The sequence below is a fragment of the Eschscholzia californica genome, unplaced genomic scaffold (assembly GCF_041429995.1).
Source record: "Eschscholzia californica isolate CP2 unplaced genomic scaffold, dmEscCali1.0.p SCAF_6, whole genome shotgun sequence".
NCBI classification, from domain to species: domain Eukaryota; kingdom Viridiplantae; phylum Streptophyta; class Magnoliopsida; order Ranunculales; family Papaveraceae; genus Eschscholzia; species Eschscholzia californica.
Window position 1 is genome coordinate 1080476 of NW_028238483.1, and position 127560 is coordinate 1208035.

Genomic DNA, 127560 nt, shown 5'->3' on the forward strand with positions numbered 1-127560 from the left:
TGTAGATCTTGTTCAATTTGTTGTTTTTTATCAATTTAGTTTCCATCCGCTGTCATAAATAAGGAGTATATTTTTTGTCATTTAATTTTATCTGATCTTTTTTAGTAATGATTAAATTTTTATATTTGTTTTGGTCTATGTTTGATAATGGTTTTGATTTATTTTGTATTTGGTGTTTTTTATTTATGTTTCAGGTGTTCTGTAAATCAGATACATTTTTCAAACAGTTGTTTGTACGATATAAAAAGTTGTTTGTTCAATAAATTGGTGTTTCTTCGATAAAAACAGTTGACCAATAGGACAAACATATTACCTAGAAAATAATGAAATAAAAAAAAAAAAAAAAAAAGAAAGAAACAATACACAAGTAGCAGCTTGTTTAAGATAAACTTTAATTAGTTTGGTAGAAAAACATATATTTTTATCGGCCACTAGGGTAGAACAAACATTTGTTTCGACAAAACGAGAAATAATGCTTTCAAATTTACTTTTTGGTAAAAGAGCTACTAGAAACAAAGAAAAACACCTTAAAAATAGTAAAAAAAAAAACTCCAGTTAGAATTTCTGTCCCATCTGAACTTCTTAATGTGTCCGGCCAGGGCAGCCCCTTTGGTGGGCTAGTCCTGTCTGCCCACTTCATATGGTCGACCATGACATGGCCAACCCATCCCTTTTTCTGGTCTGGCCTTATTTTGGGCCCGGTTCTTCATATCTTTGTCCGGACTCTTTCCGAACATATTGGATTCATCAATGGATCTAATCCATCTATTTTTCTAGTTTCCTCTACCAATTCTCTCTTATCAAGTCACCACTCTTTGGTGTAATCTGTTGTAGGATCCGGTCGATTTTAGCCGCAAATCATCGAAGTGATTCGACGACCGTAGTTGGCTTCTATCTAATAAGCATTACGATCCCTAATTCGACCGAACTATACGATCTTCCGGATAAAGTCATCGTAATTCTATTCGAAAAATTGAACGCATTGTCATCTTGGTCGAAGAACACTCCTTCAGAAGGGCATCTCCTGCAGACCGAAATGACATATCCTCCAGGAAGGATGAAGAATATGTTAACCACTGGTTCATTAGATGCTCTATCTCCCATAGTATGTGTCTGGTAAGTTTCATCCAAATTTTGGGCATCTTCTGGATGCTTCCTAACTCAATCTCTGAAGTGATTCTAGCTTAAAAAGTGATGAAGGGGAGTAAACACAAGAACATTCTTCTAGATATGATTCCCTTATCCATTATTTGGGCAATTTGGAAGAGTGGAAATAAAACCATCTTTAAAAACAAAACAATCTCAAAGGATCACATTTTCTTCTCGGCTAAATGCCTCATTAATTTACCATTAACGTAGAACATTCAATTGGGCAAGTACGTTTTCTTTCGTTAGCATGGTGGAGTTTCAGGACACTTTCATTTCCTCATGTAATTTTGTTTTCTTTAACCTCTCTAGGTTTTGTATTCCTCTTCTCTCTTTCAATTAAATCAAATTATTTAAAAAAAATAAAAAATGAGAAGAAAACGTTTTAGTTAAAATAGTGAAAACGATGGAAGAAAACGAAAGAAACAATTGAAAAAAAATAATGAAAAAAAACGATCAAGATTTAAAACGGAGTGGGAAGTTTGGAGGGAAATAAGGACTAATAGATTTAGATTTGGTATTGTTCTTTTGGTAATTTTGTTCTTGTGGTTATTTTATGCCATTATGAAATTTAGTGGGTTTCTTTGGGATTTCGGACTTGTATCTTTTATGGCCCCAATTTTTTTAAAGTATTAGGAATAAGACATATTTAAATGTTTTTTGGTTTTTGAAAAAGAAAAACAAAACAATTAAATCATCATGAATCCAAATACAACATAACACTCTGATTGTCGATCACTAGTTAAAGCAAAAAAATACAAAATCGAACAAAACTGGTCGAACAAAACTGGTCGAACATAAACCTTTAAACCATCACAAAATCAAGAGGATCCAAAAATCAAATGAATCAAACATAATCGGATGATTTTTAATACTAATCGGTGAGAGAAAATCCTAAATCTACAAACTCTTATAGTATCTAGTGAGGAACAAAGACGAATCAGATCGATGAAGTATTTTTCTTTCTTTATTTGCATGATATAATCTCCGTTTTCGATATGTAGTAGTTTGATGATCAGATCTTGTTCACTTTAGCAGAAAATGGAGGAACTGGAGGAAGAAGAAAGAAATATGGACTTGACTGTGATGAAAATGAACCTTTGACCCCAAAGTTAGTCAATTCATATTAGGGTAGTCTAGGTGCTATTCGAATAAGGTGACCTTAATCTGCTTGTATGGACACATGTTTTGGCTTAAATGGCCATCGAGCAGGGAACAAAATTTTGGTTTCGGAGGAAATAGTCAATCTCGAAATGGAAATACTTTGTAAGTATTTCGGTTAGTGTGGAAATTTCACAATACATGGAAACGATAAACATATTGAAATTGTACATAACAAGACTATTAAACCATGATGAAGCATAAAAATGATGTATATAACATATTAACGAAATCTATTATTTGAGGGGTATTAACAATACACGGTTACGTCTGGGATAAATTGATAGCTTATTGACAATTACACTCAAAAGATAGCATTCTTACTGATAATAGTTAATAGTTAGCAAAACTCTGTTTGTTTGTGAAGGCATCGTCAATTGCACTGTTATATCAGGGGTGTTACTAAGATAAAATCAATTTAGGCAGTTAAGTCAGGGAGGGGGTAAATCACTCAAATAGATTTAAAAACATTGAAAGCATAACATAAAAATCAAGAGTTAGAGAAGAAGAAGAAGAAGAAGAAGAAGAATGATTAGATGTGTTTTTAGTTTATAGTTTTTGTTTCTCTGCACTTTTTGCTAGATTTCCATTATGTCGGTTGAAATTTCTATCATGTCGGTGGAAACTTTCACCAATTTCGATCGAAATTCCTATCATGTTAGTAGAACTATGCAAGAAATAGTTGTAAGTGTGATTTTGTCTCCGTAATCTAATTTAAAAAATATTTCTTATTCCTTGCCATCGACTTAAAATATTGTGGTAACCTACTATTTGGTCTTATTATTTTAGCCCAAATAGTCACAGTGATGTTCTAGTATTTTTTGTATATTAGACCAACTTATTTTGACCCAAACTACCCTTTTATTTTAGTAGAATGTACATGAACCTAGTTGGTGGACGATTCAATTTTTCTCTAAAAGCAAATGAATGATTTGTTTATTTCTAAAGAATTTAGAAGTTTTTGTATTGTACTCTTCTCTATCTATGAAAAAAAAAGGTGGCCAATACGTGGACAACCATTTTTCTTATATAGACAACTATTTTCGGGCCCGATGCGAGTCAACTATGCTTGACTTAGTTGACTTTGATTTAATAAGGGGTAAACTCTATAAAGTCTTAAATATCAAAAGTTCCTAACTTGTGGACTATTACCAAAAATAATAGTTAAAAATAGAAAACCTAATCTATCTTCTTCTTTATCGTCTTCTTCTTCTTACTTTCTTACTTCTTACTCTTATTCTTACTCCTTACTCCATTCCCATAGCCATAGAAGTTGGCTTCTCTGTTGGAATCGGAGCCGATTTTGGCTCGACCCGACTCGTCAAACTCAGAAACAGAATACGTCATTGCGTTTGTCTCGTCGAGCTCTTGAATTTAGAGCCAAAAATCACTCAAATCCGATTCCGGATGAATGAGAAATTCAAGGTTAAAGTGTGAATGAAGATCGGTTGAAATATGGATTAAATCGTCGAAGAGGACAAGTTAAATTGGGGACCGTTTGAGCAACGCACGCACGTCCACATCTGGACGGCTGGCGTTTGGTCTGCGAGAATCCGCGAGATCTAACGGCCACGCTTTATGAGTAGTGGGACCGTGTCGGGATAGCGCTAGGCGAGTTGGATCAACGAGATCCAACGGCCTGCGCTTACCCCGCGTCGGGCAGGAGGCGGGATCTCTTTAGATCCCCATCCAACGGCCATCTTGATCCTCTGTTGGGCACGAATTCGGGACAAGGACTCTCCATCTAACGGCTGCCGTTCACTCCGCGATTTCAAGTGAAATCTGAAGGCCCAGATTTGCACCGACTCCAAATTCAGTTTGAGTCTGCATATTTGAATGGTTATGTCTTTTGACCCCAAAAGGCAAATGAACCTATTCAATTCCTATATAAACCAACCAAACTCACTTCATTTCTCATCAATTCAATTCATTATCTTCTTCTCTTCCCTTCTAACAATTAGAGGTTCTAGTTTGCCTAGAATATCTGATTGGGAAGTATTTCTAGATGTTCTGGTTTGCCTAGAATATCTAGAAAAAAGGAAGAAAGAAGTTTCGAGTGAAGTTTGAATTTCCGAAGCGTCTAGAAGATCATTCGTATGAAGGATATATCCGTTCGGTCTGAAGGAGATGTTCTTCCGAAGGAGTGTCCTTCGACCAAGATGGCAATGCGATCAATTTGTCAGCTAGGAAAACGATGACCATACTGGGAAGATCATCCAGTCCGGTCTAATTAGGGGTCGTAATGCTTTGCTAGAAGCCAACAACGATCGTCGGATCACTTCGGTGATTCGCGGCTAACATAGACCGGATCCTACAACGGGTTACACATAAGAGTGGTAACTTGATCGGAGAGACTTGACTAGACGGGAACAGGCTAAAGATGGATTGGATCCAACTAAATAAGCCGAAAAGGTTCGAATAGAGATTCAGAACAAGATAGAAAGAACCGGGCCTAAAAGAGGTGCCCGGAGCAAAGCTTTTTAGGTCGGCCATATGATGGCCGACCAAGGTAAGTGGGCCGGCCATGAAAAGCCCATAGCGGGCTGCCCTGGCCGGCCACACTAAAGGGAATAGCCAAAATACCCTAAAAGGGTATTTTGGTAATTATCTTTTCTGTGACCCGAAAATAGAAAGACCTAATTTGAATATGATTCTAATTAGGGTTTCTCTATATATATGGTCATTAGAGAACAGAAAAGGTGTGGATTTTTCTCAGGAAGAAAATTATGCAGTTCTCTCTCTTTCTCTCAATATACAGCTAGTGGAGAGAGAGGATTGTAGAGAAAGAGCTCATGTTTTGTCAATCTAGTCAAGAAGAAGAGTTCTTCTCAACTTTTTATAAGTCCTAGCAGTCTGAAAGGAAGGGAGATCAAGTCAACCTACTCGGTGTCTCAAGTAGAGGAGCGACAATTGGAGCTCTCGATCTTCACATGCGATTGGAAAGGTTCGTGGGAAAAACGCGATAGAGGCATTTTTCCTATTCTAGTTCATTGATTAGTTCATGCATAATCGATCCTGGTAATCTAGTGTTAACATATATGTATGTTGAGATTCCGCTTAGAAGACTAGACAATTAGGTGTATTAGATACACACAAAATCCAACACCGCATTAGTCCAAGAGCTCATAATACTTACAAAGGTTCGTCCGCTTTCAGAATATAGAAGTACCATCTTAAAACTCTGAAAGGAAAGTCATTGTATCCCAAAGGCATACACCCTAACGTTTGGTACCGTTACGGGGGTGTAAAATGTCTTAAGGAAAGAGAATTTATTCTCGCCTCGACTACATTAACATCTATCTCGGTTAATCCGAAAGAAGGAATATTGATAAATCATTATTCTTTAATAGTCTATCTCTCTATAAGTTAGAGAAAGGAAACTTTGTCTAAATCAAGCCAAGACAGAGAGAAATCGACTTATCGATTGATAACCAGAGGAACAACATCTTCTTCTCGCTAACTAAATTTCAACACGAAAGTATCACAATGGAGACAGCATCACAATGGAGAAACTCCCGAAAGCTGCAAAACCCTCTAAAAGCCTTAAACCCTCTCAGCATCACAATAGAGAAACTCCCGAAACAGTCACTGCTATTGATAACCAATTACCCACTTTCTGGTATCAATAGATTTAAGCAGTACCCAAACAATTAAACATATTAACTAATTACTTGATCTAAATCCCAGTCATATAGTTTTAATTGATTTGAATTACAGTAAGAAGGAAACAAATTAACCTTCGAATTGGTAGGGGAGGGTCGTGGGGGATGCTTGGGGTATGAAGCAAAAGATGCAGAAACTCTTAAATTACTAAAATACTTCATTCTTTGTTATTTGTAACCAAATCCAATTCTCAGTCAACTCATCTCTCTATCACCTATCTCTTTCTCTCTCTAACCCTCACCTTCCCTCTTTCTCTCTACTGTAATTTCAAGTGCGACCAAAGATAAAGTGTCAGTCATTCCCTAGTTATTTTATTTGACCAACAGAAACGAAGGACTATGTTCACTCTAGAAATTTGGATGTTGGTGGTGAAGTTGAAGTAGTAGGAAAAAGAAGACTAAACTAATTTAGGGTTTATGGAGAGGGGGGGTTTAAAATAATACATCTAATTTTAAGAGGATTTGGGTTAATAATAGACAGAGAGTTGTCCCCTTAAAAACGGGTGTTCATATAAAAAAATTATTTTTCTGGTTGTCCATATAAGAAAAACAATTGTCCACGTATTGGCCACCCAAAAAAATTTTAAAGGAACATGACCATGCCATAGAAGCGACCATTTTGCATATAAAATTTGACACGTTTGTATGGACCTGTAGAAGTACAGAGTTAAAATTTTATGATTTTCATGTTTTTTGTTAGATTAGGATGTGTCCTTAGGTGAGCCGTGACTTGTAAAGCTATTGGTGGACGTTATTCTCTTTCTTCACTTTTCTTCCTCTCGTATCATTTATTGCAATCATTTGTTTTTTTCTTGCTTTTCAATATAATTCTATATTTTTGTAAAAAAAAAAAGACGTCCCTTTCACTCAGAAATTATCTCCGTAAAAAAAAAGACATCTCTTTCACTCAGAAATTATCTCTTGGTTTTGCCTCAAGGAAGGTGCATTTAACACTGGTAAGTACCTCTGTTTTTCTTCTCTTCCAGAACCTATGGTGATGGAATTGTATATAAGCAAGAACTATTTGAGCTGATAGAGGAGCTCACGACCTCAATGCACAATAGTGTAAATTGTGGTTAATTTTCGTCTCCCTTTCCATTTCCAAATGCCAATATATAGAGATACAATAGAAAGTAGTTCCTTAATATCAGGAAACTAACCCACTAGCTCAAAAATAAAAGGAAATAAAGTCTGCAAACAATCTAAGGCTAAGTCAAACATATAAGTCACTTATTTTGAAATAACTACCTAAAGACTAGTTCAACTATTGTGACTCAGCTAAATAATTCAGCACCCTAACAACTTCCTCCCTCCTTAGGATTGCCCTTGTCCTCAAGGGTAAAATCAGGGAACTGAACTTTTATAAACTCCAATAGCTCCCAGGTTGCATCAGTGGGAGATAAGCCTTGCCAATGAATTAGAACTTGCTTTTTCTTCTTGTGAACTCGTTGGTCTAGAACAGCTTGTGGATGAGCTAATACCTTATTTGAATCCGAATGAACTATGGGAAGTTGAGCTTCAATTGTCACTTGATCTCCGACCTTCTTCTTTACTAAAGAAACATGAAAGATTGGGTGCACTTTCGAATGAGATGGTAGTTCAAGTTTATATGCAACAACACCAATACGAGCCAAGATCTTAAAGGGGCCATAATATTTGGGTGACAATTTGAGATTTCTGCGTACCTCTAATGACATTTGTCGGTAAGGTTGTAGTTTCAAATATACCCAATCTCCCACAGAAAATTTTACTTCTCTATGTTTGGCATCATAAACCTGTTTCATGCGTTCTTGGGACTTGATCATGTTTTCTCGCAGATCCTTGAGAATCTCATCACGGTTTTGTAATTCATGACCCACGGCCTCCACCTTTGATGTACCAGGAACGTAGGTTAATAAATTTGGAGGAGATCTACCATATACAGCTTCAAATGGAGTTCTTTTAGTAGTTGAGTGCCAACTTGTGTTATAACAGTACTCAACCCATGTAAGCCATTGAACCCACTCTTTAGGTTGAGAGCTAGTGAAACAACGGAGATACATTTCAAGTGTTCGATTTACCACCTCAGTTTGACCATCTGTTTGGGGATGGTAGGCAGAACTAAAGTTAAAATTTGTTCCATTTAACCTGAATAATTCTTGCCAGAATAAACTCGTGAAAACACGATCTCGGTCACAAACAATGCTCCTCGGCATCCCATGTAATTTAAACACTTCATCGAAAAATAGTTGCGCCACCACTACAGCTGTATATGGATGAGAAAGAGCAAAGAAATGGATGTATTTTGATAATCGATCGACCACAACAAATATTGTTGACTTACCTTTAGAGATCGGCAACCCATCGATAAAATCCATGGAGATGTCTTCCCAAATCTTAGCTGGTACAGGTAGTGGTTGTAGAAGACCAGCTGGTGTGCGGAGTTCAGCCTTGTGACGTTGACAAACATCACAATTTTAAATGAAGTTTTTTATAAACTTCTTCATTCCCTTCCAATAAAAAGTGGCCCTAACTCTCTGAATTTTTTTATGGAACCCTTCATGTGTACTGTTGTGGTACTGCCCAACTATATCACTCAAAAATTGAGAGTTTTCTGCTAAGTACATTCTCTCTTTGAAGAAAATAATACCATCTTGAAACCGCCATGGACCGACAACCTCGTCTTGGTTGATTAATTTCACTATGTCTTGTAGATTTTGATTTGATATAACTTCATCTTTAATAACACCTAGCCAATCTGGCAATGGTTGGGATAACGCAAACACACTACTTTTAGGAATACCTTCCATTTTCCTTGATAAAGCATCAGCCACTTTATTTTCTCTTCCACTTCTGTATTTAATGGTGAAATCGAATCCCATCAACTTGTATAACCATCGTTGATGTGCAACCGTAGTAATTTTCTGCTCCCACAAATACTTTAGACTGTTATGGTCCGTAAGAACCTCAAATTTTCTGCCCAAAAGATACGGATGCCATTTTTGAACAGCAAGAACTAGCGCCAAAATCTCCTTCTCGTAGGTGGATAACAGCAGATTCTTACCTTGCAAGGCTTTGCTAAAGAAGGCAATAGGTCGTTCTTGCATTAAAACATCCCCTACGCCAGATCCGGATGCATCACACTCTATAACAAAAGTTTTATTGAAATCTGGGAGGGCAAGTACCGGAGCTTCAACCATTGCTGCCTTGAGTCTTTGGAAAGCTTCTTCAGATGTGGGTGACCATACGAATGAGTCCTTCTTAAGCATTTTGGTTAATGGACTACTGATTTTTCCGTAATTCCTGATGAATTTGCGATAATATCCCGTCAATCCAAGAAAACCACGTAAGCCTTTTATTGTGAGTGGTTTCGGCCATTCCAGCATTGCTGATATTTTGTCAGGATCCACGGACACTCCTGCACGAGAAATTTTATGGCCGAGGTACTGTACTTCTTCTTGCCCAAATTGGCATTTCTCCAATTTCACAAACAAATGGTGAGATTGCAAAACGGAAAGAGTAATTTATAAGTGATGCAAATGGTCTGCGAATGTACGACTATAAATTAAAATGTCATCGAAAAAGACGAGAATAAATTTTCTCAGATGTTCTTTAAATACCTCGTTCATAAGTGCTTGAAAAGTAGATGGCGCATTCGTGAGACCGAAAGGCATGACGAGGAACTCGTAGTGTCCTTGATGAGTGCGAAAGGCTGTTTTTTCAATATAATTAGGGTGCATTCTGATTTGGTGGTATCCAGATCTCAAATCTAGTTTGGTGAAATGATTTGCCCCATGTAATTCGTCAAGCAACTCATCTATCACTGAAATAGGAAATTTGTCTTTAATGGTTACCTGGTTTAGTGGCCTACAATCAACACACATTCTCCACGAGCCATCATGTTTTCTCACTAGAAGAACCGGTGAAGAGTATGGATTGTTGCTAGGTCTGACAACCCTGATTCCAACATTTCCTTTATTATTTTCTCGATTTCAGCCTTCTAATAATGAGGATATCGATACGGTTTTGTACAGATGGGTCCATGACCCTGCGACAACGGAATTTTGTGATCGTACGCCCGTAGTGGAGGTAGACCATTAGGCTTGGCTAACACATCTTTATATAATTGCAGCAGGCAGTTTGTATACTTGGTCTGGTATTTGTGGTGATTGATGTTCTTGTAAATTCTCCAAGGAAAGTAATTTCAGCAAGAATCCATCCTTTGCTCCTTTAGTAGCTTGCCTCATTCCCAATTCTTCTACAATTTTATTGTTAGGTGTTGACAGTCCTTGTAAATGTGTCTCCTTCCCTTGCAAATAGAACTTCATCTGCAACTTAGAAAAATCCCATATAATGGGTCCCAGTGTACACAACCACTGGACACCTAATACCACATCATAGCTTCCAAGAGGTAATAGATACAAATCCACAATTAAAGAAGTACCTTGCAACTTAATTTGGATGTTACGGCACTTACCTGCACTTTCTAACCTTTCACCTGATGCAACGTCTACTTGAAATTTCCTTCCTGATGGCTTCAATCCCACCTTTCTCCCTACTTTCTCACTTACAAAATTGTCAGTGCTTCCCGAATCGATCAAAATCAAAACAGGTTTACCTTTAATCATTGCCATCACACGCATTGTCTTCGGTGCACTAACCTCCGTCATAGCATGAAGAGATATCTCTGGAATTTCAATATTTTGGTCCAGCTCCATTACAACGTCTCCGTCATCTTCCTCCAAACATGATTCAATAAGAAATAACTTTTTGCAGCGATGTCCAGGCACAAATTTCTCATTGCAGTTGTAGCATAGTCCTTTACTTCTTCTTTCTTGTAGTTCGGGTCGGGACATTCGTCGAACAGGTAGGGTGGACTGTTTTGGCATTACAACAGGAGTTTGTTGATAGCTCGATAATGTTGCCTTTGGCCTTGATAAATTCCTGCCTTCATAAAGGCGAGCTAGACCAATAGCAGCAGATAAAGTTGTTGGTTTTGCCGCTTGTACATCGGTTCTAATAGAATCTCGAAGTCCACTCACATAACAACTCACCTGCCTATCTTGTGGTAAATGCCCGACCTTCGCAAGTAGCTTTTCAAACTCAGTTTGGTAATCTTTTACAGTACCTTTTTTAATAAGTTTAATAAGTTCACCAAAGTAATCATGAAATTAGCTTGGTCCAAATCGTGCTAGCAATCCTTCCTTAAACTCTTCCAAAGGAATATTATGTCCTTCCTTCTTGAATAACTGGTACCAATATTGTGCGTCACCTTCAAGATGAAACGACGCGAGTGAAACCCAATCAGATTCAGGTGCTTGTTGAAATTGGAAAAACTGCTCTGCACGACAAATCCAACTGATAGGTTCATCTCCCTCTTTAAAGCGTGGAAAATCAAGTTTAACCAACCTTGGTGCATACGAATTTGTAAAATTCGAACTTGACGATCCTCGATTACCATTATTGACTTCTCTAGTGTTTCTAGCAGTCGAAAGAGAATTTTCTGCAACTTTTTGCTGTTGAAATTTTTTGATCCATCCTTTCACATATTCGATTAAGGACATCCTCAAATTTCTTATCGATTATAGTAGATAAATCCCCGAAAGCAAGCTCCAATCTGTCTATTCTTTCCTCCTTGCCTAGCTGCTGATACCACTTTGGCAAGTACCTCTGTTTTTCTTCTCTTCCAGAACCTATGGTGATGGAATTGTACATAAGCAAGAACTATTTGAGCTGATAGAGGAGCTCACGACCTCAATACACAATAGTGTAAGATTGGTTAATTTTCGTCTCCCTTTCCATTTCCAAATGCCAATATATAGAGATACAATAGAAAGTAGTTCCTTAATATCAGGAAATTAACCCACTAACTCAGAAATAAAAGGAAATAAAGTCTGCAAACAATCTAAGACTAATTCAAACATATAAGTCACTTATTTTGAAATAACTACCTAAAGACTAGTTCAACTATTGTGACTCAGCTAAATAATTCAGCACCCTAACAAACACTTACAGAAGGCGCCTTTCAAACTACACTATCGTGTCAGTATGAGATAATGAACCTTGAATAAAATTTTGTCCTGTCTGCCATTAGCGATAATGAGCTGGAAGGAAATTTTTTATTTGTGTCAAACCAATGGGCCTTCTCACAAACAATTGGGCTACCCAGTTTTGATTGGTATTAATAAGACCTGCTTATAGGAGGTTCTAGTGGCACCAAAAGCTTTTACAAAGCCACCCCCTCTCTCTCTCTCATAAAACGATTAATCTTCATAACAACAACCTCACAGTCGATTTGTATATCAACTTGAAACAATTGGAAGGACGTTAAAGTTGGTAAGTTTCAATTGCACAATCAATTCCACGATTCATATACTATACTAATGGGGTTAAATGCCCACTCCCCATCTGATCTCTCACTATTATATATATTTCCAACCTCTTACATTTCCTTCTCATCTTTCTCTCTATCTCTATAACACTATAAGCTATGGCACACAACAACAACAAAAAGATGCTTGTTGTACTTCAGTTTGTAGTTTCAGCTCTCATGGTATCTACCAGTACAAAAGTAGTGGTGGCAAGAGATTTAGTTTCTGCTGCTAGTATAGATAAACCGGGTGAAGACCTAGCAACCCGACTTCACGGCAAGAGGGGTGGTAATGGTGGAGTACTACTAAGTGAATGTTGGAATTCACTTATCGAGTTACGATCTTGTACAAATGAGATAATATTGTTCTTGGTTGATGGAGAAGCATATCTAGGTCTTCCTTGTTGTAGAGCTATACGTATTATAACAAGGGAATGTTGGCCCGATATGCTTACTTCACTTGGTTTCTCTGCTGAAGAAGGTGACATTTTACGCGGTTATTGTGACGATGCTTCATCATCGTCGTCGCCTGCACCATCCCCTGTTTCATTCGGCATAACCCCACCCTCAGTAGTGGTGCAGCCTCCTGCTCATGCACCATTATTTGCTCCAGCTCCAACTCCAGCTCCAACCATGGTGGGTGGTTCAATATAAAAAGTATTAATATCTCCAAGACTACATCAAATATATACATACATATATATGACCTTTAATTTCATCTAATTAGTGTTTCAGATTACTAGTTGTTTATTTGGTAGGCAAATCAGCTTACAAATTATAGTAGTGAAAGTGTTCGCCTCTTCATTTTATCAAACATGCCTCTCTACAAACGTTTGTTCTCTCTCTCTCTTTCTCTCTCTCTCTCTCTCTCATCCATTAATCATAGTGATGAACCAGCTTCCTTAGTAACCCCATTCAGAGTGAGAAGCGTGGCCTTCATGAGGAGACTCTTCGTATCTGCCACCCAATTGGCCTCAGACGAATACACAGATTAAATTGTAGTTTCATTGTGAAAGATTTAGGTTTTTGGTTGAGGAAAACCATATACCTCCATGTTTATTTATAATAGAACAATACTACAATAGATGGAAACAAATAACGAGAAATAACGTAACTATGGAAACGACCCAAATCCTTAGCATATCCAATCCTTTCATATCTTGGAGATAATCATAAGAAGATTTTTCCTGATTTATATATTACCCTTATTACCCTCCCGCAAATTGAACGGAGGTTCAAAGCGAAAGTTCAATTTGGACAATAAATCCATGAGACGAAACTTGATGAAACCATTCTTCTACAAATTCTTCAGTAAGGCAATCATGGAATACATTGATGAACAAACTTTTATTTGGTGTAGATCGGTATGAATATTACGGCAGTAATAACGAACAAACATGACATAATCACACTGGATTCAGAGACCATTTAAAAGACACGGGCTAAACCACACTAGATTCAAAACCCTTTGCACTTAATGAGCTTAATCACAACGGATGCAGAGGCTCACGACAAAAATACAACCAATTTTTGCTGATAAAGTAAGCAAAAACACAAACTGGAGGCATTAACCTTGCACTCCAAACAACGACAACAATTACAGCCGATATTATCGATCGGCAAAATCTGCCCTTTATGGATATCGAACTTGCACCAAAATTGAATTAACTTCAAACTTACTTCAACACCAATTTAACTCTTAAAACATCCATGAGTCCCTTTTTCATTATAAATAACCTATCTATCATTATTATATACTCCAAGCACAGAAAAGATTTGTCATTGTGGATGAACTTTCTTTCTTGATAATATAAACCTTAAAATCCACAGTTACTATAATATTAGTAACTAGAGTCGCCACCATTGAATATTATTGAAAAACATTAAAAAAAAAAAAAATTCGACGGTAAACCTTGACTAAATTTATTGAGAAGTATGAACTAAGCTAATTAAAAAATTAGAAAAGACAATAAAGGAGAAAAAATAACTATGATTCCGGCGGACGGTAGTCATAGAAGCGGCTACCGCCGCCGGTTAAGCGGAAGCTAAATAGGATCGAAACTCTACTTGTTAGAGTTTTCTAGGCTCAGATACCATGAAAGATTTAGGTTTTTGGTTGAGGAAAACCATATACCTCCATGTTTATTTATAATAGAACAATACTACAATAGATGGAAACAAATAACGAGAAATAACGTAACTATGAAAACGACCCAAATCCTTAGCATATCCAATCCTTTCATATCTTGGAGATAATCATAAGAAGATTTTTCCTGATTTATATATTACCCTTATTACATTGCTATTCAATATATCACACGCGTTATGGATTAAAAGTGTGAGAAAAGATTCTTGTGATAAGAACCTAAGTCCTTTTCTAGGCCAGCCAAAGATAAACGTAATACTAATTGAAAACTTTATTAATAACTTCAATATTCATATTCATATCTAACTACTATGAACTCAGCCATATATATAGGCTATAACTAGACAATTTAGACTCCAACTAGGACTCCTAATTAGACATCAACTAGGATTCAATATTTAGAAATATAGAAACTCCTAGGACTCCTAATTAGACATCAACTAGGACTCAATATTTAGAAATATAGAAACTCCTAAATTACTTAGAACTCTAAAATATAGAAACTCCTAATATTAAATAACTATGGAATATCTTTCAAAATATAGAAACTTCTAATTCTAAATATAGAGAATATCTTTCTTTATCATCTTGACCTTCCCCTTTTGGGTCAGGCGAGGTTCTCGTCGCACCCTTGGATCCAGACTATTAGATCTGAACCCAAGAAACCACAACGTGATCTGCCTTTAAAGGTGCAAGTTTTATCACCTGATATCATGTCGATCTGCCCCACTGTCCCCATCTCATGGCGGACCTAGGAGGGCTCTGAGTAGTTGCCAGTACAAAGTTTTTCGAATCCCAGAGCGACCGAGAAAACAAACCACTTCCTGTTACGAAAAGCGACGCATTCCACGTATGGTGGAACAACTACTTTTTCTGTTAGCCAGGGGGTTGTATACTACAACCCTCTTTGCCGTTCTTTTTCCGTTAGCCAGTATCAGAGCACTACTACACCCATGCGTGCTTTGGTGGTAGTCTTACTTTCCGGCAGTAATACTGCATGCAGAGACAGTCCGAGTGTTTGTTAAAGAACCCATTGTTGGCAAGAGTGACAAATATGAAGTAAACGACTGGTCTCTTTCGGAGAATTGGCCAGAATATAGTATCCTTGGATGGTTGCTTTTTCGCTTTCAACATGTTTGCTTCTTTGCGTGGATAGTTGAATTTTTAATGAATCAAATTATACAGATTCAGATAAGTATGATTTAGACAATAGATAGAAAAACATCATCTATTAATGATTTTTCTCACCACACAAAATTTCAAGCCCATGAACTCTTGATAAATCACATAAACCCATGCCGAAACTTGCATAATTTCAAGTCCTACAAAATTCAACTTATTAATGATTTTTCTCACCACACAAAATTTGGGGCTTAACATTCATGCAAGTATACACAATGATACCATCTCACTACCTTATACATCAATTCATGACTCATTTTCATTTTGTAATGTTTTAAAACTAAACAAACACCGAACCTGCTTCAATATTACTTAAGTTTGGGAAAATACTAATGGCCACAGTATTGACAAATCAACTGTTGAGGAGGAGGACCCAGAACAGAGTAAGAGGAATTTCTATTTCCATTATAGTTTCCTCTGTTACTATTGTAATTCCTATTTCCTCTTCCTCTGTTATAACGTCCTTTGTTTCCTCGAGATGCAGGGGAAGAGGAAGCACGAATGGGAGAAGGAGAAAACAGAGCAGTAGGTTGAATGGGTTGTTGTTTGAGAAGATCAATACGAAATTCATGAGTGAGGAGAAGAGAGTGAAGTTCATTGTAGGTGGGGGAACAAGACGAGTTGTAATTGATGTTACAAAACTCTCATAATCAGAGGAGATACCAGACAAGACAATAAGCACTAACTCATTATCAGGAACAGAGTGTCCAATAGGTGCTAGTGAATCAAAAATGGATTTAATACGAAGAAGGTACTCAAAGATAGAGAGGGAGTCTTTCTTGAAGGTTTGAAGTTTGAGATTCATTAATCGAGCAGAGTTAAGAGATGAGAAATCACGTTCAAGAGATTTCCAACCCGAGCGAGAAGTTGTTAAGCCAAGAACTTGAGTTAAGACTGGTTCAGTGAGAGTGGCATTAAGCCATGAAAGAAGCATTTGATCAATGCGATACCAATACACATAATCGGGGTTAATGGTAAGAGTAGAAGGGGATTCAGACGAAGAAGGAAGATACTCAGCAGAAGGAGAGTAAGAGCCATTTACATACTTGTAATGTGTAAAGATCTTGAGAGTGAAGGAGGGGTAGGAGTTGACTTCTCCAAAGGAGATAGTTAGTGTTATCTAATCTGATGGAAACCAGATTAGCAATGTTTGAAAGAACTGGGAAATTCATGGAGGAAGAAGAAGTAGGATCAGAGGTAGGAGAAAGTTGAGTGGGAGAAGGGGTGGCGGCAATGAAGGAAGTCATAGAAAGAGAGAGCACAAAAAACCCAAAAAAAAACTTAAGAGGCTCTTGATACCATGTAAAGTTGAACTCAAGATACCCTAATCAATAGGTTATGTTTGTATTTATAATAAGAAATACAAAAGAAGATTACAAAATTATCCTTGAGGAAAAAGATAAATTACAAATATACATAAATACATTAACAGGTCGAACATCTGTCAGCAATTGGTTTCAGATGAAGGAGAAAGAGAGGATAAGGAGTAAATAAATAGAAAAAGGGTTATTTCCGTAATAGCCCCTAACTTTGTGATTAGCTTCCTGCCAAGCCCCTAACTTTAGCAATAATTCTCGTATGGCCACCTTTTTCCGTTATCTTTAACTTTCCGTTACTCTCTCTCCTTCACCTCATTTCTTCTCTCTGCCAAGTCACCTATCACGCTACATCATCTTCTCCGGCAGGGGTCTCCGGCCGGCCAAATTTCCGGCCGGAGACCTAGACCCTGGTCTGTTCGTGAAGAACAGACCCTGGTCTGTTCATGGAGAACAGACCAGATCTAGGTCTTTTAATTAAAAAAAAAAAATTTAGAGAGAGAATTTTTTTTCAATGTTTGAAGGTCGTCGGCCGGCGACCCCTGCCGGAGAAGATGATGATGTGGCGTGCTCAAATGATGTGGCAGAGAGAGGAAATGAGATGGAGAGAGTAACGGAAAAATGTGACCATACGGGAATTATTGCTAAAGTTAGGGGTTAGGCAGGAAGCTGGTCACAAAGTTAGGGCTATTAGGGAAATAACCCTTGGGTACTAAAAAAAGGAATGACATAATGAGGAAGTTAAAATAAATGGACAGAATATAGGCCTTGGGGGCCATTATTGAACTCTGGACAAATATGGGGCTTAAATTATCCAGTTGGTCATAATTTGGGGTCATATTGAAATTATACCTCTAAAACATGATATTGACAAATTGCTAAATAATTACATAAAATATGTACTAATAACTTCACCAATGCTGGCCCGCAACCAATAACAATTAAGGCCTGCCATCGAAAAGGATCCAGCTGTGTGGCTGCAGCCTAACTATACGGCTATACCTAGATCCGATGAAGACCATACCCGTGATTTATCATGTTCTACTTGAGGACAAAACAGTAATCGAAATCTAGTTGTTTTTCGCATTCATTCCCCACCCTTCACGACATTTTGAGACAATTAAATAACCTCGTATAATATGTACTCACTAGTTGAATTGTTTGAGCATATCTTTGAGAATCCGAGTGCAAAAATCCCCTACAGTTCTCTTGGATGAAAAAATTACTGGATCTTCATAATCTGGATTCATCCCCTTTCGTTATTGTGTATATACCAGGTAGGTCAAGATATTCATATCTTATCTAGTAGCCCATCCAGATTCCATTCCAGATGAGCACTGCAGCAACAAGCACAATAATATATCCCGAGAAATAAGTAAATTGTTTACCGACCAGAAAAAAGCAACAAAGGGAAGAAAACGATACATTATTTTTATACACAAGGCTCCACAATATGAAGAGAGGTTCTCTATGCTAGTTGCTCGGCCAACCTTATAAGGCACTAATGGTGCTTTTCAGGGTGGGTTGCTAGAATTGGCATAGACTGCAGCTTTTATAATTTTTTCAATTCATGCAAAGAACTTTATATTGTAGATTCCAAACTAACTTCTAGTCTAATGGGGTAGGTAAGACCGTAAGAGTTAAGGGTGACGCAAGACTGAAAAACTTGGTCGGTGTAAGAACGTAAGTATCTAAACCAATCCATCTAAAAGAGTAAAAAGAAGTAGGGAGATCTTATACGACCCCCTTATTTTTGTTAAAAGGACCCCCTCAATGATAATTTACCAAGTAAAATGGTTCATGGAGAGGCCTTTTAACAAAATTGGGGAGGCCCTATAAAACTTCCCAAAAAAGTAACACATCGAACTTACGATAGGTATCTAAACTATCTCTCAGTTTTGCCTTAAGGGAGGTGCCTAACACTTACAGCAGTAACCTTCGAAACTACCTTATCGTGTCATTATGAGATAATGAACCTTTGAATAAAATCTTGTCCTGTCTGCCATTAGCGACAATGAGCTGGAAGGAAATTTTTTAGGCCAGTGTTTTGGAGAAATCAGCAAAGTTTCTGGGGCAATAAGTTTTGGGTGGAAACAAACCTTTTTTTTGTTTCCTCCAAAAATTATGGTTTGCCTGAATTTACAGAGAGAGAAAGGAGAGAAGAGAGAGAGGCAGAAGAGAAGAGAGAGAAGAGAGAGAGAGAAGAGAGAGAGAGAGAAGAGAGAGAGAAAGGGGGAGAGAGAAGATGATGAAGTCGCCGGCGTCACCGGCAACATGCGGCCGTCGACTTCTTAGGTGCGTTTGGTTTGCGTTTTTTTGATTTTGCACCGTCTTCCCCGGAAATTTTTCTGCCTTCCCCCAAAGCGGTGGCCATTTTTTATTTGTGCCAAACCAATGGGCCTTCTCACAAACAATTGGGCTACCAAGTTTTGATTGGTATTAATAAGACCTGCTTATAGGAAGTTCTAGTGGCACCAGAAGCTTTTACAAAGCCACCCCCTCTCTCTCTCTCATAAAACGATTAATCTTTCATAACAACAACCTCACAGTCGATTTGTATATCAACTTGAAACAATTGGAAAAGGACGTTAAAGTTGGTAAGTTTCAATTGCACAATCAATTCCACGATTCATATACTATACTAATGGGGTTAAATGCCCACTCCCCATCTCTCACTACTATATATATTTCCAACCTCTTTCATTTTCTTCTCATCTTTCTCTCTATCTCTACAAGACTATAGACTATGGCCCAAAACAACAACAACAACAAAAAGATGCTTGTTGTACTTCAGTTTGTAGTTTCAGCTCTCATGGTATCTACCAGTACAAAAGTAGTAGTGGCAAGAGATTTAGTTTCCGCTGCTAGTATAGATAAACCGGGCGAAGACCTAGCAACCCGACTTCACGGTAAGAGTGGTGGTAATGGTGGAGTACTACTAAGTGAATGTTGGAATTCACTTATCGAGTTACGATCTTGTACAAATGAGATAATATTGTTCTTGGTTGATGGAGAAGCATATCTAGGTCTTCCTTGTTGTAGAGCTATACGTATTATAACAAGGGAATGTTGGCCCAATATGCTTACTTCACTTGGTTTCTCTGCTGAAGAAGGTGACATTTTACGCGGTTATTGTGACGATGCTTCATCATCGTCGTCGCCCGCACCATCCCCTGTTTCATTCGGCATAACCCCACCCCCAGTAGTGGTGCAGCCTCCTGCTCATGCACCATTATTTGCTGCAGCTCCAACCGTAGTGGTTGAGTATAAAAATTAACATCTCCAAGACTTGCATCAAATATATATGAATATGACCTTTACTTTTCATCTAATTAGTGTTTCATATTACTAGTTGTTTGTTTGGTATGCAAATCAGCTTACACATTATAGTGGTGAAAGTGTTCGCCTCTTTATTTTATCTCTACAAGCGTTTCTTCTCTCTCTCTCTCTCCCTCTCTCTCTCTCTCACGTCCATTAATCATAGTGATGAACTACACTGCTTCAAATAAAGAGTTGTCCTAATCCTTTTACCAGCTTCCTGCATAACTCCATCCAGAGCGAGAAGAGTCACCTTCAAGAGGAGACTCTATCATCACCGAATTGGCCTCAGATGAATACGCAGATTGAACAGTGGTTTCATTGCTGTTCAATATATCAAACTAGTACCGACAACTACCATGGTTCTCCTACCCTTTTGTCATTGAATTCTATCACACGCATTATAGATTAAAAGTGTGAGAGGATTCTTGACCTTCCCCTTTCGGGTCGAGTGAGGTTCTCGTCGCACCATTGGATCCATATTATTAGATCGGGACCCAAGAAACAACTCTGTGATTTACCTTAAAGCCTTTAAAGGTGCAAGTTTTATCACCTAAGATCAAGTCGATCTCACTCACAGTCCCCATCTCATGGCAGGCCTAGGAGGGCTCTGAGTAGTTGCCAGTACCAAGTTTGTCGAACCCCAGAGCAACTTAGAGAAAATAAACCACTACTACCTCTTTGCTATTCTTTTTCTGTTACCCAGGGGGTTGTAGAACAACTACTTCTTTGCCGTTCTTTCCATTAGCCCGTATCAGAGCACTACTACTTCTTTCCATTAGCCCGTATCAGATCACTACTATACCGTGCCAGCTTTGATGGTAGTTTACATTCGTTGTAGGGTGCAAGTGGATCTTCAATCGGTCCCCTCTTTGCCAGTAGCAAGTTTAATACGGCATGCAATTCGAGTGAAGTGTGTCGAAAGAACCAATTGTTGGCAAGAGTGACAAATATGAAATAAACAACTTGGTCTCTCCCGGAGATTTGGACAAAATATGGTATCCTTAAATGGTTGCTTTTTCGCTTTCAACATCTTAGCTTTTTCATGCGGATAGTTGAATTTTTAATTAATCAAATTATACAGATTCAGGTAAGTATGATTTAGATAATAGAGAGAAAAACATCATCTAAGCCTAGTTGCATGTATGGATGTAACGAAGTAGTTGTAACCACTACGGGAATGGGAGTTCATAATCTTTTACGGTTCCACGGCCGCTGTGCATTAAGCCCAAGAACTCTTGATAAACCACAAGAACCCATACCAAAACTTGGATTCTTTCAAGTCCTACAAAATTCACCTTATTAATGATTTTTCTCGCCACACAAAATTTAGGGCTTAACAATCATGCAAGTATACACATAAAAACCATCTCACTAGCTTATACATCATGACTCAGTTTTCGTTTTGTAATGTTTTAAAACTAAACAAACACGGAACCTGCTTCAACATTAAGTTTGGGAAAATAGTAGTTGCATGGATGCTGAACTCAAATTGTTCATCTTCCTGACTGAGCAACAGAGTTTCCTTCACTTATACTAATACCTTTTGTGGGGTCCTTGAATTTTCCTCGTCGTTTAATACTCACACCTTTTTGATGATTTGAACAACGTCCTCGTCTTCGAGTTCATGTTCCTGGTTGGAGAGAATATCAATTATATGAGAAGGAGGAGTAAAACTGAAAGTAATCAAGTGAAAGTCCAAGATTAGAGAACAAACCCTTCCCACTCTTTGTGGCTTGTGTTTTGCACTTGAACCCCAAACCAGTGCACTGTAGATAAGAGAACCCGTGATCAGTGATGAACAACTTAAAAAATAAATAACAAATCAAGTTTGACAAGAAAATGATTTAGTCCATAGTTAGCAATTTGGCTGATTTAACTTTGCGAAAGGGTAGAACTATTGGTGATGAAGATCACTAGCAGATGGTTGGTCAGCCATCTGTCAGCAATGGGATTCAGACGAAAGTAAACTGGCAGGAAATAGGCCTTGGGGGCCATTATTGAACACTGCACAAATATGGGGCTCAATTATCCATGACAAACTGAGGGGGTCACATTGGAAATAACCCTATAAAACATTAGATTGACAAACTGCTATGTAGTTGCATAAAATATGTACTGATAACTTGACCGATGCTGGTCCCAACCAATAACGATTAAGGCCTGCAATTGAGGGATCCAGCTGTGTGGCTGCGGCCTAACTATGCCTGGATCCAATGAAGACCATACCAGTGATTTATGATGTTCTACTTGGGGACAAAACAAATAAATAAATAACGTTATAAAATATGTACTCACTACTTGAATTGTTTGAGCATATCTTTGTGAATCCGAGTGCAGAAATCCTCTACAGTTCTCTTCTTGGATGATAGAATTACTGGATCTTCATAATCTGGATTCATCCCCTTTGGTTTTGTGTATATACGAGTTAGGTCAAGATATTCCCATATCTTATCTAGTAGCCCATCCAGATTCCACTCCAGGTGAGCACTGCAGCAACAAGCACAATAATATATACCAAGAAATAAGTAGATTATTCACCGACCAAAACAAAAGCAACAAAGGGAATAACAGTACATTATAATTATACACAAGGCTCCATAATATGAAGAGAGGTTCTCTGTGTTAGTTGCTCGGCCAACGTTATAAGGCACTAATGGCGCTTTTCAGGGTGGGTTGCTAGAATTGGCATAGACTACAGCTTTTATAATTTTTTTTATTTATGCAAAGAACTTTACATTGTAGATTCCAAACTAACTGACATATACAAAATCCGGGAATCCAAGCTATGGATTTAGCATTACGGTGTTTGCAAGTGGCCCATTCGAGAGAGACATAAGGTAACCCATCTAGTCTAATGGAGTAGGTAAGAGTTAAGGGTGACGCAAGACTGAAAAACTAGGTCGGAGTAAGCAAGTCAGTATCTAAACCAATCCATCTAAAGCGTGCAAAAAAAATAAAACTTCGAACTTAAAAGGATAAATGACCTGATTGGGCAGTAGTGAGGAAGTTTGTCCAAAATCTCCAGCTCTTCAAGTGTAATCTGGTCTATCTTATTGACAACATAGATGCAGGGTATATAAACCCTACTACCCTCAATAACATCGATGAGATCATCAGCGGTTGCATCATACCGAAGGGAGATATCAGCATTATGAATTCGGTATTCACCACATATAGCCTTAACAGTTTCAAGATCAAGATGTGTGTTTGTTGCTGTTGATGTGAAATTTATTCCACCTTTGTCTTTCCTGCGGAAGGATAGGTTGGGTGGTTCCTTGTTTAATCTGTTGTCAGCAACCATAGAAAAAAACAATAAATGTCTATTAACAAAAAGGCTAGCAAACAAACATAGTAAACAAGTCTCGTGGAATGTTCGATGTATGTTAATGATCTAAAGGATAACTGAAATGGAACTTCCGGATTATAGAAAGGTGAAATTGGTAGGGGTTAAATTAAAAGGTTATGCATCTTCTTGGTGGCAACAATTACAAATGACAAGAATGCAGTCCGGAAAGGAGCGAGTTCAAACATGGTCAAAGATGCAACGGCTGATTCGAAGTCAATTTCTTCCATTAAACTATGAAGGTATGTTGTTCCAACAATACCAATCGATTTAGCAAGGAAACCGTTCAGTTCGGGAGTACGCCAATGATTTCTACAAAACAAAGACTCGTGTAAACCTAGTCGAATCAGAAACGCAAGTTATACATCGTTATTTGATGGGACTAAGGCCAAATATAAGAAATTGGGTCGAGTTATCGCCTTGTTGGACATTGGCTAGTGTTGTTCAGTTGGCAATGAAGGTTGAATCACAAGAAACAAGACCTAATAATCAGCAAAATCAGATGGACAGAGGCCAAGTGTAAATAGGGGCTTATAATGGTCAAGGTGGCTCAACCCAAAAGATCGAAACAGGACCTTCGTTTACACAAAGTTCTGGACCAGCACCTTACTCCAAAGGGTGTGGACAGAATCAAGGAAGTGGTACACCAGATTTCAATCCGGGAGGTCGTGACATTACATCAAAATATGTGGGAGAAAAAATGAAGTGCTACAAGTGTGGGAAAGAAGGGCATAAGTCTGCTGAATGTCGAAAGAAGAATGCCAATTTACTAGTGACTGAAGAAGTTGAGGGCTTTGGAGCTGCTCATAACGATGGTGGCAGCATTAATGAGGAAAATTTGTTGGAGTTTACAGAAGATGAAGTCCTATATGATGACAAAGATTTGCCAGCACTAGTTGTTAGACGAGCCATGCTAGCACCTAAAGCTATCGAAGCTAGACCCCAACGTTGTAACATCTTTAAAACAACGTGTTCGTCACATGGACGACTTTGCAATGTTATCATTGATGGTGGTAGCTGTGAGAATTTTGTTTCTAAAGAAATGGTATCGAAATTGAACCTTGCTATGCAACCACATCCAAACCCATACGAAGTAGTCTGGTTCAAGAAAGGGGGTGAAGTAAAGGTAACAACATCAATGTCGTGTCCCCTTTTCTATCGGTAAAAGTTATTCGGATGAGGTTTTATGTGATGTCATTGGGATGGAATCTTGTCATCTATTGTTGGGTAGACCATGGCAATACGATAACAAAACAGTTCATCTCGGGGAAAAGAACATTTATACTTTTTACAAGAATGGAGTTAAAGTGGTTTTGGCACCGAGGCAAGATGAAGACTTCCCCAAAAGTATAAAGAAAGAAGAGCGTGCTTTGAGTATTCAACCATTTCTACAAGAGTGTGAGGCAGATTCGACGACATATGCTCTTGTTTTGAGAGAGGCGAAGGAACGACGACGACAAACACATTCTACTGAAATTGAAGAATTACCAAGTGATCTATCTGTCGGATTACCACCTACGAGAAGTATCCAACATCATATTGATTTGGTCCCAGGAGCTAGCCTTCCGAATTTGCCGCATTATCGCATGAGTCCGAAAGGACATGAGAAATTCATTCTACTTTTAATGTTTCTGATTTATGTGCATATCATGGAGACTGGGCAGCAACAACTAACTCGAGGACGAGTTTTCTTCAAGGAGGGATTGATGCAAATGATTCTAGAAGATGGCAGAAATTCTCCAGGGTCTGGAGCAGTCAAGTCAATAGTCTAATTAGTCAAAGATTATTAATTTCTAAATATTAATGAAGTGTCTAGGTAATGTAAGAGTTTGGTCTTAAGAAGTGTCTAGTAATTGCCTAGGGAATGTAATAGTGAGGCCTATAAGTAGGGAAGCTCTCTAGTTTGTAAGGCAGTCTACATCTTTTTTAAAATCAAGTAATAGTAAAGGTTTTTTCCCCTAGCAAATGGTTCCCAAAGTCTTTTCCTTGGTTTTATCTCAAGAAATCAAGGCTCCGACGGTGTTTGGAGTATTCTCCTTCCGATTTTAGGAAGCAAGTACTAATCTGTTTGCTTTAGTACTAATCTGTTTGCTTTAACCTGTTTCGGTACTTCCTTGATTTTGCTCCAAGTTATTACACCGCCCAGCCATAGATTCGCAGAATCACAAATCTAGCGTGGCTCTGATACCACTTAAAGCAAACAGATTAGTACTTGCTTCCCAAAATTGGAAGTAGACTACTCCAAACACCGTCGGAGTCCTGATTTCTTGAGTTGAAACAAGGAAAAGACTTTGAGAACCCTTTGCTAGGGAAAACTCTTTAATATCACTTGAATTTTCAGAAAATTGTAGACTACCTTACAAACTAGAGAGCTTCCCTACTTATAGCATTCCATATACAACCCTTCCATTTCTCTAGACAGCAACTAGACAACTCTCACATTACCTAGACACCTAATTAATATTTAGAATTTAATGTTCTTTGACTAATACACTAGTGACTTGACTGCTCCAGACCCTAGTGAACTTCTACCATATTCTAGAATCATTTGCATCAAATATGGTATTCATGGTAGTTCTGTAATTCATATTTAGAGGTACAAGGCAAGGTTACCAGATTCGCGGTACGCTCCGGTACGCGGTACGAAAACGGATACGCGGTACGCCTATTACAGTGTATCCGATACGTGGGGGGTATACCTATTCGGTACGATAATTCGATACATAATTCGATTAATATCATATTTCTCCTAAAATTCTTCACTAATAATTGTATTTGTAACTAATTCTCCCATTTTTCCATTGTGTTCATCCCAAAAAATTTCGATTGTGTTCCTACCATTCTTCATGAGATTGGTTCGCTAGATCGGGCGATCTGGTTCGCGAACGTACCCTAAAAGGGTTCGCGCGAACCAGATCGCGGTTCGCAGGGGGTTCCAGCGAATCTGGTAACCTTGGTACAAGGAAATGTGATGAAAAATATGGGAATCCTCATATGATAAGTACAGAAAATTAAATAGTTTCAACTTTTAAAATCATGTGTACAAATACCTTATGCCAAACCCCTCGAGCTCTTTCTCAATTAGACGCTTGTGTGTTATTGGTTTTATTGCATCCAGGACAATCAAAATACAGTTGCATGTCCTAGCAGTACTGATAACCTAGAAAAAACACAATGGCCTTTTAAGTTAAGGGGTGACATATTACATATATCATCATGACATGTTTTAAGTGTACACACATAAAACAATAGATTATGGTTACCAAACAAAGATTCAGAAGTTTAACTTCTATACAACAAAAGCAACTACATAAAGCATAAGCATTCCATCATGACATAGATTGACGAACTTGAACAAAATAGCTAATCATCTCTTAATTATTGCGAAGTAGCCACCTATGGTGGTACTCGTCCTCGGTAGTGTCAAAGTGGTATGGGTTCTTCCAATGTCCACAAGAAGCTCTTTTAGTAGCCTGGACAGAACTCAAAGACAATAAAAAAGAAAGCAATCGTTGAACTTGATCCGAAAAGAGGTGATCTGGGCTATCTGGAAGGCGAGAAATGATACCACTTTCAACAGAAATAGAAACAATAAGGAAACAATCCTCTTCAAACCTAAATGTCATATCTCTCATTGTAGCAGGAAGTACAAATGGGCCAAGCATAAAGCTTTCCTCAATATGGTCAAAAACTGGGTTACTTTCTTGTATCAGTATGTGATGTACTTCTTTTTCTTTTTTCATACCCCACGAGAAAGGTTTTGAAATCCCTTTCCCCCTTTCTGTTAACTCAAACTTAAACAGGAGTTATGTACGTGCGCGCAATTTTAATTCTATTTGTCAGCTATAAATTACTAGTTCTAAATTAAAATTTTAAATTTGACATAATTCTCGATAGAGGTAATTTTAAAAAGATAAACAATAAAAAAATAGACAAGAACTTAAAAAGAATGATATAAAACAAAAAAAAGAAAGATAGCCGTATAGTGGGGTGGATCGCCTTTTTTAGGGAATCCACCCCAATATAGCCGTTGCCCCAAAAAGGGGCGTTTTAATGGAGAATTATGTCTACCATCACGAAATTCAAACATTTCTTGCAAGTCATTGCAATAGTCCACATCATCAGCCCAAAACCATTTACATAGCACCCTAAAAGTGCTTTCCTGAAATGCATGTCAGATTTGGAGGATTAAGGGGGAAAAGATCGACCATCGGAGAATGTAATAAACAATGTGAGCTAAGGTGCAAAAAAAATCGGGGCTACTTCAGATGTCAGAATACTTCAGAAAGCAAACCTAACAAGAAAAATCACATCTTAGTATCTTACCTGCCTTCCTCTACCCTTTCCATCTTTTGCACCCTCAATAATCCCAGGGAGATCTAGTAACTGCAATAATGAGTTAATATGAGTGATGAGTCACATATCTGCAGATGAACGTAAAAAAAGAATATATATATATATATATATATATATATATATATATATATATCAACTCCATATTGCATATTTTACTTCTTTCCTCACTTTATTAACACTTCACGAAAAGGACTAAGATAATTTTGTACTGATACCCCCCTCCCAAGATCATTTGACGTGGAATAAGGAGGGATATGAAGCAAGAGTTGAGAACCCAATAATCCAAAAAGACCTATACAAGAATCTTTCCCCAGATTGCATGTTTTACTTCCAGGTTACCTCCTTCAAAGTAATATTTATGAGGACATCTTCAAGAATCTCACTTGCTGATTAGATTAGGGAGTTATTTGCACTTCTTCTTATTTAATTTATCTTAAGTTAGGTTTTATGGATAGTTATTTGCCTTTCATGTATGAGAGACATGTGTAAGCAAGGGTAGTTATAGGTGGTTATGTCATGTGTGGGTTAATGTGTGATTGATCTCGGATATGCATAACATGGTCATTTACTATGTCCTACATCAATCATGGTGCGGACACAGGAGATCCGACTGGCTTGAACAATGGGAAACCCTTAAACTGCCTAAAGGAGAGAACGTAACCTGGGACCTTGTCTCAAGAGAAATCTCTTGGAATCTCTGGAAGGGAAGGGACTGGCGCACCATTAAAGAGAGGGAAGCCTCCATACATGACCTAATATCTAAGGAACCTTGTCAAGTGGGAGCAGAAGTCTATAGTGGACTACTAACAAAATTTATGGAGATTTTGTAATCAATTGGGAGGCTGTAGCGAATAGCACGTAACATTTCGTGTTCCTGGTGGTAATCCTAGCTACTTACTGCCGTCTCAGACGGCTAACTTAGTGAATACCTATTCATTAATACAATGAATTCAAAGCTTCCAAAAGAAACGACCTTAGATTATTTACTTCATAAAGTGACACCACAATGTCAGTCATTGAGCGTGATCCCTTGAGGCTTCAAGATGAATATTTAATAAACAAACATGGAGAAGACTAATCAACAACAAAAGGTCGAAAATCACCAAATGAACAAGAAAAAGCAATTTGTTACAGGAATATAGTACCTGAATTTTAGCTCCCCTATACGTGATTACACCAGGAATGCAAGTTAAGGTAGTAAATTCATATGACGCAACCTGTACAGCAGTCCAAGTGATCGACGGACAGGCATTGCAACACAAATAGAATATAATCAAGAGAAGCCAACTGAAAGTTTATTAGTGTAAATGTCTTGATTCAAGTTTTTCAAAGAATACCCTTTCTAATGAAGATGAAATATGCAAAAACCAAAACAGGAAGTTCCTTTCGCAGAAGCTTAGAAACCAAATAATTGAACAAAGGATTAATGTACCTCTGAGAAAGTTCCAGTTAACTTATTCAGAAGCGTCGATTTTCCAACTGAAGGGAATCCTACAAGACCAACTCTTGAATCCCCACTCTTAGTAACATCAAAGCCTTCACCAGCACCACCTCCACCTCCTTTTGTTGGAGGAGCAAGGAGATCCCGTCGCAGCTTTGCAAGTTTTGCCTAGTATAACACAAACAGATAAATGCAATTAGTTAGATTTAACTCATTTACAAATGAACTAGTGATTAAACGTCTTCAGCCAAGGATGTTAACGAAGTTAACAAAAACAACTAACAGACATGAGACAATGTATAATCAAACTTCACAGCATAAGAATGTAAATCCAACTATCCGGCCGCAGTCCATTTCCCGGGACATGACTATTTCCTGCTACTCCTAATCAAAATGAGCATCAGATCTATGTCCAACTAATTAAAAGACTACACCGATGTCCACTCTGCAGTTATATGCATTGGTGAAGTGCAACAAAAAGGAGGACTTATAAGCATTAAAAAAAAGTAATCAAGTGCTCAGATTAGAGTGTTCTGAAAGCATTTCAAGTTTTCAACTTAATACTATTAAGAATGCAAGTAATGATTATAAATCTAGCAGGAAAAAAAAGAGATTCAGTGAATTGGCAGAGGACCTCTAGAGAAATCCTTGCACAGTTAAATATGTAAACAAAGATAGAGTTGCCATTATGTGCTATCAGTTTTGATGTTCAAACTTCAGTTTTGAGATTCTAGGAACTGGGATCACTATCTCACATTGGATTGGAGTTCTTAATTAAACAACAAAAGCGCTTGCAGGCAGGCTTTCATGCAACCACCGTCGAAAGGTGGCACTCCATACATACAAGTTCTTTCTTCCTATAATTCACAAGCCATTTTTTCTTTTTAGTGTTCGATATTTTAGAAATCGGTACGATATGGGCGTAGGTGATGGAGGTAACCAGCATTACCATCCTATGAGAATACCAGCTAAACAAGCTAACCATTAAGTGAAAACTTTCGAACAGCACACCTTTTTTTCAAAAAAAAAAATTTACATTGTCACCACGAGGGCCTCCCAGGGGACTGAAAAGTCAAGAAACGTAAGGTGTCTTGCCAATGGCATTTGCTAACGACCATGTCACAATGCATTTAACCCCCTTTATCAATTACCAACTCGTATTTCCGAATTCGATAAACAAATTAAACTCTTAATTCTCACAAGGTCAGTTAGATCACCAGATTTTTTATGCACAAAAGTTGATAGTTTGCTTATCTTTGGCAAGTTGATAACCGACGAATCCATATTCAAACATAAGCTATTACCATTCTGAGATTAATTATTAGACAGTAATGTAAAAAAAACCTTAAGCAAACCAAGATGATGAGCAGTAGCTTTATTCTTCTGAGTCCTTGCCATCTGCAATAAAAATACAAAAAGTCTATAAATAATCACTAACAACAAGGTATCATAAAATTACAGGAACCAATAACTAGACTGAAATTTTTTGGGTGTATTTTATGTGTTCCTCAATTGCGAATATTAGTAAGAACAGAAACTAATAATGGAACGATGTCAATCTCTGAGGTTCTTCATATGCCATCATAAGAAGGTTTTATGTGAAATAAGGGTTTCTGTGGGAAGAGTGGGGGTTTTAGAGAGTAAGTAGGCGAGAAAGAGAAAGAAACTACCTCATCTTCGATATCTTTGATTTTCTGCATTACAGTCGCCATTGTTGAAGCTTGGTTTTGGAGAGATGAAGAAGAAGAAGAAGCAGAAGTAGATGTCGAACCTCGCTGTTTAGAGAGAGAGGGAAATGAAGAATCCTTTTCTTATAACCTAGATGGCCTTACAGTTAAGGGTCTGTTTGGTTGGAATCATTAATTTTCTAAGGGGTATGTTTGATCGAAACGATTGATTTAGATACGCTAGGGCTCTCACTTTGGACGACGGTGTTTGCAAGCACTACGACGAAGTTTTGTGTCATATAGGGTACATGAATTTCAGTGACGCGTGCGGCTAAAAGCACCCGGCCAAACTGTTGTATGCCCCAGGCTAAAGCACAAATTGTGAGATGTCCCATGTGCAATCTGGGTGCCTACAACACTTTGAGCGGGTGCTTTTAGCCCCTCCCTTCAGTGACGCTTTGAATGAAGTCATTTCCGACGATGCAGTGCTTCCTATTGACTATTTTGCATATATTTCATTTGCACACTTTTGTCGATACTTTTGTTTTACATATACTTAATGCAGAGTTTTTATATCAGTGTTTGTTCCTAACTATACAGTTAGTAGAACAAAAGTCTGTGGACGGTAGAAAATCACACAATATACAGAAGGTCGATTGGTGGGCCACCAACAACTTGGGTTTTAGATCTCGAGATGGACGAAATTCTGGTTTGACCTGCAGATAGACAAAAAAATAAGTAGAAATCGTGAAGTCTTGGGGACATCGGGATGATGTCGGCCAAGAGAACTCTGACGGTCAAGTCAACAAACTATAAATAAGGTAAATATAAAATGGTGGAATGTTGAGGGTGTCACTGTGTTGTATCCTCGGAGGATGGCTCGACTTGTAGAGTGGTTGAAGATTCGACTCTACAGGATTATTTGTCATGTTCGTTTCCTGAAGCAGGTCGAGAGGTCTTCTCGATCAGAGATTCCAACAGAGCTTCAAGTGTGTTGAAGCTTGAAGATAAAATATCGTCGTCTGGAATGATTTACTAGAAGATAGTAAGTGCAAGAGAATAAATCAGTTCAGTAGACTCGATATGAGATTCTGGCTAATGGAGAAGTGAAGTGGATTGGAGATTCTAGAAGAGCTTCACGTTCACCGGAGTTCAAAGGTAGGTTATCGTCATCTAGAGTACTGATTAGAAGATAATTAACAAGTGGGAGAGAGAAGATTGCTCAGTAGGGTTCTAGTTGATATTCGATGTCTTTTGGAGTCTGAGTCTCCTTTCATTTATAGTCAACTGATGGACTCGTGGAGTCTATCAGATCCAAAATACTTGGGGGCGAGGGTGACTCTGAACCCTAAGGGAGTCTCCTTCCATTTAGCGTCGATCTGTCGCCTAGAGTAAGCTGACCGTACGATTACGCCACATCAACTGTAGACTCTTAGTAGTCTGAGATCACCTAAAGGTATTTGAGGCGACGTGGGGTTTTCGGGCGACCTTGGCAATGGATGTTTGGCGAGATCTCCGGAGTTGAGGTTGACTCGGTAACTGGCAGTCTCGGTTGAGGGCGACCAAGAGGTGCTTGGAGTATTATTAATTTTGATGGGTCATGTCGTGAACCACGACTCCCCTTTAGGTATTTAATAAATTTTGGATAAAAACGTCTCAAATTAAAGAAGGAAACTTCTCCTACAAAATCTGCAAATTCGGGCATACGATCTATCCTACGTACTTTAGAAAATTTCATTTCTTATAATTGACTTGCTGTTTGGACTCCCTTTTTCCAGTGTCGCACTTAAGACTCCATTTTGACAGAATCATCTGAGTATATTTCGTCTCCTAAGTTATACTTTAGAAAATTCCCACTCTACCCTTTTATAATCAGTATTGCACTTTAATTTGGACCCCTACTTTTTTGTTTTAGCCAAGCAAGATGAACTTCACAGTTATCAACATTTCTATCTTCTTCAATTTTGATCACCAAGTGATGGAGTATTTTAGTCTCTCTCTATAAACCCTCTTATCTCTAATTTCTCTCTCTAGAATTATCTTATCTCAATTAATTAGCATCTAAGTTCTATGTCTAATGAAGCCAGATAAGTGCTCTGTTTTTTATCTTTTTTAGTGTGAAAAAATCTGAGGTATTGTTAAATTCACGCCTACAAACTGTTTGATCATTTGCTTTTATAAATCCATAGTTATGTTTGAGTGTTTTTGTTTTCAATGGGTGTTAATAGAATTAGAGTTTTGGATTTGTGCACGCATTTTGCCCTTCAATTATTATGAAGAAATGGTTAAATATCAAGACTAGAGTGTATGAGTTCAGTGAAGATGAGGTTGATACTGAAACTGAAAGTGAAGATGATGGTATGTTTTTTCATAATTTCAACAAGTTGGTATTCATTATTTTACAAGTCAGAATCTGAATTGGTTGAACTGAATTAGATGAATCTGAATTGACTAAATTATTTTACACATCAGATGTTTGGTTTCTAAATCTGAATCATCAAGTCTGAATTGAAATTTTGACTTTTATACCCTTATTAATCTTGTTAACCAAACAACTGTTATTAGTCTTTTTTAACCAGAGAAAACCCTAATTACCATTTTCAATTTTTAACTCCTCCTTTCTGCTCTCTCTTCCATGGTTGTCGCTCCCTCTCTCCCCCCCCCCAACGACTGTCCTCTCTCTCCCTCTCTCTAGTAGATCAGAGGTGTCTATCCCTTTCTCTAGTAGATCAGAGGTGTCTCTACCTCTCTCTCTCTCTCTATCTCGAAAATCAGATGGTATCTCTCTCTCAAATATCAGCAACTCTCTCGAAGAAGAAGAAGAAGAAGAAGAAGATCAGAAAACCCTCGAAGATAAGAAGCTCTCTCTCTCGAAGATCAGAAAGTTACACCTTTTTTTTGTTGAAAGAGAAAGTTAAACCCTTTGATGTTTCTATTTTTACTAAGAGTATCTCTGATTTGTGGTGATGGTTGTGATTCATGGTGGTGCTCGAATCTGATTTGTGGTGGTTTGTAGTAGTGGTGGCACTGATTTGTGGTGGTGCTCGAATCTGATTTGTGGTGGTGTTGGGATCTGATTCGTGGTGGTGTTGGGATCTGATTCGTGGTGGTGCTGAGATCGTGGTGGTACTCAGGTCCTGGTGGTGGTGGTGATGCTCGGTTCCTGGTCGTGGTGGTGGTGCTCGAGTCCTGGTGGTGGTGGTGCTCGGGTCCTGGTGGTGGTGGTGGTTGAAATCTAATAGGAGATTTTTTTTGAAATACAGGGCACAAGCGTCATTTGACTCATTTCAGAAATTGGGTTTACATTTCAGACTTGTTTTGAAGTCTGAAATAAGTGGACTCTAATTCAACCTATTCAGACAATTTCTCAATTCAGACAACTTTTAAGATTTGCTTAAATTATAAAACAAACCCTGAAACCTGAATTTTGACCAAATTCAGATTTCAGATCTGAAAAAAAAAAAACAAACACAGCCTTAGTGTGTTGATCTTATGTTATTGAATTTCGAATACAACTTGTTTCTGTAAAGATCCAATTCGTACGCCCACTTCAAGATTCAGGCTATTACTGAGATGAGAAGGAGAAAAACGAGATGGAATAAAACATTGTTTCTCTCTCTAGATCCGCTCATGGCGAAGGCGAAGATGAAAGTGTTTCGGATCTCCTTCAAGCCTTTCCAGAATTTGTAGTTAGGGTTTACTATCTGCTAAGGCCTAATGTGCAGGTTGAAAAGCTTTGATTTCAATGGGGTTTAGAAAGAGAGGATTACCGTTTATATTGATTGATGTCTATTAAACGCAGTGAGATAGTAGTAAAGTGAAGATTAAAAGTAGTTTGAATGTAACATATTACAATCTCTTAATGGTGAATTATGAATATGAGAATTTTTTGCCTTTAGGGTTCTTGATCATGTCACAAAGGTTTGGCTAGTAAGTTGTGTATGAACTTGAGAATTTTAATTGAAGTTGATAAAGGAGTTGTGGAATAACACCATGAAGAAAAAGAAAGAAGAAGGGTAAAATAGTCCAAAGTATTTTGGATGTGTTATATTTAACCTCTTATTAAAAAAAAGTCCAAAATGTAAAACTAGAAAAAATGGAGTCTATACAGCAAGTGGATTACAGGAATGAGTCGAAAAAGCAAATCTCCCTAAACTTGCATATATTAAATATACGAGATAATTCCAAAGGTAGATCTTAATATCTCACAAGCACAAAATAGTAGTTTCTATTCAACATGGTAGATCTCAACCATCACATCAACACCGCCTATCAACAATCGGCCAAACAAATCTAAGCTAGCAAAACTCAAAATTTGACATCACCACTATTTGTAGCTCGGCTAATTCTTTTTCTGTCACTTTTTTACACTGTTGCCCAATTTCTGTTAGTTGGTTATCCAAACGAACCCTAATAATGCCAGAACGGCAGACTTGGATTCTGAAAAATCAGCACCAGTAGCGGCGCCCCCAGACTAAACGAAACTGCTAAAGAAGAAGAAGAAATAATGACTGAAACTGGAAGAAGAAGAAGAAGAAAGAGTTTTCACAACTTCTTCTTCTTCTTCTCCTTGTAAAATTATACATGGCGGCCAACTCTCAGCACCGCTGTGTTTTCGGTTAGTATCAACTCTCTCTCTCTCTCTCTCTCTCTCTCTATTTTCTCTCTCTAGATTGATTGTACTTCTCATCTGTCTTAGAATTGTATCCTTTATCCCTCAATCATCAGGTTCAGATTGATAAAAACTGAAAATTTATCTATTTTATGATGTCTTTGATGTGTAATTTTGAATTACAAATTTTTTGTTTTTGGGGCAGTTGGGAATATCCCGTATGATACGACTGAAGAACAGCTTAAACAGATTTGCGAAGAGGTTGGTCCTGTTGTATCATTTAGGTAAAACTAAAACCCTAAATTTATTATTATAAATTTTCTTTGATTGGATTCTCATTGGGTTAGGGCATCAAAAATCTCCCCTTTACAGATTGAGTTTGAATCCAATTTCATGATTGATGAGGAAAGGTTGAAATTAGTTTTCAAACGATTACTAATATAAAACAAAGTAACTAGATTTTCCAATAAACCCTTCTATTCAACAACAGATTGCATTCTTATGGTTCTCTGACCTAAGTTTTGTGGGACTGACAGTTCTCCGAAGTCAAATGTCTTAGATGAGTTGGTTCGAAACCAAAGAGTTCTTCAGTCAGGTTTGATGTACATGGCCACATTAGCACTCGTAAACCCACTACATACAAATCCGAGGATAAGTTTTGGCTTGAGATTTTGATCACATCAGGAAAGTAAACAAGTCTGAAGTAAAAAAGCATCCGTTCGCTAGAATGCCGCTATCTTTAGACTGCTCCGACATCAACATTTGTATTTAAATTAGTTATTAGTCTACCATCTCACCTTAATCGGAAAGCGAAAGCCCCGTTATTTTATTTACAAATTTCTGAATTTAAAATTTGGACATTCTTAATCAAGTTTGGTAAAGTTTTAAACAGAATGTTGAAAATAGATTGTCTCATAATAGCGTGATATCAAAAGATTTGAATTTCAATCAAATTCCAAAATATTGACTGCCTTTTAAGTCAGATTAGTTGCTAATCTTGACTTACCTATCCTAGGACACATTCATGTAATTATTTTCAAGTAAAACGATTGAAAGACTAAATACTAATTGTTGTGCAAGAGATGAACTACAACTCTGAGGGGTATGGTTGATTGAATTCTTTCACTTCTTTTATGAGTTTTTATATGTTTTTGTTATTTTTATATGTTTATATGTTTTTTATTTGCATTCCAGATTAGTTATTGATAGAGAAACTGGAAAACCCAAAGGATATGGTTTCTGTGAGTATAAGGATGAAGAAACAGCCCTAAGTGCTCGTCGTAATCTTCAGGGCTATGAAATAAATGGTCGTCAACTACGAGTTGATTTTGCTGAAAATGATAAAGGTGCTGACAGAAACCGTGAACAGGTATTACTATCTAATTTGTATACGGTTAAAAAGATATCATTTCCTTTGTCTAAAGCTAAGAGCTCTTTAATTTCTCTAACTTCTTTATGCTACTAATGATATCCACTGTCTTTTGTTTGACTTAAATATATAATCGTGAAACTCGTATTCGTGAGACATATGCTAGGGATTTAGCCCAAATATATGTGAAAAAGAGATAAACCTTTTTCCAACTTGGCTGTCTATTTTGCAGGGTCGTGGTGGACCTGGCTTGGCATCAAATGTTGGTTAGTCTTATTCTCTCCACTTTAAAGTTTCCTTGTTCAGTAAATTATCAGCTAATCCATTTTACTCTTCCCCCGTGGAACGAAATAGATCCTCAAAAGTCATTAGGTGGCCCTGCTATTCTTGGAGATTCTGCTCTACATCAGCCAATTGGTATTTCATTAGCTTCTACGGCTGCATCTGTCATGGCAGGCGCTTTGGGTTCAGCTCAAACCAGTAACATGTCCAAGCAAAATGGTTTTCCAGGTGTAATTGGTCTGGGAAACGATCAATTAACTCATTATCTAGCTAAAATGTCAAGAAATCACTTATTTGAGATCATGTCTGAAATGAAGGCAAGCACCAATTTGGCTGTTCTTTTGGCATTCACATCATAAAACTGTTGTACATGACATTCTATTTAACTCTGATGACAGGCTATGGCTACTCAAAATAAGGAATTAGCTCGTCAGCTATTGTTATCAAGTCCGCAACTTCCAAAAGCTCTTTTTCAGGTAATCATTATGTGGATAGTTTTTCCTAACTTTCCTGATTGACATGTGGGTTATTTCTTGGTCGCCGGATCATGATTCACGGATTACAATAAAGAAGTAATTGGTTATCTTGGTAAAGTGTGAAAACAAGTTGTGCATGGGGTCTTGCTCCAGTAGTAGTGCATCCCTCCGAAAACCTAAAAGTCACAAGATCGATACTTCATTTTTTGATCTGTGCAACTAAAGGTATAAACAAAAGTAGTCTAGAATAGCCTTTGGGTAGTTTCATGGCGGTTATGAGCATATTCCCTCTTTCTCATGTATCCAAGCTATTTGATTTATGATGTCTCTTGTACTCGTGTAATCTTGTATTTAAAAAAAGAAAGGTGTCTGGCATTAGTGTCTGTTATATACTTGTTTAGCAAGAACTCTGGTGTCTGTTATATACTTGTTTAACAAAAACTCTGGTCCATGTTTTAACCGACATGACCTTGTGGAAATCTTTCCTGTATATCAATTATATTATTTAATTTCTGTATTCTGTATATTAATTTGAAATGGAATGGCCAAATTTGCAGCAGTCACAAGACTCACAACTATCGTCTGGAGGGCTAGATTAAAAATAGAATAAACCACATGATCACCATGTTGGCCCCTAAAGAATCGAATACCCTCCCGGTACTCGAATAAAAAAACAGGTTATACCATCAGAATTTGTATGTCACTTAATTTAGCCTCAACCAGCCCCAAAATTGATCATATTTACTAGGGAAAGCACACTTTATGTTGAAACTCTGTAAGGTATACTAAAGGCCTTATAAAAGAGCAATATTTTATAGGGATATGGATGAATAAGATTGTGAAATTTGCATCTTTATTTGAACTTGTTAAATGAAAATTCTTCCAAATCTCCGGGTGATGTTTTCATTGGCTTCTGCTTTTGTTTGTATTCTTCAATTGCGTTTTATTAGTAATATATGAGCTCAATTATAGGACACTTATACTAGACTATTTTCTGACTAATTGCAGGCACAGATAATGCTAGGAATGGTGACTCCTCAAGTGGTATGTGTCCGTTATCTGGATCCCCTTCCCTTCCTAACCTATGAGCTCAAACTTATTATTTGTTATCCATCAAACGTAACATGTCGTATTTTTCACTACTGCAGCTGCAGATGCCAAATATTCGGCAATCATCTGGTTCACTCTTGCAGCCTCCTTCTCATCCAGGGCAAGTGCCTCTGGCACAGAATAAACTGCCGCTTGGGTCGTTGCCTGGGATACAAGAAGGTCAATTATCTTCTTTACCTCAAAGTGCTGTGGTTAATAATCAGTCTTCGGTGGTGCCATTTCCCCAACTATCTATGCAACCTCGATTTCAGCATTCACAACAAATACATACTCAACTTCCACAACAAACAACAATGGCAGGGCAGCCTGGAGTTCCTACGGTTCCATCTATGCGACCTTTTGGTGGTTTGCCTATTAGACCACAAACTCCAGCTTTGGAAACTTCTAGTGCCGTGAAGCAGCAGCATGTGCAACCCCCTGTGCTACAGAATCGTCCACCTGGGCATAATCCTCAGTTGGGTTTTCCAATTGCAAGTGCTCAAGATATACTTCCACCCCGCCCATCGTCATCCCAACCAAATTTTCAGGTGCCTAATGCTAATGGTACACTTATTAGCTTCTTTGTAACCCTGTTGATTTCATGATAAACCAATAGACCAATTAAAAGTCATTTTTACATGAAAACTTCGAGAAAGAGTGCAAGGTGTTACAGACTTACTGAGTTACTGTAGCTGTACTTTCATCATTTTGATCACCCTGCCTGGAAGCACAGTTCGTACTATCTCGTATTTATGCATGACAATTGACAAATGCCTTCAGAAACTAAGTATAAGAAAGAAAACCTTGATCTTTTTGTTTGTGTTAATAACTAAAATAGTCTGTAGTAATTGTGGGCCGTCAGTGGTCTAAGTGAAAATAGAAAGAATACCTTGATCTGCCGATCCAACTTCTTAATAAGCTCTTCCTTTGTGATGATCATTTTCATTCAGAACATAATGAACTACAACTTATCTCTACAGGTTTTAGTATGTAGAAGTCTCTATCTGTTTCATACATTTTGAAGCCATTTTAAGTTCATTTCTTTGCGCATCTCTACACCAAGTTTTAGCTGTAAAAGAAACTCCAACAATAAATTGGGTATTTTATTATCCTTTTCTAATTCATTCCTTATTTTATTACAGCTGCCTAGCTCATCAAACTCCATGATGGTATCGAGTGTACCTGAAACAGTTAACCAGCTTGCCGAGAGACCTGCTCAAGTTACTGAGGATGTTAGAGGTAGTGGGTATTCAAACATGTCCTCCGGATTATTAGATAAAAGGAGAATGATTACGGATTCTTCAGATCCAACATATCATCCATCAAAACACGCAAGGTTAGAAGATAGACGAGACATAAACCCCCCGAACAATCAAAATACATCTACTATGGGCACAGCGGGTCCATCCCAGTCTCTAGGGACCGGGCCATCCCCTGCCAACCGAATCTCAAGCACTGAGGTAATGCAGTATTATAATAAATTAGTTTCTCATGTTATAAGTTATGTAATCTCAGTAGCTTCATAAACTAAAATTGTTAAACAGAATCTTAATTTCTGAAGATGTTGGATGACCCCATACACTGCCGAAGTCGCACATCTTTTTACCATCTCCCTGTGTGTTGAATTTTCTCATATATTGCCATTTAATAGTCATATTTATATGAATCGTGGAATTTGGTCTTGTACCAGCTTGGAAATCCTTTGGTTGCTATCATTTTTTATTTATTACCACTTTGTGCTTTCAGCTTGCACCTGAAGTTGAGTCAGCTCTACTGCAACAAGTGATGAGCCTGACACCGGAGCAGCTGAGTTCGTTGCCTTTAGAGCAGCGGCAGCAAGTTATGCAACTTCAGAAGATGCTAGCGAACAAGTGAGTCAATTTCCCAAACGGGTAATGAATTTAGTCCCCATAGAGTCTTGATGCAGGAGAAGGATGCAAGTTAAAGTCACTGAACCGGTCAAGCTCTTCCTTATTTCGCGGGGAGTCAGTGATGTTGTTCCTTCAGCAAGCCAAACAGGTGAAACATTTTTATCATTCAGTGTAAGAATCTGGAAATGCAGATCATCGTTCCTGGCTTCCGGGTGGCGATGATAATGTTCATGTAACAATATGAGAGATTGTGAATAACATATTTCAGAAAAGGGAAAGGAGAAATATTTGGGCTTCAATTCTTGCTTTTAGAGAGGAAGAATTGATACCCATTTTAGAATTTTTAACAATATAACTGTGCGCCCTGTGCTGTTTTTTTTTTTTTAATATTTGTTTATCTAGTTTGATATAATCTCAAGACTGAACTATGCAGAATAAGAACATATGTCCAATGGATTTCCATAATGATTTTCTTCTTTTTTTTGTTTGTGGTTTCCAACTTTGTGCTTCTGATTCGTCTAAATGCCTTTTATGGGTTGGTTGTAATTCCTTCAAATCAGACAAAATAAGTCAAGGTCGAGTCAGATTGATATTGGTCAGGTGAGCCAGCACTTATGATATTCACTTGCTGTATACAGGATTGGAGGTTTTATAGGTCCCTTGTTTTTGTTGAAGGACCCTCCCTCCCACGAACACATTGACTTAGGTCAGTCTACATGTAATAGGCCCTCCTTGGGATGGGTATAAAAATTCAATTTGAGGGTTTTTACCACCCATATTAGCAAGTTATCTCTCAATCTTAAATCTCTCCAAAGCTGCCTAAGCACAGTATTGTTCTTAAATTCTGAGGGTTATCTTCTTTGTTGCAGACAAGCTATGAGTGAATGAAGTTCCAAAAGTTTGTTCTTAAATTCTGAGGGTTATCTTCTTTGTTGCAAACAAGCTATGAGTGAATGAAGTTCCAAAAGTTTTAGAGAAATATCCAAAGACTCCAAAAGATAAATTTCTGGACATAATTCAGTCTCTAAAGAGGATCAAGAACATTTCCTAACACATTATTACATGTATGATGAATTATTTTGGGCGGTGTTTTGGGAAAATAAGAAAATTTCCGTGGTGGAAAATTTTAAAAGAAGGATGTGAATTGTGACCAATTTTGCGGGTGTAAAATTTTAAAGGGAAATAAAAGGGTCCATGGGGTTTAGGCCCAAAACAAAACCCAAAAACGGTTCTAGGTCCAATCTGCCCATAAAAAAAAGGTTTTTAGGTCCTTTTCAACTTTGAACCATATCTACGTTAGTCGTTACAAGGCATTGATGCATCATGGAGATGTAATAAGCACGATAACCGCCTAACTAAACTGAGAATGAAAGAGGCCTAAAGCCCGACAACAAAGAGGCCTAAAGCCCGTCGAATTTTACATTATTTATAACCTAAATTACATAGGATGAATATTGATAGCAACTGCTTCCACCGAGACTCGATCCCGCAACGACCTCATGGTCTTAAGAGGCGTGCCCAATCGTTACACCAAAGGGTGGTGGACAACTTTGGACCATATTAGCCTCAACCTAATAAAATTTATACCCACCCAATCCTTACCTTTCCCCGCCCAAACCCAAAAGAAAATCCTAACGCCCTTTCCATCACCCAATCCCAAAATATCTTTTCATTACCAAAACTGCCTCTTTCAAAACACAAGTTTTGCTCTCTCTAGAAACAGGAGTTTCAGTTATTCTTTTCCAAAATCTAGTCGCACCATACACATCCCTCTCTACAAAAATCCTTGTACTTCTATCGTTTCCTCTCCATCAATTTATTTTATTCTCGAGTTTGATACGTTTTCTTCTTATGTGGAGTGTTTTAGGGTTTCTTCTTGTGTGGAGTTGTTGAAGTTTTGAAATGGATGCTCCCTAAAAATCTGTTTTAGAGTGAAAGGGGGTTAAGATTTTGTTAATTCTCATAATGTTAAAACTAAATATCTTTTTGTCGGGGAATTGAAATTTTTACTGGATGACAAATCAATAGCACATTTTTGATACACACTCAGACAAGTGATAGAAATTATCAACAACATGAGAAATTTATTAATTGTCGGAGAATCCATTTAGCATAACGTATTTTGCTCCATCAATACCATATTATTACTTGTCTGTAATTTATTAATTTGTCACCGAAGATATTGTTTTGCTTTAACAATTACGTGTTTTGTTTGATAAATAACAAGTTATTTATACTACTTTTTTGAGAAAATTCATAACTCTTTCATGACTTGGTTAAAGGAATAAATATTATGTTGGATTGCATCTGACATTTTAAAGTATACAAAACATATATTGCAACATGGAAGTTAGTTTGTGACTGGTCTATTGGCAATTTTGTATTGTACAAAATAAATAATGTTAGTTGAAATTCATATTATTTATTCTACATTTCATGATTTTTTTCAGGCAGTCAATGATAAATTGCAATCTAGGAGAAGCTCCTACGTGTCATCCAATTTTTCCATATCTTTCAAACTAAAAATTGATTTACATTTCATTGGGGACCATCCATGAACTCGCCATTACACTCTTTTATAAGACATACTGCGGTCACACGTCTGAGATCATTCTTCACATACTTGTATAAAGCAAAATCCAAAATAACATGAGAAATTTATCCAAAATGAACCCCATTATATCATCATATTTATTATTATGTGTTACAAAATCGTTATGTAAGACAAACTATCACAAATAATGATACATAACATAACTTGCATCAACATTTTTATGAGTTGAAAATATTGAAAAAGGTTGATACAAAATGAGTTTTTTTATCAGAATATATAAAATGTCTGATCTGTTTTGGCAGCTGTAATGTTGCGAAAAAATATCTACAAAAATATAGAAGACGACGAAGATGATAACCAGGAGAAGATGGAGACGAAAACCAAAAGAAGATGAAGATAATCGTGAAGATGTACATGAAGATGCATATGAATGAGAAAAAGAAAAATTAAAAGATTTAAGGGAAAACCCTAAACCCTTTTTAAACAATGAAAGAAGATGAAATAGAAAGGGTTATTTCCCAAATAGCTCCGAACTTTGTGACCGACTTCTTGCCTAACTCCTAATTTTATAAAAAATTCTCAGATGACTCCTTTTTTCAGTTACCGTTAGAATACCGTTAACCAGCCATAAACTATCTCTCCTACATCTCATCACCTCTCTCTGCCACCTCATCTTCTCGCCACTTCATCGTCTTCTCCGGCGAAGGTCGCCGACCGACCAATTTTCCGGCCGACGACCTTCAAATATTAAAAAAAAATCATTATTTATTTATTGTTCTCTCCTTTTTTTTGTTGAAGTATTTTTTCTCTCCCTCAATTTTTTTTATTTTCTCTCCTCTCTCCCTCTCTCAATACTCCGGCGAAGGGGTTTCCCTTCGCCGGACCTAGGTCTGCTCACAAACGGACCTTAAATGTCTGTTCGTGAACATATCTGTTCTGTTCACGAACTTATCTATTTTGTTCACGAACATACCTTCAAGTTCTGTTCATGAACAGACCTAGCTCCGGCGAAGGGAAACTCCTTCGCCGGAGTATTTAGAGAGGGAGAGAGGAGGGAAAATAATAATAAAAAAATTTAGAGAGAGAAGAGAGAAAAAAAAATTTAAATATTTGAAGGTCATTGGCCGGAAAATTTCGTCCAGAGCGGCTGAAAAACAGACAAATTTCAGCCGAGCCGACTGAAGTTTGTTGTCTTTTTCATTCGACCCAACTGAAAATCCTTTACTAGAACAAAAATGATCTAAAACCCTAAAAATGTTTGTTCAACCACAGTGGAAGACAAGAAAAATATTTTTCTTTAAATGAGAAATATTATTTTCATTATATATGTCTTCGTTTAAGTTGATATCTTCGTTTAAGTCGATGCCCTCATTTAAGTCTATGTTTTCGTTTAAGTCGATGTTTTCGTTTAAGTCGATGTCTTTGTTTAAGTCAAAGGACTCTTCTTTCTTGATGTAGGTTGCCTCCTTCTTTATTAATAGTGGTTCCTCATCCGTGAGATCTTGAGGCATCATTCAAAGCTTGTAAACGAAGACAATAAACTTATGTATTTTGCAAGCTATTCAATACTAATGGTGATGTTGGTAATAGTGATCGATATTAGGGTTGAGTTGTTTATGTGAAACAAAACTATAAATGAATACAATATTAAATTTATTATCAATTTTTATTCAAGTTATTATATTTTAGCATTATTTATTAAAGGGAGAATTTGACATACACCCCCACTATTATATGAATATTAGGACTACACCCCCACTTTTTGAAAACTTTTGATATACACCCCCACCTGGACGGAAACCGTCAACTCAGAGTTAAGTTGGGTGTGTGCGAAACAAAAATTTTCGCTTTGACCTTTTAGCTTGTCTAAAATAAATAAATTTATAAGACAAAAGGTAAAAGATGATCGCTGGAGGGCAAACTGAAAAATTTTGTTTTTTTCAAAAAATTGGGGTGTAGTCCAAAAATTCATATAATAGTGGGGGGTGTATGTCAAAATCGCTCAAAATATTTCAACATCTACAAAAGGATAAAATCGTCATGGTTGGCGCGTGTGTTTCACACACACCCAACTTAACTTTGAGTTGACGGTTTCCGTCCAAGTGGGGGTGTATATCAAAAGTTTTCAAAAAGTGGGGGTGTAGTCCTAGTATTCATATAATAGTGGGGGTGTATGTCAAATTCTCCCTTTATTAAATGATCCTTATAACACTTTCCTTAAAATTTGATAAAGGAAGAACAAATACATATATTGACATTTCTGACGCACTGCCTATACCAGATATCGTTTTTCCTATACCAAGGACCCTACAGGAAGGTGACGATGAGACGGTTGAGATCCACCTTGTTAGATTAAAACTACTATTTCAAACTATCTTTAATATCTAAAAGTTTCCTTGTTCTAGAATTCTCGATAGATTATATTTTCGATATATAATTCGGCCTGATCTATGTTGCCCCTAACCGTAATTTATGACAGTACAACAAGATTTTTTCTTTTATTCTTTTTATTATTTTTGTTTTAACTTTTTTTTTTTAATTTATATATTCCATTCCAATTTGTGGTTTATTTTTGTTGAAGTATTTTTGTGGTTGTTCATTCGAATTTTATCATGTATCGTGGAACACAAAAAAAAAATCGAGGAAGTAGATAGAAAGAGAGAGAATCATACTCCGTATCTCTTACTCGCAGTCGGAAAAATGTCAATCTTTCTCCCGCCATTTTCTACTTCACTTCTCACCAATTTGAAACCCCATTCTATCTTCAACCTGAATCCTCTTACATTTTCACCTCAATCCGACACATTCTCCCGCAATTCTCTCCAATTTCCGGTCATATACCGCTCCAAACTCCCGCCACCGTTTGCTACTTCCCGTGATATCGATACATTCACAAAGTATTCCGGTTATGTATTTGAAAACATCGATTCTGAAGCAGAAGTTTTACTAGAATACAATCCTTCGAAGATTGGTGAAATTTACAGGAGTAAGCCATTTCTTCTTTTTCGTCGACTTGTTCAGATTGGTACTACTTTAGGAAAATGGCTTACACTTCGGTATATCGATAACCTCACCGATCGATCCGATGAGATGTTTAAGGTGATTTTTTTACAATCTTGATGAAACTCCTTTTCTTTCCTTTTACTAACAATTTGTTTTAGTCTCTCAGTAGTTAAAAAGTTAGGGTTTCATGGAAATTAATGTACTTTTTAATGTTACAGATTAGGGCTGCTGAACTTCGGAAGATACTAGTTGAACTTGGTCCTGTAAGTTTTCTGATCAATGATATCTTACTAGGGTATTCATTCATCTTGTTTATGGACTTGGCCAATTGGTTCAAGAAATGATATTCACACTTTTTCTAGTTTTGAATTTGTCCAAGAACTAGGCATTAAAATTCCTCGAAATGTGTGCCATCTTAAATAGTAAACCATTAAATCAATTAGAAAATAATGAGGAAACAAAAAAGTCGAATTCGATGCTCCATCGCCTTGCATTGTGTAGCCACACTTGACCTTGTGGTGTGGGCGGTGCCAACTTTGCCTTGTGTGGTATATCAATTTTGTTGTTAGTTTTTTCCTTAATATTGATGAGTACTAATGTTTTACTAAAAGATACCCTTTTTGCAGGCATTTGTAAAAATTGCTCAAGCTGTTTCATCTCGAGCTGTAAGTTAGCATTCTCTTTGTCAGACCAGTTAAATGTTTGTACTTACTAGTTATTACTAGTTACTAGAAAAGTTTTCAACTACTCGTGGAATGTTATTGCAGCAGTGAAAAACCATCAAAACGTTTCCAATTTTGTTGTTGGAACAATGTCAAATTTCCCAGAGAAGACATTAAACCCTGAACATAAAATGTAAATAAAAAGGAACCCGCTAGAAGAATTAATTGTTTTAGCACACCCTAGCATTTCTATTAAAAAGTTTTTGTAATGGTTATTGCTTCAAATTACTGTCCCTGCATGTTTTCCAAGATCATTCTGGCGTAACGTGGCAATTGCTTTATGTAGGATGTCATACCACCTGCTTATCTTGAAGAGCTTTCACTGTTACAAGATCGAATAACACCATTCTCATCTGCAGTAGCTTTTAACACAATAGAAAAAGAGTTTGGGTTACCCCTAGAGATGGTTTTCTCTGAAATATCTCCAGAGCCTATTGCTGCTGCGTCTCTTGGGCAGGTTCGTTCATGTCACCTAGGAATTCAGACCTGTATTGATGGACTATTCCCAATTGGGCCAATTTTATTCAACCTATATTTGTTATATTTCCGCCTTTTAGGTTTACCAAGCTAAGCTCCGTAACACTGGAGAGCTTGTTGCTGTCAAAGTGCAGAGACCTGGAGTTCAAGCAGCAATTTCTTTGGATATTTTCATCCTGCGATTCCTTGCAGGACTAGTTAGGAGAGCTGGCAAGTTTAACACTGATCTTCAGGTATGTCTGCTTGATCTAAATATACATCTTTGGCCCTGTTCATGTAAAGCTAGGCTCATCACATATGCTAATGTCATCTTCAAAGTACTATCCTCTTTCTTGCAGGCCTTAGTCGATGAATGGGCATCAAGCCTTTTCCGGGTAAACGTTTACCTCCTTTAGTCACATATGAATTTTAAAATATATATGCATCTATTTGTTCTTTTTCTGGCCCAATAATTCTCTCCTTTGCCCTCTTCACTGAAGATCCATATTCTTAGAATTTCACATTGAATACAGGTAAATCACATTGAATGCAGGAGCTGGATTACAGGGAAGAAGCGAAAAACGGACTGAAGTTTAGGTAGGCTATCTGTCGATCATTATTACTAGACTATCTTGTCCCTCCCTTGGTTCCACACATTCAAAAAGTTGTTGGGTTGCAAAACACAGTTTGCTTGATATTTCCTGGATAAGATATATTGCAACTCTGTAAGATCTAATAACATGCTGCTTTCTTCCATATACGTGTGTCACATGGGTAACCAGGGAGCTGTATGGGAGCCTAAAAGATGTATTTGTACCATACATGTACTTGCAAGAAAGTAGTCGCCGTGTCCTTATTATGGAATGGGTGGAGGTATTCCTGGACCAATCGTTGTTCTTTTCTACTGATTCTAGATACTACACATTCAAATTTCTTGCTCATGTAATTTTTCCTTGCTTATAGGGGAAAAGGTTGACTGACGTGAAGGATCTTTACTTAGTTGAGGTCATAATGCCAGAAACTCTCATCCACTTTGTTCTTTCTTTCCTTTTCTTTTATAACTTGTCTTCAGTAAGTATTTTGCAGCTTCACTTAAAGCTGGTTTCTGTTTTTTTGGCGTTTGACAGGTAGGAGTATCTTGCTCCCTTTCTCAACTTCTAGAATATGGTTTTTATCATGCAGATCCCCACCCTGGAAACCTTCTACGGACATATGATGGAAAGCTAGCTTACTTGGGTATGCTTTACAAAAGATGCACGCACTCGAGCCTTAAAAAACAAGTGTGCTCACCTTGTATGCTTTTCCTTTGAGTGTGGCATATTGGAACTTCCTAAGTACCCATAGGTCCCATACATTAAACATCCTAAGAGACTCTTTCTTTTGATAATCTTGTTAGGGTATACTGTTAGGATATATATCATTAAAACGTATTATAGTAATATACCTTTTGAGGAATATATATTAGTACAAAAGAACCCAAACCTAGTGGCATAAACCAGAATGCTACATTACCACATCATTTGTGAAGATCCCTAGGGTTCAACCAGATCATCAAATATTTTTCTGTTCTGTTCTCAGATATGGCTTAAGTCAGATATGGGGCTTGTCGAAAGCCTTGTAGTGATAGAGGTCTTGGTGTCTTGCGAAGAGGCTCACACAGGCCACAATATTAATATAGTTAGCACCAAGAACAGTTAATCAGTGTTATTTAACTAAAAGTCTAAAACCAACGTTAGATTTGCAAAATCGACACAGTTCTAAAAAATATAAAAATAACTAAATTGTAGATCAATTTTAATTCCTTATTTCACCAGTTTACTTGGGTAGTGCCGAGTTGGTTTGCTATGCTGATATGGTCACATCAGATGCCCACTAAGGAAATTAATCGCTCTCTGAAAAAAGTAGGTCAACCTCTCTTAGTCGATTAAGTAGCGAATACTTGGAGGATTCGCGATTTAGCTTACATCTTTTCGATGAGAATGTTTCCTTACTCAGAATGTTATAGAGTATTTTACTCAAACATTTGTTTCTTCTGTTATCAGACTTTGGCATGATGGGTGAATTTAGGCAAGAGCTCCGAGATGGATTTATTGAGGCCTGTCTTCATCTTGTAAATCGTGATTTTGATGCATTGGCTAAGGATTTTGTCACTCTTGGGTATCAACTATTAGTTTAACTGAATCCTTATTTTACGAAGTAGAAAACCTTAAACTTATTGAAAGATGAATCCTGTGCTGAACTTCGTAGGGTTAGCTGTGACTGACTCATGGTATTCTTTTGCAGGCTTCTTCCTCCTACTGCACAGAAGGATGCTGTGACAAAGGCTTTAACAGGTTTTCATTCATGAGATCTACTTTCTACAGTATACAATATAAAGTTGTATTGTATATCATTTGATTGTTTAAAGTTTCATCCGATCTCTGCGGCCCACTTATGGGCGAGGTCATTGTACTTTTTTTTTCAGTTTTTTGAACAAAAGGTTACTGTATTTTCATTTGCATTCTTAATGTATATTTCGTCAGTTAGCTACAATATCCAATTAAGGTCTTCGATGTCTGTAGTATTTCGCTTTACTATTTAAGCCCTTCTGTTTTGTTTGTTCAGATGTATTCCAGAGTGCTGTTAACAAAGGAGTTCGCAACATAAGTTTTGGAGATCTGTCAGGAAATCTGGGGCGCACAATGTATGATGTTTATATCTACTTATTTCACTTATGCTGATTGAGACATAATGGTTATAGTTCTTAGGGACTATTTTGTGTCCTTTCCTATACCTATGGGAGACTGGGAGGTTTGTGTATCACTATCGGAGGTACTGTGGTGGATGTTTAAGTCACCGAATGCTTATTTAACTGCTTCATACTAAAGCTGAGTGCAAAAATATTATATTCTATTTCTTTGAGAGTTGAGTCAGCTACTCAGCTCCTCCGCACCTGTTTTAACTTGTAACTCCTCCCTTTGTGATCGTAATACTTTTTCTTTATTCGGATTCTCAGGTACAAGTTCAAGTTTCAGATACCTTCATATTTTTCTCTTGTCATTCGAAGGTATTACAGTGGAAAGTAAAACTTCTTTCGTGATTCTTAGGTATTACAGAAGAAAGTAAAAGTAATTTTAGGCATTATTTCGTGATTCATAGACTTTGTGGCCTTCTTATTTTCCCTTTACCCAACCAATGTTTCAAAAAACGGTTGAGGCGTACTGTCACGGAGTAAAGTTTCGGCTCTTACTTTAGCACCATCTGGCACTTGTCTTAGTTCCCTCCTAAGCACAAGCTTAGGCCCTAATGTCACGGGCCATTTTTGAGACGCAAAACGCAGCAGCCTATGTGGGCCGGACAGCAGCTACCGCAGCCCAAAACAGCAGCCTAGACAGCACCATACACTTGGAGAAATGCCATCTTGGACTGGGCTGCCTTGTACGTAAGGCTAGAGCTTAGTTTGGCACACTTTTGGGCTAGGCCCAACAGCCCAAGGGACCTTTCTAGAGATGGTTGGGGATATTTTAGAGAGAACTCTCTAGAGCACGGTGGAGACTCAAGAGTTATCCAAAGAAGTCTAGAGAATTCCATCGACACACTTCCTAGCCATTGGATCTTTGCCATTAGGGTCAATCTTAGCCATCCATTGTACATAATTACTAGTATAAATAGGGGCCACCCCCTTCATTTGCAAGCATCCAAGTCAGGAATCAAGCATAAGAGTGATAGGTTGGAGTGACTTGGGAATTGTGCCCACACTTGTAATCTTTTGAGTTCTTAAGTAATAAAGCTTAAGTTCCTTTTAAGTGTTCTTGCATACTTTGAGCTTACCGTTCTTGGAGCATCCTTAGTGTTGGAATAGCCTAGTTAAGTCAAGGTTACTCTAAGCATTTGAGGTGAAGGCTTAGACTTGTGCTTAGGAGGGAAGCTAAGACAAGTGCTGTGTGTTGAAAAGTATAGGCCAGACTTTTACTCCGTGACACTAAACCTTCCCTCTTATATGCCTATGTAACCTTGACTAATAGGCAACTCCAATACTAAGTATGCTCCAAGAGAGTTAAGCTCAAAGTAGGCAACAACACTTAAAGAACTTGGTCTTTATTGATAAGAATTTAAAGATTACAAGTATGCTTTTGGACACAATTCCCAAGTCACTCAACCTTGAACTCTAATGCTTGAATCCTCACTTGGATGATTACAAATGAAGGGGTGAAGCCCTATTTATACTACTAGCTATGTACAATTAACGGACAAGATCGAAACACATGGAAACGGTCCAACGGCTTGGAACAATGTAGAGATTTCTGTGGAAATCTCTAGAATGCTTTGGATAACTCTTAAGGCTCCATCATACTCTAGAGAGCTCTCTCCAAAATATCTCTAGAAAGCTCCTTTGGGCTGGGCCAATAAGTGTGCAACATGGAACCTTCCCTTATGTAAAAGGCAGCCTGGCCCATGCTTGTTGTTTGGCTAAGAAAGCTGCTGTCCCGGGCCATGGTAGCTGCTGTTTGGTGCTCCTAAGTGTGGGCCGTGACAGTACGCCTCGAGGCGTATGTATATTAGGCCATTATCGAAGTTTGTGTTTTTGAATCCAATAACCTCTTTAGAATTTTTTTGTTTTGCTTTTCACTGTTATTTTCGAGTTGTTTGGCAACACTTCAGACTTTATGCTATGTTTTTACATAATTGATGTCATTTCTTAGGAATTTATTTTCCGGATTTTACGCATCGAGGCGCGCTTCGAGGCACCGCCTCGCCTTGTGAGAGCGAACCGCCTTGAGGCGTAAAAACGTATTTTAGAACCTTCCACACAACCGTTGATTGTAACTCCTTTCTGAGGCAAGTAATTTTGCTTTTGTTTTTTCTTTTCTTTTCCTTTCCTTTGGTGTCTCAGTCTTGCTGTTTTAGAGGGAATTGCGATAAGTTTCAACCCCAAATACAAAGTTTTGAGTAGTTCATACCCATGGATTGCAAGAAAAGTACTCACTGACAGCTCCCCACAGCTAAGGTCTTCTTTGCAAGCTCTTCTTTATGAGGTAAATATTTCTATATTCATCTGACCATATGAGGGTTATTTATTATTTTATGCAGAACCTACTTTTCTATATTATCCATATACCATTTTAATTCTTCTGGTTGTTGATGTCGTGGTTTTAATGTTGGCTAACATCTCAATCTTTAAATATGTTATTGGTAACCAGGAAGGCGTGTTCAGAATTGATCGTCTAGAATCTTTATTAACTGAAGTGAGGTTCCTTCTTTTCTTCCTCTATTTGCTTAAAAATGAAATTCTCCTTTTATGTAAACAGTATACTGCACCGGAAGGCCTGAAGGCAATGACAGGGAAATCACCAAATTATTACCCAAAAACATGCAAAAACCCAATATAATCTCATGATGCTACTATCATTCACTATCAGATAATTGTCACAAAAAAAATCACCCTGCAATTATATATGTAGATCCTAAGTGCTTAAAATTTTTCCAAACTGTGATTTGTTTCAAGTGCAAAGCCTTGGATTCTTCTATCAGAGAGACATTGATTGTTACCAAATTCTACTTCGAAATAAATCCAAAACGTGTTAGTGAACAATGTGATGAAAAGATCCAACAAGTTCCCAGGACCAATTATGTGTAGAAAGCATAAATACTTGGGTTACTTGTTGGTCCAATCCCAGATTTACATGATCTTCAATATTCCTCTTCAGTGAAAAAACCCGTATTATGTTGCACTTGTAAAAATTTCACATCCTAATAAGATTCCTGACAGACACATTCATGTACTATACTATGATTCTCTCACACCCACAACTCAAACACATAAATATATGGACATACACACACACAGACACACATTTATCTGAATATATATATAGATACAAGGTGTAGCCAGTAGGGCACATACATTTCTATGTTTCACATTACGCTAATGAGCATTTACATTATCTAGCGAGTCTCACGGTTGTGCATATAATCTTCCTTAGTGCATTACGGGAGCGTTCAAGGAGAGAGAGAAATAAAAAAAGCGACTCCCCAACCGATGGTTAATCGACATCGGCGAGCCAATTTAAGATGAGGTTTAAATAGGAAATATAGAGAGGGAAGTTGTTTTAAAAGAGAGGAAAGAAAGGAGAAAATTAGAATTGAAAAGTTATCTGACGGAATAGTTATGTAGAGGATAATTTTGGGAGTTGGTCATCTTCTGATAGCCAATATGGTGAGTTGGTCATATTTACGGGCAAAATTAATTACCAAAGATAACTGAACAGAATTGAGTTTTAGGTCTTTCATTTTGCCTCTAATTTGTCAAAGCATCCTTCCGTCCATTTTGTTCTTTTAATCTGGACCTCTGAAGATACGTTGAAGAGAAAGTTTTTCGCTGATTTGTTAGATAGATAAATCTCAACTGTAATGTCTTTGCTTAAATCAAATCCGAATCGCTAGTCAAGAAAATACAAAACAAGCTATTATAATATATACATAAATTGCTTTTAGTATTTCACAATCTCATACCCTCCAGAACCTTGTATACTCTTGTGGCAGTCGCTTCGTGTAAAGACAGAGAAGGCTTTTGTAAATGAAGAAGCAGATGAAACTGATGCAAGAGTGGTGATTAAGCAAATCCTTTCTTTTACACTAACGGAGCAGGTATCAAAAAACTCGCATGAATTTCTTTGTTTGCTTAGTCAAGCCAAATAGCCAATTGTTCAAGTGATTCTAGTAATATTACTGTGACAGGGCGCATTTGTGAGGGAAATACTTCTGCAGGAGCTAGCTAAGGTATATTCTTTGAGTTTCTACAACATCTAAGTTGGAATGCCTAATCCCTCTGGGCTCTGGATGAGCTGATATACTAAACATAAGGAACGTCACTGATAGACATAAATACGACCACCTTTGACATATTCATGCACATGTCCCTTAGGATTAGATCCTGATCTATCAAAGAGATGATAACCTAGATCAGCCCATATTCAGCATCAGTGCTGGATCTTGGTCAAAATGGTTCAAATAACTAGACAGAATTGCCCCAGAAATGTGCACATCAAAATTCTTTTGGCAATCTAGCCTGGCAGCTCGATAAGAAGCTTTGTAAATTCAGGTCACCCATAGAAAATATTGCATAATGGGCTCCAAACTGGTCTTATCACAGACCTGCTTATGTGCTATTGCAAACCCAGTTAGTAGGCCCGGAAGAAATCAAAAACTTCGACTGAACTACCATTCTGCGCTCAATTAGTGAATAATGTGAGACTTCCCTTTGCCCATCTGGGACTATTCTCTCACAACATATACTACTGTCTTCCATCACCTATAGGTATTATGCTGAATTTATAATAATCCTTTGTTGAAGTGTTTTGTTTATCTCAGCTGGATTTCGTTATCACAAATTGATACAGGGTCTGGATGCGCTTGGGCTAGCAACACTGAATTCTGCTACTTCAAGGCTGCCGTTTGCTGCCCCAGTTCCATTGATCTCAATGAACGACGAAGATGTCAACAACTTGAGAAACTTGCAGCGTCTCATGTTGTTGTTCTTAGGATTTGAAAAGAACCAGAACCCAATCCAGGTAATTAATTGACTACATATTTATTTGATCTCTGAATGATTTCATCACATTTTGAGCACAATCTCATCTTCTCCTTGAAGTTTCCGAAGTTCAATTTGGTAATCTGGTTTCCAGCTTTAGAAATGTAAAACTATTAGCAGTTAAAAACAGTGTTCAAGAAACGGTCCGAGTGAGTTGCTATTGCAGTACTTCTTCACTAAAAATTCGATTTAAATAATTGCAACTATGAGTTGATTTGCAAGTAGCAGCAACCATTTTTACCATTATCTGAACATGATCAGAGTTTTTATTTTTATTTTGAAATAGGAAGCGGGAGACATGAACACATATATGAATCAGAATCAGATAACTTCCGACAACGTTCAAGAACTTCTGCCTATTCTTTCTGTTATTCTGGAGGCAAGGAGATTATTTCATAATTATCTTCAACTTCTCATAGATCGAACAATCGTAACATTTTCATGTTCATCAACAGTAACTGTTTTTTCTTTGCAGCTGCCACCAGAGTCTCAACAGCAATTTCTCCTTTTACCTGCCGATCTGGTCAGAAGGTTGGTTTCCCGTTTGACTGCAAAAACGATTCGAAGAGTTCTTCTCTGAAGTGAATCAGGAAAATTTATTTCTATCTTCGTCTTACTTGAACTCTTAAGCGGTTTCCTTGTTATATGGAAGTCTCAACATATTATTGGCTGCATTAAGTAAGTAATAATAACTTTGACATGTTATTCCTTTATCTTGTAGATTTATGTTCATAAGAAGTACAACAAACATTGGAAAATATATACAGTTTTTGCAGCTTCTGACTGTTACATGTCATGGAACTGCTGCATTTCTATTACCTTTTTGTTCATTTAGTTTTCTGAGTTCTATGTTCAAAATTTTTATGGTTTCGCGATCTAAAAGGTTGCTTTCCGAAAAACTAATATATATATATATGTCAATTAGGATTTATTATAGAGATATTTCTAAGGTGAGATCACTGTAGAAGTTAGAACAAGTGTGGGACTGATATTTGAGTATTCATACTATAAAAATTAACATGTGTTATTAGCGAAGGCGATGACCTTGTAATTACCTTTGGTTGGAGTGGTTGCTAAGTTGTTTTCCACCCTAGGTCAAGGGTTCGAGACACAGATTCATACTCCTTAAAGTATGCTGACATTTACAGAAAAAGAAAGAAGTGTTCGATTTGATATTGGTTGAGTTTTAGAAGCAAAGAGAAGGTTAAAAGCTCACCGGAGCTACAAATATGTGGAAGAATTGCAATAGGTTCTTCAGAAGATAGGTGGTTTTGTTTTCATGGTATGAATCTGAATCAAATGTACCCAAAGTCCATTGGGTTTAGTCATTCACACGATACAAAAACAAACAAACACGATAAATAAATGTGGTCTCAAATCATGATTTAGAATCTGATTTGGTTTGACTTAGAGCATCTCCAATGCAAAACTCAAAAAAATCTCTATTCGTCCTATTTGTCAAGTTCCAATTGAGATTCTCAATCCTAAGTGTCGAAACTAAAGATCCTCAATTCTTGTATGTCTCCAATGCAACACTCTAAACTCTTTTATTTTACTTACGTGTCATGGTTATTTTTGTAAAAAAATAATTAGTTATTTTGGAAATAACGAAGACTTGATTTCTATTAGTTGAAATTTAAATATTGATGAGTTGGACAACTAAAGATATCTCAAGAGGACACTTTGAAAATAGAGTGTCCTCTTGAGATATCTCTATTCCACTCTCGACACATCATCTTTGAGATCTTAGTTGAGTTTTGCATTGGAGATGATTTTTTAAGAATATTTATATCCAAACATATCTGGAAACTCTAACTCGTTTTGAAACTGTTCAGTAAACCACCATTTACTGCTTCTGCTTTAGCATCTAGATGGAGTCGGTTTAATTACAAAATCTTGCTACTCGCCTGAAGTAGAAAAAGGCAGACATATTAGACCGAGGAAGAAATTAAGCAGAGGGGGTTAGATATTCACAGTAGGTATTTACTCTGCTCTCTCTCTATTGAATCCAATGGTTAATCCTCTCTAACAAATTCCTCAAAGTTTTCTCAAACTTTCTCGCAACAACAATCAATGGTTAATCCTCTCTACTAATGTTCTATGTTTACCATGTCTTCTCTACATACAATGTCGAGTGGAGTCCCCACGTGTGTTACTGTTGGAAGAAACGGGCACGTCGCCGCAGCGGCAGGCCCGTGGATGACCAAGTGTGGGCTGGGTGCCCGCACTCGGCCACCAACTAATTGGGGCCTACAAAGTATTTAGGAGAGGTGGTTTTATTCTTCAGAAGGACTGTTTTGATCTTTTAAAAGGGCGGTTTTGGTATTTCAAAATGGTTTTATGCAGGATAACCTAATTAGTCAAAATTCTTATTAATTGCTGGGTTCCCAGGAGTAGGGATGTCAACGGGGCGGGTTTGGGACGGGTTACTTCTTTTCCAAGTCCGCCCCATTGGTAAACGGGTTTTACCGTTTCCGCCCCAATAGTTAATCTACCATACTCGCCCCGATTAAAAATTACTTAATCATTACCGACCCGCCCCGCCACGTTTAACATGAAACGGTGCGGTGCGAGTCGGATTTAAACATAAATTTCAGATTTTTATTTAAAATAAACTATATTAATAAAAAATATAGATATTATAAACAAAATTTTATAACAGTTCGGTTTTATTAACTATAAACACTACCACTTATTACATAATATAAAATAGTTAAATTGATGATATAAGATAAAAAGTTTTAGAAACCTATTGTATATATAATAAATAACATATTTAAACGGAGCGGGGCGGGTTTTACTACCTAATCCCAAACCCGCCCCGAACCCGGTAAATGGTTTTATCTTCGTAGCATTACCAACCCATTTAATAAACGGGACGGTAAAACCCGTTTCATTAGGGGCGGGTTCGGGTAAAAACCCACCGGTTCGGACCAAATTGCCACCCCTACACAGGAGCCTTGATTGGAGAAAAACTACTTTTCTCTGTCTTACTTTAATAGGTAATTTTTTCTAATTCCTACTAAATAGGGTAACAAAATTTTTCTAAATATTCGATATTTAGTATACAATTTTAAAAAAGTTTCATTCCATAATCCTTACAAAATTTCCTTCTTCTTATTTATCTCCTTGTTTCTAATTTATTTTGTTTCTAACATCTAAATTAGTTTATCTAAATTTTTATTTCTTTTATATTAGAAAAAAAATTAAAATTTATATTATATAAAACTAGTTCTTCTTCAATATATTATCTTTTTAAGATCAAGGTATTTTGAGTGGTACCATTTTGAGTTTGTCTTTATACTATAATTTTTTACTTTTGATTATATAAGAGGCCCAAAAATAAATTTGGTACTGGGCCCCTCGAATCTCAGCCACGGCCCTGTGCAGCGGCATAGAAGTTTTTCCTCACTTGTGTTAGTTAGGAGAGAAATACGTAGAATAGTGGTAGCAATAAACGAAGTACATAAAGTAAATAGGGGAACAATTTTAACGTGGAAAACCTCCTCAATATGAGAAGAAAAAACCACGGGGCAAATAGTCACTCTAAATCCACTATAATAAGCAATTGAGTTACAAACTACGTCCTCCTTGTTACAATAGAACAAACTATAGACTCAGACTCCAAAAAAATCAATCTCAAATACTAAGAAAGCCTCACAAGAAGAGTAAAATAACTAAGAAATATGCAGTCCAAAACGACTCTAAATTCACTAGGATTCTAGCCACCAAATATCAATCCCGCCATCCAAACACTAGATAAACAAGTCAGGAAGACCTCTGCAAAATTTCAACTCGATAGGAAAATATCACACCGTCGGATTTCTCGAACACCGACGACTGTACGTGCTGAAAAGCTTCAAACTCTGCTGCATATCTGTTCTCAGCATACCTCTTTCTCTCTACTCTCTTGTGCGTTTATAATTGTGTTAAATTCTTATAAATTAGGTTAAGGGTAACATTTATAGACTTCTCCTTAACCCTAATTCCACCCACCCAGAGAAAACCGACTTGGGTCTGAATCCGGTTTACTAAACCAAACCCAACTAGGTTTTCCCACTACGAGGAAAACCCATCAACTACCTCTGGTCTTTTTTCTACTTTCCCATAGGAGGTACCTTCTTGGAACTTGCTATGCAAGTAGCTACCAGAGGTTGAGACTTTGATCACTCAGATCCTTGAATTTCAACTCCATTAAAAATGAGTTTCTCTCAAAGCTATGTTGACCCATCTTTCATAGATGTCATTGCCTTTGTAGAAATTCTTAAAAAAGATCCTTCCATAACATGGAGATAGTGTGGTCTCAGTATCTTAAAAAATCTGAAGGGCATCCATGATTTGGTGAGAATCACAGATGCCTTTACCATCTTTTCTTCTCTTCGCGCTGACAAATATCGTCGGCAAATTGCCATTCTTACTGGCCGATCTTCATTAATAAGGGTAAAAGTGGTATTCAAGTCAAATATTCATATCCAGATACAAATCAATGAAATATTTTCATATATATATATATATATATATATATATATATATATATATATATATATATATATATCTCCATGATATGGATACACTAAAATTAGGATTATTTCTATATTTACGTTAATTATTTTTAACCCTTGTAATTCTCTTCTATTATAAATAAACATGGAGGTATATGGTTTTCCTCAACCAAACCCTAAATCGTTCATGGTATCAGAACTACAAAACTCTAAAGAGTATAGTTGCGATCATATTTTGCTTCAGCTCAATCGGCGGCGATAACCGCTTCCATGACTAGCGTCCGTCGGAATCATAGTAAATTTTTTTTCTCTTTTATTTTCTTCTCTAATTTTTTAATTAGCTTAGTTCATATTTCTCAATAAATTTAGTCAAGGTTTACCATTGAAGTTTTTCGATGGTTTTCAATAAGGTTTCAATGGTGGAGATTCTAGTTATCAATATTATTGGTTATGGGTTTGAGAGATTTTTGTTATCAATGATGGACATACTAGTTATAATGGGGATGGGATCTTCAATCTTAATGAGTTTCGTGGATGAAGTTAAATTGGTGTTCAAGAAAGTTTAAGTTAATTCATTATTGGTGTATGATGAGACATGAAAATGTCCCATCTGAATCTCTTAATTTGGGCTAGTTAGTCCGTTTCGAACAATTACTTTGATGAATTGCTTGTTTCTCTTTCTCAGGTGTCTTTTACGGAATTCGATGTGAAAAACGGATAAAATCGGGAGAAAGACATACGCGTGGCGTTTTGGTCATTTGTGATTCTGGAAATTTTGGTCAGCATTGGTGCTCGGTTGAAAGAAGAGTCGGAGACGAACCCAATGGCGAAAACAGAAGTCCAATCGGAGTTCGGATGAGAGAAATATAGCTAGTCAAATTTGGGATCAAGATTGGTTGACTAAAGGTTTTCACTGACACGTGGCGCGTTCAAGGGAGGCGGCTCAAATTAGTTTCTGGCTACCTTCGGTCACAGTAGGGAGTACCTAGGGTTGTCCAGTGGCATAAGAGCCCATGCACCCAAGCACATTATAATACCGTGTTCCCTGACGATCCAGCGGCCGAAAGCTTTCCTGCCCACATGTCCTCATCACCGACCTGCGAACTGACTTCCTATAATGAAGCGTGGAGCACCTTATCATATCCTTAAAGCCAGCAAAACGACACCTTTATTGGGTGACAGATTTTTTGGAGACTTTTTCTCCCTCACTTTCTCTCTCGTCTCTATCTATCTAACAGGTACTATCAGTTTTATTATTTTTAGTAAGGGAAAGAATCAAACCAAGAAGGAAATATGAGCTGATTCAAGAAGATTGAAACAGAGAGTCGATTGGAAGGGATATTATACAGAGAATAGAAAGAGAAAGATTGAAGATATTAGTAGAAGATAGAGTGTGAATTTTTAGAAACAGAAAGAGAGAGAGAGCTCGGTGAGTATTGATGGTTACAGAGAAGGAAAGATATCTTGATGTAAAGAATCCGAGAAGGAGATTTGAGAAAGGATTTGGAAGGAGATGAAGAATCAAAGAAGGAAGAAATTTTGTAGAAAGAGAAAGATATTTTCTTCTTTCTATCTTCACTAATACTCCATAAAATAGATAGAGGAAGAGATTCGGCTAAGATGGAAAGAAAATCGAGAAAGAGAGAGAGATTCGGCCATGAGATTATAAAAGAAAAAAAGCTCCATGAAGGAGTCATCTCATCTTTGGGGTCCTCTCGGGTTAGACAGAAACGAAGTAGAGAGAGAGAGAGAAGATAAAAACAGGGAGCTCGGGTTTAGCAGAGAAAAACAGAGAAGGAGAGGTTAGAGAGAGAAAACCGATCATCATCATCATCTTCTATCTTTCTTCTTCTTCTTTTGATTGTAACTTTTTAGTGAGAGAAGAAATTACAGAGAGAGAGAGAAAAGAGAGAAAGAGAGAAAGTTAGAGAGAGAGACAGAGGGATATTGTAGAGAGAGAGAGAGAAACAGATTGTCGGTTTTTAAGAAAGTAATTTGATTTTTCGTGATCTTTTGATTTCTCTTGTTAATTTATACTTCTTAGTGAGAGAGAGGAAGATTACAGAGAAAGAGAGAGAGAGAGATTACAGAAAGATTGAAAAAGAGTTGGAGAAAACGAGAAAATATGTGGGAAACTAATTTTCCCACAGAGAAATATTTTCCGGGAAGACGAGAAAATCGTTTTCTCTGAGGGTGCGTTTGGCAGAATTTGGGAAAAACAGAAGGAAATCATTTCCCTAAGGCCCTGTTTGGTTTGGAAATAGCGAAAAAGTTAAGTTTTCTTCCATTCTCTTTTATTATTCACTAGGCTATAGCCCATGCCTTCGGCACGGAACCTTTTGTGGAGCATTTACCAAGTTGCTACCATTTCTTTAAATAAAATCAACAAAACAGTAACTTACATGACCAAGAAAATAGAAAGGTGTTACAAAAAAAAATGTAGATTTCAAATTTTCTCTTGTTTAAACACGAAATAAAACAATACAATGGGGATGTCAAATGAGGGATGATGGTTATTTCTTGTCTAGATATAAATAAAACAATAAAATGTAGATGTCAAATTCAAAATGACCAATCGCTGGTGAATGTTAGGTGGTACCATGGTAACGACGGTTGACGGGTGTGTTGAGGTGCTCAAGTAGAAAGATGTTTGACAAAACACATAGAGCTTATATATCTCCGTTAACAGTCCTCTGCCAACACACTCTTACAACCAGCATTAGTAAACCAAACTACCATAGCCATTGCCTTCAGTGGGACGCCTTTAGAAGCACCCCAAGTTCGTACTAATTGTTTCTCATTTTCCTTTTCATCTAAAAGAATAACCTTCACCAAGATTAGCGGAAACCACAAGTTATACGCATACGTAGCGGAAAGCAATGTATTTTATTTAAAGATAAAGGTGAAGTACTTGGATTAAGAAAGATCAGAACATCAAACCAGATGGCTATGTCAAATCCACAATTGGAAGATGAACAGTTTGACACAAGTTTTTTGGATCAACAAACACAAACACCATATTTTTTTCAGGAAGGCCTACTAACCTCTATTTGTTAAGCTAATAGCCTAGAATATAAAGGGCTAGTAGTTCAAACATTAGGGGATGGCCAGAGATCTTTCCAAACAACTCCTCAAGCCGCTTTGTTTGATTAACATACCCATCCAGACCAGAAGGCAGGAGTTCTTCGGCTGTTTGTCCCATAGTTGCTGCAAACTTCAACTGGTCCCACTTCACAAGCTGTAAAACAGATGAGCAAAAATTGCCCAAAAGAAAAACAATTATCAAACACAATGATGGTGTTATTTTACTTTCTCTGTTTGAAGCTAAATTGCTTGAGACAGACTTGTTGCAGGGTCACAATAATCAGTTGAGTTTATTATAAACTTATTTTAGGTCTGAACCAGTGAACTAAAATCAGATTAGCGAGCCAGATATCCATCTATATTCTGAAATATGATTTGAGCAGAGAGGTTCCAAGATTAAATTCAACAATAGACTAACACCACTAAGACTTAGTTTGCAAATTTCATAGAATTCAACAAAAGAAGATGAAGTATGCCGCGTTTGAAACCAACCTAATAATGTAATCAACCCTGTAAACATAATAAAAAGGATCTCAGTCATGTTAAATCAAGTAACCAACTGGTCCCAAGGAGATATCGAAGGTCTTATCTTACCCCAGAACGCTGAAGGAGTCCTGCTTGTTTAGAACAGTTGTTGCCATTAACTTCGACTTATGTCCATATTTTTTAATGTAATGTAATTGTACCCCTTCGTGACCTGCAAATATTATGTAATTAAGCTCCATGATGGAAAGAGCCAAAGTGTCGCTCAGTAGGAAGTGCACACACGGAGGAGGAAAACAATCTGAAGTCCTCAACTACGTCTCTATCCCTATGTCTTAAATCCATCTAAACAGAAAACTTAAATTCTACAATTTTTTTCCCTGAAGTATAATGAAGTTCTATCTGAGCAATGATATGTGAAAGTCAAGCATAAAAATGCAGCTACCAAAGCCAACCCAGGATCTTCTTCTCTTTCACAAGCAGCTTCTATCTCAACATCACCAGTGTGATTGCGAGCCTGGTCCTGAAAAACATTGTTGCTAATAAATTATTTCTTCAACCAAAACTGCATACATGTGAAATATGACGTGGCATGTTTTTAAATCGAAGGTCTTGTGCTAAAGTTCAGCCGGCGGAACACTAATAGCAACAAAATTAATGGAATAAATAAATTTATACAAATTTAATGTCTTATAAGGAAAAGCTATGCAATGTGCAAAACTTTGATCTTTGATGCCTAACATAGCATAATTGCATAAATGATGAAAACAACAAAAGGGAAAAGAAGAAAGATTATAGAGAAGAATCGAAGAAAAAGAGAGGGCTTAAAGCATAAATGATTTTAACTATTAAGGAAGAGATTTAGGTTTTCAGAAACAAATTAGACAAAGAAGTAAAAGAACTGAAAAAGAAGGAGCTTGATTGTGGAGATATTGAATTACATCATTCCACTCAGAAGGATGAAAGTGATTTTTAGAGAAAAATATTAAAAAAATAATCAAATGAAGACAGGAAAAAAATCTCGCTCGTGAAGTCGTCCAGATAAACCAAATGAGGGTTTCATCTGTTTGGGTATCTCAGAGCATATTTAAATGCAATTTAGAGACGAGTTTCAATGAGGATACAGATATAGTAACTAAATAACTAAAACCATTGAGGGAAAACAATTTATGGTAACATGTATTATATTATCTATTTAATAAAACCTAAAGGTTGATATTAGTTCTGATCTGGGACGGACGACCAAATTTATCTCTATGTTTATACTACGTTTATATAATATTCCTGTGTATTGTAGCAGAAAAATCTTCTAAACTTAAACATGTGTGACCTCCCTCCATTTCTCTAACTGTTATTAAGGTCTAGGACTGACACGGCTTCTCATGTTTATTTCGCTTTGAGAAAGATTGTTATGGTTGCTCATCTATCATCCAATTAAGTTATGAACGGATCCGTTACGTAACTTTAATCACTACTATAGTACAGTGTTATAGTAAGCTTGCTTCTATCTATCAAACTATGTAATGCCTTATCTTGCAGCTATATTGGTGTTCGAAAAAGATAAGTCTGAACTGCTGTGAAACCTTTGTTTGTGGAGTGTATGATTAAGGTGCATTTTTTCTATTAGACATTTCATCAAACACTTACATGACAGCATTAAACAAATTTCTACTGAATCATAATAACCATCAGATATATATGCAAAAATGGCCTTAACATCCATAGAATTTATGAAAGCTGAGTACCAAAGGAGCAACCAGTAGGAACAAACAGAATCAAAGGAGTAAAATAATTATCCAAAAGAACTTCGCAAATCCGTGGACTTGTTCTGCCAAAGTAATGAAGATGATTTTACTACTCAAAGCAAATTCAAAATATGTAAAGGAAACAGTGAAGTACTATTTTATCTCCTTGAAGTTATATGGATAACTTTAACGAGAACAACCGTTGTTGTGCCATTAGCCTGATTGGATAAGTTTATGTGTAATTTATGTGGAATCGAAGATGTCCGTTAATAAGAAATTAGTCTCAAACTGCAAATCAAGAAAAAATCATTCTCATAGGGAAAAATCACATTCCTAGCTAATTAAACATGAAAATGGATCAAGAAACTCATCATAAGAACTAATAATATGAACCGAAAAGAGTTCAAGTTGTAAAATCTGAGCGTCAAACGCAAAATTTATAAGCCCAATAAGATTGAGTAATTGACGTTATCGACTCAACTTATAGTCAATCACATCAAGAAAAAAAAAAGCAGAATGTAAAATCATAATAATCCGACATCCCCCACTTAGAGGCACCAACTATAAGAGAGAAACAAAGAGTTATACCTTTCAAAGAGGAAGCAATGCCAAGAGTCGGACAAAACCTACGATTCAGAATACTACATTAGCTTAACAATAATGAAGACATAATAATGTGGAAGTGTTACTCACATTAGAGTTACACCAATTAAGATCTAAGGCATCACTTGTATGGCTATGGAAGTCTTGTATAGGTGATTCTTTGATACTGAAAGAAGACGTCACTGACTCGGTGCAGCTAACTCATTAGTGGACTCCTCAATTCTTATTGGTCAAGTTAAAAACATAATCGATTTTTCATTTTTACCTTGACATTAATTCAAACTTTTTTCAACCAACAATAACAAAAATCATGAAGAAATTTACTATGTGACACAATTTGAACTTCACTTTCAAATTTGTTCAAACAATTTTCTAAGAAAATATTAGGTTAGAGATAAAAGGAGAAAGCAATTTAACTAACAAACTTAGATCAAAAGATAATTGGAAATGGTTTACCATTGAGAAGCCAGCAAAACAAATAGAGATTGTTGATAGTTGCAGCCAACCTGAAATGCAAAAGAAGAATTACCACGAATTCCTTCAAGAAGGGAAGAAGAAGTATGGTGTCTATGTTTGAAATAAATAACCATTTATGTTTACGACTCTTCGAAGTCAAGGTACATATGTATACTAACAGGAACCTCAAGTTTGATTGCATACTCTAGATTACACTCTACCCATCTTACAACCAATTAGATAAACCTGCAACTTTATCCATCACGTACTCCACAAAAACACGTTTTCCCCAACAATTTGTCAATTGATAAACAAAATGAACAAAAAAACACAACATTCTGTGATACAACAACAGATTGGCTAGGGATGGTGAAGTTTAGTACTCTAACTTCCCCGTCACAAGGCTTAATAACAAAAATACTAAAGTCGACCGTTACACTGTTCATGTGGATTGACATCCTTTCTTCTTATTAATGTATGCCTTCAAAATTTTAAAGAAAGTTGATATACATCCCAAATATGATTTAATCATAATAGATAATTAAAATTTCATTTACGAACCTTATAGCTTTCAGCAGCAACATAAACTGGTTTATTCATGCTGTGAGCCACTAATGAAATTTGGTATGTTCCCATCAAGTTAATAATAAGCCACTGCAGAATCCATAAGAAGCTTCACAAGTATTTTTCTTGAAAAATAAGCTTCACAAGTATTCAATATCAAGAAATTCAAACAAAAGGTAAAACAGTTTGATATTCTGGAAGACACCAATTAGAACATTTTATCGAACAACTGGAAGTCGCACTATATTGAGTTCCATGCTTTCGATTTTGGGACAATGTCTATGCAACGGGGGCAATAAGGGCCCTATAAACAGGGATTGGTGGTGTGGTTCTGGCGTGCATATTTGGTACAGAAGCATCACATGATGATGGCGAAGAACGAGTGACAGATTACGAAGACCACCAAATCCGAAAACTACCAAAACCTCTAGAAGACATCACTACTATTACCTGTATAATCAAATAGTCATTCAAGCTAAACCCAATTTCTCACAACAGCTCATGAATCGAAAACCTCATATGTATTTCTTAGAACGCCTCTTTGCCTACGAATGAGATGATGATAATAGTGATGTTCCATAAAAAAGACACATAAATGACATCGTGGCGTCTCCGATTAATAGTTGAAACTTGATACGGAGATAAGTTTGCATGACCATCAAGTAAACCCCTCATGATGCTATACAACTTCTATAAGAATGTCGTATATTTCGTTAATTTATTCTAGCAAATGCTTTACCCTTCTTGGGTTAGATTTTTGGTTATCGTTATATATACCTGTATAGTAAGATATGCAGACTGAAAAAACAAAATCAACTACCAATGTACATGATTAATGATATTCAAATACATGGAAGTGGTGGAACATTGGAACTGGAAAATCTAACAAACATTTATATTATCCTTTAACCATGTAAAGAAGCAAAATCACTCACATTTCAGCCAAGCATTAGAATGTTACCTGAGTCTGCTTACGAAATTCAATCATTCATCTGTTATTCTCCCTCTGCATATGGAATGTTAAACAATACACAAATTAACTTTTAACAAATTCCCTCACAGACATTTTCTCAAACACCTTAGGTGTATCCAGTTACTTATCAGGAAATTCTCATTATAAAGGAAGTTGGACCAAAAATAAGAACAAAATTCAAAACCATAATCAAATTCCTTCACTAACTACTCAGTAAAACCTTGAAGAAGATTGTTTGTGGAGTCACCTACCAAATCAAAATTAAGATATTCAAACCTCAATCGATGTTATGAAAAAGACACGCACTAATTCTGAGTCTGACCATAAAAAAACGCCCTAGCCCTCAGCTCTACTTGAGAGGAATAGGTAATGATAAAGGGGCTGAGGATTGAGGAATAGGTATTTTGATCATTTGAGCAATTGTTAACTTTGTTTCATTAATCTTCGCCATTGAAACACCTCTGACGGAAGACTAAAAAAAGGAAGGAGGGGGATAAATTGAGAAATGAGAAGATGTGTTGATTGAGAACGGAGAAGATGTATTGGTTGAGAAAGGAGGGGAGGAAGTAGAGTTTTACTGAATCCGACCGTTTGAACCAACGCTGATGTGGATCGGACGGCTGGATTTATCCAAGGGTTTGTCCCAATCAGCACCCATCCACCTATTTTATTATATAGATATTTATTTAAATCTCGATCATGATTAGCTAAGACTCTCCATCTAGGGTTTTACGATGAAACCCATTTTTGATCTTTTAGAGATATAATTTTTATTGATTAACTCTTGATTAATGCTTCATAGTTTAATTCGTTTTAGTTTGATAAATAGATTTTCTTTTCACTATTTATACTTTTCGATTTGATGCATCGTGCTTATGTTAAATCATTTGACGGTTCATGCTTATTAATTGATAAATAGTAGTTTAGAGATTTATTTATTTAAAATAAAATGATTACATTGTTATGTTTTATTCGGTTTTAACGAAGACATCTCCCGGAATTAGGATAGTTCATTATCCGAAATTCTGAGTTATAAAAAAAAAGAATTAACCATTTTGAATATTTGTTTCTAAAAGTGATTTTATGTGGTGGAATCCTAAACCCTAGAATCCTCTCCCCATTTGAGTTCATTTTCATTTCCATTATTTTATTTAAATATTTTATTACCAAAACAAATTTTCAACAACAAAAACCGTCTTACTTCCAAGTCTTAGAATAGGTTTAACTAGTCTCTGAGGAACGAACCGGTCTTTCCGGAAATATTACAACTTGACACCCGTGCACTTGCGGGTGTAGACCTATTTAGGGTAACCTTTCTAGGCCCATCAGTGTAACAACGGTAAGAGAAAAAAAATGGTGGTTTTAGTTTTCTTTTTAGCCGATCGATAATATCGGTCGTCGTTGTTTGTCGTCATTTGGAGTTTAAGGTTGGTGCCTCCTCGCTGGCATTTTTTTGTCGGTTTGTCTTCACAAGACAGACGTCTCGTGTTGTTTCCAATAGCCTCTGAACCAGAGTGGTTATGCTCACCAAGTGCCACCTTTCTCGTTGTTACTATGTCATGTTTGTTCGTTATTACTACCGTAATATTTATACCGATCTACACAAAAATGCGTGTTCATGAACCAATTCCATGATTGTCTTTATGAAGAATACGTCAAAGAATCGTCTTATCAAGTTATTTACAAATTGAACTTTCGGTTTGATCTTCGTTCAATTAGCGAGAGGGTAATAAGAGTAAAAGTGGTATTTAAGTCAAATATTCCTATCCAAGATACAAATCAATGAAATATTCTCATATATATCTCTAAGATATGGATACACTCTAGAATTAAGATTATTTCTATATTTACGTTAATTACTTCCTGCCATTGTGATTTTCTTCTATTATAAAAAAACATGAAGGTATAAAGTTAAGGGTTATTTCCCTAATGGCCCCCAACTTTGTGACCAGCTTCCCGCCTGGCCCCCTACTTTACGAGAAATACCCATATGGCCCCCTTCCGTTATAACACCGTCACTCTCTCTCCTCCATCATGTTTTCTCTCTCTGCCAAGTCACCCCACATCATCTGTTACGCCACCTCATCATCTTCCCCGGCATGGGTCGCCGGCCGGCCAAATTTCCGGCCGGCGACCTTCAATTTTTTTTCTCTCTCTCTCTAAAAAGAATATTTTTTTTTGTTATTCTCACCTCACTCTCTCTCTAAACTCCGGCGAAGGGACCCCTTCGCCGGAGTTTAGAGAGAGAAAAAAATTTGAAGGTCGCCGGCCGGAAATTTGGCCGGCCGGCGACCTATACCGGAGAAGATGATGAGGTGGCGTAACAGATGATGTGGCGTGACTTGGCAGAGAGAGAAAACATGATGGAGGAGAGAGAGTGACGGTGTTATAACGGAAGGGGACCATATGGGTATTTCTCGTAAAGTAGGGGGCCAGGCGGGAAGCTGGTCACAAAGTTGGGGGCCATTAGAGAAATAACCCTAAAGTTAAATCTTTCATTCATGTTCTCCTACACCATCTCCGCCAACAACTACCACCTTTCTCTCTCCCCTTTCTTTTTTCATTATTCTCTTATTTCCCTCGGGTTGTCTTTTTGGGACAAAGTGATGTGGCGACTAGCCAAATATAACGACAAAAAAATGAGGGAATGGTCCAAATTTTCAGCCTTCAATACGCTTACAGCCCAAACAAGGACCGAAATGCGTTTTAAGTCCAAATGTCAGGACAACTAAGAGTTTTCAGGTTTTTAAAATTTTTTATACCTGTTTTGCCCCTCCCATGGAAAGCTGGTTCTTACTGTTTCCTTCCTGACGCGTTCAGTGACTGATGGTGAGGGAGCATTTAATTTCTCTTTTTTTTTGTTTCTCTCTCTAAAACCTTTTCAAAACCAGTTTTTGGATTCAAAATTTGGAACTTTTGGAGCAGTTTTTGCCGAAAATTAAGTCTCCCGCCCAGATTTTGGAAGATTTTATCTTTCTTCTATCCTCTTGTTCTATTTATACATCTCTCTAAATCCCGCAAAATCTCACCTAAATATCTCTAAACCTTCTCTTAACTGACTATTTCTTTCTCTAGATTATCGAAAAACAACATCTTTCTCTCTAAATATATCTAAATCCCGAAAATACTCTGTTTTTTTGTTTCTCTCTCTAAAACCTTCTCAAAAACGCTGATTCTTTCTTATTTCGTTCAAATTTTGAAAATTTGGGATTAAGTTTTGGCGAAAATTAAAACTCCAGCCCAGATTTTTGAAAGATTCCATCTAAAGTAATTAAGCCCCCCACCCAGATTTTGGAAAGATTTTTGAAATCTGGAATATTTTTTTTTTCTTTCTCTCTCTAAATTTTTTAGAGAAAAAGAAGAAGAAGATATATAAATTTTGTATCTATATATAAATATTTCGAAATCGATTATATTCTTGCCATCATCTCTATCTTTTTGAGAAAAGGAAAGTAGTAAGATTGGAGAGAGAAAACATGTTTAAACAGAAATAAAACGAATAAAAATAGGAAATATGGGAAGAGAAAAATCTGGAGAGAAAATATGAAAAAGGAATAAAATTTAGAGAGAGGGAAAATAGGAAAAATCTAGAGAGAAATTCGGTGTCTATTACATAACCCAACAAAATTCCTAGTAAATAAAACAATTCCCGGTGAACAAGTCAATTTCGAGTACAAAAGTGTCTAGTATACAAGAAAATTCTTAGTAAATAAAACAATTCTCGGTAAACAAGAAACTTTCCAATACAAAAGTGTCTAGTACACAAGAAAAATTTTCGTAAACTAAACAATTTCCGGTAAACCAGAAAATTTCCCAACACAAAAGTGTCTAGTACACAAGAAATCCCTAGTAAATTAAACAGTTTCCGGTAAACCAGAAAATTTCCCAACACAAAAGTGTCTAGTACACAAGAAATCCCCAGTAAATTAAACAGTTTCCGATAAACCTGAAAATTTCCCAACACTAAAGTGTCTAGTATACAAGAAACCCCCAGTAAATTAAACAGTTTCTGATAAACCAGAAAATTTCCCAACACAAAAGTGTCTAGTACACAAGAAATCCCCAGTAAATTAAACAATTTCCGTAAACAAAAACCAATCTGGAAAAAAATTGAGAGAAATTAGTTAGAAAGAAATTCGAAATTAGTTAGAAATTGGTTAAAATTTGAGAGAAATTAGGAATTGGTTAAATTAATAAATCTGAAAAATTAGAGAGAAAAATTCGAAATTTGAGATAAGAAACAAATCTAGAAAAAAAAATGAATATTGAACCAATCTGGAAATATTTGTTTAGATTGAAGAGAAAATTTTGAAAAGAGAGGAATTTGTTGAGATTGGAGAGATAATAAGAATTAGAGAGAGAGAGAGAAAATCTAAATTAGTTAGAAATTGGTTAAATTAGGAGAAAAATTAAGATTTGGTTAAATAAATAAAGAGAAATAAATCTGGAAAGAGAATTAGAGAGAGAAAGTAAAACAATAGAGAGAGAAAGTAAAATGCGGAGTGGAGAATCCCGTGATTTTTCAGAGTGGCAATTCCGTAAATTTCTGGATGACAGCTTCCGTAAATTTGATGGAAAATCGAGGGGTCACGTTAATTTCGCGTGGCTCTCTGACCTGTTGGACCTAATTCGCAATTTTGGCCGATTTTAGTTTGGGTTTCAATTTTGGGCCCAGTTTTGGGCCGAACGCCCATTCCCTCGTATAACAAAGCAATGCTACACGCTTGGCAAGTGAAGAAGCTCACATTTTTGCCACCATAACACTCACCTCTCTACCAACGTGTCCAACAACAACGCCCACGTATCCCTCAATCTTTCAATTTGCTTTCCACGTATACACCCAAATTATAAACCCAATGAACATTCAACTCCTTTTTCTCTCCCTTTGTATCCATAAACAAATTGGCAATTAACGTTGAGGTTGAGAGACAGAGAAGATGACTTCACTTGGACCATGGTTCGGAGGCGGTGGAGACAGTGGTAGTTATGGTTACGACTTCGGTTCCCCATTTTCTAGTGATATTTGGGACTTTGGAAATCGCAATCTAGATTTTCCAGGAAGACGCCAAGGTGGTGGCAGCGGCGGCGATCCCGCCTCCGTCATTGCTCGCACCAACGTTGACTGGCGCGAAACCAGTACAGCTCACATCTTTCGTGCCGATCTTCCCGGTAATATATTCCATTTGTTTAATTCTTCCTTGTGAACTCTTGATTAGTAATTTTTTATTTATTTATTTTTACATGAAGGGGTGAAAAAGGAAGAGGTGAAAGTAGAAGTAGAAGATGGAAACATATTACAGATAAGTGGAGAGCAAACAAAGGAAGAAGAAAATGAGAATGATAAATGGCATAGATTTGAGAGAAGGCGTGGGAGTTTCAGGAGGAGGTTTAGGTTGCCGGAAAATGCAAACGTAGAGGAGATTAAGTGTACTATGGAGAACGGAGTTTTGAATGTGACGGTGCCAAAGAAAGAAACTGAAGCTCCACCTAGAAGACTTAGGAGTATAGATATTATTTAGGTTTTAGTTTGTGTAGTGTGACTATGTATATTATATATATGTACGTGTGGTATGAAGAATAAAAGTAGGTCATGTGTGCTTTAGTTTCCTACTTGTTGTTTTGATCCATCCTATATGTTTTGTTGTTTTTATAGGATGTTTTTCTCCTTATGTTCTAGTAGTTGGAGATAAATGTTTTATTCAACTTCAGACCTTGTTTTTGTTGTTTGCAACATTTTTCACTTCGCATGCATGGGTGATCCTACGACCGAGATGTTGGGCGCCTTCTATGGTAGATCCGTTGGTCGCACCTTCTATGGGTGATCCTACGATCGAGATGTTGGGAGCCTTCTATGGTAGATCCGTTGGGGGATCTAACGGTAGGTGTTCGAGGCATTGGATCTAGATAGATCTGTTTGAAACATCCAATCGTTTATAGGCATCTATACTTCTAAATACCATGAGAATTGCGCAATCAAATTACATTATTTTTTAGTATTTTTTTGAGTATTCATATTCAAACATTAAAGTTTAAGGATCATTGTTCTGAAGTTCGTATTGCTTACAAAGTTCGACAACCTATCAAAACTAAGAGGTACTATATTTAACTTGATAGGTAATCAGTTTTATCCTAGAAGATCCATCATCTTGGAAAATGTCTATCAAGGATCCTAAAACAGAGGAACTCATAAGTGTTAAAGATACGAGATGACTCCAAAGAAAAACTCTAAATCTGCTAATTAGGAAAGAGTAGTCTCAATTCCAGATGGTGGATCTCAACCGCTCATCATCACCGTCTATCAACAGTCGGTCAAAGCAGCCTATAAAAAGGGCATCAAAACCCCTTAAACAAGGTACGATATTCCAAGGTTCATTCAATACTCAATCTTTTGACTATAAGGACAATCTAACTGTCTTGAGCGCCGAGAGGTTTCTGATCGCTCCTTGTAGGTTTTCTCCCCAGGTTATGAAGAAGCAATAGCGGGAGCGAGACTAATCAATGAAGTAAATTCATTCATCAAGGCGTGATCCAACATCAAGTAATCTTTTATCTAACTGATACCAAAGTGACAATTTTTGATATCAACAAGATCAACCCAAAAAACGCATCTATATCCAACTGCCCAAACCTAAATCGAGACCTTATCCAAAGCTGAGAACCACCTAACCCAAAACATCTTCCTTATTTCATTGATTTCGAACCCATCCCTAACCACCTCATGGATACTTCTTATTGTAGGGTCATGATCTCCTAGTGTTCTAAACGGAATCTCAGACATCTAATGTCTAACACTAGTTTCTCCATGATCTCATGCATAAGACAAATATGAACTAAGAGGTTTAGTGAATTACCTTAATCGCTGAATCCCACAAACTAATATGATTGATTTCTCGAAGACCAATAGCTCCAATTGTAGCTCCTTTACTTGAGATGCCCGAACAATCAACTTGATCTCCCACCTTCAAGTTAGCTAGAACTTTCGGTAGTTAGTATAGGGTTATGGAGTAACTTACTAGTGTTGTATGCAGATTAGTTTGACATCCAATGTCAAACACTAGTATTCCCAGGATCATCATGCATAAGCTAGTAATCAACTAAGAGTTAGAGATTACCTTAATCGCTAGTTTTCCCTCGAACTTTTCCAATCGCTTTTAAAAGACCAAGAGCTCCAATTGTAGCTCCTCTACTTGGGACACCGAATGGTCTACTTAATCTCCCACCTTTTTATTAGCTAGAACAACAATGGTGGTTTGATAAGAAGGACTCCTTCTTCTTTAATTGACTAGTTGATAACTTTTGGGAATTAGCTCACTTTCTCTTCTCTACTTGATGTAGTAGAGTAAGAAAGATCGTAGAGAAATTCAACACTTTATTCAAGTCCCTAAGAGACCTATTCTTTAGAAGTTCCATAAAAGCCCTTTTGAATAAGTTTTAAGGAAATAGTCAAAAATAGAAACTAGTTTTTATTCTTTGATTCCCTTGGTGTGTGTTCGTCCAAAACATGCCAAAATTAGCAGATCTGACCTTCCCCATTAGGGAACCGGCCACCCAAATATGGCCCCAATCCGGGCCCAAAAAGTCACTTTTGTTCCCGACCCAAAATCCTGCTTTTCGGGCTTTTTGTGCTATCGTTACCTAAACTTCTTTTAGGCCTATGAGACATATTTATTGGACTCTCCCATGATTATTTATCTCATTCCCACTAATCATAACATCCGATTAAATAGCCATTCTTATGTGTAACCCGATGTAGGATCTGGTCAAAGTTAGCTGCGAATTACTTCGTAATTCGACGATCGTAGTTGGTTTCTAGCTAAACATTACGATCCTAAACCAACCGGACTTGATGATCTTCTTCATCAATTGTCCTATCTGACAAATTGCTCGCATTGCATTCTTGGTTGAAGGACATCTCTTTCAAGGACATCTCCTTTACAAGGAATATCTTTCAGACTCCCACTTGTACTTAGTTCAAGTGCAATGCTCGATTCCCTTGTCAATTTGTCTCCCATCTGCTACGTCATGTCTTTTAGACTTTCTTGATCCCGAGTACAACTGTCAAAGACAAATGATTAACTTTTAATCCATTTGAGCGCGACCACCCATTTTCAGTTGCTACTCATCAAGTGGCCATGAGACACGTTTTCCTAATGTAATTAGGATGACACTGTCTATTTTTGTGCTCCCACTCAACTTCATGTCAATCCTGTCTTTCCCAATATCCGCTTTTATAACCTCTTTTGACGGCGCGGAGTTTGGCAGAACCAAAGTCAGACATTCCTTACATAAGATGAGTGAAACACTCATGTTCTGAGGAATCTCTCCAATCTTGTGAACGAGAAGTTTTGACGTTCATCACGATTGACGTACTTCTCATTTGAGGGTTATTCGGTGTATATTCCCAATAGTACACCCACGTAGTCGTTTCGAATACTCCTATTCTTATAGCCCATGAAACTGCGCTATCTCATCGAGTCACGTGTTTGTCTTCCTGAGTCATTGTTGTCTATGCAACGACCTGGACTAGGGAGATGATAATTAAATATTCCAAGTTCACTTAATAGGATTTCATTCATCAGATTACGTGTCTGACGAACTTATTCAGAATGTTTTATTATACGCAGACTGTCGTTTAAATAGTAAACCAAATTTAGACGACTATGAAATAATTAACTTATTTCTGATAATAAGAGTTTGTAAACTTGAGCCTCTTCCGAAAAATACTTTTTACCAGCTCAATCTACTAATCAAGGTTATTCTCCGAATATACCTCATGCCTTGGACACTTAGTATGAATCTCATACTTTTATCTTAGGTGACAGTTTAGTTGACTACGGATGTAGTCCGATTAAACTTTGCATATCAACAAATCGAAGGTCGATTTCTTTGATTTTCCATTGATAGTGTCTAGTGACCCCTTACTAGAAATAAGGCTTTCATTCTTTCGTTTGTAGAGTCTGCAACAATTCCCGGCCATAAACACTTTCTGCCTACTTTCTTTCCATGTCTGGAAGTTTGCATTGACATGTTCAACTTTCTCTACTCTGACTTTTCCTAGCCTTTCAGGATGTCAGTTGTGGTTTCAGATTGTCTTATCTGAGATCGGATGTCAACATCTCTTAATACTCTAAGTGTTCACGATGTCTTGGGCAAATGCTAAATCATGTCTCACATGACCGATCTTATGCCTACAACATAATTATCTTTCACATGCGTGCTTGGTCACCAGAGTTTCCCGAATCTGAGTCTTGCCTCGCTATCTGCCATGAGTTTGGGTCGAACATCTCTTTCAGAATCTTTCGTATTCGGACTTTTAAGAATCCCAAGCTTTCTTATCTTAGTCCTATCATCCTTTGGTCTATGCTTATAGACCATTGATGCCTAAAACATTTTCATCCATTGTGGTCCTCTCTTAATTGATTCCAACATCTCCATGTTGTTCTTAATTCTTGTGTGTACACTGCAGAACAGACCTGAAAAGAATTTCTCCCACTAATCTTCTTGAAATCCTGCGTTTCAAGATATTCTTCGTTCTCTAAGAATCGAACGACTTTGATATCCTCTTTTGAATCGAAGAATCCAACTCTAGCTTGCTTCATCCCTTGGTGGATCTTCCGAAGCATGCTTGTCTACTAGTCACCAAAGTCGAGACTTTTCGACTTCCTTGTGTTTAGTTATGGACTTTAAACATACACTTATGTGGATTTTCGTCTAGTTTGGGAAATGTCCATGTTTCCATCCTTCTCAGTTTTCTTCCTTGAAAACTAATTTCTGTCCAATGGTTTCTCTCTTTATTGCCCAATTATCAAGTTTCCGAGGAAGGATTCCATAAGACATTGACTCCTAGTCAATTATCGAGTTGGTTTCCGTCTCTGCGCCGGTCTACATTGTTTATCTTTTATTAGTAAAATTTCAATCTTCTAATCTTGTAGATAAATTTTAAGGACCTTTAGGTTAAGCACAACTATTTGAAATACTCTCAACTCCTTGAGATATTCCTATTTTGAGCAACTTTCAACTACTTGAGAGTTCTCTCGCGAATCTCATTCGCTTTGTGAGGTGGCTACTACTGTTTCTTTACAGCTTTTTTCCTCCCACTATTTTGTGGCCCTTGGTCGAAGAAGATTCGACTCATTCGATTCTTTCTCCCACTTATCCTACTAATAATCCTTTCGGAGCAATCTATTAGGATGATACCATCATAAGCAACAAACAGTTTGTTCTCTTGATCGGTTGTGAGAAGCCCAAACTTTCTTCTAAAGAAATTACGTCATATTTGATAATTTATGCCTTGTAATCCTTGTACATAGCCCTTTTTGAAGACATTCATCAAAAACAGCAGCTTGGATAATAAAAACAGAGAGGAAAGAAGAAGGGAACAAATATAGGTTTCAATTTTAGAAACCCAGCTGGCCAGACCGGCCAGGACGCGTCTGAGACTGGGTGGGACACGGATTGGAAATTCCAGTCAGTGAAGGACCGGGATTCCTAGTTCAACTCGGATTAGAAGTCTGAGACAAGAAAGTCTCGGACATCCCAGCGCGTCTAGGACTCGTCTGGGATATCCTAGTCCAACACGGACTAGGATAGTCTGAGACGGTTGCGTCTCGGACGCTCCAGGCACGTCTAGGACGCGTCTTGGAATCCTAGTTGGTCTCGGTCTAGGACCAAGACCCTGGACGCAAGTCCAGACACATCTAGGATGCGTCTGGAGCGATCGGATGCATCTAGGATGCGTCTAAAAGCTACCAGACGCACCTAGGATGCGACTAGAGCATCCAGATGCGTCTGGAGCGACCAGAAGCGTCTAGGACGCATCTGGATGCGTCCAGAGGCATCTCATCCGAGATGCCTATGCCGTCCGTGCACAGAAGCGTCAAGGACCCGACTGTGATGCACCAACGCATCTCGGACCATGCATCCGAGACGGCTTACGTGTTGTCCCAACCTGAGACGCGTGTAGGACGCGTCTTACTATTCCAACACCTCTCGGACTTGGAGTCCGAGAGGGTGCACTGATGACCTGATGGTCTGGATGCGTCTAGAACGCATCCAACATGCATCCATCAAGCATCCTAGGCATCCCATCCGAGATGCCTATGGTCTGTCTGAAGGATATAATGCCTAAGTCTGAAGGAATGGTATCCTTCCGAAGGAGCGTCCTTCGACCAAGGATGCAATGTGTACAATTTGGCGAATAGGATCTTAATGACCTTACTTGGAAGATCATTAGTCCGGTCCAATTAGGGGTCGTAATGCTTAGCTAGAAGCCAACTACGATCGTCGAATCAAGAGTTGATTCGCGGCTAACATAGACCGGATCCTACAAGGGTTACACATCAGAGTAGTGATTTGAACGGAGAGAATTGACTAGATGGATAATGGAAAATAAGTGGATTGGACCCATTGTTGGTAAGTCCTGAAAGATTCGGAGAAGTCCGAAGAGATAAACATGTCCGGGCCCAAAAGGGAGGCCCGGAAAGGCTTTAGGTAGGCCGGCCATGTGATGGCCGACCTAGGCAATAGGGCCGGCCATGTGATGGCCGTCTAGGCCCTAAGTGGGCCGACCATGGAAGCCCATAAAGGGCTATGTTGGCCGGCCACTTTAAGTGACCCAAAGGAGGGTATTTTGGGTGTTGCCTTATAATTAGGTTTATGGAATCCTAGTTTGAGTCTAATACCTCTTCTAGGGATTTCTATATATATACCTAATTATACAATCTAAAGAAAGAGCCAACTTGTGTGATCTTTTCTGAGTGTCTGAAAGAGTTTCAGAATATACATCTCAGAGAGAGAGAGAAAAAAAAGGAGTTTTCTCAAGTATCTAGTCAAGAAGAAGGAGTTCTTCATTTCAACCTTCAAGAAGGTCCTAGCTGACTGAAAGGAGGGAGTTCAAGTCATTACTCGGTGTCTCAAGTAGAGGAGCTACACTTGGAGCTCTTATCTTCCGAATACTGGTCGGGATTTAGTTCGTGGGAAAGCGATTAAGAGGTAATCATCTTTCCAATCTAGTTCATTGGTATGTTCATGTATAGATCCTGGAAACTAGTGTTAAACATAGAGATGTTTGAGATTCCGCTACCAACACTAGACAATTAGGTGTATGAGATACCCTAGTACAATCCCCTTCAGTGGCATCACGAGCCGTTTGCATGAACTATCTTTGACTAGACGAATTAGATTCATACTTGAACAACTAGATACTAGTGTTTATGATGTTTGAATAGAGATTCAAGCATAGTTTGATGAGATCAAATTAGGGTTTTGAATGAGATTCACGACCTAGAAACACTAAAAACATAGTTTTGTGAAAAGAGTTTTCATAAACAAGCTTTAGGGTATTAGAATTTTGATAAAAATCATCAAAACCATGAAGATTGGTTGATGAATTTATCAAAAATAGTACCTAACAGCAACTGGAACAAAGAAAAACAAAAAGAAAATCAGTTGGAACGGTTGGATTTCCAAAGAGTTTTGAAACCCAGCTGGCCGGACCGGACAGGACGCATCCAGGACGCGTCCGGGCCGGACCAGCACGTCTCGGACAGACAGTCCGACACAGACTGGAAATCCTAGTCCGAGCCGGACTAGGAGTCTGAGACTCTCGGGTCTCGGACGTCCCAGAGCGTCTTGGACGCGTCTGGGATATCCCAGTCTGACACGAAATAGGAGTCCGAGACTCTCGGGTCTCGGACGTCCCAGCGCGTGGAAGACGCGTCTGGGATATCCCAGTCAAGGGACTTTGACCAGGTTTGACTTAGGTCTTTTTGAGTGTGACTCAAGGGCTTTTAGGCCATGACCTGAAAGGGAGTTTTTCAGACTTTTTCTCCCGGTTCCGAGCATCTTTTTCCGACATAGACCCGGGTTAGAGAAGAGCCCGAACGGAGTTTTCCTCATATTGATTTAGGAAACAATTAAGGAAGAAACGTAATGTGCTTCTAGTTTGAGTATTGTGAATGCGAAACTATAGAGCCCATTAGACATAGAGATGTCACAAATTCCCACGAATAGCTATACGAAACATAGCAAAACCTAGAAACGAATCTAGGATACATACTTTGTTTATTATGATTGTCATATTATTGTATGTATGGATGTATGTGATTGCGTAGAATAGTATACCTTTAGATAAGATTATCGTTTCTTGTTCTAAGCGCAAGGAGTTGTGCCCGAATAATACTTAGAGTATAGGGTCCTAGAATCTATTGACGAACTGAATGATGAGATCATGGTTCAAGTGGGAGTAGTCAATAGAGGTTCTTGGATATGGATCCAAACGAACCATAGGCGAACAAGAAATAAACTTAAAAGATGAGATCTTTTAAGGGGTAATACTAAGATTTAACAAATCATTAGGCAAACCCACATAAACTTTTACGTAATAAATCATGAATGGTTATGCAAGAGTTAACAGTAACGCAACTTGATAAATTACGTAATAAGGCCCAAAAAGAATTTTGAGTAAAGCCTACCCAGATTTAGACACCTGTTGAGCCCTTGTTCATCGATGGTGGGTCATGCCAAAGCAGGGTGCCATCTTTTACCTCGGGACAATACGGGTAGATCTATGAAGAGGTCTACATGTCTAAATGGTTATTCTCAGCGAGTCAGCAAAAGGGTTTTGGATTTCGAGGCTAAAGGACGGTTTAATGTTTAAATCGTTAACCAAGAGTCATAGGAGTATGATCAGTAAGGAGTTACTCACCCAGGACGACGAATTAAGGGCAGTGCCAAAGTACGCTTAATTTCGAAGGAATGGGATCTGGGAATAATATTATTCTAAGGGGACGACAAAAGTAGAATAATATAGGAAAATTAAGAAAATTGCCAGGATAACAAGTTTAATCACTTTCACATTTCTTACATGTAGTTTAATTATGACAAAGAACATCTTCAACCTCTATACCATACTTGAGAAATTGAACGATACCAACTTCGTTCAATGGGAGAGGAACCTGAGAAAGGTTCTAGGAGAAAGCGCAGAAGTATTGGACATTCCGATCCCCGTGCTTTCAGAAACTTCTTCTGATGAAGAACGTAAGCAAGTAGACGATATTCGAAGGAAGTCAGCGCCAGTAACCGGTTTAATGCTAATGGCCATGGAAAGAAAATATATAGATATGTTCATAGGGATGTCAACGGGGCGGGTTTGGGACGGTTCATCCCTTTCCCAACTCCGTCCCGTTAGCAAACGGGTTTTACCATTACCGTCCCAATAATTAATCGGGGTGGATATTCAATTACCATTCCTGCCCCAATTAAAAATTGCTAAACCATTACCGCCCCGCCCCGTTTAATATAACATGAGTAGGGTCGGGTTCAAACAAAATATTTTGTGTTTTGTTTCACAAAAGTTATTTTAGTTTGAAGTAACATAACAATCGTTAACAAAACTTTATAAGACTTTGAGTATATCAATCATAAGCACTACAACTACTTAAATAATATAAAATATAACATAGTTAAATTGATAATATAAGATTAAATTTTTAGAAACATAATAACTAATCGGTTCGGGGCGGAGTTTACTATCTAATACCAAACCCGCCCCGAACCCGATTATTTTTTTAACTTCATACCAAACCCGAACCGTTTAATAAACGGGGCGGTAAAACCCGTTCCATTAGGGACGGGTTTGGGAAAAAAACCGCCGGTTCGGACCAAATTGCCACCCTTATATGTTCATTGACATGCAAGCATACACCATCATTCGACGACTAAGAGAAGTGTTTGGAACACAATGTCGAATGGAAAGATTTAGAATCACAATGGTGACACTGGGAATGCGACTGGAGAATGGGAAATCCGTTCGTTATCATGTTTTGGAGATGATTGATCACTTCAAAGACATGGAATGGATGGGGTCTCCTATGCCAGTCGACATGGTTGTTGACATCATCCTGAATTCATTAGATGAAGGGTTTCAGGATGTAGTAACGAACTTTGAAGATAAGTTTGGCCGGGTATCCTTCGAAAGTCTGCTGGCGATTCTGGAAGTTGCTTAAAGTAGGTTCAGCCCCCCTGAAACTCTAGAAGAAATTCTAGGTGTTCAAGAGACTGTAAATACGGGAACGGAAGACGTTGGGAGAAGGAAGCCATCTGGCAAAAGAATGGGCAAGAAAGCACCGAAACCCAGAACTATCCTTCCTAACAAGAGATGTCTTGTGTGCGGTAGTACATCTCATATTCGATTAAGAGATTGCCCGCGATTTTTGGAAGAATTAAACGACGGAACTGGGAGTTCCGGTCAAGGTAAAAATTATTAAAAGTTATTCAATTAAATACAAATTCCTCAAGGTATATGATACCTAAAAGACTCTTATCATTATGAATGACAGGAGCAAGAGGGAGCTGAGTATTTATTGAAGAGGAGATGAACCGGTCAAAAGCCAAGAAGGCAAGAGTTGCTGAAAAAGCTCAAGAAGGATCATAGACTCGATAGACAATACTTTAAAGCAGTTTTAGTATTTCTTTTTCTTTTCAGAATATTGACTCTGTAATGAGATTATGGAAGTGAATAAAATAAGAGATATTTTATGATGTTCTTAAAAGAGCCTATTTAACTTTTAAGTAATTATACCGAATGATCCAACTTAGTCATTTTAATCTTGTAAGAGTACAAGAGTTCAGTTAATCGTAGAAAATAATGTTAGACATAGAAGTCTACGATTAATGTGATTAGAATGGACGTAAGACTTGATTTTGGAGAAGTTTTGGAAACAAATCCTAAATCGAGAAGTGGGTCTGGGTGACTAAAGAATATGATGAGATCATGAGTTCAATAGTTATCGCTCTTCCGAAAACACAAAAGTCTAATACGTATCTGCCAACCCACTAAAAACCTAAAAAAGCTATAGTTAATAATTGAGTCCATATGGATATGGATATTATTTTAGAAGGAGTTCTAAAATTTGTCAATTATTCTAATGTCTAAAGCGTGTTAGACATAAGTTCTTCGAAAGAAAGAACGGGGTTTTCTCACAAATCATCGAAACACAATGAGATTGTTGCTCTCGATGGTGTCTTCATTAAAATGAAGGTCCTTCAAAGAAGACAAGTGGGAGGAAAAATCGAATAGGATTCGATAATGAGCAACAAAAGGAAGTAAGGAGTTACTTGCCTTAAAACAAAAGGAAGTAAGGAGTTACTTGGCTTAAAACGAAAGGGAGTAAGAGTTACTCGGCTTACGTGAAAAGGGAGGTTGCCTTGAACGGTTCAAGGGACAATCGCCCAGAAACTTCTTAAGGAGTTAAGAAGGTTGCTCAAAAACCCCAATGAGTCTTGAGAAGATTCAAAAGAACTATAGCAGAAACCACTCTGAAATTGGATCGGAAATCCAAAGAGATAAGAGTAAGAATGGTTAAATCTTGTGCGACAAGAAGGTAAGTGGGAGTGAAACAAGCGAGTTTCATGTCCTGTATGTAGGAAACATACACGAGAGGACAGAAGATGAGGGTAAATTAACCATGGGCATCAAAGTCTATGGAGATAGACCAAAGGATGATAAAGACTCGTTCAAAAGGAGTTTTGAAGAGGTCTGAATAAGAAGATCTCTTGGAGAGAAATTCTACCCAGCTTCCGTGATAAACATGGGAGAGACACTTATGCTTGAAAACATAAAAACGATCATGAGATGATTGTTGTTTACCCGAACATCTAAGAAGTACTTGGAGTACGAAAAGATGTCGTCACCCAAGTCAGAAGATTGAAGAAAGTCATAAAAGTAATCTTCCGAAAATAAAGATAGGAAATCTTTTAGGAAGGACTAACAGGTGGAAAAGAGTTTTTCATGCTGGGAGTCGTTACTAACTCTACTAGATAAGAAAGTAAAATTAGAACTTGGGAAGTACTAATTACAGTTGGAGAAACTGATATTATCGTAATAGCTTACGAAGAGTTCGAAAGCAAGATAATAACAAAGCGAAGTGAAAAGGAAACTAAACTGTCACCTTAGAACGATCATGAGATGCTCGAATCTAAGGAATTAGGATCAAGGAAGGAGAATCCTAAGATGACTTGTAAAATTGAGAACGTGAAGGAGTTCACGCGGGTGCTCAAATTTTACAGACTCTTGTTATCCGAAATAAACTGGGTTTATTTCGTCATCTAAATTGTGGTTTAGAATTTAGACGACATTTCAAAAGGATGGAGTGTTCCAGGTAGGTTTATTAGATACGTGATCTAATAAAAGAAACCCTATTAAGTAAACATGGAAGCACACCTCTTACTATCCCTAGTCCAGGTCATTAATTGGACAATAATGACTTAAGAACACTAGCATGAGTGATTGACAAGATAGCGCTGTTTCTTGGGCTATAGGAATAGGAGTATTCAAAGGTCAACTTCATGGGTGTATAGTTGATACACTGGAAACCCGCCAAATGAGAGTACTTCAAGAGTTGAAGTTATAAGATGTCATAACTCTCATTTAAGCGAATTGGAGAGATTCCTCAAAACATGAGTACTCACTCAGTTTATGGAAGGAATGTCGAACTTTGGTACCGTCAAACGCCATCCATAAAAAGTGGTTATAAAAGCGGGATACTGGGGGAGACAGGATAGACATGAAATTGAGTGGGAGTACAAGAATGGATTATGTTTTCCTGAGTAAAATCTGGATAAAGTATCTCCGGGCCACTTGATGAGAAACAACTGAAAAATGCATGACCATGCTCAAACAGATTAAGAGTTAATCGTTTGGATTGGAAGTTGTTCTCGGGATCAAGAGAGTCTGATGAATATGACATATCAGATGAGATACGAAAAAACATGGGAATCGAGCATTGCACTTGTTCTAAGTACAAGTGGGAGACTGAAGGATATAATGCCTAATTCTGAAGGAATGGTATCCTTCCGAAGGAGCGTCCTTCGACCAAGGATGTAATGCGTACAATTTGGCGAATAGGATCTTAATGACCTTACTTGGAAGATAATTAGTCCGGTCCAATTAGGGGTCGTAATGCTTAGCTAGAAGCCAACTACGATCGTCGAATCAAGAGTTGTTCGCGGCTAACATAGACCGGATCCTACAAGGGTTACACATCAGAGTAGTGATTTGAACGGAGAGAATTGACTAGATGGATAATGGCAAATAAGTGGATTGGATCCATTGTTGGTAAGTCCTGAAAGATTCGGAGAAGTCCGAAGAGACAAACATGTCCGGGCCCAAAAGGGAGGCTCGGAAAGGCTTTAGGTAGGCCGGCCATGTGATGGCCGAACTAGGCAATAGGGCCGGCCATGTGATGGCCGGCTAGGCCCTAAGTGGGCCGACCATGGAAGCCCATAAAGGGCTATGTTGGCCGGCCACTTTAAGTGACCCAAAGGAGGGTATTTTGGGTGTTGCCTTATAATTAGGTTTATGGAATCCTAGTTTGAGTCTAATACCTCTACTAGGGATTTCTATATATATACCTAATTATACAATCTAAAGAGAGAGCCAACTTGTGTGATCTTTTCTGAGTGTCTGAAAGAGTTTCAGAATATACATCAGAGAGAGAAAGAGAGAGAGAAAATGAGTTTTCTCAAGTATCTAGTCAAGAAGAAGGAGTTCTTCATCTCAACCTTCAAGAAGGTCCTAGCTGACTGAAAGGAGGGAGTTCAAGTCATTACTCGGTGTCTCAAGTAGAGGAGCTACACTTGGAGCTCTTATCTTCCGAATACTGGTCGGGATTTAGTTCGTGGGAAAGCGATTAAGAGGTAATCATCTTTCCAATCTAGTTCATTGGTATGTTCATGTATAGATCCTGGAAACTAGTGTTAAACATAGAGATGTTTGAGATTCCGCTACCAACACTAGACAATTAGGTGTATGAGATACCCTAGTACAATCCCCTTCACTGTCCTAGGTCAGAAACGTCTAGTATGCGTCTGACCCGGCTGGGGCGCGTCTAGCCAGGCTAGGACGCGTCTGACCGAGGGACATAACACATTTGGAACGTGTTGTCCCTATTCCTAGGCTGCGCCGAGACAAGTCAGGGGTTGACCCGAGACCAACCAATGGACTTTGACTAGGGTTGACTTGGGTAGGAGTTTGGCTCGAGGGCTTTTGGGCCTTGACCCGAGTGGGAGTTTTTTAAATAATTTTCTCCCGGTTCCAAGCATATTTTCCCGACATTGACCCAGACCATCCGAGGGTCCAAACGGAGTTTTTCCTTGAATCGATTTTGAAAATCATTAAGGAAGAAACATGATGTGCCGTTAGTCTGACTTTTACGAAAATAGATATTACAGGCCATTAGACATAGAGGTGACACGATTTCCCACACATAGCTATATGAAACGTAGCAAACCTAGAAACGAATCTAGGATAATACTTTATCTTATGTTATGAATGTCATATTATTGTATGTATGAATATATGTGATTGCGTAGATTAGTATACCTTTAGGTAAGTAATTGATTCTTGTTTCTAAGCACAAGTGTGTGTGCCCGAATAATACTTAGAGTATATGGTCTTATAATCCATTGATGAACCGAACGATGAGATCATGGTTCAACTGGAAGTAATCAATGGAGGTTCAAGCATATGAATCCGAGCGAACCATAGGCGAACAAGAAATAACCTAAAAAGATGAGATCGTTTAGGGGCAATACTAAGATTTAATAAATCATTACGCAAACCCATATAAACTTTTACGTAATAAATCATGAATGGTTCTGCTAGAGTTCACAATAACACAACTTGATAAATTACATAATAGTCCCAAAAAGAATTTTGAGTATGAGCCTACGCAGATTAAGACACCTGTTGAGTTCTTGTTCATCGATGGTGGGTCTGCCCAAGCAGGGTGTCATCTTTTACCTCGGAACAATACGGGTAGATCTATGAAGAGGTTTACATGTCTAAATGGTTATTCTCAACGAGTCAGCAAAAGGGTTTTGGATTTCGGGGCTAAAGGGAGAATATGACACTAAATTGTGAAATTCGTCAACCAAGAGTCATAGGAGTATGATCAGTAAAAAATTACTCACCCAGGACGACGGGTTAAGGGCAGTGCCAAAGTACGCTTAACCTGGAATTATATTTTTCAAACTAATCAAAATTTTGTCCGAATCTCTATTCAAACAATTCTATCCATCAATCTTAAGTTCGAATCTAATTTGTTGTAGCCAAAGATAGTTTCATGCAAACGGCTCTGATACCACTGAAGGGTTTTACAAGTATCTAATACATATCTAACTAGTGTTGGTAGCGAAATCTCAAACATCTAATGTTTAACACTAAGTTATCCATGATTATACATGAAGTAACTATGAACTAGAAGGAAGACGAATACCTTTAATCGCTTTCCCACGAACTAAATTCCGACCAGTATTCGCAAGATAAAGAGCTTCAAGTGGAGCTCCTCTACTTGAGACACCAAATTGTATAACTCGTACCCTTCTTTCAGTCAGCTAGGACCTTCTTGAGAAGAAGAACTGCTTCTTCTAGACTTGTTAGATAGAATGGGAATTTTTTCTCTGAAATCCTATCTCTCCAATAGCTGTGAGAAGAAAATGATTTTCTTCAGAAGAATTCCACCACTTTTCCGAACTCATAATGGGGCTTTATATAGACATTATGTTAGTACAGTCCCACTCAAATTAGCCTAAAAGTCCCTCAGAAAAGATAAGTACAAGTCAGTGTTAAACTAACTGGGACTCTTAATATGAGGAAAACCCTAATTAGGGTTTCCCCATGGTGTGGCCGGCCAGGGACGACCTATGTTAGCCGCGGATAACCAAAGTGATCCGACAATCGTAAGCGGCTTCTAGCTAAGCATTACGACTCCTAATTGAACCGGATTGATTGATCTTCCAATAAAGTCATCATTATCCTATGAGCCAAATCGTACACATTGCCATCTTGGTCGAAAGACATTCCTTCGGAAGGATATACCTTCAGACTTTAAGGACATATATCCTTCACTCTATTAATTTCTCCCACTCAAATTAGGATTTCCATTCTTGAGATTCTTAATGGACTCATAGACCCTAAACTCTAATTACAAGACTCAAACGATACGCAGATCGTATAAACTTGAAATTAAAATTATTACAAATTTGTACCAATCCGTACTTAAAACAAGAATGAAAGAAAAACTTTTTATGGCCTACTAGTTCCCACATTCACATCACATGCATTCATATAATTCAAGGCTAACTATTATATACGCATGATAATCCGGGAGATACTTTTATCGACATCTCTATGTCACATTACGGACCTTAAGTCTAAATTCGAAGAATTCGACTAATGGTGCGTTCCGATTTTATCTTTTATGATTTCCAAAATGAAATCAAGAAAAAACTCTGTTTGGGCTTTTCAAGAGCCCGGGTCAATTTCGGAAAGACATGGTTTGACTCTCAATGATTTCCCAAATCTATTTTAAGAAAAACCCGTTTGGGCCTTCGGGTGGCCCAAAACAATTTCGGTTATATTTGGGTGGGATCGGTAAAAAAGTCTAGACTTTTGCCGAAAAACTCTCACTATGATCATATGTAACAAAACAAAAAAAAAATTTTAGCATCACAAATGATTCACATCTATAAATACATCTAAGACAAAGAGATTTGGTTTACTAACCATTTTTCTTTAAAGAAGCCCAGAAGGAGCCGTCTCCGTCGAAATGATCCAAAACGTGATGTTGATCCTTATATTTTAGGTCTAAAACAAACATAGTTTAAGTTTTAGGTTTTAGTCTTTAAGGTTTTATTCTTTTAGGTTCTAGTCTTACTGTTTGAGGGAGATGAGGCAGTGAAGTCGGTGAGGGAGTGAGGTGGTTTTTAGGTTTAGGTTAAAAAATCTCGTGGTTTGAGAGGTATTTATAGGCAAGATATTATGATCCAACGGCTGTTGATGCTCAATCGTTGGATCATAAAGTGATTAGACATTAGAGGATTGGGTCGCGGGTAGCGGGTACCGGGATGGGTCGCGGGTAACGGGTACCGGGATGGGTCGCGGGTATAGTTCGGGTACCGATGCAGGCGTGTATGATTCAGTCGGGCCGGTTTCGGACATGATTCGGTCGGGCGGGTCGAAGTTGAATTTCGGGCGGTCTTTATGGGTCAGTACTCGGGTAAGCCCCCCTACCCGAATACCGCCCGTGCCCGCCCGAAAATTCGGGCCAGGTACACCCGCGCCGAATCTAGTTCGGTCGCCGGGTCGCCTCAGATCGGGCGGTTAGGACGGATTTCGAATTTTCGGACAGTTTTCCCGACCCTATGCGGATCCCCCTCATTCCTTTTAGATTCCCAGGGCTGATTTGTTCGTGCTAAGGATGAAACAGGGGTGTTACCTCGGACTGACCTCCCAGTTAGGGGCGTAGGTAGCGAGGTGTAACCATTCTGTTTATCTTAAGCCGGGGTGACCCGTTGGTCTTCAGATCCAATTTTGACTTCTTGGCGTCAGTAAACGTCTGGACAATTTATGCATCATCATAGTTGACCCGAGGTTAAGCTATATCCACCTCAGTCAATCGCCTCCCTTGGCCTACCTGTGTCGATCCTTGTCCCGCGACCAACATCCGACCTTCAACCCCGACTTTTTTGTTCAACCAACTAATTTTATTGTGGTCAACTATTTTTTACAAAATATTTTGGGCATACTATTTTGTCACAAGGCTAGCACTTTTGACAAATTATTCTTGAAACCTCATGTGATGCCTTTTATTACTTGAACTACCCATCTGCAATCAAGATTCGTGGAATGCATAATTATGTAAACTAGCACGGTTAACTAGTCAAATAATTTCTGCCCAACGCATAGATGTTGGTCGAATAGTTTCCTTTGTCCGTCAAGTTTTTGACAAATGTATATTTACTAACGATTTCTCATAGCTCATTGGCCGCTAATCTACAACCGCCTGTCAGTAACCAAGAATATTCAAGAAAACTTACAAAAACGTCGGATCAACCCGACATAGTATTCTTGACCCCTGAGCAACTGAGAAAGCGATATTAGTCGCTACTGCTCCCCCACTGAACACGAATCAGATTACAAATATAACGAGACCAAATTCCGAATCAGTCTCTAGGACTTTGAAGAACTACTCTCTAAGCCTCCGCACTCCGTCGACTTAGAGAGTGGGGGACAAATTGTATGGGCCAAAATACGTCATCAAGAGCGCCCCTAGAAATCCACGATTAATGGGCCACATAAAAGCCAAACCTGTGAACTAAATGATAAACGGACCTGGTCCATTCATTTCCAAGCACCAGGTGTGATACGTGTATTAAACAAAGAGGTCCGCCTTGGAGCCCTTTATAAAAAGGTCAACCCTGCTCAAACAGGTGGGTCGTTATTTCATAAGTGGACCTGCTTCCCATATACCCGTTGAGGCGTTACTGTTATTCAAGATGACAGTTGGCCAAGAATATCATCAATATATCCGTTGGATGGGAGTTACAATACTCCCAATCATGGTAATAGCTCTGTGCGTTACCACATTCAAGGCAACAACTCACCACCAGGTGACGGTTGACCAAAACGGACAGTTGACCACAAAACTCTATGTAAGGATCAACATGTAATCGACTAAGGCGTCCAACTACGGATAACAATACCCGACATCTTATTCACTTGCATCCAGTTGGAGAGAACAACAGTCGACATCCAAATTCACCTGCAATCAACTAACCACTTATTCTCTCTATCACATCGATCATCCAAACCTCTAGCAGGCGACAAATGAGTGCTACTACCACCTGATCAAGCAAGACGAGTGATCATTCTTTCTCCTGACGACCACTTGATCAAGCAGTTGACGAGTGATCATTCTCTCTCCTGACGACCACTTGATCAAGCAGCCGACGAGTGAACTTTCTCTCTCTTGACGACCACCTGATCAAGGAAGACGAGTGATCTTCCTCTCTCTTGATGACCACTTGATCAAGCAGCTGACAAGTGAACTTTCTCTCTCCACACGACTAAGGGGTGCAAGCACTTTATTTCACTCGACGACCAGAGAATTAGGCATGCATACACCTGGTTGTATCACCTCTTCTCCAAACGATCGTCTTGTTCAGATAGCATATTTAACTCAAAAGCTCAATGTCCAAATTATTATTCATACTTTGTCATTTGCAAGTTTACTGACTTAACAGTCGTAGCCCCCTTAGGCCGACACCATCCCGGTGTCCTCCCCTAAGATCTTACGGTCGCGTGTGTTTTGTCTCTTTTGTCACAGGTTAAGCCCAAAAGACGTCGTCTGTACCCAAAAGACTTATTGACCCGGCCTCGGGGTTGGGCTCCTGTGGGGCTGGGAGCCCCACCCTCCCGGGCTCCCAGCCCTAAATAAAGCCGTAGCCGTTGGGAACTCGCAATGGCCATTTGGGGATCCGCCCCATTTCCATTTGTTTTTTTGTTTTTTTGTTTTTTTTTTTGAACTTTTTGTTTAAAATTTGGATATGTTTTATTTATTTTTTAAATGTAAATTTTTTTAATAGTAACTTCATTGATTGAAAACTCAAATACATATTTAAGCTAATCCCACACACGTACACCACATAAATCTTAATTTCATGGTTGAAATTGAAACACAAATCCCACACACGTACACCACACATGTACACAACTTGGATTTTTGAGCCCTTGTTGGAACCTTAAAGTTGAAAAAAATCAGGTACTCCCAAAATTCAGGGGCTCTCAAAATTGGGAGCCCGAGCCCCTACATTGGACTTGCCCTAAGAGAAGAGCTCTTAAACTAAGATATATGTGTACCTAAACGAGGCTTGAATAATTCATAGATCTCCGCTTTATGTTAACCTTCAACCCATTTTGCACATGAAGAATTATAGCTGGTCTTGGAAATATATGGTTCTCTATGGCATCAATATGGAAGTTAAAGAGCACGGCTGCAATAACAGATTTCATCTGTGTGAAAGATATATCTTTACCTAAGCATGTCCTTGGTCCTTTGTTGAAGACAAAAAATTTCGACATGGGTTCGAAACGTAGCTTCCCATCTTCATCAATCCATCTCTCTGGCTTGAAGTCCAAACAATCTTCTCCCCAAATCCATGGCATTCTTCCGACCGAGTAAAATGAAATTAATATCTGCATTCCTGGCCTCACTGAGGTCCCATCCGGAAGTACGTCTTCCGTAACAACAGATTTGCTATTAAGAGGAACTGGAGGATACATTCTTAGTGATTCCAATATTGCTGCCTGAAGGTATGTTAGACCTTTTAAATCATGGGAATCGAATATCCATGGCCATTTTTTCTCTATGTCTTCCTCTCTAACGTTTTTTGAATACAACAAAAGCCTTAGTTCTTCGAGGATTTTCATCTCAACAGAAGGTGTTTTAGAAACCAACCAGAAAAACCAAGTTAGGCCTGATCCAATTGTATCTCTTCCTGCTACAAATAGACTCAGCATGGCATCTCTCATAAACTTATCAGTCTTGGACAAACCATCATTTGATTTTATGTAAGAAGATAAGAGATCAACAGTATCTTTTCCTTTAAGAATTTCTTCTCTTTTCTGTGAAATATATTCTTGAAATATAAGATCTATTGTTCGATGAGCTTTACACAACTTCCCCTCTGTACCAATTCTCAAGAAACTCAATAACTTCCATACAAATATTGGCATTGCATGCCGATATATTAAGGCTTCTTGTGCATCATCAAATGCATTAGCTAATTCATTAAAAGGAAGCCCAATAGATAGATATTTTTCATGTCTACCAAATATAAGACACATATTATTATCGAAAGAAAATCTTAAGTACAGATCTTGCAGATCAATTGTTAACCTGTTTTTCGCAGCATGATCTAGAAATGGTAGTAACTGTTCTTTTACCACTTTACGGGTCATGTTAGCGACTAGGACTTTAAACTCCATTGATGCAAATCCTGCATGAGCCATTCTTTTTTGTAGAAGCCATGCATCAAAATCAACATTGAACAACCCATCACCAAGAATACTGAAAACTTGTCTGAAGTTTGAGCCTTTCGGAAAATTGTTGAAGTTTGTTTTAAGTATGTATTCTATATTTTGAGGATGACAAGTTGCAAGATATCTAAGTTTTGAGAAAATGGGTCCGTCTATGAAGAAAGAACCTCTTGTGCTTCCAAGTGAAATAAATACCTCAGATAACCAATCAGGTAGCCGGTGTGAATTCCGTACAAGAGAAGGAAAGGTACCGAAGAAAAGTATGTAGTTTATGGCTTGGCTCTTCTTTTGGAAGTAAAAAGCTAGAGAGAAAAAAGGAAGAACAATGAACAAGAAAAAAAGTGCCCATCCATTGATGAAAAAATTTAGGTATAGAGAAGAAAGCAGATGATCAAATTGAAAATAGGCCGCCATGTATTGTCTGAGTAGATGTAATATGAAGAATGATAGGGAGGATTTAAACCACATGATAAAGCGCCTTCTTTAAGGTATCTTTCAATGGTTTAGCTATGTTTCAACAGTTTAGCTAAGTTCTAAGAATGAAATGAAACATTGTACTTTTAAAAGCAGCCTTCATATATGCTAAATGAAGGAAGGAATCACATGTATGCATGTGCCTCTATTAACAGGACAAAAGTAGGGTCCTACTCAATGGGCATTACTAATAAGTCTAGACGACCCTTGTTGGGGGAACCGTCAAGTGAACCGTTTTGTCGACATGGAGAACCGAACGGAGTGAGGGACCAAGAAAGGGTATGCGCTAACCACTTTTTATTAAAAGTCTTAGTAAGGCTATTAGTAAGGTCTCAGAGAACCTTTGAGAGCAAGGGGCGCTCAGGAGTTCCTTGTTCCCTCTAAAGGCCCTTACTGCCCAACTGAGTCCGTGACCCCTGGTTACGGAGTTTCCTTGGGTGATCTCGTAGTTCCTACCGGGTGGGGGGAAAAAATTGCCAACTGGGTCCCCCATGACTATTTTTTTTTTTTGTTTTTTGGAAGTGGTCCCCCATGACTATTGACGTGGGGAGAGAGAAACCCCTTTTATTTCCTCTCTCCTGTATTTTTATGAGGTCTCCACTTTTACCTTCTTTTTGAGGTCGAACGGGAACCCAAATTATGTCTTTCTTCTCAATCCAATGGGTTTCAACTTTCAATAATTTGTTTGTTCAACCTACTTTATGAATGTGATAAATTGATCATGAGCAAGAAAAACCTAACTTGAAGGAACAAAATTTATAAACACTTACATTCATAAACCAATATAAGTTAACAAAACGACTAATTTGTATGAAATATTCATGGTTAACAGATCTAATTTTCCACCCTAATTAATCATACATCAAGATGTCTTACTAATAACAAAACCAAAATTTTTCAAAAAGAAGAACACAAAACCAAACCAACTAAATTAGTTTGTAGCCCAAAAAGCTTTTGAGAATCATGAGAGAGTGAAGAAGTCAGTCCCTTTTTCAATGGAAGAGTTTCCACTGGATAGAACTAGGGTTTCATAGGTGAAGAGTTTTCCCCCTTCAAGCACCAACCAACCTAAAATGGTAGTTCAACAAAAAAAAAAAACCAACCTAAAATGGTGACCCTGCCGCCAGGTGTGCCTTATCATCTTTAATATCAGCCGTTGAGATTAAGTGGTTTGAAGGAGACGTCTGTTAAAATTGACAAGGGGTATGAGAGAGAAAATAAAATTTCTTTCTCCCCACGTCAATTGTCTTGTGGGACCCAATTGGGAAATGTTTTTGGCCTTTTCTCCATGTGGACAAAACGATTCACTTGACTGTTCCCCAACACGGGCCGTCTAGACTTATTGTTTTGTTACTGGTAACCTGATGTGACATTTCAACAAAGAAAACCTAATGTGACATGAAAATATCACAATTGAAGCGCCTAACATAGACTAATTAGTCCGCTTCGACTGTTATTTCTAATAGTTTATGTATTTTTCTTGTTAAAAATGGAACTAGACACGTATGTCGGAATAAAAAGAACAAGTTATCACTTTCATCTCATGCGACCGAAACCGATAGCTCAAGGGTATTTGGTAATTATGTACTAGGGTACTTTGGTCAAATTCAGTGTTCGAATGACAAGTAGAGTCCATGGTGAACTCGATGGCAAAAACGAAAGTCTAATCGGAGTTCAGACGAGCAAGTTATCGAGGAAAGAAGTCGAGGGACATTTCTGTCCTTTCAAGAAATTAGAGATGTAGAGACATAAGATGAAGGCACCCCTTGGTTTCTAAATAACAATCAAAGCCTAAGCTCATGACAAAGAAGAATAAAAAAGAAGAGAAAAGTCGAGAAATGAAGATGATCTTGAAGGCACCCTCTTTAATTAAACCCAAAGGCATTTTGGTAAAGTGACTTTTGGATAGGGAAAGAAAATAAGCCAGCACATTCTATCATCGGCTCCATCAAGTTTCTAGAGTTTGAAGCCTATAGAGCAAGGAAGAACAAGGAGCAAAGCCGGAAGGAAGGACAATAAAGAGTGAAGGAAGAAGGGACAACCCTTGGTCGTCCAAGGGTGTATGGGGTCGGACCTAAGATACTTGGCCCGGCGCGTGCTTCTTGACCCTTCCCTTTTTAGTTCCTTCATTTGTTTTCTTTGAGTTTTTTATCTTTCTAGATTTTTTTTTTCTTGAGTCTACTTGTTTTCTTTTAAATTAGGTTTCTAGAGTGAGAAAGGGTCGATTCCTATAGTTTAGGCTTGGCTTTACTTGGTTTTACTTCTAATTTTTAGAGAGAAATGGAGCTTTAAGAAGCTTTAATGAAGATTGTGTAGGGTTTTGTACGTCTCTAAGACTACTATCTACTGTTCTAAGCGGAATCTCAAACATCATATGTTAACACTAGATATCCAGGATCATAAAGCAAGAACTAATCAATTAACTAGAAGAGGGATAAATACTTTAATCGCGTTCGAACCTTTCCAATTCGCGTGTGAAGATCCAGAGCTTCAAGTGTAGCTCCTCTACTTGAGACACCGAGTAGGTTAACTTGATCTCCCTTCCTTTATGTCTGTTAGGACTTAATGGAAGGTTGAGAAGAACCCTTCTTGGCTAGATTAATAGAATGGGAGCTTTTTCTCTAATTTCCTCTCTCTCCATTAGCTGTCTGAAAGAGAAGGAGATGTTTTTCTATCTGAGAAAAATCCACACCTTTTCTGTTCTCTACAAAACCCTTATACAGAGAAACCCTTATACAGAGAAACCCTAATTAGAATCATATTCACTTTAGGTTTCTATTTTTCGGGTCACAGAAAAGATAATACCCAAAATACCCTTTTTGGGTATTTAGGGTTTCACCCCTTAGTGTGGCCGGCCAAAGCAGCCCACTATGGGCTTGGCTTGGCCGACCCACTTACGTTGGTCGGCCATTACATGGCCGGTCCAATGAGCCTTCCTCCGGGCACCCCTTTCGAGCCCGGTTCTTTCTATCTTGTTCTGAATCGCCATTCGAACCCTTTCGGCCTATTTAGTTGGATCCAATCCATCTTAAGCCTAGCTCCCACTAATCAAATCTCTCTGATCAAGTTACCACTCTTATGTGTAACCCGTTGTAGGATCCGGTCTATGTTAGCCGCGAATCACCGAAGTGATTCGACGATCGTAAGCGACTTCTAGCAAAGCATTACGACCCCTAATTGGACCGGACTGGATGATCTTCAGGATGAGTTTATCATTATTCTAGCAGACAAATTGATCGCATTGCTTGGAAAAAGATGAAGATTTGTATGGGGCAAACATGATTTCTGCTAGGGGAGATAATATTTCATTGCTAAGACGACCTACATTTCTGCTATTGGGAGATCGACTGCAACTACATGGCTTATCTTTCCATCGGCCATAGTATGCGATCAAATCGAAAGGGGATTCTCAAACTGTAGCTGTTTAATTATCTTCTTTAATTTGCTTTGATGTAAAATAACTCTATGATTAGCTAATTATTTTGAGTCGAGGTTAACGAATGATGTGTTTTGATTAAGCGATTATAGATATGTGTGTTTGAATGTTTGATAATAAATCGATGCTCTTTTTATTTCGATTATCGTTTCAATCGTATTTTCATGTGTTTTGTCATGCACCTCACATAATTAATAGATTAAGCGAAGTACTCCCTCCGTTCCAAATTAAGAGTCCATTATTTCTTTTTAGACGTCCCAAATTAAGAGTCTCATTCCTAATATATCATATAAAATCCCTAACTTTTCCATGAATATCCTTTCTTTGATCTCTTTAATATATGGTGCATTAATTAAACTAATTAAAATATTTGACATTTTCCAATACAAACTTGGTTTTTCTTTATAATCTTTTAAGGGTTAATTTCGTTTTGCCCCCCAATTGTGTCTGGGAGTTCGTTTTGACCCCAATATGTGTCTGACAGTTCGTTTTGGCCCCCAATTGTGTCCGGGAGTTCGTTTTGGCCCCAATTTTTTGCCAAAGTTATCTATTTTCCCTTATGGTATTTTTGTAATTTTCTTTTTTTATTCCTTTTCTTATTTTACTAAAATCCTCTTTTATTTTTTCTGTAAAATCTGTTTTTCTCTCTCTCTCCAGTTTGTTTATCTCTATTCTTTCCACCAATTCTCAACCTTCGCCTTCATCCACAAATACCATCCCCTACCTTCGTCTCTTCTCATTCTCCTCAGAAAAATTTCAAAACAAAAGAAAACAAAATCCAAAAACAAAAAATCAAATTTTTTTCTTAAAATAAAAACACAGATTTTTGTATGTTCTTCCAAGAACAAATTGACCCGTTCTTGGAAGAACATATCCATTCTATTCTTTTTTTTTTTTTTTTTTTTTGTTAAGAGAACATATCCATTCTATTCAGTCTCTTCTTAAAAGAGAACTCGACAAATACAAGAAAATGACAATAAAAGATCAAATAAAATGTGATTCATCCTTTCAAAACATCTGTTTCAAATTTTGTTCATGATCAAGAACAATCAACATATTAGGTCACCAGAAATGAAAATAATCTTATTAGAAATGAGATGATCTGGAAAATCAACAAATTAGGGCACAACAAATGAAAATAGTCTTACCAGAAACTACATGATCTGAAACAATCAACAAATTAGGGCACAAGAAATGAAATAATCTTACTAGGTATGCAATAATCAATAAATTAATTAGGTAATATTCAGTTTTGTTAACGATCATGAACAATCTTATTATGCAATCCTAAAATTATAAAAGATTGATCGATAAATCTAGTATTTAATGATAGGCATGTGATTTGAAGTTTCCATCTCTCTAAAACCTTCAAGTTTTGGAAGTCCCAAATTCACAACAACTTCATCCTTTAAATTCATCCTCCATTTATTCTGAATCTGTAAAAGATGAAGTACCCATTGATGAAAGGCCACCAACAATAATTCCCCAATTAAATATAATCTTGTCAACAGAAGAAACACAAAACCCACTTTTCACAAAACTAGCCATAGATATAAACTACCCAAATAAAAAAAAAAAAACTCAAAGCCCACCTACTTTTTTTGTTTGTTGAGAGAAAACCCATTACCCACTTACTTAGAAGATAAAAAAAAAAATAACAAAACATCAACTGCCCACTTCAAAATATAAATCAAAATCACCTCTTTTTTGAAGATTTAACTTAAAAAAAACTAGGTTTTTGTTTATGGGACTGTATGAATCAACCTTCATTTGGGGAATAAGAGAGAGAGAAAACAAAATGTAGAGAGAGAAAGAAACAAAAGAAAAAAATAAGAGAGAATCAGAAAAAGGGAAATATAAAAAAGGAGAGGAAAGAAAATTACAAAAATGCCATAAGGGTAAAATAGGTAACTTTGGTAAAATTTAGGGGCCAAAACGAACTGTCGGATACAATTGGGGGCCAAAACAAACTGCCAGACACATATGGGGGCCAAAACGGCCAGTTGGTCACAAATTGGTGACTAAAACGGAATTAACCCATCTTTTAATTACTTCAAGAAAAGTTAATTAGTTCAAAAAAAGTTATATGTATTTCTAGAATGGAAATTATAATCCTTGAACTACTTCAAGAAAAATTGTATTATCAATATGGGACTCTTAATTTAGGACGAAGGGAGTACTTCCATATTGATGCCGAATAAATAAGGGTAAACCTGGAAGAAGAAAAAAAATATGAAAATAAGTTGGATTATCAATATAGGACTCTTAATTTAGGACGGAGGGAGTATTTGATATCGATCGTAGTCTAAGTCAAAATTTCACGTGCCTTGTCATGAATTTCACATAGTTAGGCGACTAGACAACACCTTCAATGGCCCGGGTTTGACCAATTAGGACATTTGTTTGACTATGTATGATCTCCGGGTATACGTAGTGCTTAGAAACATCTACCTTAGGAGTCGAGTTAGATTTTGTATCGACACATTCGAAAGGACCGTACATAGTCGTAAAATCGTCATTACGGATTCTTGGACCCTCAACACATCTCTCACCCAACTTTGCTACTCGACTCTATTCTCAACAAAATTATTAACAAAAACAAGCAAATTGTCATAAACTTATGTTAGCCATAAATGTAATATTCGGTACAAAAGATTATTATCAAGATAAAACCAACAATGTTCTAACCATCTATATAATAAAACAGGTTGAAAAGTGCTGACTGGGACAAACATTGGAGATAAATCTCACCGTCTGTCCCAGATCAGAACTAATTTCAACTGTTAGATTCTTCAGATTTAATATAATCCACGTTGATTTTGGGGGTTCTTGGTCATTAATTGCTATTAACATAGAATCCACGTTAATATTTTGGGGGCAGTTGGATTCTTCGGTTTCAATATACACATTTAGTTTAGTCATTAATTGAATCAACGACCCTTATCAACTTCTCTTTGTCCATTCATCTTCTTTAGCTTCATATCCTCTCCCACAAACCCTAAAGCCTCTATTCCTTCGTCTCCCTTTTCAATGGCATTCAGTTTTCAGTTACTATATCCATATCCTCATAAAAACTCTGCTTAAATATGCTTTGAAGATACTCGAATCGATGAAACTCCCATTTGGTTTCTGTGAGCAGAATCACGCGCTGGGATTTTTTCTGTCTTCATTTGATTATGTTTGATCTTTTCTTTAATAATCACTGTCATTCTTCTTAGATAGAGAGGATCTAATTCAATGATCTCTACGAGCCAAGCTTTTTAATGGTATATTCACCTCTTCTATTTTTCAGTTCTTCTTTATCTAATTTGTTTATGAAATTTACTTTGTTTATTAGGTTATTGAACAACTTTGTCTGTCTATTGCTAGAAATGGAAAAAAGAAAAAGGGATATATGTCAGGGAGAAAAATATATAGTTGGATGGGGTGAGCGCATGAATCCAATTGGCCACCTTCATGGCTTCATATCCTCAAGCATTGTGTAGTCTCTAAACTATCCTAAGAAAAAGAAATAAAATAAAGAAAAAAAACGAATGGGTGGTCTTTGTACATATTCTTTTTCTGTTGCAAGTATGTATCTAAGAGTGTCTTATATTTTATGTTTTGCATGGTTATATTGGACATTACATGGTATTATTAGTTGTAATCCTAATTATATTAGGGGTTTTGTAATTTAAGAATCTCTATAATTGAAGTTTCAAGGGTTTTAATTGATTCACTCATTGAGTTTAGTAATGGATTTTTTAGGCTTATTTTCAATATGATAATCGATTGATATGTCCTCGATTAGATGTCGTCCAATACATTCTCAAAGTAGGTTTTCAATTATTTTTCCATCTCTTATCCTTTTAATTGAAAATTCTAGCATTTTAATTGATTTGTTGATTAGTTAAAGTGTTTGGTTTTGTTATCAATTCAGAGAGTGCTCAAAGATCGAGACTTTGGAATAAAATGACCAATTGGAAAGATCTTAAGTAAATGAGCATTTGTTTCTCGGGCTTGTTGTAAAACCATGGTCAGGAACAAAATTGAAACATAGTCCCGCAAGAGTTATTCAATATTCTCAACATCAGCAATTAGAGAATTAATATAACACTTTTCCTTCTCCACCAAATTAAAAGTTCTCACTTGGTAGCTGGTTCTCAATGGATAGCTTATCAAGATGTTTCGTAACTTTTTTATGGATTGAGCCCACACCAAGAAATTGTTCTTCCGGCTACAAAGGGTATGGTTATAGTTATTGTATGTTCAGATGGACTTATCAGAATATTTTGTAACCGCAGATTGAGAATTTGCTATATTCATTACTTTTGAATTTAAGCATGTACATTGAAATACATGAGGTAATTCGTATAATTGTCCATTCCGTTAGTCATTTTATGTGAGTTCAATTTTACTCTCATATATTAAACTTTGATTGTCTTGTAACTGCACGAGAACAATAAATTAATGTTTTGGTTGGTGACTAAAGAAACTATACGTTGAAGAATTCGTTCTACTATATATTTTTTAACATTTGTTAAGTATCATTCTTTTACAAGTTCGGTAGATATTTAACAATTTTAGTATTGTTTTAGTTCATTCTAGGGTTTTTTCTTCACATTAAATGAGGTATTTTATCAGAACTTCAATTTCAATCATGATGTTGGTTAAATACTTAAACGATCACAGCCATGTCGGAGGCACGGGTTATACCTAGTCTATTATATAAAACAGAATGAAGAGTGATGACGAGGACAAACTCAAAGACAAAACAAAGACAAACCAAAGATAAATCTAGCCGTCCATCTCAGATGAGCACAAATCACCATGATAAAATATAGGGATAAAAATCCTTGATAAATCTTGACCACCTGATTTATTGTTAAGTTTTACAAGGAATGGTACAAATTTAAAGCTCATTAACACTATTTACACAATAATGGCGAGAGGAGTTACATCTTCATTTTTTCTCTTTATTAGCTACTTATTTCATGATTCAATGGCCAAGATCAAATCTATTATATAAAATGTAATAGATTTTATATAACAGTTAGACAGTCCAACCGTTTATTTAATTTTCTCTAGCATCCTCACCCTTTAATCTATTACATACCTTAGTAAAGAAAATTATTTGGTGACCCTCCTAAATCTAGACCCTCCAAGTCCATCTTAAAACAAAAAACTTAAATAATGGATTGAAACAAAACTCATCTTAATTGTCAAAGTTTTTTTTTTTGATGAAATCTTAATTGTCAAAGTTAGGACCAAATAAAAACGCCTCATGTTCAACAAAAAAAAATAAAAACGCCTCATTCTCACAACAGTTAGTAAACCATTGCTTGTAAAAATAGTGTAAAGAGTAGAAGGAGAAAGAGTGGTTCCTACCATCAGTAAACATTCTTTACTAATTAGTGGCTTAAGTTACAACCTTCCTACATCGTCAATGGAAATGCTTCAACTTCTCAAATTAATCTTTGAGAAACAGAAGTCACTCTGACTCCTCTTATAGCTGTCCCTTTAAATTTCCCTCTTTTTTAAGTTTCCAAAATCTCCCATACCTAATTTCAATTGGGAAACATGGGTATCTTCTTCCTCATCCATATCTTAAAATGGGTGAAAGTCACACAGAAACACAAATTGAGGGTTCTGCCTTTAAATGGGGGAAACATGGGTATCTTCTTCCTCATCCAACTCTTTACTTTTTTTTAAGGGTTATTGCGCTTCATTTTTTTTCTCTTTACCTCTCTAACCATGACGAATATTGTCTTCATCATCTCCTAACTATGTCTATTTAAATACAATAGTTTCCATTGTGGGTGTTTCTTGGTTTTTCTTTTTGTCTAATACATTACTTTTAATTTAGGTTCATTTGATGTTTACTGTTAACTTAACTCATTATTCTTGGAATGAACTACTTTTAATGTAGCTGTTTGCCCAAGTAAACAAATTTTTTTGAGGGAAACTTCTGAATCTTTTTTACTTTCTTGACAGTGTTCTCTTTATTTACTTCTCAATATTGTCTATCATGTGTTCAATACAATGTTTAAGAGAGATGTCATGTTTTCGCAGGAAGAGTCAAATGCCTAAATGATGTCAAGGTAATAATGAATAGTAATTAAATTTTATGAAACAATTTAACCGTTCTTTGATTGTGTTGAATTGTTTGTTTACTAAGAAGTATATGTTGTGCGATGAAGATGTAATTCTATGAATTCTATAGATAACCTAACATATTTTCAACTTTTGTTGATCATCAAATAAAAGCAAGAATTTCTTATCCCTGTCTCACACAGTCTATATAATATATATATATATACACACACACACACGATTACGGAAAGATTTGATTGCATGTTTTTGCTGGAAGAGTCAAATGCAAAGTTCTCTTATTTAGTTAAGCATTTAAACTGCATATAACTTTGCCCAGTTCAAATGTAGCTACAAATAACTGAAAACTTTTATAACCATCTTTGCAGAATACTTTTTTTGGTCTAGAAAATTAACGTAACCCGGCCAAATTAAGTGGTCATATTCTTTGTGTAGGCTTAAATTACAATGATAGCGGTGACGAGAATATAGTTAATAAAGTTCATTTTCTAAATTACAATTATGATTGTCAACGGGAGTTGTCCATTGTTCATGAAGATGGTTAATTCTTTATATCCAATTACGACATTTGTGTCTGAAATAAGCTAAGAAAGGAGAATCAATATTTTTTTTTTAAATAAACAAAAAAATCCATGAAGAGCTTACAATTCTAAAGGTAATATTGTATGCTTTCAATTCGAGTAACTTGTGATACTAATTTATTTTCAATTATCAATATTTTCTCGTGTAGACCATTTCGACTAGAACATGAGATGTGGCTAATGGTCTCAATTGCACAGTGGTATGGTACTGAATAGTTGAAATCAACAGGAGTTAGAACTTGACTTGACCAGTTTATTGAAATAGAGTTATTTGCTGCCATGTTTTTTTGTTCTTTCCCTTTAGTAACTTATATTCTTCTTTGCTCTCATTTTCCATAGATCCATGATTTATCTCAAGAGTTATTATTTGTTATACTGGACAACCTCATAGCCAGATCCAAAGCCAGTCCTAAGGAGTTGGAGGAATCTATTGGTCTATTTGTATCTTTTAACATTTTCATTCTCTCTATTGTTAATTATTAAGGTGTTTGTATTAGATTTTTTTTAATGGAAGTATTCAAACTGTCTTTTTTATTCTTTACATTATATGATTAATTATTTTATTCATAAGATGTGGAGTAGAATAGAGATGAACAAATGCAACATATGAGTGTGTTAGACTTTTATTTGTACTTGCAAACTACATAATGTATATAATCATGAACAACTGAACAAGTTCAGCCGTGCCGGAGGCACGGGTTATACCTAGTTCTTTTACATTAAGAAATAACATATAAGTTAAAATTTAGATAAATCACTCGTAATACATCAATCATGGTGCAAGCATAATTATTTTAAGAAAATAAGAAAAACAAATACAGTTTCATTTATTTTACATAACCTTTTCAATATCCGAGAACTAGTGGTGTTTTTACCTTCTTAACACTCCTAACTTGATCTTCGTGACGCCCCTGACATGGACAGATTAGCTCTGGGGTCTTCAAAGGAGTGAGGGGGGTCCACACAGGTTCGGCCAGTGTCTTACGCCCAGAACTGGGGAGGCAGCAGCGCCAAGCGACTTACCGACTTAATCCGGAAACTTCTAGAAAGATCTCAGTCGGCCATATAACTCGAAGTGTTTAAGCTGGCTTGGACTCCTCGTATCGAAAGGAGGAAACTTCTTCTTTAGAGTCTATCACACCGACAAGATATCTACAAAGAATCCTTGAACTTAGAAACTTCCACTAATCAAAGATCCGGGATAGACTCTGAGAGAAACCCTAAGTACTCAAGGGAGGAAACTTTCCCTTCGATTTGACGGCAACCACCTCACCACCGCCACTAATCACAGTCAGCCTAACATCGCCTATAAAAGGCCCCCCACATCGTCCTTTACAGGGAATGATCTCTTGACCCAAAAAGATGACAAGAAACTCAGAGTTCCCATAACTCTCCCCCCAAAAGGATCGATCAGTATTCATTCTTTTACTGCAAAAGCACCCTGACTAGCTTGAGCGTCGGAGCGGTTTTCAAAACCTTTGCAGGTTTTCCCCCCTCGGGAACAGACGAACAGGAGCAAGGAACTGGAGCAAGGAGCAAAGAGCAAGGAGCTGGAACAAGGAGCAAGGAACAGGAACCGGGAGTCGGAACAAAGAGAAGCAGAGCTGGAAGCAAAAATACAGAGCTAATCAATCCCCAACATAACGGAGGATTCATACATAACGGAGGTTGTCATGCGTCAACTCCCTATTTCATGCTGATCTAACGGGAAGCCATTTTTTGACATCAGCACAACTCAAGCAAGAGTTTTCGAGGATAGCTTAAGTTCTTTTTCTTCTACTTTGGGTTACAATCAAGTCCTACCTATTAATCAAAAAACCTTTAAAATGAGCGTTTACAATTGCTAAACCAATCAACTCCTAAAAGATAGATGGCAACTGCAAGCACAATCATAACTAATGAATAAACCATGAGGATGCCTACAGATATTAGGAAAAAGAATACATTTACAGGTGCACATACAAGCCTCTCTTAGGTCTCTTGGTATAACAGTAATGAACATACGTTGCTTGTGAGAAGCAATGTGGTCAGCTGGGTTAGATGTACCGTCGTACATCTTCATATTTGGGAAGGTGAACTTTCTGGGCATTTCGACAAGAGTTATGGCATCTACAAATGGTGAGTGAGAATAACTTTGGGGCAGACTCTTTTTAAATGGAGTCGGGACCCCAGGGATGCGTGTAAGTAAGGCTTCTAGGTCTGGTAGCCTTTTTCCAAGCTCTGCTCTAGAGAATTATCTTTAGGAGAGTACGGGTGTGTGGGAATATAGGTCTCATTAGTCCGTAATGTGATGCACCCGAAAGGTTGCACACCCAAGCGGAGGTATCAAGTAGTAACCCGGCAAAGTCGGGGTCGACCTAAGGATAGGAAGGTAACTCGTATATCGGAGGGTCTCTGTTGATGTCCAAAAATGGTCTTCCGTTATATCAGTATGAAACTGGGACTTGATGCATGACAACGTCTGCTATGATCGAACGTTCTAGTAAGTTGATTGAGATTCTTTTCGTCTGCTTTTAACTCAAGCTCCTCGCCCCTGCTCCTGTTCCTGATTCCTGGGGGAAAACCTGCAAAGGGTTCGAAAACAGCTCCGACGCTCAAGACAGTCAGGGTGTTCTTTGCAGTAAAAGATTGAATATTGATTGAATCTTTTGGGGGGCGAGTTATGGGAACTCAATGTAAGTGGTGATCTTTTTGGTTGAGAGATCATGCTAAAGCTTGTCGAGAGTATCTAAAGCTTGTCCAGTATAGGACGTTGGGGGGATCCTTTTATAGGCTTGTGGGGCGGTCGTGATTAGCCGTTAAGGGAAGTTTTATCTTAATGTTTATCTCGTATCTAGGATAAACAGAAGTTCCAAAGTTCAAGGACCCTTCGTAGATATCCTGCCGAGGAGATAGATCTTCTAGGAGATGTTTCCTCCTGTGAGACTCTTGAAGTCCAAGCTTGCTTAAACACTTAAGATCAATAGCCGACTGAAATCTTTAAGGAGATTCCGGGATTGAGTCGGTAAGCTATTGGCACGCTTCTGCCTCCCCAGTTTAGGGTGTGAGGCATCGACCGACCTTACGTGGACCCCCTTCATTCCTTTGGAGACTCCAGAGCTGATATGTTTGTGGCGAGGGGGAAACAGGACCGTTACCTCTAGCTGACCTCCCAGTTAGGGGTATAGGTAGCGGAGTGTTTGAGGGTTTAGCTGTTCTGTTGCCTTAAGCCGGGTTGACCCATTGGACTTCAGGTCTGTTCTTGATTCTTTGACGTTAGCCAACGTTTGGAAAATTTATGCATCATCATGTGTCCCGCCTCTCCTTAGTCGAAAGTAGAGAGACTAAGGAGTAGAAGTGACTCTCGAGTTTTAAATAACTAAATGGCCCTGAAGACAAGAGGTATACCTAGACCAAAGCTATTTCGTGAAGCTCGGTCGTTTTTTCGAGTTTCATGAGCTCCGTGTTTCGAGTTGATTTTAACTGTGCTAACAAGGTTCCGTTTGTCGGGGCTGCTTCAGCCAGAGTAGACTGAGTGATGGTTCCTTGGAAGAGTATACACGTATCACCTTCTGTGTGACAAGTTTTGATTTCCGCCTGAGGAGATTGGTTTCCGCTTCCATGCGTGATTCTGTGACGTCATAGATTTGATCTTCTGATCACGCATTTTCGGCGTTGATTGATGGGCCTAGAAAGTTTCCTAAATAGGTCACCACCCGCAAGTATACGGGCGTCAAGTGATAATTTCGGTAAGACCGGTTCGTTCCTCAGAGACTAAGTCAATCTATTCTGACTCCTATAACTAATTTGGATTTACTTTGGTGTAAGATGTTGAGGTGGGAAAAATAATAAATAATTCCAAAATAACGGGAAAATAAAGTGTAAGGAGAAGTTTTATGTGGAGAAAGTCTAGGGTTTCGGAATCCACCTAAATATGCGTAAATTATTGCCTAATTAGTGACAACTCGATCTTCTATAACTCAAGGAGAGACAAATCTATCATCCTCGGAAAATACAACTTTCTTAGAATAAAATATAATGTTTTGATTTCAAAAATAAATATTCAAGTGATAATCTAACTATTAACTATCAAATCCTAAGCATGAGACATTAAAGACACTTAGTCTAAACATGAATCATCAAAATATAAGTATAGTTAATGAAAGACATATCATGAATTTAAATAAGAAAAATCAATTTATCTTTTAAAAGTACTTCGAAGATATTAGGTATGAGTTGAAAAAGTTAGACATTTACGCGATACTAAGGTTTCATCCTAACCCTAGATTAGATAAATTAGCTACTCATCACTAAAGAGGTCATAATCATAGTGGGATAAATAAGAATTAATAAAATAAGAGAGGGAGAAAGAATTGGGGAAGAAACAACCTTTTTCTCGCAATTTTCCCTCTGCGCAGCCAAACAGACCCTTAGGGAAGGGTATTTTCCTTCTGGTTTTGCTGATTTCTGCCAAACAGACCCTTAGGGAAAATTATTTTCTCGTCTTCCCAGAAACGGTTTCCTGGTGAGAAAATAATTTTCCTTGACTGGTTCTTCTCTCTCTCTCTACTGTTTTCTCCTTCTTTCTTACTCAAAATCTTATCTTTCACTCTTTATAACAATAAGAAACTCTCTCTTTCTCTTTATAACCGAACTAGTAAAGGGAGAAGAAGATAAAGAGATTTAAACAAAATCAATGTTATTAATATTGTGTTGACCAAAAACTACACCTGGGCCCTCGACGATAAAATGTCCACCGGGACGTCAAGCCCAACCCGACTCGCTTGCCCTTGTTTGGGCCCAGCCCAGAAGTCTCTTAATGGGTACTCGTCAACTAGACCCTAAAACTCGTGTCAAGGCCCAATCACGTGCAAAGAGTTCCAACGTGCACAAAGCTTCACACACCCGAATCTCCACACGTCTGGCGCTCGACACGTCTATATCTCCACGTACCACGTGTAAGAGATTATTTAATGAAGAGATACTCTACATGTCAAATATATCCATAATGACAAAGATATCAGACTTGGTCAACGTAACCCCAGCAACGAATATTCCCCCATTATTGACATGCATAACATGGTAACGTCTCACATAAATGTGAGACCATGCACATGCACAATCAGAGTAGTTGTCAGAGAACATGCACAACCGTTGTGCATGTACAGCCAGTGTACACGTCACCATATCCCAGGTATCTTAACATGCATTTACTCCGTAACGGTCAGCCTTTACTCCTCCCAACGGATCACTCCTCAAGCCTATATAAAGAGGAGCACTTTCATTTCTCAGACATCGAATACAGAGCAAAGCAACCCATACTACCTCTTCTCCTCCACTCGCCCTCTGTTCTTCGATTATTCTTGAGACGTTTGCATACAAGTTCACCTGGTTCTGGTCGTGGACACTACTAGACGCCTCAAGGGTGTTAAAGCTTATCTTTGCTCGACGCTTCCTGCTCGACGCTTCCAGACGTCTTCGAGGAGATCACAACCTTCTTCTTGCTCGACGCTACTGGTAACATCTACTCTGATACTTCTGATCATTTCACTCCCGTAGATTCGAACTCCGGTCATTCTACGAGCCTAGCCACTCTCCGATTACGCATCAACGGTTACATCCTCGGCTTTTCATTTATTATTCATTATAATACTTTGCTGACTTGACCGTCGAAGGGCCCTTGGCAGGCACCATCCCGGTGTCCCCCCAAGCCTTCACGGGTTTGTTCGTGTCTGTTCATCTTCTTTTGCAGGTTTCTTTCAGACGTTGCTGGTGCCCATCAATCAAGAACTCGACGTTTGGAATTCCAGAAGACGTTTCAGCTACCGACCTTCTGACTTCCGACCCGTAGACTTCTCACCGTCTACAAATATGAACTCTCTCTCTTTACAGTACCTCTCTCTCTCTTAACTCGTTCTTTCTAACCTTCTCTCTCTCACAAAGAGAAGGATGACAGAAGAAGAAAAAGAAAACAGAAAAGAAAACTCTTTCTCTCACTTTCTCTCTCTAGCTCTCGGTTTCTTCTTTCAATGGCCGACTCCCTCTAAACTTCTGTCTCTGTTGTGGTTTGAGCCCTCGAGAGATGCCCTTCACCCTCTATTATCTCCCTTTCTATATAGCTGAGGAAGAATCAGGAGCAATCCCCTCCTTCTCAAAATGGCAACTTCGAATCATCTTTATCAAGCAAACCGAATCTCACTTTCCTTCTATCTTCTTCTTCCCATTTCTATGTGAATTCGAAATCTTCACTTTCCATCTTTGTCTCCCTTTCCTTTCTTCTCTCTCGGTATCTCTCTTTCCATCCCTGTCTTCCTTTCCTTTCTTCTCCCAATCTCTTTAGCTCTCGGTTGTAATGAAGAATGAAGGGGATGAGAGAGAAACTTCACGTGACGCGGCTGATAAGTAGTTGGGGTTTATTTGAAACTGATTCAATGTAGCAGGGTCTCTCGGATTACAATGCATCACATGAAGGACATCCGTCAGATCAGCAAGGGAGTTACCTCGTTCGTCGGATATTGTCTAGGGGCACGGGAGCTTAAATACACGTGAGTATCAAATCACGTTTTCGGGAAAGTCCCGCGTGACGTCCTATATGTCCCGAATGTGTACCGGAATGCACAACTACCATCCATCTTTTGTTCTTGAACCCGCCACGTGTTGCTTAAAGCTCTGGTCAACTAATTTTTGACTCCGATCTTTGACTTGGACTATCTCCCTAATCCGGACTCCGATTCCAGTTCCGCTTTCGCCGATGGATTCGTATTGGACTCTACTTTCACATGAGCACTAATATTGACCAGAATACCCTTGTCATTAAAATGACCAAAATGCCCCTCAAGTATGTCTTTATCACGATGTTTTCGCATCGAACTCCGTAAATGAGACCTGAGAAAGAAAATCAGACAAATCATCAGAGTAACCGCTCGAACTGGACTAACTAACCCAAGTTAAGTTATTCAAATGAGATATTTTCAAGTCTCATCATTGATCTTTTGGACAACTGCTCACGCTACCCCTGTTTCCATGCGTGGGCACATGGGTTCTTGTGATTGGAGGGAAGAACGAGTTTTGTCAGGTCCATTAATTTCTTCTCTGACCTAGTCAATCTTGAGCCGCGCTTTGTCACCAAGTCATTATGACTTGGTGCATTACCGAGGCTACTCTTTCTTCCTTTGTTTTAATGGCTTCACACATGTTGAGAGGATCCGGTCGTCTCTAGGGAGAGTCCTCTGAATCAACAAGGTAGCCATAAGAAAGACGACAAAGTCATCCTCTCACTTGAGTCATATTTATAAGAGCCAAGTGCAGTTGGAACAAACAGGCACAATCACCAGACGCCTATCATGAAAAACAAAGGAATGGAAGAGTAAATAGACGTGTGGGAAAACGAAGAAACACAACATAGTCAGATTACCATTTATTCCAAAAAGACATCTATTACAGAAGAAATCACAAGTAAGGACATTGCGGCTAGAACATGCGTTTGGGTCTATTACAAAAGAGATTACAAACAAGATACTTGAAGAAGAAATGAGACCAGCAGTCATCGGGGTTCCCCCACGTGAAAGAAAAACAATGGATGGAACCATTTATGGCTACCTTGTTGATTCAGAGGACTCTCCCTAAAGACGACCTTAGAGTTGGGTTTTATCGGACTCTTATAACTGACGTTCTCTTCATTCGTCGTTATCATGTTGAAGTTGAAGGCGAGGGTTTTATCCGGGTTCTTCGTTTCATGGGCTTGACTGTCTCTGAGAACCTGGAAATGGTCCTCTCTACCGATTCTTTTTGTCCCCTGTTCTTTTCTCAAAAAGGGGTTTTAAGTGACGGCCGACCGATGGGTTTTGAAGTGATGGGCTACCTGGTTTGCTCGTTGAACGGTCGGCTTGTCGTAGTGATCATGACTACTTCTGTGGAACTGATTCCCCGGATGTGGCAAATCTGTAAATATTGTGTAAAGTACACCCTGTTTTATAACCTCCATTTTTTAATTGTTAGGAAACCTGCGAATGGATTTACAACAAAATTTTTTTCCTAATGCAGACTGAACTCCCATTGTGAATTTGTTTTTGGGCGTTTTGCCCAACACCACTAAAATAAAAGAATTCCTTAACACAAAGCCACCCGATGCCATGTTTAAAGGTGTCATGCCTTTTGTCACAAATTTCCATTTATGGCGGCTCGGGCTTAGGACATGTTTAAAGGTGCCATGGCCTTTGCCTGGTGGTGTTTAAAAGGTCTGGTCCGGGCGGGCCAACCCGGTTGGATAGGTCCCGTGCCGGGCCTCAACCCGGGTTGGCTATACCCTGGCCCGACTCAGGACCGGATATAGACCCAGGCCAGGTTGAACCCAGACCGAGTAAGTCCAGTATTTTTTTGTAAAATTTTTGAATAATAATATACAAATAAAAAAATATATACCTATAGTTTATCTTGGAAGGTATTAATTCATAGTTTTGAAATAATTTTCTTAAAAGACTTTTTAGAATGAATTTGAGATGATTTTTTGATAAATAATAAATAAGACATGATATGGAAATAGTTTTAGAAATGAAATTTTTCAGAAAGAAATTTATGGAATTTTAGATAAGACTTTCCCATTAATTTAAAGATTCCAATGGAATTCTAAAGAAACCTAAGGAATTTTTGAAATGAGAGTCGATACTATGCCCGACCACTCTCCTAGTTGAATTTCGATCGAGTGACGTAGCCGGTCCAGATTTATAAAGAGAGAGAGTTTTTCACTTTCTCTCTCTACATCTGACCCGACCACGTCACCCGGTCGGGATTCAGCCGGCAGAGTGGCCGGACATAACATCATTTTTGTTTAAAAAAACAAGGAAGGAAAAAAAAAAACGGGCTGAACCCGAGCTTTTTCCGGACAAGGTCGGGCTTGACCTGTCGGGTTCAAAACATAGGCCCAGCCCGAGACCGGAAAGGAACCCAGGTCAACCTGGCCCGTTTTCTGTACGGGCGTGTCCCTTGCCCGCCCGGCCTTTTGAACACCACATCTCCATTTTTGTCTTATGATAACGTGTCCAATCTTGGGAACAAAAACGTAGTTTATTAGTATTGGTAATAGAGATCTCTGATGACCTTCCAAATTTCACTCTCTATCTTCTCCACTCGAGAATATTCATTCCTCTCTTTTCCAATCGAAAGAAATAAAAAATCAAAAGATGGGGGAAAATCCGATCAGATTTGGAGTTTTGGGTTGTGCAGAAATCGCTAGAAAAGTATCAAGAGCAATTTCTCTCTCTAAAAATGCAAATCTATACGCAGTTGCAAGTCGTTCGATTGAAAAAGCCAAAAACTTCGCTTCTTCAAATGGATTTCCATCAACAGCAAAGATCTATGGAAGTTATGAAGAACTACTTGATGATCCAGATGTTGATGCTATTTATTTACCACTTCCAACAAGTTTACATGTGAAATGGGCAGTTTTAGTTGCACAGAAGAAGAAACATTTGCTTTTGGAAAAACCAGTTGCTTTAAATGTTGAGGAATTTGATAAGATTATTGAAGCTTGTGAATCTAATGGTGTTCAATTTATGGATGGTACTATGTGGATGCATCACCCTAGGACTGCTAAAATGAAAGAATTTCTCTCTGATTCTCAGCTTTTTGGTCAATTGAAATCTGTAAGTATTCATTCATTTCTACCTTCATACTGTGGAGTTTTTCATTTTTAATCATTATGAACTTTTTTGGGCAAATCCTAGGGTTAGGCTAACTTGGGCCATGAAATTTTTACCAAACATCTTGAGCCCTAATAGCGCCATATAAAGACTCTTAAATCAGATGATGGCATGAAAAACCACTTTTATTCGGACTTCTATGACTCTATCTTATTTATACAGTAGTTCAATAAACCGTGGACTTCCACTTCCATAGGAGTGGAAGCCCGAAAAAGCACCCGAAAAAATTGATGTTAGCACCGGATGATGAGATTGACTATTGTCAATCTCTTTTGACCCTAAACATCTATTGGCACCCGGGCACGGATCGACTCGTCCGAAACCTAAAGCAAAGCTTCTGACTCGGATCAGTCCGACAGGTTTCGGACTGGTCCAGTCCGGGCCCTTGCATTGGGGTTCGGACTGGTCAGTCCGAGACTTTGCTTAAGGTTTCGGATTGACCTGTCTGAAACTTGTCGAACTAGTCCGAGACCAGTCCGTGAGTAGGGTTCCTCGGAGTATTTTTGATGGTTTGGATCAAGGTTCCTTCTCTCTAACTCCTCATCATAGATCAAGTTTGGTTTGAAATCAAAGTTCTTCCGGGAATGATTGAAGATGATGGGTTTAGAGATAAGGTTGTTTCCATGATAAAGCGTTGATTATGATTCGAAGAAGGAGAAGAGATGAAAAATATGAGAAAAAAAAACAAAAAAAAAAGGCTGGGCAGTCGGCTGCCTCCCTACTGAATATTCTTTTGGTCGGAATTTTGGATACATAGATTGATTAGTGTTATTTTGTGCAGTTAAGCGTAAAAGAACGTTTGACTGAAATTTGATGACAAGGAGTGTGGAACTTGTGACCTCATTGTTGTGATGCAAGATGCTTACCAACTAAGCTACAACTTACTTGTTGATTCAAGTTAAACTGAAAAATTACTAAATCCATTTCGGTATTTAGGGTCCTGAAATCCTTAATGCATGATTTGAAACTTTTCGCCCCTGACAACCTCGCACTGATATATTTATCTACTTGAAGTTGGTAGAATATTTTTGGTAAGAATGATGATTTGTTTGTCTTGTAGGTGCATACTGTTTTCACATTTGCAGGTAACTCGAATTTTCTTGAGAACGACATCCGCGTGAAGCCCGATCTCGATGCACTTGGAGCTCTCGGGGATGTTGGGTGGTACTGCATTAGATCAATCTTATGGGCTGCCGATTATGAACTACCCAAATCAGTTACTGCAATCCGAGGACCCATTTTCAATAATTCAGGTGTAATTCTTGCATGTGGATCTTCTCTGCAATGGGAAGATGGAAAGGTAGCAACTTTCCAGTGCTCATTTATTTCAAATCTCACAATGGATGTAACTGTAGTTGGATCTAAAGGTACTCTTCATCTTACCGACTTCGTCATTCCTTATGAAGAAACATCAGCTTCTTTTACTACCGCTACCAACTCCAATTTTGATGATCTTGTAACTGGTTGGGTTCCATTGCCGAGTGAAAACGTTGTAACAACTGATCTTCCACAAGAAGCTCGAATGGTAATAGAGTTTTCTAACTTGGTTAGGAATATTAAGGAATCAGGTTCAAAACCAGAAAAGAAATGGCCAAGTATCAGTAGGAAGACACAACTGGTTATAGATGCAGTTAAGGCTTCAATTGAGAAGGGATTCAAACCAGTAGAGATTGTGAGTTAATCGATCCATTTCTTTTATTATTCCTTTGTTGTTTGGGATAGCAACTACGTTTATTCATTGTTTGGGATTTTCATTCAATTCAATTTGACTGGTGACTTATTATTGATGGAACTTTTTCTACATCTGCTTTCCAAAAATCTTTGCACAAGACCCATATGTAATACTACTCTTGCTTGGAGAGGCGATGCTAATAAATCTAGGGCTTTTATTTCCAACTTTATTGTTGACTTGTTGTATCAGATTGTTTTTTTTGTTGAAAGTATCAGATTAAACTTCTGATAAGAATGAAGGAGTTCTAGTAAGAACTTGTAATATCACCACCACTACCTATGTTCTGAGCAACACTAATAAACTTTGTTTCAGAAACCTTACGAGCAACATTAATAATGGATCTATTTCAAACCTTAGTTGAACAAGCTTAATGGGTCTTATAATCTCATATGGCTAGATCAACATGAAACCATTCTAATTAGCTCAGGTTTTCTAGGTTATGCTGGTGGAATTTTTTGTCGAAACTGCTGGTGGAACATTTTTTGTCGAAACAGTTCTGATTGATGACAAAGAAGTAACAAATGTAGACTTTATCTCTTGGAGAAAAACTGGTAGTCTTGTTAAGGCCACCACTTGGGAGAAATTTTTTGTTTTGGGTTATTTCCCTAATAGCCCCTAACTTTGTGACCAGCTTCCTGCCTAGCCCCTAACTTTAGCAATAATTCCCGTATGGTCACCTTTTCCGTTATCTTTAACTTTCCGTTATTCTCTTTCCTCCATCTCATTTTCTCTCTCTGCCAAGTCACCTATCACGCCACATCATCATCTTCTCCGGCAGGAGTCGCGGGCCGAAAATTGGCAGGAAGTTGGTCACAAAGTTAGGGGCTATTAGGAAAATAACCCTTTTTTTAGAGACAAAATTTTGAGTTGAAAATTTTGGTGGAATTTTCTTTTGTTTCCCCAAGTCCCCACCACTGTTTCTTCTCCGCGCCGGCAAATTGTTATTGTTGACTACCTTTAATATTTTTCTTTCACCACATTTAACCACCGCTACCTCTTGCCACCACCACCACAATTTCTATCTGGTCTCCCATCCTCTTCCTCTCTCTCTCTACTCCATATCTCTTTCTCTGCTCCGACTTCATCGGAACACCGATTAGGTTTGGGGAATTATCCTCTAAAGCAATTGTCGCTTTCTAGTGAAGGAGACCCTTCCCTTCTGAAAAATAAAAGCACAGAGTGGGAGGAGAGAAATGATCGCGGTGGCCAGAATTAATGGTCAGAGATGTGGGAGCTAAGGAAGAAGATGAAGTTTTGTTTCCCGAAAAATTTATCAAAATCTTCCATTTTTTTCAAATTTTGTACTCCAGAAAATATTTTTACTTCCCCTAAATGCCAGCCTTTTGTTAAATCATGTCTAAAATCAAATTTTACAAGTTCATTTTATGAGATGTTCTCAGTTTATAATCGCAAGAAACATGTGAACCTTTTTATCGAAAATTATGTTGAGGAATATGAAGCTAAGTTTGATGCACTTGGACAATATATTTAGAACGTGAAGAAAGGTGAATCTACAGTAGGTGGATATTTAAGAAAAATCAAATCTCTTTTTGATACCCTGTAACTGTTGATGACACAATTTCCTGAAAAAGAGCTTTGTGGAGCTGTTCTTCATGGTTTAGGAAAAGAATATAGTCCGTTAACAATTGCTATTTGAAATAGAGAAACAAGAGTTACATTTTCATAGCGAGGAACAAGGATGATTCATTACCCCAAAAGAAAGAATCTTTCAGCTTATAAGCCCACTTCCACAAATAATGTGGAGCTGCCTCTTCCACAAATAATGTGGTATTTTTCAGCTATCACACATTGACTCTTAACTTCAATAATTATTAGGCCAAGACTTATTATACAAGGGCTCTGGTATCAGTGTTGGGTGATTTAGAACTCTTTCACCCTAAAAACTAGCTCAAGAGATTTTTCCCACACTTATAAGTCCACTCCCTGCCTCTTCCACAAGGAATGTGGTATTATTCCAACTACTTCATCTAAACTTCAGAATCATGGTTTTCAAGTCAAAATTATGAAAATCCATATCAAAGGAGGGTAATATGTAGCTAAAGACAACTATTCATTCTAATAAACAATCAAGTCAAGATAAGTCAAATTAGAATTATCGACAACAACAACAACAAAGAAAATCACAACTTGGTGCAAAAGTAATAGACTTTGACTTTGCTAGTACTTCCTGTGCAATATATAAAAGACAAAGAACATCAAGCCTCGAGATGTTGTTAGGTTAATTCCCCATTGGTTGTGGAAGGGGCATAGTGTGTGTTAATAAGTATGGGAGAAGCCTTACCTCCTGAGCTAGTTTTTGGGGTGAGAGGCCCAAGACTACCCAACACTGGTATCAGAGCCCAGATAATAACAAGTCTCGGCCCAATAACTATTGGACTTAAGAGTCAATGTGTGAGGGGGGGATTGTTAGGTTAATCCCACATTGATTGTGGAAGGGGCATGGTGTGTGGTAATAAGTGTGGGAGAAGCCTTACCTCTTGAGCTAGTTTTTGGGGTGAGAGAGGCCCAAGACCACCCAATAGATGTCAGTCCTCATACATCGTTTGACGAAAAACAAAATGAAAACTAAAAATACAACAACAATCACAACCACAACATTTACAACAACAATCATACAACTTCAAACACAAAGAACAAAAGAAGTCATGAAGTAACTCTAGAAGATTCATTCACCTTCTAGAAACAACTTTGCATGGTTGCACATATCACATATGTGAAGGACAATCTTGTGGAATTGTTCAGAAAAGTATGACTATGAAGAAGCTCATATGGTTTTCCTAGCTTCAAGTGAATTATCTAGTCAAAGCACTTGCGAGAACACTGTTAAGAAGATTATTGAAGTAGATTCAAGGAGAAGATATCTCGAGAAGACATTCATACATCAAAGAAATAGCAATCATATATAGTAGTTTCCTGTTTGTAACTATTTCCATGTTTAACAATTCTCTACAAACCCTATTGTACATCCTATATATTTATACCAAATTCAATCAATAAAATCACCTTTGATTAACGCAATTATTGTGTCTTCTTCAATTTAATATGGAATTAAAACACAATTGATATTTATGGGATTAGTTTTCGATAAGGATTATTAACTTTCTTCAGTTTTATTTATCTCAAGGAGCTCTACGGATTCTTATAAATTCTCTATTTTGATTATCCCATCAACAACGATCAGTGCTTGATTGCTCATTCACTTTTTTATTAATTTTTTCGTATTTGTCTTGCTGTTTTAGCCTCTTGAGAGTCTGAATTTGTCTTCTGGAACCAAAATTTCCAGATCTGGTTCTTTTTTAGCACCACAAGACCACCAAAACCGATTTTTTTTGTTCTGAACTACCAGAACGCCTAAAACCCGGGTTTTCTTAAACCCTACACCCACACTGACCACAGTCCATGTAGGTTGACCACTCGATTTGACCCAGCGACTTGACCCGCCACTCGGCCCACTAGGGTTCCCATAGACTTCTCTTTGTTCGGAACCCTAGTCGTCCCTCTTTCTTCCCCGACTGACTTCTCGCCGATCAGACTTCTTAGTCGTTCAACCTTCTAGTCGGTTGTTACACTCCGCCGAGGGTGACCTCTGACGTGCGAGCCCCTTCTCTATTTGTTCGATCCGACAATCCTTTTCTCTCTCTAGAAATCCAAGAACCAACAACTAGTTCTTTTGGCTTCCAGTTCGATCGTTTTTTGGGCATATTTTCCCCTTTCATTTCTTGATTATAGTTCCCCGAATCCAACTCACTTTCACACAAATCATACACCCCCTAAATCGGGTGAATTTCCCGACGATTTTTCTTGGCGGCAGCCTTCTCATTTGTTCTTATTTACCACTGCATCTTACTGTTAGAGTTATCAGACTTTTTGCGACAGTATCCTCTGTTTCTTACTATTGGAATTATCACATCTTTTGTGACAGTGTCCACTGTGCCAGTTGTGACACCTCTGGACGGTCACTTATAAATTTCTATTGTGACGCTAATTTTTCAATAGATTACTTTCTTCTATTTTTACATAACATTATAAGTTCTAGACAATCTGCTAACGTGAGTGATCTCAACTCGAATTTCATGGACACTCCACCGATGACAGACACTTCTCCTCATGGTCAACAAATATGTGAGGCTTATTATGTGCATCCTCAGAGAATCCAACTCTTGCCGCGTTACCCCGTTCTCACAGGGCCGGACTATGCCGATTGGGCTCTCGGCATGTAAAATTCTCTTATCATCAAGAATAAGCAAGGTTTTATTGATGAACCGCTCCCTAAACCAACGGATTATGTAAAACTTCATGCATGGACCCGTTGTGACACCTTGGTGGCAGCTTGGATATCCAATTCTGTCAGCGAGGAACACCTACGAAGCACTAGAAGTTCGACTTTTACTTTCGATCTTTGGAAAAATTTGAAAATGCATTTTGATACATCTAACGCTCCCTATATCTATCAACTGGAGAAAAAGATCTCTGCCCTTACTCAGGAGCACCTGACTATTTCAGCTTATTACTCTCAGTTGAAGACTTATTGGGACAGAATTGGATGCCATCATTCCACCCACTTCCCGTGCTTGTCCTGTTGGCAAAACAACCTTCGAATACCATCTCACCTCGCGTACAATTAATTTTCTCATGAGTCTTCATGAGTGTTATTCTGCCACTAGCAATAACATCCTGCTCATGGAACCCCTACCTTTGACTTTCACGCTCTTAACGCCAAGATCATTGCGGCTAACAGGTTTGAAGGAAGTGATTTATCTCGACAGAAAAATAAGCGCGTTCACCCTTATTGTATCAAGTGCAACCTTCATGAACACTCTGTTGACACCTATAACAAAGATATTATATGCACTCATTGCAACCGTCTCGGTCATTCTGTTGATTGATGTTATATCCTACATGGTTGCCCTCTTCGTTAAGGCGGTGCCGGTAACACTTCTCAGGATTTCACCTCTTCTCCATCTTCGATCCTTATTAATGATGCAAAAAATGTTTAACTATTGACTAACGTCAATAAGTCAATAATAGACCAGAAGTCCAACGGGTCAACCCGGCGTAAGGCAACAGGACTGCTGGACCTGCAAAAGATCTGCCACCTAAACCCAAAATTGGGAGGTCGGCAAAGATCAGCTAAGGAGCTCTCGCCCTGTTTCCCTTAAAACACAACCAGGTCTGCCTTGGGATTCTCAAGAAGAGTAAGAGGGGTCCACGTAAGCTAGGCCAATGCCTTACACCCTGAACATGGGAAGGCAGAAGCGCGACGCACGCTTACCGGCTTAATCCCTAATCTTCCTAGAGATCTCAGTTGCCTAAAGATCTTAAGTGTTTAAGTAACTTAAGCTTCAAGAGTCTCAAAGGAGGATACATCTCCTAGAAGATCTATTAACTCGGCTGGACATCTACGAAATATCCTTGAACTTAGGAACTTCTAATTATCTTGGATTCGAGATAAACTCAAAAGGGAAACCTAACTACGAACAGTAGTCTAACTCCCAAATGGTGGATCACAACCGCCTCATCTACATTGTTTATCACAATCGGTCCAAATCGTCCTATAAAAGGGCATCACATCACCTTCATCAAGGTAAGATGAGTAAATTCAATACACTCAATTATTCGTCAAGGATCAATCAATACTCAATTCTTTAACTGCAAAGAGCAATTTAACTATCTTTAGCGTCAGAGAGGTTTCCAACCTTTTGCAGGTTTTCCCCCATATTTCAAGGAGCCAGGAGCGAGAACCGAAGGAAGGAGTATCAATCATCCAGACGGAATATCCATCATAACAGACGTTGTCATGAATCAAGTCTCTTTTCTCTGACTGATTTATGGAAAGCCATTTTTTGACATCAACAATTGGCGCTAGAAGGAGGGTAGAACTCCGGTAATGTCATCAATTTGGTAACACAAAATCTTTACTTTATTCTTTTAGACTTAAATTATCACCTAAACGACGATGGCCGCACAAGACCCGACTCTCATCAAAGAAGTAGAAAGAATGGAAAATATAGCGATACCTGTCCAGATTGGGGACTCCCCCGATAAGGTAACATACGTCTTCAACACACTGACCGAAGAGGGAAAAAAGGAGTTGAGTGCGTTCCCGAAAGCCAACCGACACGTCATCACACATGGACTAAACATCAAAGAAGGCAGCCGACCAGCCAAACAAAAGAAGAGGAATTTTGTGCCAAAAACAAGCAGAGATAGCAAAGCAAGTCAATAACTTACTAGCTTCGGGGGTGATACGAGAGGCGCGACACCCCGATTGGCTAACCAACGTGGTATTGGTACAAAAGTAAAACAACACCTAGAGGATGTGCGTGGATTACACTACCCTGAATAAGGCCTGTCCAAAAGACAACTTTCGTCTGCCGTCCATCGATCAACTGGTAGACTCCACATCAGGGCACGAGCTACTTAGTTTCATGGATGCGTTCGTCGGTTACCATCAGATAGCTATGCATTGGGCTGACCAAGAGCAAACATCCTTCACAACGGATCGAGGGCTATATTGTTATCAGCAGATGCCCTTTGGTCTCAAGAATGCTAGAGTGACCTACCAACGGCTAGTCAACAAAATCTTCGAAGACAACTCGGGAAAATGATAGAATGTTATGTGGACGACATGATCGTCAAAAGTAAGGTCCGCACTAACCTGATACCGAACCTCAAGATGGCTTTCGATAGGCTCCAAGCCTACAATATGAAGTTAAATTCGGAGAAGTGTGCTTTCGGGGTAACCTCGGGTAAGTTTCTCGGGTTCATGGTCAGTCACATAGCAAGCCTAACCCGACAAAAATCACAGCTCTGGTGGACATGCCCAACCGTCACACACCAAAAGAGGTCCAAAGATTGACAAGAAGGGTGGCCTCCCTTTGGCGCTTCTTGAGAAAGATGGGAGACAAAGCTTTACCTTTCTTCACAACTCTTAGGAATGTGTCGCAGTTCGAATGCACATAGAAGGCGGAGCAAGCCTTTCAGAATGTGAAGACGTACCTGATGAGCCTGCCTTTGTTAGTCAGTCCTAATCTGACGGACGAGTTGACCGTCTATCTGTCAACCTCGAAAGACGTGACCTCTGCGATAGTAATAAAGACAATCAACGAAGTTATGCATCCTGTATATTTCGTCAACAAAGTGTTGAATGGTGCAGAGCTGAACTACCCAATGGGGAAAAGACTGGCATATGCACTCTCGTCTTGACAACTAGCAAGTTACGTCCATATTTTCAGGCTCACACCATGATAGTACAGACAGATCAACTGCTCAAAAATGTGTTGTAAAAGATAGATCTGTCAGGACGCTTAGTAAAGTGGGCCGCAGAGCTCAATGAATTTGACATAAAGTATGTGTCATACAGTGCCATCAAAGGGCAAGCTCTGGTTGACTGTATGTCCTAATTCTCTGTATCAATAATTGAGCTCTGACCCGAGCTGATTTGGACCCTCGTTGTGGACGGAGCTTCGAGCGAAGCTCTGAAAGGGGAAGGGGCCGTCTTGGTCAGCCCTGAAGGAAAAAATACCTTCCAAACAACTACGTTCAAGTTCACGATAATCAACAACGAAGCAGAATACGAAGATCTTCTTGCATGGCTCAGATTGACCCTAAAAGCAATAGCCACCAACGTCTAGACGTTTAGTGACTCACAACTTGCCGTCAATCAAATTAATGGAGACTACAAAGTTAGGGAGACTGATATCGCCAAATACGGGGAAAAAGTAAAAGAACTCATCCAACATTTCGAGAAATTCAACATCACGAGAATCATGCGAGATGGGAATGCGTTGTAGACGTTCTATCAAAGATGGTCAAAGGACAGGCCACTATACCCGGAGTAATCTTTCAAACTTTAGAAAAGAGGAGCACTGACAAAGCAGCAGAGGTGTTAGCCATCAGAATAGCCCAAGAAGACACTTGGATGAAACCATACATCGAATACCTACAGACGAAGAAGCTTCCCGAAGACGCCAGCGAGGCAAGAAAGATCAGGCGTAACGCCGCAATGTACACCATGCTTGGGGGTCTCCTCTACCACACACCCTTTGTGGCGCTGCCTGACGGGGGACTAGCAGAAGTACGTGATGAGAAAAATGCACGAAAGATCAGCAGGAAATCACATGGGCCCAAAGATGCTACAAAGGCAACTAAATCTCGTCAGGTATTACTGGCCCAAGATGCTCAAAGATTATACTCCCTTCGTCCCAAATTAAGAGTCCACTATTTCTTTTTTGGATGTCCCAAATTAAGAGTCTCATTCCTAATATATCATATAAAATTCCTTACTTTTCCTTGAATACCCTTTCTATGATATCTTTAATATATGGTGCTTAAATATGGTAATTAAGATATTTGACATTTTCCAATACAAAAGTTAGTTTTTCTTTGTAATCTTTCAATTACTTCAAGAAAAGTTAATTTCAAGCAAAGTCAAATGTATTTCTAGAATGAAAATTATAGCCCATGAATTGCTTCAAGAAAAGTTGTCAAATAAATAAGGGTAAACTTGGAAGAAGAAAAAAAAATGAAAATAAGTTGGATTACCGATATGGGACTCTTAATTTGGGACGGAGAGAGTATGTGATACACAAAATACTGTGAGTCGTGTCAAAAATATGCCAACGACTAAAAAAACAATCCTAACAAGCTAACACCGATCGTAAGCCCCTGCCCTTTTGCACAATGAGGAATAGATTTTGTGAGACCCTTCCCAAAGGGACCCGGAGGAAAAACCATGTTGCTGGTAGCCGTAGACTACTTCATCAAATGGGTCGAGGGCTATAGCAATGTCAAAAACCTGAACATAAGACATCATAAAAGTGATATGGAATCGAGTGATGACCTGGTTTGGAGTCCCGAGAGTCTTAATCATGGACAACGAGCCTCAATTCAACAACGATGCAATGAAGAGCTTCCTTACAGAATATGGAATCAAGCCTGCTTACGTCAGCTCCGCTCACCCTGCAGGGAACGACCAAGTCGAGGTAACATTTGAATGACAGGAGAAAATGGGAGCTAAGTATTTAACTGAAAAGAAATGAACGCGTCAAAAGAAAAGGAAGCAAGTGTTGTTGAGGTGGATCAAGAAGGATCATAGTCTTCTATAGGCATTACTTTAATTTTAGTTTATTTTAAGACATTGTCTCTGTAATTCTTAGATTATGGACAAAATAAAATATTTATGTTCAATATCTTATGATGTTCTTAATAGTGCCTAATTAACTTAAAACATTAGTACCAAATGATTCGGTTTGGTTATTCTGATCTAATCATATAAGTTAGATGATCATGAAATCCGGAAGGATAAACACCAGAAGTTGTTTTATTTGAATCACTCAAGACTTGTAAATCATCTCTCAACTAATAATTTGACAAGATCATCTTTTAACAAAGATAGGTCAATTAATCATCAAATCTTAAGTTTAACATAAGAAAATGATTAACCTGACTAGAATAAGCTAAAAGATCCTTGATAAAAGACAATTTTTAGAAAGAAAACCTAAATCCAATATTGAATCAACTTAACTAAAGATCGTTTGATAAGATCAACATCTAAGTCAAAATGACTATCTAACGAGTTGTAAGACAACATTTCTACAAAGAGATATCACACTTTATTAGACAAAGAACGATAGATAAGACATAACACTGTGTTCCAAAACAAACGTGTTTAATATGACTACATACACACTAAACCAAAATCCGCTATAGCAAATAAAAGAGCACCATGTAAATATAGTTTAGAACAGTTCTAAGATAGTCTTTTATTTATGTCTGATAAAATATTTTAGACATAGTTTCTTTATGATCAGTCAAAAGAAACAAATGGGGACCGTCAACAAACCATCAGACCACAATACGATTGTTGCAATCGATGGTGTCTTCCTTGAAAGTTGTTGTTTCAAGAAGACAAGTGGGAGAAATATTTCGAATTTGATTCGATCTAAGCAACAAAATAGTAGGATCTCACGAAGAAACCTTCCTAAAAGGTTAAGAAGATTTCACATAATTGTTCAAAACCCCAAGTGAGTCTTAGAAGACCCACACAAAAGCTATAACAAAACCAGATTCAGAAATTGGTTGAGAGCCAAAAAGATCAGAAATAGAATCCATGTTTGAAATCAAGTTTTGAACTTGATCCAGTTGCTGAACATGGTGATACCTGTCAGATACAATTGGATTTTCAAAGTGAAAACCAGACAAGGATGGAAATATTGATTTTTTTTCTTAAGTTTATGATCAAGACAACGAATTCATAGTAAGAGACTACGAATAAAGTTTTATTCTTATCATAAGTCCATAAAAGATTAACTAGTAGATAGAGAACAGTAACTCATGGAACTAGTAAAGTAGGCAAACCACGTCGGATGTCGAGGGAATTGTGCTACAAGTAAGAGTTGGTATCGAACATTCAAAAGGAAATTCAAAGGGTTGTTTTCCTAAATGAATGAGCTAGAATCTTGTTTGACAAAACGGTAAGTGGGGGTAATTGGGATTTATTTTTGGTCCTTCATGTACGAAACATACTAAAATTGAGAAAAACATTGAGAATGTTAAAGCAGTTAAGGAACTAACTCAATAAAAGGACACCAGACAAGGGTAAAATATATTTGGGCATGGAAAGTCTATAGTGATAGATAAAGGAGAGGATAGGACTTGTTCAAGAAAGTATTGAAGAGGTCTAACTAGAAATACTCTGAGAGAAAAATTCTACCCATCTCTCATGGCACACTAATTAGCAAGACTAGGAATCTAAAATGACCTTGATAAGTAAAAGCACGCATGAGAAAGATACTTATGTCTCACACATAAGATCAATCATAGAGAGATGATTGATATTTACCTTGACATCTTAAATACTTGGAGTATGAGAGGTCGCCACCTATAGTTTCAAAGTAAAATACTTTGGACTGCTAACAGAAAACATCCTATAAAGCTCAAGCATCTAGGAGAAAATCTCTGAAAGCAAGATTAGAAAAGGTTAATGCAAGCCATAAAATGCAATCTTCCAAAATTAAAGATATAACAATCTTAATAAAGGAAGGACAACCAGATGAAAGTGTTTTAAGTTGGGAGTTATTGCAAACTCTACTAAGTAAAGAAAATAATTAAAACTTAGGAAGTACTATTTTCAGTTTAAGAATCTAACATTGTCATATAAGTTGATGGAAGCGTTCTTCAGCAAGATAATAATAAGCAGAATATTTTATGGACCAGATCCATAACTAAAATGTCACCTAAGAACAAACATGAAAGATGTATAAAATCTGAGGTATAATGTGAAGGAGATGTCCTTCGACCAAAGATGCATTGTAAGCAATTTGTCGGATAGGACAACTGATGAAGCAGATCATCAAGTACGGACGATTTAGGGATCGAAATGTTTAGCTAGAAACCAACTACGATTGTCGAATTACGAAGCGATTCGCGGCTAACTTCGTCCAGATCCTACATCGGGTAACACCAAAGAGTGTCAACTTGATCCGAAGATATGACTAGAAGGATGAGACATATATACATGGATTAGACCCATAAATATGTCCCTAAGTCCTAATAGAAGTTTAGGCAAAGCTAGTACAAAAGGCCTGAATAAAGGGATTTTGGATCGGGGCACCTAAGAGAGATTTTAAGCCCATTAGAGGGGCTGGCCACGCTTGGTCGACCACCCTAATAGGGTCGCCCAGATGCACCCTTTTAGAGCATGTCCTGGCCGGCAAATAGAGAGGAATTTGGAAAATAGAAATATGTTTCTATTTTTGACTATTTCCTAAATCTTATTCAAAAGGTTTTTTAGGAAATCTAATTAGGGTTTACCCTAACTTAGGATTCTATGTAATGCCTCTTAAGAGTTGAATAATGTGTGGAAAATTTTGAAGAAGCTTTCAAGCTCTACAACTTCATGTAGAGAAGGAAAAAGAGATAACTCCCAAATATCTATCTAGTCAAAGAAGAAGCGTTCTTCAATCTAACCACCATTGAAGTTCTAGCTAAGTAAGAATTGGGAGATCAAGTTGATTGCTCGGGTGTCCCAAGTAGTGGAGCTACAATTGGAGCTCTTGGTCTTTTAGAACGATTGGAAAGGTTCGAGGGAAAACTAGCGATTAAAGTTATCTCTAAACTAGTTAACTTAGGTACCATTTGGCTAAGCTTAAAAGCAGTAAAAAGT

The 127560-nt window shown here is 37.8% G+C and overlaps 5 protein-coding genes, 1 long non-coding RNA gene and 2 pseudogenes across 9 annotated transcripts; 5 read left to right on the top strand and 3 right to left on the bottom strand.

The window, feature by feature from the left end:
• The first annotated feature begins 12438 nt into the window (after positions 1-12438).
• Positions 12439-12972, top strand: LOC147530711 (egg cell-secreted protein 1.4 pseudogene; annotated as a pseudogene).
• Positions 12973-21556: 8584 nt separating this feature from the next.
• On the bottom strand, positions 21557-31350 carry LOC147530712 (GTP-binding protein-like protein). The gene is made up of 10 exons (XM_086647526.1): positions 31094-31350; positions 30768-30821; positions 29415-29591; positions 29128-29199; positions 27953-28012; positions 26677-26786; positions 23268-23567; positions 22579-22770; positions 21998-22049; positions 21557-21913 (listed from the first exon to the last, which is right to left on the bottom strand). The coding sequence occupies exons 1-10, from the start codon at positions 31133-31135 to the stop codon at positions 21863-21865; spliced, it is 1110 nt and encodes a 369-aa protein (XP_086503652.1). The 5' UTR covers positions 31136-31350; the 3' UTR covers positions 21557-21862.
• Positions 31351-35166: 3816 nt separating this feature from the next.
• Positions 35167-41272, top strand: CSTF64 (cleavage stimulating factor 64). The gene is made up of 10 exons (XM_086646833.1): positions 35167-35708; positions 35908-35986; positions 36897-37071; positions 37304-37337; positions 37426-37670; positions 37752-37829; positions 38838-38873; positions 38978-39466; positions 40061-40378; positions 40665-41272. The coding sequence occupies exons 1-10, from the start codon at positions 35675-35677 to the stop codon at positions 40791-40793; spliced, it is 1617 nt and encodes a 538-aa protein (XP_086502959.1). The 5' UTR covers positions 35167-35674; the 3' UTR covers positions 40794-41272.
• A 4571-nt stretch (positions 41273-45843) lies between these two features.
• LOC147530714 (Protein kinase superfamily protein) lies at positions 45844-55912 on the top strand. Of its 2 annotated transcripts, none has more exons than XM_086650926.1 (21): positions 45844-46442; positions 46565-46609; positions 46973-47011; positions 47355-47525; positions 47626-47778; positions 47884-47919; positions 48058-48121; positions 48307-48397; positions 48488-48529; positions 48652-48760; positions 49567-49681; positions 49808-49857; positions 50129-50207; positions 50520-50570; positions 52398-52539; positions 52705-52749; positions 54047-54151; positions 54242-54283; positions 54904-55074; positions 55381-55473; positions 55570-55912. In XM_086650926.1, the coding sequence occupies exons 7-21, from the start codon at positions 48072-48074 to the stop codon at positions 55672-55674; spliced, it is 1290 nt and encodes a 429-aa protein (XP_086507052.1). In that variant the 5' UTR covers positions 45844-46442; positions 46565-46609; positions 46973-47011; positions 47355-47525; positions 47626-47778; positions 47884-47919; positions 48058-48071; the 3' UTR covers positions 55675-55912. The 2 variants fall into 2 exon arrangements, with proteins under 2 accessions (XP_086507052.1, XP_086507051.1); XM_086650925.1 differs by having other exon boundaries at positions 45911-46442; positions 48078-48121.
• A 6551-nt stretch (positions 55913-62463) lies between these two features.
• On the bottom strand, positions 62464-67551 carry LOC147530715 (uncharacterized). Of its 2 annotated transcripts, none has more exons than XR_015228382.1 (6): positions 67493-67551; positions 65968-66621; positions 65497-65534; positions 63609-63686; positions 63275-63377; positions 62464-62834 (listed from the first exon to the last, which is right to left on the bottom strand). It is a non-coding gene; the product is annotated as an uncharacterized LOC147530715 (long non-coding RNA). The 2 variants fall into 2 exon arrangements; XR_015228383.1 differs by lacking the exon at positions 62464-62834 and adding an exon at positions 63020-63190.
• A 4848-nt stretch (positions 67552-72399) lies between these two features.
• On the top strand, positions 72400-73212 carry LOC147530716 (18.1 kDa class I heat shock protein-like). The gene is made up of 2 exons (XM_086650928.1): positions 72400-72673; positions 72752-73212. Exons 1-2 carry the CDS (start codon positions 72442-72444, stop codon positions 73021-73023), a joined length of 504 nt encoding a protein of 167 aa, XP_086507054.1. The 5' UTR covers positions 72400-72441; the 3' UTR covers positions 73024-73212.
• An 18682-nt stretch (positions 73213-91894) lies between these two features.
• LOC147530717 (alkane hydroxylase MAH1 pseudogene) lies at positions 91895-93924 on the bottom strand (annotated as a pseudogene). Its single transcript, XR_015228260.1, has one exon. The product of XR_015228260.1 is annotated as an alkane hydroxylase MAH1 pseudogene (transcript).
• A 19046-nt stretch (positions 93925-112970) lies between these two features.
• On the top strand, positions 112971-115537 carry LOC147530718 (Oxidoreductase family protein). The gene is made up of 2 exons (XM_086648852.1): positions 112971-113584; positions 114702-115537. Exons 1-2 carry the CDS (start codon positions 113123-113125, stop codon positions 115320-115322), a joined length of 1083 nt encoding a protein of 360 aa, XP_086504978.1. The 5' UTR covers positions 112971-113122; the 3' UTR covers positions 115323-115537.
• Positions 115538-127560: the final 12023 nt, after the last annotated feature.

Excerpts from the sequence above, each read along its gene's own strand:
- CSTF64 (XM_086646833.1), top strand. The coding sequence starts at position 35,675 with ATGGCGGCCAACTCTCAGCACCGCTGTGTTTTCG. Across the intron at positions 38,874-38,977 it reads GAATGGTGACTCCTCAAGTG|CTGCAGATGCCAAATATTCG; the intron begins GTATGTGTCCGT and ends TCACTACTGCAG. Across the intron at positions 40,379-40,664 it reads ACCGAATCTCAAGCACTGAG|CTTGCACCTGAAGTTGAGTC; the intron begins GTAATGCAGTAT and ends TTGTGCTTTCAG.
- LOC147530712 (XM_086647526.1), bottom strand. The coding sequence starts at position 31,135 with ATGGCGACTGTAATGCAGAAAATCAAAGATATCGAAGATGAG. Across the intron at positions 28,013-29,127 it reads ATAGGGGAGCTAAAATTCAG|TTACTAGATCTCCCTGGGAT; the intron begins GTACTATATTCC and ends TCATTATTGCAG. Across the intron at positions 22,050-22,578 it reads ATGCTCAAACAATTCAAGTA|TGCACTGGTTTGGGGTTCAA; the intron begins GTGAGTACATAT and ends TCTTATCTACAG.
- LOC147530714 (XM_086650925.1), top strand. The coding sequence starts at position 46,044 with ATGTCAATCTTTCTCCCGCCATTTTCTACTTCACTTCTCACCAATTTG. Across the intron at positions 48,761-49,566 it reads TGGAAAGCTAGCTTACTTGG|ACTTTGGCATGATGGGTGAA; the intron begins GTATGCTTTACA and ends TTCTGTTATCAG. Across the intron at positions 50,571-52,397 it reads TTTTCTCTTGTCATTCGAAG|TCTTGCTGTTTTAGAGGGAA; the intron begins GTATTACAGTGG and ends TTGGTGTCTCAG.
- LOC147530716 (XM_086650928.1), top strand. The coding sequence starts at position 72,442 with ATGACTTCACTTGGACCATGGTTCGGAGGCGGTGGAGACAGTGGTAGT. Across the intron at positions 72,674-72,751 it reads CTTTCGTGCCGATCTTCCCG|GGGTGAAAAAGGAAGAGGTG; the intron begins GTAATATATTCC and ends TTTTACATGAAG.
- LOC147530718 (XM_086648852.1), top strand. The coding sequence starts at position 113,123 with ATGGGGGAAAATCCGATCAGATTTGGAGTTTTGGGTTGTGCAGAAATC. Across the intron at positions 113,585-114,701 it reads TTTTTGGTCAATTGAAATCT|GTGCATACTGTTTTCACATT; the intron begins GTAAGTATTCAT and ends TTTGTCTTGTAG.